General features: G+C 32.7%; 15 protein-coding genes and 1 pseudogene across 28 annotated transcripts in view; 10 read left to right on the forward strand and 6 right to left on the reverse strand.

Annotated features, from left to right (window-relative positions):
* The first annotated feature begins 4,608 nt into the window (after positions 1 to 4,608).
* Positions 4,609 to 7,887, forward strand: LOC133314633 (myosin-binding protein 7). The gene is made up of 4 exons (XM_061516139.1): positions 4,609 to 4,814; positions 5,082 to 6,520; positions 6,674 to 6,720; positions 7,455 to 7,887. The coding sequence occupies exons 2-4, from the start codon at positions 5,252 to 5,254 to the stop codon at positions 7,564 to 7,566; spliced, it is 1,428 nt and encodes a 475-aa protein (XP_061372123.1). The 5' UTR covers positions 4,609 to 4,814; positions 5,082 to 5,251; the 3' UTR covers positions 7,567 to 7,887.
* Positions 7,888 to 14,992: 7,105 nt separating this feature from the next.
* LOC133314662 (arginine-specific demethylase JMJ22) lies at positions 14,993 to 17,767 on the forward strand. The gene is made up of 2 exons (XM_061516173.1): positions 14,993 to 16,290; positions 17,326 to 17,767. Exons 1-2 carry the CDS (start codon positions 14,993 to 14,995, stop codon positions 17,564 to 17,566), a joined length of 1,539 nt encoding a protein of 512 aa, XP_061372157.1. The 3' UTR covers positions 17,567 to 17,767.
* A 353-nt stretch (positions 17,768 to 18,120) lies between these two features.
* LOC133314668 (pentatricopeptide repeat-containing protein At5g06540) lies at positions 18,121 to 20,061 on the forward strand. The gene has a single exon (XM_061516182.1). It carries the CDS (start codon positions 18,121 to 18,123, stop codon positions 19,987 to 19,989), a length of 1,869 nt encoding a protein of 622 aa, XP_061372166.1. The 3' UTR covers positions 19,990 to 20,061.
* Positions 20,062 to 22,632: 2,571 nt separating this feature from the next.
* On the reverse strand, positions 22,633 to 24,803 carry LOC133314617 (uncharacterized). The gene is made up of 4 exons (XM_061516115.1): positions 24,731 to 24,803; positions 24,508 to 24,595; positions 23,918 to 24,117; positions 22,633 to 22,950 (listed from the first exon to the last, which is right to left on the reverse strand). The coding sequence occupies exons 1-4, from the start codon at positions 24,790 to 24,792 to the stop codon at positions 22,734 to 22,736; spliced, it is 567 nt and encodes a 188-aa protein (XP_061372099.1). The 5' UTR covers positions 24,793 to 24,803; the 3' UTR covers positions 22,633 to 22,733.
* Positions 24,804 to 25,131: 328 nt separating this feature from the next.
* LOC133314644 (uncharacterized) lies at positions 25,132 to 29,062 on the reverse strand. The gene is made up of 10 exons (XM_061516149.1): positions 29,043 to 29,062; positions 28,917 to 28,998; positions 28,699 to 28,787; positions 28,461 to 28,617; positions 28,155 to 28,357; positions 27,081 to 27,256; positions 26,884 to 26,985; positions 26,220 to 26,341; positions 25,339 to 25,440; positions 25,132 to 25,161 (listed from the first exon to the last, which is right to left on the reverse strand). The coding sequence occupies exons 1-10, from the start codon at positions 29,060 to 29,062 to the stop codon at positions 25,132 to 25,134; spliced, it is 1,083 nt and encodes a 360-aa protein (XP_061372133.1).
* Positions 29,063 to 43,450: 14,388 nt separating this feature from the next.
* On the forward strand, positions 43,451 to 50,102 carry LOC133314619 (ABC transporter G family member 22). Of its 3 annotated transcripts, none has more exons than XM_061516121.1 (12): positions 43,624 to 43,726; positions 45,639 to 45,725; positions 45,966 to 46,036; positions 46,179 to 46,546; positions 46,689 to 46,924; positions 47,276 to 47,431; positions 47,590 to 47,773; positions 48,056 to 48,364; positions 48,459 to 48,746; positions 48,871 to 49,155; positions 49,253 to 49,360; positions 49,497 to 50,102. In XM_061516121.1, the coding sequence occupies exons 5-12, from the start codon at positions 46,725 to 46,727 to the stop codon at positions 49,716 to 49,718; spliced, it is 1,752 nt and encodes a 583-aa protein (XP_061372105.1). In that variant the 5' UTR covers positions 43,624 to 43,726; positions 45,639 to 45,725; positions 45,966 to 46,036; positions 46,179 to 46,546; positions 46,689 to 46,724; the 3' UTR covers positions 49,719 to 50,102. The 3 variants fall into 3 exon arrangements, with proteins under 3 accessions (XP_061372103.1, XP_061372105.1, XP_061372104.1); XM_061516120.1 differs by having other exon boundaries at positions 46,179 to 46,244; XM_061516119.1 differs by lacking the exons at positions 45,639 to 45,725; positions 45,966 to 46,036; positions 46,179 to 46,546 and having other exon boundaries at positions 43,451 to 43,726.
* A 2,365-nt stretch (positions 50,103 to 52,467) lies between these two features.
* LOC133314632 (cell division cycle 20.2, cofactor of APC complex-like) lies at positions 52,468 to 58,064 on the forward strand. 4 transcript variants are annotated; one of them, XR_009751980.1, is made up of 9 exons: positions 52,468 to 52,739; positions 52,845 to 53,117; positions 53,201 to 53,470; positions 53,591 to 54,368; positions 55,411 to 55,503; positions 55,606 to 55,709; positions 56,035 to 56,117; positions 56,868 to 56,939; positions 57,486 to 58,064. XR_009751980.1 is itself a non-coding variant. In XM_061516138.1 (4 exons), exons 1-4 carry the CDS (start codon positions 52,647 to 52,649, stop codon positions 54,311 to 54,313), a joined length of 1,359 nt encoding a protein of 452 aa, XP_061372122.1. In that variant the 5' UTR covers positions 52,468 to 52,646; the 3' UTR covers positions 54,314 to 54,490. The 4 variants fall into 4 exon arrangements, 1 of the variants encoding a protein (XP_061372122.1); XR_009751981.1 differs by having other exon boundaries at positions 57,924 to 58,064; XR_009751982.1 differs by lacking the exon at positions 55,606 to 55,709.
* A 1,145-nt stretch (positions 58,065 to 59,209) lies between these two features.
* Positions 59,210 to 61,629, reverse strand: LOC133314645 (cell wall / vacuolar inhibitor of fructosidase 1-like; annotated as a pseudogene).
* Positions 61,630 to 70,843: 9,214 nt separating this feature from the next.
* On the forward strand, positions 70,844 to 73,806 carry LOC133314651 (sucrose-phosphatase 1-like). Of its 4 annotated transcripts, XM_061516156.1 has the most exons (9): positions 70,844 to 70,881; positions 70,992 to 71,077; positions 71,146 to 71,445; positions 71,529 to 71,630; positions 71,762 to 71,956; positions 72,041 to 72,328; positions 73,112 to 73,298; positions 73,500 to 73,546; positions 73,624 to 73,806. In XM_061516156.1, exons 2-9 carry the CDS (start codon positions 71,012 to 71,014, stop codon positions 73,699 to 73,701), a joined length of 1,263 nt encoding a protein of 420 aa, XP_061372140.1. In that variant the 5' UTR covers positions 70,844 to 70,881; positions 70,992 to 71,011; the 3' UTR covers positions 73,702 to 73,806. The 4 variants fall into 4 exon arrangements, with proteins under 4 accessions (XP_061372140.1, XP_061372141.1, XP_061372139.1 ...); XM_061516157.1 differs by lacking the exon at positions 70,844 to 70,881 and having other exon boundaries at positions 70,921 to 71,077; positions 73,500 to 73,549; positions 73,618 to 73,806; XM_061516155.1 differs by lacking the exon at positions 70,844 to 70,881 and having other exon boundaries at positions 70,921 to 71,077.
* A 3,770-nt stretch (positions 73,807 to 77,576) lies between these two features.
* Positions 77,577 to 78,505, forward strand: LOC133314665 (uncharacterized). 4 transcript variants are annotated; one of them, XM_061516180.1, is made up of 2 exons: positions 77,577 to 77,993; positions 78,153 to 78,505. In XM_061516180.1, the coding sequence occupies exons 1-2, from the start codon at positions 77,864 to 77,866 to the stop codon at positions 78,404 to 78,406; spliced, it is 384 nt and encodes a 127-aa protein (XP_061372164.1). In that variant the 5' UTR covers positions 77,577 to 77,863; the 3' UTR covers positions 78,407 to 78,505. The 4 variants fall into 4 exon arrangements, with proteins under 4 accessions (XP_061372164.1, XP_061372162.1, XP_061372163.1 ...); XM_061516178.1 differs by having other exon boundaries at positions 77,579 to 78,029; XM_061516179.1 differs by having other exon boundaries at positions 77,584 to 78,026.
* A 12,946-nt stretch (positions 78,506 to 91,451) lies between these two features.
* LOC133314661 (uncharacterized) lies at positions 91,452 to 92,936 on the forward strand. The gene has a single exon (XM_061516171.1). The coding sequence runs from the start codon at positions 92,153 to 92,155 to the stop codon at positions 92,669 to 92,671; it is 519 nt and encodes a 172-aa protein (XP_061372155.1). The 5' UTR covers positions 91,452 to 92,152; the 3' UTR covers positions 92,672 to 92,936.
* A 10,213-nt stretch (positions 92,937 to 103,149) lies between these two features.
* Positions 103,150 to 108,684, forward strand: LOC133314627 (E3 ubiquitin-protein ligase RHF2A-like). Of its 3 annotated transcripts, none has more exons than XM_061516133.1 (10): positions 103,150 to 103,172; positions 103,351 to 103,423; positions 104,336 to 104,470; positions 104,552 to 104,598; positions 106,066 to 106,128; positions 106,213 to 106,321; positions 106,418 to 106,788; positions 107,323 to 107,430; positions 107,530 to 107,894; positions 108,302 to 108,684. In XM_061516133.1, the coding sequence occupies exons 2-9, from the start codon at positions 103,418 to 103,420 to the stop codon at positions 107,840 to 107,842; spliced, it is 1,152 nt and encodes a 383-aa protein (XP_061372117.1). In that variant the 5' UTR covers positions 103,150 to 103,172; positions 103,351 to 103,417; the 3' UTR covers positions 107,843 to 107,894; positions 108,302 to 108,684. The 3 variants fall into 3 exon arrangements, with proteins under 3 accessions (XP_061372117.1, XP_061372116.1, XP_061372118.1); XM_061516132.1 differs by lacking the exon at positions 103,150 to 103,172 and adding an exon at positions 103,197 to 103,229; XM_061516134.1 differs by lacking the exon at positions 103,150 to 103,172 and adding an exon at positions 103,219 to 103,243.
* Positions 108,685 to 111,670: 2,986 nt separating this feature from the next.
* LOC133314653 (fasciclin-like arabinogalactan protein 15) lies at positions 111,671 to 114,387 on the forward strand. The gene is made up of 3 exons (XM_061516159.1): positions 111,671 to 113,025; positions 113,898 to 114,021; positions 114,114 to 114,387. The coding sequence occupies exons 1-2, from the start codon at positions 111,708 to 111,710 to the stop codon at positions 113,954 to 113,956; spliced, it is 1,377 nt and encodes a 458-aa protein (XP_061372143.1). The 5' UTR covers positions 111,671 to 111,707; the 3' UTR covers positions 113,957 to 114,021; positions 114,114 to 114,387.
* A 6,346-nt stretch (positions 114,388 to 120,733) lies between these two features.
* On the reverse strand, positions 120,734 to 124,923 carry LOC133314631 (protein WVD2-like 4). The gene is made up of 9 exons (XM_061516137.1): positions 124,627 to 124,923; positions 123,057 to 123,336; positions 122,596 to 122,949; positions 122,442 to 122,500; positions 122,153 to 122,230; positions 121,893 to 121,971; positions 121,736 to 121,807; positions 121,506 to 121,613; positions 120,734 to 121,308 (listed from the first exon to the last, which is right to left on the reverse strand). Exons 2-9 carry the CDS (start codon positions 123,285 to 123,287, stop codon positions 120,931 to 120,933), a joined length of 1,359 nt encoding a protein of 452 aa, XP_061372121.1. The 5' UTR covers positions 123,288 to 123,336; positions 124,627 to 124,923; the 3' UTR covers positions 120,734 to 120,930.
* Positions 124,924 to 133,221: 8,298 nt separating this feature from the next.
* LOC133314646 (calcium-dependent protein kinase 26-like) lies at positions 133,222 to 136,533 on the reverse strand. Its single transcript, XM_061516150.1, has 8 exons — positions 135,615 to 136,533; positions 135,195 to 135,338; positions 134,922 to 135,074; positions 134,588 to 134,694; positions 134,232 to 134,399; positions 133,627 to 133,848; positions 133,340 to 133,428; positions 133,222 to 133,246 (listed from the first exon to the last, which is right to left on the reverse strand). Exons 1-8 carry the CDS (start codon positions 136,531 to 136,533, stop codon positions 133,222 to 133,224), a joined length of 1,827 nt encoding a protein of 608 aa, XP_061372134.1.
* Positions 136,534 to 141,810: 5,277 nt separating this feature from the next.
* Positions 141,811 to 142,875, reverse strand: part of LOC133314655 (fra a 1-associated protein) — a 3,443-nt gene continuing 2,378 nt past the window's right edge. Inside the window, exon 2 of the mRNA XM_061516162.1 lies at positions 141,811 to 142,464. Within this exon, the coding sequence (XP_061372146.1) occupies positions 142,071 to 142,464 (394 nt within the window). The 3' untranslated portion in view covers positions 141,811 to 142,070. The remainder of the gene's footprint in view (positions 142,465 to 142,875) is intronic.

Consider the following 142,875-nt stretch of genomic DNA (forward strand, 5'->3'; position numbering starts at 1 on the left):
GGAGAGATTAATTATTAACATTAATAGTCTATTATTGTTCAAGAAAATATAATTTTATATGCATATAATAAAAAAATTCAAAGTTTAGCTGTGTTTGGTAGAGTAGGAAATTTTTTTTTATGAGAGAAATACGATTACTAGGAATATGGTGAAAAAATGAGTTTGGTGAAAAAAGTTAAAAATAAAGTTGTTTGGTATGCCGAAATATTACGGAAAAATTGAGTTAAATTTTGTAAGTTTATGTTTGGTTAAAGGTAAAATATTGATGAGAAAATGAGTTAAAAAGACTAAAATAACCCTAATAACCCTTGTATAAAGTATGAATGATGGTGCTTCGACATTGGTTGCAACGTCAAAGAACCGTGTTATTTTCTTGATCTTCTTGTCATTTAGTCAGTTAACTACATATACCATCTTAGAAGTGGTATTTGAGAACAGTGCTTTTATCCCATTTTTCAAACATTTTGCAAAGGCTAAACAAATAAGTTTGTTGGGAAAATATTTGAATACCTTATACCAAATATGGACTATAGAAAATATCAAAATCAGATGCATGCGTATCTTTTGTGAACTCTTATGTCAAACACTACCTTAGATAATTCGCATCCTTTCCTTTGGGCCGCTCTTGCTTGGCACAGTATAACCCCTATTCTTTTAATGTAATACACTAATACCAATCGAGTCAAAATCGGGTTATTGTATCTCCAATTAGATATCAAAGTACTCAAACTAGTGGGAGGAAAGAATATGGCCCTTCGCCAAGTCATGTTTTAAAATTAGTTACAATGATTGTACAATTTAATATTTTTTGAGTATCAACAATAATGACCCGTCGGTGAATCTCAGCTAATAAATGGGTGACAGTAATCATGACATGCCTCACTTATTGGCGCAAGAAATGAGTACCTTGCCCACTAACATGTCATAGCACAGGGTCATCACAAAGCTAAATTGGCTATGCTCTTCTAAAGATATATATATGTTGAAACCACAATCCATGATCAGGCCTTGGTATACCCCATCCTAGTGGTAAATATATACAAATATGGTTTGGGTTCAAAATACTTTACAAGGTTAGAATTCTATGTTCTTCGATGGAGAAAGCTTTTTAGCTTTGACTATATATTGTTAAGTCATAACTCAGAAACCACTTTATCGGCTTCAATTCTTCCCTTGGCAATTGGCGCTGGACTATTGATCCAAGTAGGAACTGTTAAAATGCATAGAGAAGCTTTTCTAGTTGATCTATAATTCTATATGACCCCCAAAACCAAAACACATCTTTGCTCATAGAATCGAGAAGTATTTTAGACCCAAAAGAGTCCTGGTCTATTTGTTAGCTATCTTCTCATTAAATTGATACAAAAACCATGGTAAAGGGCCCCTTTGCTAAGATGCCGAGCCCTGAGCTCAAGCCCAACTCAAGTTGTAAAGAGTGGCCTTTTAGTATTGGATTTGGTCTGTTTAATACTCTACATTTTTAAAAGTGATGTTAATGATATAAAATAAAATATCTTTTAGTTAGGGATGAATTAGTTAATTTTTACTTTAAATAAATTTAAAAGAAATGTTAATTTTTACTTTAAAGAATTACTTTAAAAATTAATTTAATAACTAATTTTGTTTGAATGCATAAAATAAAATCATTTTTGATTAGGGATAAATTAATTCCTTATTAAATAGTCAATATTTACTTATTTTACATATTAAATTCAATATAATATATATATATATGGCAGGATTATTTGACAACACAATTGAATTATCAATCTTACCATCATTATTTATTGATAATTAATAATTAATTAATACGTATCATTTAATAAATTACATAAATATATGATCCAAAATTTTCATGCGTACATACGTACGTACATGTGTGACCAAACACCCAATTTTTTATGTCTAGTATCTTATGATTCTTACATCAAATTAATAGTGCTTAATTAAATACGGGTATTAAGAATAGAAGTAGATAAATAAGACCATTACATTGACAGAAAAAAAGTATATAACAAGTTCAAATGGAATCGAAGTTAGAGTATTGTCCTATTCAAAATCATATAAATCGTGCGCTTGAGGATCATTTTACGCCGGTACAAAATCATATGTTTATGTCTAAAAATCATATAATTTACACTCTAAATCTTGATTATTTATCATATTTATATTTAACAATTTTGATTTATTACAAATTTGAGCTGTTAGATACAAAAAGATCAATGATCAAGATTTGATATAAGACTTCTTATTCTTATATCAGTGTAAGAATATTTTGCCCATATATATATATATATATATATATGGGGAGGGATCTTTTAACTCCGGTACAAGACTTACAAGTCTTACTGCCCATCTCAACCGTTAATTTTTATCCATAACCAGGACTCTTACTCCCTATCTCTCAATCTCTCCCGCTCACACACACACACACACACACACATATATATATATATATATATATATATATGAAGTTTACATTTATGCAGCTGCTGTACGTGTAACAATCAAATACTTGCCATATTCATATAGTCGAAAACATTAAATGCGGGGAATCATAACCATACAAACGATGAAAGCATTAAATGTAGGAAATTATAACAATACACCTGTCGTTGCTGTACGTAAAGGGGCTGCAGAAATAATTTTACCTATATATATATATATATATATATATATATATATATATATATATGAGATAAGATCCTTTGACATCAGTGTCAAATTTGAAATTTGACACCTAATCTAAGAATCATTAGATCAAAAAAGTTCTTAAAAATCTTAATATAAGAAGAAAAATTAGTCGGGTCTTGAATAGTCTTCATAAAGTACAAAATCAATCATGTAGTAATGTATGGGAAATGTATTTGTCATGTTACATGATAAATGAATAGTTGTTATGTTAAGAAAAAGATAAATTATATAATATTAAAAAAGTGAAAGGACACATTATTCAATAAATTTATCTTGTTTTTTCTTTAACATAACAATTATTCATTTGTTATGTAACATAATAAATGCATTTTTCTTAATGTATAGACAAAAATGTGTTTAGGTGGCAGCATTGAGAAGTGGACCACACACAAGGGTTTCTCCAAAAATTGTTTATCATTGATTCACTTAATTTACCATTTTCTTATTTTTTAAGTTACTATTGAGACTCTCTTAAGTTCTAAAATAACACGCAAAATCGTTATAAAAAATCTAAAATAAAATCTGTTATGATTATAAATTAAATTTATTCAATTTGAATTTAAAAATGATCATAAAAAATTCAAGAAATGTTCAAGGTTAGAAAATTTTGATTTTACTTATAATTCAAGTAAATTTATATCAATACTTTGAAAGGTTAGATGAGAATTAACTAACCCCATTTCTCATGTTTATCACTTTTCTTTTCTTTTCTGATAACATGTTTATCACTTGTATATTGGTCAAGAATGCTAGTCCAAATGCAAGATGGATACCTGACGTCATAGTACCAAAATTGGCACGGTCAAATTTGAAGATAACAAACAAATGGTTAATATAGTTAAGAAGTTGTGCTATCTAATAAACACCTGAAAAATTCAGTTAGTTATAGAATAGCCATTGATTTGTCTTTTCCCTTCATCCCATTTATCTCTCCGTTATTATCATCATGAAAACAAATAGGTTTTATTAAGTAGTAAAAATCAAATAAATTATTTATTTATTTATTTGCATATTAGAAGTTTAAATAGATGATGCAAAAGATTCACGTGTCTAACAGTGCTGCACGTATTGTCCACGTCTTTGTAAGAATTGTTGAATAATCCGAAGTTTGAAAAGATAATAACTTCTTTGGTTGTTGGATAAGCCTTAGACTTATATAGAAATTTATTTAATAAAAAGGTTTCATGTTTTAATTTAAAAATTTGGTCTTAAAGTCCGTCGAACTGGCATATTAACTCTTTTTTATTTTATTTTTTATATTAACCTAATTTTTACCCTCATCGTCGCGTCTAACTCACTCAAGCCATCAAGCAATCGTTCTCCATCAAAGTCATTTTCAAGCATTTCACCTTTCTGTCTTGTTGAAGGTCGCTCTTCGTCGGATCCTTCAAGGATGCTATCGCTTGGAACTGTGACATGCTCGCCGATTAGCAACGTTTATTTACAAGGATCGAATTCTTAAGGACGATCAAACCTTCTAAATTTACGATATACGCGCGATCTTGCTATTATTGATATATTTTTACGTTGATCATATATTTTATTTGTTAATCATATATTCTATTTTGATAAATTTTTATTTTCTTATTTCTTTTTAATAGGCCAAGTCATGCTTTTTTGTAAATAATTCAGATCACAAGCTGATAATTATATTCATAACATGTTATAGGTTAGGCTAGTTTGACATATTTAAATACAGACTTAACCTATTAAAATCAAAGTCCGACTCAGCTCGACCCGTTAACATGATTTGTGTTATAATATTTCCTTATGTATTAAAAGAAAAAAAATTAAGAGCGTGTGGGATTATACAAATTACTAAAATAAGAAGAGTAGACGCGGTAAATAGTTGTAAACTTAGACTCAAACAAACCATCCATTTCCAATAAGAGAGAAGAAGACGCATCAGCTGAACAAAAACGACATAAAGAAAAGCGAGAATACATAGCAGAGAGAGAGAGAAAGAGAAGGAGGGGGGTAATAATAAAAACAATTCTAGGGTTTCCGAATCATCATTCCCTCCAAATCAAACACTCGCGTTCTTTCATTCATCCCAAGAAAACGGGTTCACCCCCCCCCCCCCCCCCCCCTTCTCCATTTGTCAACCACACTTCTTCAAGGTCATTCTTCCTCTTCCAAATTTCTTTCTTTTTTTTTTTTTTTTTAAAAATATCCCTCATTTATTCTGTAGATAAAGTTTTCCTCTATGAATTATTAGGTTTTGAGCTTTTTTAAAGCAAAAGGTGAAAACAGAAGGATCAAATTTTGTCCATGTTTATTATTCCTTGGAATATTTCTCTCTTTGCAGAAGTGGTTTATTTTATTGTTGTTATGATAATAATATTAATATAATAATATGGTTTCATACGTTATTTATTTGTTAATAGGTTTGTGGTCTGAATGGTTGATCCAAGGGAGAAGGTGCTTGGCATGGAGGGAGGGGAAGAGAATGCCTGTGACATATCTTTTGTTACTGGATTCTTCATTTGTTGAAACCATTGGTGAATTTTGTTTTTTGTTTTTCAAAATTGTTCCGGGTTTGAATGCATATTGATTTATGGATTCGGAATCTTCGGGCGATTCTGTAAAACGTTACAAATGCTGTGATTGCGATTGCGGGTGTGATTGCTCTCCTTCCGCAGGGGATTGGCTCCGTTCTGTGAAACGGAAGCATGATGAATCGAAACAGGAAAGCCAATTCTCTGTGCCCGGGTTGGACTGCGACCCGGTTGCTCGTGTGGAAATTGGGAATGAATGTGCTGCATTACGCCAGGCTGTTAGCAGACAACAAGAAGCTATACAGGATTTGTATGCTGAATTGGAGGAGGAGAGGAATGCGGCGTCTTCGGCCGCCAATGAGGCCATGTCAATGATATTGAGGTTACAGAGGGAGAAGGCAGAACTTCAGATGGAAGCGCGTCAATTCAAGCGATTCGTGGAGGAGAGGGTGTCGCATGATCAGCAGGAGCTTTTGGTGTTGGAGGATTTGTTGTATAAGAGAGAACAGGCAATTCAGGCACTCACGTGTGAAGTTCAGGCTTATAAGCATAGGTTGATGAGTCTTGGCCTTACTGAGTCAGAGACAGAGGTTGATCAGTATGAATTTCCCCCTTATGAGTACCCTCCTTTGAGATGTAATGTAATGCATGCTGGGGATTCTGATAATGATGACACAGATGTTGAGAAATATGTGTTTGGCGAAACTCCTAAGGACCGTTTGAGGAGCATAGAAAATAGGATATCTCAAATGGAGAGAACTCCCACTTATAGCCAGATGGATGGGGATTTCACAGGAAAAAATATTCTAGAGAAGGTGGTAGTTGGGCAGTCTCCGAGACGGACTAAACATTCCAGGAAATTTTCCTGTGAATCAACATTATTAGGCCCTGAGTTTATGGATTCTCCCAAGCTCAATGGTAGCTTTAGGAAGATGGATTATGTCTTGCAGTCAGAGGACTATTCCAATTCAAAGAAGGTAGATAATGCATCAGAAGATGGTGATGATGTGAGTGACAGAATCTATACAATTGACTCTGAGTTCAAAGCTGGAGCTGGTGTCTATGATAATTATGCAACCACTCCAAGGGATTTAGGGGCAGAATTTGAAGATCCATACACAAAGAAGCTTTATATGAGGCTTCAAGCACTTGAGGCCGATAGGGAATCAATGAGGCAGGCAATCATTTCAATGCGCACTGATAAGGCACAGCTTGTTTTACTTAAGGAAATAGCTCAACATTTGTCCAAAGAGATGTCACCCCAAAGAAGAATGGCAGTTAGAAAGCCATCCTTTGTTGGCAGCTTGTCATTCTTGACAGTTTTTAAGGTAATTTAAAAACAGACAGTGTCTTAATCGTATTTAAATTTGCCCATTTTTTAGCAAGGTTCCACAAGATAATCTCTACCCATTTCATTCATCTCATGACTAAAGATTTTGATGGCAGCACTTATGCTATTTCATCTTTCTTTTTGTGTTCAGTGGATCACATCAATTGTTTTCTGGAGAAAGAAAGCTCATCAAATCAAGTAAGTAGCTAGTAGCTACAATCTTTGTTTGAAAAATTCGTGGACCACACCTAGTGGATAAGGCTTGGTTGTTGTTGTTGAAGTGTGTACTCTGTTGAAGTGAGCAAAATCAAGCATAATTTTCGCAACCTCCTTAACCAGAAATCATCTAAAGAAAACAATAATTTACAATTCAAGCAGCCTTTGCTCATAATGCTTAATGCTTCCAAAAAAAAATAAAAAATAAAAAATGTAAAATTGATCCAGGCAATCTATATTTCTGAAGGTTCATTGTTTTCCTGTGAAATTTCACTTCAGTGGCCTTTGATGTTGGATGTGTTTAAGCATACTTATTAAATGTTGGACATAGTCATAATCTCTTAAAAATATTATTTTCTGGTTTGCACAACACCAACATTGAGTGTAATAATCTTTGAATGATAATAATGTTGGATAATTAAGTTCAAGGGGAACAAAATCTCTTATGAATTTCTATGGTAGAACTTTTCTGGTTGTCTCTGAGAATTGGTGATTGCATACTGATATAGTCCTCCCAAAACAGGCATTTTATTCAAATAACAAATTCACTGTGTTGTGTTTACTAATTATGATGATATTTATGACACTTGCAGGATAAGTTTAGAGGGTAAATTGTTGTTTTTAACCAAGTCGCAAACAGAAAAATTGGTTAAGGGAATCCTTTATTGATCGTTTGACCAGAAATTATCCATCATCTGAACTGTTTGTTACTGTAGGTATATGTTCGGGCTACCATCTGACAGTGCCGGCTTGCTAATGCTACTTGACAAGGGACCCCATTTAAGGTCATGGAGATATCTTTCAAGGACACAAGTGGTGGGAGATTAGTTCCCCTATTCCTGTGTTAGCTTGCAGGGTTGGCTCGTATGTGGGAGCACCGAGTCTTTATCACACTATACAATGAGACTTTTTCTTTCTACTTTTTTCCCCTAGATTTTTCTCGCCTAAGAAGTGATATTTTGTGCAGTGTTCTTTCATTTCATTTTTATTAAATTGAATTTAATTCGTTGGTTGATTGGCGAAACTTGGATATGATTTGACATTTGAGCGTTCTCGCTCGTATGGTTTTTTGAAGTTGAGCCGAGGTACATGTCTGTGGACAGTCCTCTCCTGTACATGACATAATGTAAGGGTCTTCACTCTTAATATAGTACCTATTTTTTTCTGAAGTTCAATCCTTGAGAGTGGAAGCGTTGTTTGTTGAATAGATGTATTGTGTTAGGTATATTTTGTTAATATATAAGGTTTATAACTTTGACCAAGGAATGTGGGCAAAACCAATTGGTAGCTGCTCTTTCCTTGACCCATTTTGTTCAAGTCATGAGTCATGACCCTCAGGTTATTCTGTTTGTGGGAAAGAACTCAATGCTTGACCAAAAAAGTTCAAAAAAATGAGGTGAAGCCGTGCGTTTGATTATTATCAGAAGGAAAAGCAAAGGCAAAAATAGGTGATAATTAATTGAATTTTCCGTATCTTCACTTTGCCTGAGTTTATAACTTGAGATGATGTTACTTTTTTTAGCATTAAATTAGCGAGTGTTAATATCATGAAACTAGAGTGGATGGGTTTGTAGTCGTTAACTATCACGTTGGATGACACGGCATTTGCCCTGATATTAAAGCCAAGTTTGGTGAATTTTTTGCTTTTTCTCCTTTTACTTCTAAGTTTTGAGGTGTATTGAGTGTTTCTGCGGTAACTCGTGAACGTGACAACTGACAAGGAAGAACAAGGTTTAATGAGTGACTGTACGCACTTTTTTTTTTTTACTGACTGAAGTGTAGAGATTACAAAAGAAACTAAAGAGATCTTTTTGGCTCATATTATGGGTTTTATTCTTTTGATGAGGTTGAACATGGAACTAGTTGGATTTAGTTTAAAGCAGACGAAATGTGCAAAAAGGAAACATACAAACCAAACACAATTTTTATTTTTTTGCACGTTTTGTCTGCTTTTGGAGATGTAAAACGTTCACTCCTAACCCAATTTTTCAAGCAATGACATTTCTTGAGTACGTCATTGTGACTTTAGAATTCTTGCTCTGTCTTGCTATCAGATTTTATCTTGCACAATATTGATTACTGTAATCTGATTTTGCTGAGTCTTAAAAGTGTAAAAATATATATACACTTTAAAAAATTATAAAATCTTATGATTATAATTTTTATGGTTTAATAATATATATACATCGGCAATCAGCTTCTCAAGGAGAAAAATTTTCCTGTTAATCCTTCGATTAACGTGTTGGTTTTTTTTTTTAAACTTGTAGTCCCACATCTTTTTTCCCTTTTTATATATTTCTCCATATATATATATATATATATATATATATATATATATATATATATATATATATATATATATATATATATATGGGGCAGATCCTTTGACACCGGTGTCAAATTTTGAAATTTGACACCAAATCCTAACCGTTGATTTCCGCCAATCAACGGTTATCATTTATTGGGAATTACACTTATTAATTAATCATTAATTACCAATAAATGATAACCGTTGATTGGCGAAAATCAACGGTTAGGATTTGGTGTCAAATTTCAAAATTTGACACTGGTGTCAATGGATCCTATCCCTATAGATATATATATAGAGAGAGATAAGATCTTTTGACACCAGTGTCAAATTTGAAATTTGACACCTCATCTGAGAGCCATTGGATCAAAAAAGATCAATGACTCTGATTTGTAAGCATGTGACACCATTGATCTTTTTTGATCCAATGGCTCTCAGATGAGGTGTCAAATTTCAAATTTGACACTGGTGTCAAAGGATCCTACCTCATATATATAGGACAAGATTTTTTTTTGAAATATTCTGATCGGTTCATTGTTCGCAACTAATCCGATTCGGGGCGGGTCCAGGATTAAGGCTTTAAACCCCTCCCAAATGTGGTACTGGGGAGATTCGAACACATGCTCTCAACCCCACCTGCTTAGCTCCCATGCGTCAACTGAGCTATCACCATTTGGTATAGGACAAGATTCTTTGACACCGATGACAAACTTTAAAATTTGGCATCAAATTTTAATCGTTGATTTCTGTCAGTCAACAGCTATCATATATTTGAATTGAATAATTAATCAATAAGTTTGATTGACAAAAATCATAACCGTTGATGGACCGGAATTAATAGTTAGGATTTGGTGTCAAATTTTAAAGTTTGACACTAGTATCAAAGGATCTTCTATATATATGAGATAAAATCATTTGACACCGGTATCAAGCTTTGAGATTTGACACCAAATCCTAATTGTTGATTTCCGTCAATCAAAATTATTAATTAATTATTAATTTTCAATAAATGATAGTCATTGATTGTTGATTGACAGAAATCAACGGTTAAAATTTTATGTCAAATTTCAAAATTTGAACCGGTATCAAAGGATCCTAACATATATATATAGGTAGGTAGGTGAAATTATTTCTACAACTGCTATACGTACAACAATTAAATTTAAACCATTGATTGGTTATGATTCCTTACATTTAATGTGATCACCCACCTTTGTAAGGTTAAGATTCTCCAAATTTAATTGCTGCACATACAGCAGCCGTAGATTACTTGAAACCCACACACACACACACATATATATAGTGGTTTACACTTTACATTTCTGCAGCTGCTATACGTGCAAGAATCAAATCTTGCCATATATATACTTGAAATTATTAAATGCGAGTAATCAGGCTTTTTTACTCTTATAACCCTTTATTATTAATTAATTACCGATTTGACCTTGATTATAAACTATTTCAAAAATTTAACCCTCTCAAAAAACATAACACCAATCTGCCCCTGTTTGACCGTTGACCACCAAGCCTACCCGGGTACACCCCTCTGTACTCGGGTATTTTTTGAAAATTTTTGTCTACCCGGGTAGGGAGGCGTGTACCCGGGTATTGTTCTTCGCACCTGAGAAATTGCTTGAATTATTTACCCGGGTAGAGAGGGGTGTACCCGGGTAAATCTTCGACCACCCGGGTATGATTACTCTTTGGATCTCCCATGCACTCTTCTTCTCCAAGCTTTGAATATAGAGGCACCCACTATCACATGCTCCGCCTCTGCAACTTTTTTGGGTCTGTAAAGCACACAAATATTTTTCAATGATTATTTTAGAAAGGGAATTCTCAGTTAACACTATAAAAGTAGACCCCATCATAATCGATACGAACAGGGACCGCTTTGATGAGCAGTAAAATGTTGATGTATGGAAATTCCAAATCTATTCTCAAAGCTAAAAGCTCTTCAAATTGGTTAGGCATGCTTAACTTGATAATACTGATCTATCTCATTAGCTGTAAAAAAGAGAGAAAAAAAAATTACCATGAAACAATTAATTACACATCCGCAAATATAATTAACTTGTGGTAAAAACAAATAAATCATATCTGTTCTTATATCCATCAGCTACAAGTTGCCCCAGTTATAGCAAGTACCAAATGGGTGGTCGAAGATTTACCCGGGTACACCCCTCCCTACCCGGGTAAATAATTCAAGCAATTTCTCAGGTACGAAGAACAATACCCGGGTACACTCCTCCTTACCCGGGTAGACAAAAATTTTCAAAAAATACCCGGGTACAGAGGGGTGTACCCGGGTAGGCTTGGTGGTCAACGGTCAAACAGGGGCAGATTGGTGTTATGTTTTTTGAGGGGGTTAAATTTTTGAAATAGTTTATAATCAAGGTCAAATCGGTAATTAGTTAATAATAAAGGGTTATAAGGGTCAAAAAGCCCGAGTAATCATAATCATACAAAAGATAAAAACATTAAATGTGGAAAATCATAACCATACATTTGTTGTACGTAAAGCGACTGTAGAAATAATTTTATCATATATATATATATATAAACTATCGCATTACCATACAAAAATTAAAGGAAATATTTAATTCGGTTCTTAAAAATTGGGTTGAGATCACATTAATACTTGAAATATTTGTAACATTAATTTTGTACTTCAAACATAGAATATGTACAAACTACCAAATTGAGGCATTAAATTAATGTCTTTTATTATCAAGAAATTAAATTGATAGCAACTTTTTATGATTGATGGACTTAATTAATGCCTTTTTATATTATTAAAAGTCTAAATTTATGTTAAGTTCTAAAAATAAAATAAAATTAATGTCAACTCAAAAAACAACATTATAGTTTCCTTCAAAAATAAAAACAACAATGCACCTTCTTGAACTTGTTACGTTCTAGACATTGTAATTTTCTAAAATACACAATATCTACATTTACTTGAATGTCATTAAAACACAGTTATTAGCAGTTTCCTTTTGCATCAAACATATAGCACTAAAAAAGAGTGATCAATTACTGAAATTTCTAATGTGCCAAACATATACCACAAACTTCACAATCATATGATTTTCTAATGTTTCATAAGAAAACAGAAATTTCTAATATATCAAATAAATATTTAATTAATTATATACATGTTTATATATATATAAGGGAAAAAATATCTAATGTTACTTTAGACAATTTTGTCTAATTTCACCGAAACGACGTCGTTTTAGGTTGAAAAATTAAAAAATTAGAATAATAAAGACTATTATAATCCGGTGAACATTACAAAGTTGTCTAAAGTAACTTTAAGAAAAATGAACTCATATATATATATATATATATGTATATATATATATATATATATATATATATATATATATATATATTCTTAAGTTATCTATCCCAACAATTTAAAGAGTGTGAAAAAAATGAATATTTTATTTTTGTAATTCTTAAATTGTTTTCTTCATTTGCTTTTCTAGTATGGCAGACCAGAATCTTGTTTATAAACATAAACTTTTCAAAATGGTACACAATCGATAACCGCAATTTTTTATTTATTATTTTAATAAAAAATTACAAGAATATAATTATTTTGAATCATTTTATGAATGTATTGTAGTGGATCTCGCCGAAATACGACGAGACCACTTTCGCCCAAATAAGGTGAGTTTCTCTTGGAACTCACCCAAAAAAGGATAGACCAATTTTACTTAATTTGGCGAGATTCAGCACCATTCACGCTGTGACACGTGACATAAAAAATAATAATTTGATTGTAAAACTTCTAAAGGCTATATTTTTTGACTCGGATATCCAAATCAGATATTTGTTTTCATTTCATATAATTTTTCGATATCTACTCAATGACATCTCATTGAAGGAAATTTGTTCACAAATTATTTGGGTTTCTAACATCTACTATTTCACAGACGTAGATGTGTCGTTCGCGTTCAAAATTAATTGTGAAAAATTAAAATATTATATTTGTTTTCATATATTAGTTATACCATCAAGTCCTTTATGGGAATCTGTCAATTAAGATCCATTTTTCTTTATCTTCTTTTGTTACCATTAATCCATCTTTGTATGATTATGATTTTTCACATGATTTTTGGGTGGGAGAAAAAACAAAATGTGTCATTTGCATTCATAACTAATTGTAGAAAATCAAAATATTATATTTATTTCCATATATTAGTTATATCATCAATTCCCTTATTTATGAAAATCAATCAATTATGATCTGTTTTTTTTCTTTATTTTCCTTTATCACCCCAAGATTAACACCCCAAATAATTTGTGACCAAACCCCCTTAGATGAGATGTCATTGCGTAGATCTCGAAAAATTATATGGAATAATAAAAAGGGATAGGATATTGTAATAACCAAGTAGTGTTACTACCAATCAATTCCATCGTTAGATCAATAATGTTGGTCCAATCGTTATATTTATTTTCATTTTTGTATGGTTATGATTTCTCATATTTAATATTTTATATTTATTTCCACCTTTGTATGGTTATAAATATTCATATTTAATGGGAAATCATAACCATACAAAGATGAAAATAAATATAACCGTTGAATCAACATAATCGATTTAACGGTGAAATTGATTGGGAGTAACACTACTTGGTTGTTGCAACATCCTTCCCCTAATAAAAAAAGTACCTGATTTGTATACCTGAATTAAAAGTTATGGTTTTCCAAAATTTTACGGTTAAAATATTAATTTTTTTGTGCCATTGTCACCACATGAATGGTGCCGGGTATTGTTCAAATTAGGCGATAGTGGTCTCGCCTAAAAAATGTGAGTTTGCCAAAGGAAATTCGCCCAAATTGGGCGAGAGTAGTATCGCCTTATTTGGACTAGACTTATTGCAATTGATTTATAAAATGGTTCGAAACTAGTATGTTTTCGTAATTTTTTATTAAAAATAATAATTTATTAATTTTTTTGCAATCGATAACAAGTGCATCCTTGAGCTATTTTAATCCTGAAAGATGCAGTTGTTATCTTTCGCCGGACATGCATGCTCTCTTCCTAGCAGATTTCTGTGCAGTAAGTAAGACTAGAGATCTTAGTTAGTCTTCCTTTGTTTTCTGTAACAAAGGCTTAAAGGTCTCCCCAATAATGCTTCTCGTAGGATATAATTTTTAACCATTACAATTAACTTCCAATCTTAAAGTTCAAATAATCACTTTTAACCATTACAATTGGCATCCATTGGATAAGATAGATTTCTTTAAGTACTACTTTAAGATACTATTAGTATTTTTATTTGTCTATTCACAATCTTAATTGCTTATAATTTTAATTACCTAAATTTTCTTTCATCAATTTGTTTCTTCAATAAATCAATTAATTTCACTACTTACACCTACACTTTACACCTACACTTACTTATTAATACATTTAATATTATATCAATATAAACAGTTAAATGTTTATTAATGTAAATTAAAATACATAATATTATCACTAAGAAAATAAAAAAAAAAATTATATCTCATTGTCTCTTTTCTTTTCTTTTTTATTTATTAATTTTTTGTATAATTTATGAAATAAAAAATGTGTTATAATTCTAATTTTTGTTTTGAATAATAATAATCGAAATAGTTATAGATGAATTATTAAAATAAAGTTTGACATTAGATATAAAAATTATTAAATTCAAACAAACTAATGAACAAGATTTAGTGTAACACTATACCCTGTTTGATATACCAATTTCTAAATTTTACTGGTATCACGATAAACCTAACATTGTAGAGGGTAATTTACTCTTTCAATTTTTATCCCAATATCAGAAACGTTTTTATTCTAAAGAACATTAGAAACGCGTTTCTTTGGTTTTGGGTTTGGGAACGTTCACTGCAAATTCTCGAGCAGTGCCGTGGCGGCAACACTCGAAACACGCGTTTCTACGATGCTGAGCTTCAGGGTGAGGAACTTGTTGTCCCGTGTCAGAAGAAGGACAAAGAAAAACATCAGAAACAGAAACACGCGCAAGCTCAGAAACCAAAACTGCATTTCCATTGCAAAAGAGTTACCATGTCTTGTAGAAGAAGAAGAAGATACTGAGGAAGGTTTCAGAATCAAAAGCTCTGCACCATCACACAATCATGGAGTTCAGCCCTTGGGTAATCTTTATCTCAACCCAGGTTCCATCAACTCCAGAGACACGGGTTTAGGTAATCTTCATATACTTACGGATGAGCTTGTTCTTGAGATTCTAGGGTTTTTGGATGGTACCAGTTTGGGGGTTTTGGCCACTGCAAGCAAGTCTTTTTATGTTTTTACCAACCATGAACCCCTTTGGAAGAATCTTGTATTGGATAATCTTCTTGGTGGGTTTCGGTACAATGGGTCTTGGAAATCTACTTATGTTGCTTCTTGTTACCCTTCATTTCATATCTCGAGTAGTGCTCTTCAGAGTTTCAAAGTTAGAGACTTTTATTCTGATTATCTCTTTCAGAGTTGGCTCTGTGCTAATCTTGAAATGAAGCCCGAATGGCTGGAGAGGGATAATATAGTTCGAAAGAAAGGTATTTCAGTTGAAGAGTTTGTGTTGAATTTTGAGGAGCCTAATAAGCCGGTGTTGTTGGAAGGGTGTCTTGATAATTGGGATGCGTTGAGAAATTGGGATAGGGATTATTTGTTGCAGTTGTGTGGTGATGTTAAGTTTTCAGTTGGGCCAGTGGAGATGAAGCTTGGAGACTATTTTGGGTACTCGGATCAAGTTAGAGAAGAAAGACCATTGTATTTGTTTGATCCAAAATTTGTTGAAAAAGTTCCAAAATTGGGTTCTGAATATGAAGTTCCAGTATACTTTCAGGAGGACTTGTTTGTTGTTTTGGGCAATGAGAGACCTGATTACAGATGGATTATTATTGGACCAGCTGGGTCTGGATCATCATTCCATGTTGATCCAAATTCTACTTCTGCTTGGAATGCAGTGATCAAGGGGTCCAAGAAATGGGTATTATTTCCTCCTGATGTAATTCCACCTGGGGTTCATCCTAGTCCTGATGGTGCAGAGGTGGCATCTCCTGTTTCAATAATTGAATGGTTCATGAACTTTTATGGTGCAACGAAAATTTGGAAAAAGAAACCAATTGAGTGCATATGTAAAGCTGGGGAGGTTATATTTGTGCCTAATGGATGGTGGCATTTGGTGATCAACCTGGAGGAATCTATAGCCATAACCCAAAACTATGTTAGTAGGTGAGGTTCTTTATTGCTTTCTGTAGCTTTCAGAAGTTTGATTAATAAAATACTAATTATATGAGCTTCTGTGTGGTGATTTTCAATCCCTTGGAACTAATTGTTAAGGAGAGCTGGATAATACTATGGCAATCTCATTTGAGTCAGTTTCTGAATTGACTGGTGACGCTTTGTGGTAGTGATGAGAAGTTATATTTCTTGGTCTTCCAAGAATTAGTTCTAGTTTTTTCTTTAAAAAAATCCTTAGTAATTTAGTTAGGTACATGTTTAAATTTTGAACGGTATGATGGATTTACTAGTCAGTTCTTGTTCTGTAAGTAATCAAGTGCCTGATTTTAGTTGTATTTATTAGATTCCAAAACTTTAGAATCTTGAAGGAAGCAGATATTTCGATGGAAGAGCAGCATGACCCTGTGTGAAACATTTTGACCTGAATACTCATTGTTTGTTGTTGATTTTAAAACATCCTTTGGCATCTCAGAATTTGGCACTTTAGAGTATCATCCTTTGGGCTAGACATTTGAAAATTTATTTGGACCTGCATTGCGGTTATGAAGGGATAGTAAATGGTTATTGCCTCCCTTATTTTGTAATGACATGGGTCCATTTTCCATCTCTGCTCATTTTAATTTTCGGGATTGCAACTTACATGAATTGTCCTTTATATTTGGAAATGAGGGTGAGTGAGGAATTATCATATGTATGACTAAGTAGTGTAATGCACTGATTAGATGCTGGGTTATGGTCACCTGTGATGCTGGCTTGAACCCACCAAAATCAAAGAGCTGCTTCAAGGAATTACCTATATACTCCTGAAGGAAAGTTCATTTTTTTTCTTCCTTTAGCTAATTTTTAAAATAGATAAATTTCTTATTCAAACTATCATGACAACTGACCCACCCATGTTGTCTTCTGATATAATCATTAATAAGCAGATGAGCAAAATGCATATATCGTTAATACAAATTATTTCATTTGTGTATTTTGCTTGTGCATTTGATAATGTAATCTCAAATGTCGAATCATTTATTGCAGGAGAAATTTGTTAGATGTCTTAAATTTTCTTCAAAGGCCAAATGCTAGCACACTGGTATCAGGAACAAGGGATCGAGTGAATCTGTATGATAAGTTTAAGAATGCTATTGAGGCTTCTTTTCCAGGAACAATTGATGAACTGACCCAAAAAGAAGAAGAGAAAAAGATCCAGCAAAGGAAACTTTCCTTCTGGGATTCTGCCACAGATGCCAAGGTGGGAGCTTTCAAGTTCTCTTTCTAGAGAAATTCATACACAGGGACAACTGATATTGCTGGTCCACATTTCAGATAAATGATTAAAATCAATTTTGACATTTTTTTATCAGTTTTTCATTGATTGTACGCTTCCAAATTTTTTTAGGGATATCATTATTATGACAATCTTCCATTCTTAGGCTACCAATTGTTGTTTTATAAAAACAGTAAAACCATGGATTTCCACAGCATACACATAATTGATGGAGGGTGTCCATAGAAATGCGATGGAGAGAGCAAAATATTTGATGATTAACTCTAAATAGATGCGTTGTATAAAAATAATTAAAATAAATAAATGGGGTTCTCATACAACAAAGGTTTTCCCTGGAAACCGCTTAACAATTGTCACAAAAAAATTCCTTTGGGAAGCTCCCGAAGGCAGCTTTACACAATATGGTAAGAACATATAAAAAAGGGACACAGCTAAGAATAAAAGCTCCAAACGTTGAATAGCATGATTCTGATATAAACTCATTTTGTTGCTCTAGTTGCGTTATCGTTCAATAATAATGTATTTTTGTGCCGAAACACGAGTCTATGAAAATGACTAGCATCGGTGCTAGCAACTCAATTCTGAAAACGCTGAGGCTGAAGAATCCTAAGCTTGTGTTATTGGAGCAATGTTCCAATGTTTGGGACCTCAAGATTATCCATGCACATATGTTAAGAACCTATGTGTTCTTCGACGTGTTTGCGGCCAGTCGCATTGTTGCTTTCTGCGTAGACTCAACTAACTTACTTGATTACGCCACCGGGGTCTTATCCCAAATAGAGAATCCCAACCTCTTCATCTACAACGCGCTGATACGAGGTTGTTCCAACAGTGAAAACCCAGAAAATTCATTTCACTATTACAACCAAGCGCAACGCATTGGTCTCTTGCCTGATAATATCACTCACCCTTTTTTGGTTAAGGCATGTGCTCAGCTTGAGTCTGCAGCTATGGGCATACAAGCTCATTGTCAAATCATTAAGCATGGGTTTGAACAAGATTGTTATGCCCGAAACTCTCTTGTTCATATGTATGCTACTGTTGGGGATATGAAGGCTGCAAGGTGCATTTTTCAGAGGATTTATGGGTTTGATGTTGTCTCCTGGACTTGCATGATTGCGGGTTATCATAAATGTGGGGATGTTGAATCTGCGCGCCAACTGTTTGAAATTATGCCGGAGAAGAATTTGGTGACTTGGAGCACGATGATTAGCGGTTATGCCCGGAACAATCGTTTTGATAAAGCGGTTGATCTGTTTCGCGTTTTCCAGGCAGAAGGGATGGTGGCTAATGAAGCTGTCATGGTGGGTGTGATATCCTCTTGTGCTCATTTGGGGGCTCTTGCTATGGGGGAGAAAGCTCATGAGTATGTGATGAGAAATAACTTGACTTTGAATCTGATTCTTGGGACAGCTGTTGTTGACATGTATGCAAGATGTGGGAATGTTGAGAAAGCTATTCAGGTTTTTGAGCAACTGCCAGAAAAGGATGCACTTTGTTGGACAGCTTTGATTGCTGGACTAGCCATGCACGGATATGCAGAGAAAGCACTTGAGTGTTTTTCAGAAATGATGAAAACAGGGCTAGTTCCTAGAGACATTACATTTACTGCAGTGTTGACAGCTTGCAGCCATGGAGGACTGGTTGAAAGGGGTATGGAAATATTTGAAAGCATGAAAAGAGATCATGGGGTAGAACCAAGATTGGAGCATTATGGATGTGTGGTTGACCTACTTGGCCGTGCAGGGAAACTTGCTGAGGCAGAGAAATTTGTTCTTGAAATGCCTGTGAAGCCAAATGCTCCAATATGGGGAGCACTGCTAGGAGCTTGCAGGATTCACAGAAATGTTGAAGTTGGGGAAAGGGTGGGAAAGATTTTGATCCATATGCGACCAGAACATAGTGGTTATTATGTTCTGCTCTCTAATATATATGCTCGCACAAACAAGTGGAAAGATGTTACTATTATGAGACGAATGATGAAGGAAAAAGGAGTTAGAAAGCCACCTGGGTATAGTCTCATTGAGATAGATGGAAAAATTTATGAATTTACTATTGGAGATAAATCACACCCAGAAATAGAGAAAATAGAAAGAATGTGGGAAGATATACTCCAAAAAATAAAATTAGCAGGATATATTGGAAATACAGCTGAAGCATTGTTTGACATTGATGAAGAGGAAAAGGAAGATGCACTTCACAGGCATAGTGAGAAGCTGGCCATTGCATATGGAATTATGAAGGTTCGAGCCCCCACACCTATTCGGATTGTGAAAAACTTGCGTGTCTGTGAAGATTGTCACACAGCTACGAAGCTGGTTTCAAAGGTTTTCAAAGTAGAGTTGATTGTGAGAGATAGGAACCGATTCCATCATTTTAAAGAAGGCACGTGTTCTTGTATGGATTACTGGTAAAGTGGTACGTAACTTTTTATGGGGTTCAGGGTTTTGGAGGTACATGAAAATTAGTGATGCCCTAGACAAGTTGTGGACATAAATCTTGTTCTTTAAAACTCGTTTTATAAATCAAACAACAATAAACGTTTAAGATTCGTCAAATTCAACTTACAAAGCACGTTTGTCAGGATTGTCTTGTTCTGACGTGTAGAGTTCTAGGATTATTTTTCCGTTCTTGTTCAGACATTCTTTGTTAGGATTGTTTTGTGTAGACGTCCACGTTGTGATTCTGCATGCTTCGAAAGTAATCCTTGCCAATCCATGGCCACAATTATAGAATCTTTGCAGAGAATTTAATCCTTCCTACTCCGTTCACTAGTGTAAAGAGATATGATATAAAATAAAACTATTATGTACTTGCCACTAATAAATTAAGCTTTTGAAATTGTTGATGAAAGATTATCGAGTAAATCTTCTTTTGGGTACCTAATAAAAAATATGGTCTCCACTTTCATTTCTCACAAAAAAAAAAAAGTGAACTTTTGATCCATCTACAATTTCAATTCTTTGAAAATGTGATCTCTCATAAATTCAATGAAAATCTAATTTAGTTCCTAAAAAATGACTAATATGAGTATTATTTTTTTTGTAAGGCACGAAAATGAAAATCATATTTTTTGTTAGGGACCCAAAAAGGAATTTACTCTGGATTATATGAATCCTTAATTAGTTTAAAACTCATGATTTATTTACGGAAAAGGAGATATTAAGTACTCTTCAGGGAAGAAAATATCTCGTAGTCAATGTAAATGACAATTAATTATCCAAGTGTCCCTTGGGATACACCACCCCAAAAGCTAGCTCAAAGGGTGGAAGTGATCAAGGCCTTATAAACTCCACATTAGTTGCTCTTCAACCAATGTGAGACTATATATCTCAACAGTAAAGCCACATTATGTTTAGGTGGGGCCTTACATTTCAATAAATTTTATTTGTTATATAAAGTTATATAAGTAATTATAATTGGGTCCTAACTAAAATTGTAAGTTGGCCCTAGCTAAAATTGTAACAGACGAAGATTTGGAGTTGCTTTGTTTTTATGATCATGTAACAAATTGTTTTCTCCTTAATTTCTTCTTCTTCTTCTTTCATCTTTTTTCAATTAGCGTTTTCTTCTAACCTTTTTTTTCTTATTCGCACTCACCACCCGAAACTCAACCATTATGTGACAAGGTACATGTTTTGTTCCTTTCTCAAGATTTTAGGAATACATATTCTTGGAATATGCATTGGTAATTATATTGTCTGCTCGGGAAAAAATTGATTTATATTTTTGAACCTTGTAAAAGAAAATTTCTTTATTCTTGCTGACCATAATTATTTATTGGGTGTTTTTAACATGAGTGAAATTCATTCCCCTTTTTTTATTTATTATAACTTTTTTTTTGTACGGTTGTATTTATTTATTTTATTTTCTTTAAAATATGGAATTGAATTGTTTATTGGTGTTATTTGTATTTGATTTCACAACCGGAATGAGAATTTTGGCGATTAATCAATTAAAATTGTTAAAGAGAAAAATCAATGAAGATATATGTATATATATGGAGTATGAAAATTTCTTGTACATATTCATTAACAACTTCTTTGTTTTTTTAAAAAATTTAAAATATCTAAACACTAATTAAATGATTTATCTGGATCCAATGTCATTTAAATGATTTTAGACATTTGTTGCTGATTGTTCTATGTTTCTTTTTAATTGTGAAGTTTGTTGTCCCTCTACGTTGATGTTCTTCACAAGTCACGACTAGAGATATAAATGGGCCAAGTTAGACCAGGCTTTGGCTTTGATAGCCTAAGCCTATGTAAAATATTTAGAACCTATACTGACTTATTAACCTATTAAAGACTTGATTTATAGGTCTAGCCTGACCTATTATAAAAAAAACTAAAAAACTAAAAAATATAATTCGACTTATAGGGCCTACCAAGTTACAAATTAAAGTTTATAGGCCTCAAACCAAATTAAAATATAAAAGATAAAAAAAATATTCACAAAGATCACAAGAAATAAATTTTCATTAATATCACATGAAATAAATTTTCATTAATATCACATAAAATAATATTCATATAGATCACATGAAAATGTTTATAAAAATCACATGAAAATTTCATATATGTATATATGCATATAATTTGCACTTTCTTTAGTAATTTATTTTTATGTTATATTTTAAATTTTAAATTTTAAATAAATATTTATTATTTGTTAAAGTAACATCAATCTTATTACTTTAGTAATTTTTCTTCATAATAAATTTGTATAATTACAAAAAAAATTTGATAATTTAATATGTCAAATTTTTTAGCTCCAGATAAAATTAAACCCCAGCTCCGCGTGCCTAGAGACTAAAGATAGAATGGATTAGTAATCAATTTATTTCCTCTCAAATGAGGTTACAGCTTTTGTAATCCTGAACTAAGTGTTCAAAATGCAGCAATTGCTACAATTCACAATTGGCATTGATATTACATATTCTATTTTTGGGATACATCAGAGAAAAACAACAGACTACAGACTACACCACGTACAAAAGAAACCTACACCCACCCTGTCTTGGAAAAACAGGGTGGAACAATCCGAAACTTCCAGTTTCGGATCTAAAAATACAACATCATTGCTTTTCATTTTCTGGAGGGGGAAGCGAAAGATTAGCCATCATTGTGATGAAAATAAGTTACTTGTTCTGATATGATTATACAGGGGATAGAGATGCTGTATAAGAACCATCACAGTACTTCACGCCTTTTATTGAACTTGACCACAGGCAAGAGGCAACTACAGCTTCTGGAATGCCAAATGTACCACTAAAGTTTTGCAAGTTTTCACTACCTGCGGCTGTAGATTTCGACTTCTCACAAGTTGATTTTAAAGCAACATTCAAGCCAATTGAGCTAGGTTCCGTCACAAAACTGTATGTCACAAGATAGAAGTAAACATCATTTAGGTTTCAAATAACTGTACACGACGCAACTGGTATCAATTAGATGGTGCCAAGAAATCCATAACATCTCAACATGAATGCTCATGAAAATTCTACTTATTTAGTTGAGCCCTTGAGACTTAGAACAATTGGCAGGATGATAAAAACAATGAACCGCTCTCTATATGGAAGGATAAGCTCAATGCAGCAGAGAACGTAGTCGTATATAAGGGCGGGCAGGAGGAAAAATCTGGAATTCAAGATCATGCAAGTTCTAAAATTTTGTTTGGGATTATTTAAAACAATAATATGCAAAAATATAATTACACTGACCTCCCATGAAGTTAGAGCTTATTACACTCTACTTTTTATATAAAAAATTACACCAGCATCCCTTAATTTATGTACTTTACCATGTCCCTGAGAATTAAAGTAGGTATAATTTCTCAAACAAAAAAGTATTAGGTATAATAAGCACGAAGCTCAATGTAATTAATTATTCCTTTAATTGATTGGACCTGGAAATATACCTAAATTTTCTCCTTCACAAATTTAGAAAGCCTCATTACCATAGCTCAACCCATAAACAATGACTCCTACAACCCATTAGCCATAGATCCACATAACCGGCTCACCACAGGCTCCAGAGTTGAGACAAGTCCCAAACCATGGGAGACTCAGCCCGGATACGATGGTTCATCACCAAGTAGTACTCCTCTGATGTTAAATCAAGGTTACTTGGATTTGACATTTATACCCCAATTCTCCTCCATTATGCTGTTTGTGCCGGAACAAAGTCATAGAGAGCTAGGATTGACCAAGCCTAATTTTTTAAGGCAACTTTATATGAATAACTAAAGCGGCTAAATGGTATCGACTACATGAATTTTTTCAAATCTTAACAATTCAATTTTAACAATGTCACACGTATCCCCCCAAGCAAAGGCTACACATACCTTGCCTCAAAGCTTCTTCCTTCAGAGCCCATCAATGCACATATACCACAAATAATCCAAGGTGGAAGAATTGCATCCTTAATTTCAATGCTACAACAAAGGCCATCTGACGATCCTCGTGCAGACTCTCCATCTTTCCAAATAGACCCCTTATTAGATGCAGCAATATGTTCCGCTCTTCTCATCTCCATGCATTTAATCTGCGAAAGAAAAGTATATTGATTCCAATGTGTTATATAACAGCTAACAAATGAAAAATAAGTATTGTAGCTTTGGACAAATGAACAAAAAAAAATCTAATTTCCAAGCAATGGGTTCCTCTACATGGTTTTCTGGAAAATAACGATACATCGAAACTAATCCAGTGCACAGATTTGAAAATTTAAGCAACTTCAAACAATAATATTCACCACTCAACGATAAGAAACTTATGCGTTAATAGCATTTCTTGCTCAAGTAATCTAGGTAATAAAAGGATTGGGTACGGCAGTTCAGTAATTTACTTCAACTTCCGTTAAGACAAATTGCGGAAATACGGCATGGAAAGAATAAAAGGAAAGAAAATGATATAAAAAAATCTTATCACATACATCAGGAGAAGACAAAGAAGAATTTCGAAACGGCACAGGAGAGCACAAGACAGGTACGTCCATACCAGAAAGTAAGGTCAAGAGAGATCTGCAGAGTGCAGACAATAAAAATTAGTCAGCAACGAGATTAAAAATATAAGAGTAAACATCAAATAAGTCTAAGTGAATGAAGTATGAAAACTAGACAGGAAGCTACCAAGAAAATTAACCATTAGTTAGTCACCTGTAGTTTAGGAGAAGGTCAAATAAACCATGTACATTGTTGTTGCCACTGAAAACCAGCATAGACTCGGGACTATTATCTACGTCAGAGAACGACCTCAATCGTTGAGTCTGGCAATATTTAAAATAAAAAGTACCAATCAATAAAAGTTATATATATAAAACTTAAAAACGATATTGGAGCTAACTGATAAGCAGACTTTCAGAGCACCAGGCATGACATATACGCAAGGAACAATCGTCAATTAACCTACAGGCAAGAAATTTTTTAACACGATTGTCTAATATGTGTTATCACATAATTAAAAGAGTGGTAGGTCAATTAGTCAATCTCTTTTAAAGATGTACCAACACATAATTAGAGGACGGCATAAAAATATTTACATGGACAATAGGTCGAAATTAAACTCCAAATAGTTCACTTAATACTAACTGGAAGCCAAAAGAGAAGTATAGTTTCAGTATTCAGGATAGATTTATCAATTGAATCACAAAGAGATAAGAAAACTATGTCAGGAAATTGTTTATCATGAATTCATGATCATAGACAGATTAATACAGACATCCCCGGAAAAACAAATGCTATATAAATAGCATGCGGATACAAACCTGCCCCAAGTTCTGCCTCTCTATCTCTGAGAGCTCAACCAGATCCTCAGTAGCGACCTGCTCCACTTCAGAATGGCAAAGAGGCATCGAGAAACAAAGATCCTGATCAAAATAGCATACAACCGAAAAAAAAGTTGAGAGATCATCACCAATATAAAAATTAATAGGAAAATTCAAGTATAATAATCACACACAAAAAAATCTCATTGGAAGGAAGAAAAGGAAGCTCTGGTAAACAAGCAGCATACAAGAAAATTCTAAACAACTGTATAAGTACCAATAAATAAAAAGGACACATCATATACTATAGAACCATAATGATAGCCAACTTGTAAAAACTACATTTTGTGAAGTTAAAAATGCTGGTAATCAAAACCGTAGAACCAAGTCCAGTTACGTATATCGCTTGTTGAGTAGTTATTCTCCTTGCCATGACCTATTCCAAAAACAAACACTTGAATTGTTGGATGCTAGGATGAGACTACTACTCTTTGACAATAAATAAAAACCATTCTCCATTAAACTCCAACTAGCAAGGGTGTGGTTAGCATAATCCTCTACTCAGCATTACTCTTGCGTTATATTCAAAGATATTGTTTCCTAGATTCGGACCCGTGATTTTTCAATTATAAAGGAGCAATTTTACCACTATTCAAGGATCGCCCTCTTACTACTCTTTGACAATAAATAAGATAAAGAAATAAGATACGGTTAACCTAATAGTCATTTGCACCAAGAATTTCCTAGAAATATGCCATCAATGAAATATCATTCTTAGGCAAACAATACAGAAAAGAATAACCTCTGTGTGTGATACTAGTTGATTGGTTACCTAAAAGTAAACTACACACGTCATAATGCATAATATGAGTACAGCTTACATGCTCCCTTAACAATGATCTCAAACCTCTGGTTGACCGAGAGACATAGGCATTGCACGAGCATTTGGATCTCCTAGAGCCATCACCACCAGTGAACATCACCACAAACTGGGAAGTGCAAACTAGAAAACGAAGGGAAAAAATCAACATAAAGTTTCATCCAATATTCCTATATATTAAAATAAAAAATATTCCCCATGAAACCCTGACATGCAAGGGTAAGGGTGAGGAAAATCCATGTACAGTGCCTTATCTTTGCATTTTTACAAAGAGGTTATTTCCTATATTCGAACCAATGACCTTTCAGTCACATGAACAGCTTTACTACAGCTCCAAACTCAGCCCTCTTAACCAATATTCCTATATAAATAAAATATTCTTATAAAAGATAAGGCACAATGAAGCTAGCAGGTTCAAAGAATAGCAAAATTAAGTCCATGCATGAGCAGTACCAGAGGAAGCAACATACATAAAAGAGCAAGTGTATTTTGATCATGAAAATTATTCATTATGCAAAAACAATTCAAATTACATATCACAAGCAAGGAGAGTAATGAGAATCCAGAAGAACAGAAACAGCAACATAAAAAGGAGTAGCACAAAAATATTATTATGACCACTACAACTCCATCTGACAAAAAAATTGACTGTCGTGTATAATTACCATAAAAAAGGCCAGAGATGTTCTTCCGAAGCATGTAATAAAGGTCGTGGAAGGATTCTTCCCAAGCTACTTGTCGTTTCCTTAGGAATTCCAATTCTATTGCTTAAAAGTACAAAAATGGAAATTAAGGAAAATAGAAAAATGAAGAGGACAAAGAAGAGATTGAAAATGGAGTATGTTGAAAGCTGCTTGACAACCTCTATCTGCTGTTGATGAGCTCAAGACGGATATGAGAGAAGGTGGTAGAATGGATTGAGGATACATCCATGAATGCAAACCCAAGCCCTGGGAACCTCTCATATTTTGACTCTCCAAAGAACTGTGCTGGAAGGTTAATTGAGGCATGGTACCACGCATAAGTAACCTATGTATCCTGAAATTTGGAAATCAAAATAACTTTCACAAAAAGCAATAATGGACACCAAGGATAGCTGACACAGCAAGGTGGCAATAAAAAATCCGAAACAAATCACATAAATAGGTGCCACAACTACATAGGACATAGATAAATAGAAGAGTCTGGTTTTCTGTTCAACGTATCAATGTCTTGCAAAATCTGTTCAATGCAGACAACATAGAATTTTATGAGACAAAAAATAAATAAATAAAAAATGTAAGTTTGACATATCATGGTTAGACTAAGAAAACGAGGAATAAAATAAGCAGTTTATTACCTAGCTCGTTCAAATATTGAAAATATCAACATCAACATCATACCAAAGTAGAAACAAATTAAAGACAAATATGAGCACTATTTTTATCATATAAAGCTAGAAAAAAAGTCCAAGAAAAATACTTGTTATACTATACAGCATGCATGATAAATGCATTGGTTCTATCAACACTATATGTCACATCAATTGCCAACATTTTTCTTCTCAATTATGAAACTGGACTCACATCTTATTAGTCAGCGCAATAGTTTTGTATTCACCAAATAAGCATTTGGGTGTGACACAAACAAGAGCATGAGCACAGCATAACTGTCATGTTTACCAAGTTTTACCTGCCAGTGCATCTATCGAATATTGACAGAAATCCAATTAACTTGACTTAACAACATTCGGAAAGGACTTCATCAGACTCTATATCAGCATTAAGCATAAAATTAATTAATGTTCTTTGAACTATAGAGGCATTAAGGAAACCTAGAAAAACCTCACCCATACATAAACTATGAATCTCAGTGTAAAAGCTTTTTTAATTCACTTCAGTGCCTGCTATTCCTACCAGAATTGATACCAATATATTAGTCCATTCTATGCACTCACCAATTTACAGAAGAGGAGGTTGATACCCTCATGCTGGTTTTTAGAGTAAGATCCAAAGGAGCCTTCTGGCCAGGTATATTACATTCAGAGAACAAATTTCCTGTAAAGGTTGATGACAAATCTCCACATTTGTCAGACGAATCAGCAGCTAAACCTTTATCAACACATGGTTCAGGTGCAGCCAGTCCTCTTAATGCTTTGCCCTATAAAAAATTGAGCAATACGTTATTTATGATATAGACTACACTACAGGATCTGAAATGTAGGTAAACAGATAAGAAAAGGTCTGCCTCTGCCATTGCATACCATGTCAATAGCCGCTTCCAAGCCAGAAGTCCTATCAGCAGCTGATGAAAGCTCAGCAACACTAAGAAACTTTCCCTGGCTGCACTTTTCATTTGCTTGACAACCTTGCAATACATCATCCATTGCAACCTCACTTGACGCAATAGAATTCTCCAAGCTGACAATATATTAGGAACAAAATCAAAATAGGGAAAAACTAACCGTTAGATCAAAAAAATGCAAAAACTAAGAGGCAAACCTTGAAATCCCTTGAGGATTCTTAGCCTCCAAAGTAGATAAAACTGAAAGATTCTTCAGATTACTAGTTTCCTCCAAAGATGGATTTTCCTGAACAAAATAACAAGGTTACTTTGTTTAATCTCAACCATATTAACAACCTGGATTTGATAATTCAATGAAGAAGTCGACTGTGACTAAACCAAACACACAAGTAATAAGTAGGGCAAATATAATAACCTTCGCATTTTCCTTTCCAGATACAATTCTAAACCTCGACTTCTTGGCAGGAAATACTTCATCAACTCGAGTGTTAATGTATCTCGGAGTCGTTGACAATCGTGGTTTTTTAAACCTATTATTCACCTCAGTGCCTCTGCAAGCATAAATCAAGCAAATTTTCAGGAAATTCCGAAACAACGGATTGAAAGAGAAGCAAAGAAGCTTACTTTGTAGAACCAGGCAAGGGGAATGGAGATTCATCAGTGAGGTCCACGACACTTGTCCTCTTCAACTGCTCTCCCTGCCAAGTATGAATAGTTATGAGAATTTTCGCATCCACCACAATCAAATGCTAGTTGTCAATACGAAAAGAAAGAAATGATTATCGAAAACTCAAATTGAAACGACGCTGTATAAACGGAGGTGAGGAGTTTGGCAACTTACCCTAAGTTCGGATGGTGTCTTTTTTTTACCCATGGATCCACCTTTTAGAGGTCCTGAACCGATTCGATGAGAGCTAGGAGGAGGCCCAGAACTCTGTGTCGCTACTTTTGCCATGCCGTGTTTCCGAGCACCAGGTCCACCACCACCGCAAGTACTTTACCGATCAAACGACATCGTAGAGATTGATCTATAAGTTAAGTTTAGATTTAATAAGCGGGCACGGATCTGCAAGAGATTTCACGAAATCACAACTTGCACAATCAGAGAACACAGCAAATATAATGAATGCGAATATAAAGTCATAAATAATAATTATTGGTGGCGTGCATACTTTTCAAATTACAAGTGCCCTAGCAAGGCGACCGGTGTCGTATCAGTTTCACCGCACCAGAGCGAGTGAGTGAATGGGCCGAAGCGACACCAAGCGGAAATGGTGGTTTAAATAGATTTGATGTTCGAATCTATTTGAAATGAAATTTGATTTCCCTCCAGTTTATGACGCCATTCGTGACCGTTTCTACGTTTGAGATTTTGAAAAGTTATATTGGGCTGGCCCGGCTGGGGACATGGGCCGTGGGTTTTAAATTTTGTAATTCCGAGTTCCAAAACTGTATCTTCCTAATAGAGAAATCAGCTAGCGCGACTTTTTGAACCAAGTGATGTAAAATGTAAAATTCTTTGGATAAATTATTGGGAAAAGTTATATTTAGGGGTAATACATTCAAGTACATAGTATAATATATAAAATTTTGTAAGAAAAAAATTTATGAATACAAATATTCTTTAAATTATTTATTAATTTAATATGAGTGAAATGTGTGTATTTAAGTTGCGCATGTCGCGCATGGATGATGCACAGCTTAAATGCTTATACATCACATCGCATGAAAATGGTTAAAAAACCTGGCTATACAAAATCTAGCATCAAAACTTTGAAATCAACAGAAAGACATCTAGGCCCTATGCTACCAATAAAATCCTCTATTTGGTTCTCTTCCATGGTAGCAACGGTGCTACTCTTCTCTATTTTCTGACGGGTTTCCTTCATGCTGTTGAAACAGGGTTCCCAGTTAGCTGCTGAACGAGACCCAGAAATTCTTCGGGCCTGACGTGAATGATCTTAGGTGATATTAAATGTACTATAACCGGAGAACGATTTTGATGCGAAAGGTTCTGCTTATTGATCTTTATGGAGTTCCTGTTAATCACTAGAGCCGTAGGCTTTGGTCCCTGCAACTGCATGTACTTTCTTGCTTGGGAATCCATCTTTCTTGTACAATGTAAAAGAATTCACAAGCTACAGAAGATGCTGATGCTGCTGATAAGTTAATAACTGATGTACGGATAAATGGCAAGCTTACGGGTATATATATATATAGAGAGAGAGAGAGGTTTTACGCGGAGGTTAATTAATTAATTATGGTTTATGAGACTAAGTAATGGTGGGTTTTAGTTAAAAATAGACAAGCACTATGGTCTAGTCTGAATTCGTCTGCCCTGCATTATACAACATAGATATATAATATATTTTATGCTTTTAGGGAGCGTTTGATACAGTAGAAATTTTTATTTGTCCGAGAATCTCGATTTTTAAAAATATGATTTTTGCATTAAGTTTATGATAATATCTGAAAATTTAAAATTTAGAAAAATTCAGTTTCTCGAGAATCCCTCAAAATCCCGCATACCAAACGCCCCTTTAGACTTTAGATACCAGTATATATGGGGGTAAAATATTGCTGTCTTTTGTAGAATATTTGCCGGCTAATTAACTGTTTCGCTTGCCATGGAACTATCCTATTGTCAACATTTTTATTTTATTTTTTATATATTCCTATTGTCAACATTAGGTTGGGAATTTAGTAGTATATGTGACTCTGACAGTGATAGTCACGGTCAAAGTCTTCCTATGAGGACATTTTTTTTTCTTCTATTGGACGGTTTGCATTCAAATGTCGAGAAATGACCATTCAAAAAGCGTTGGCTCTCTCTTTCACTTTGAAATTTTAATCATCGATATATTATTAATTAAGTTTAACATCTTTTTGGCAAAGAGGTCCTGAAAAGTTTACGTATGACTTGTTTACATACTAAGTTAATAATTGATTTTATCCTTTTTTAAAAAGCAAATAATACAGTTATTTCGCGTGATACCCTGATATATATCTAGTTACTAGATATGTATCGCGTTCAATGACACGAAGAGCAGTTTATATATGGAGTGTTATTAAAATATTTCTTTTATTTTTTGATTGAGGTAGAAAATTGATGAGTGGCCAATAACACTGAAGGATTTTTTTCTATTTTTATTTTTAAAAAATTTAGTTGAGTCAACTTATTTAACCTGCCAATCCATTTAATCTATAAATCCGACTAGGTTGAGTCGGGTTGCCTATTATTTAACCAATTATGGGCATGTTTGGTGTGACGTGTAAGGCATGATAGTATAAGCTTATACTATACGTTATGATATTTTTAGTTGTTTGGTGTGACCACCGTATAGTATAAGCTTATACAGCATAATCCCTTAATACATCAAAACGATGTATAACTTAATCCGGCCTAAGGGTGAGGGATAAGACCTGATAAGAGATTGATGTATTAATATTGTTGACCAATGTAATTCTCAAAAATTAATATATTATTTTAATATTAATCTATTAAAATAAAAATTTATTTTTCAATATATTAATTTTTAAAATATTGAATATTTTTATTTTTATAAAAATTAATTTATATTATGGACACACTGATCAATAAATTTTTATAAAAATTAATATCATATGACATTTTTTGAAGAATTATATAAATTCTTTATTAAAGGATATTTTTATTAAAAATATTTATTTTTATCATACATAGTATTATACAGTGCATTACCAAATACTAGATGATATTATCTTATACAAATATATTATTTTATACAATACGGTGCCAAACGCTTGATAGTATTAAAATTCAATCAGGTCTTATACAATCAGGCCTTATATTATCAGGTCATATACTATCAGGTCTTATCCTATATTATGCACCAAACATGTCCTATATATTAAGGTGAACTAGGCGTGGTTGACTCATTTAGCCAATCCAATGAACTAGGTTAAGCCCAATTTGAGAACTCTACTCCTCCAAATATCTCCAATTGCATATGACCCATCATTGCTTATGTCTGCGCTATGTAGCACCGATATGACACGTGACACGACACGATACGATACTCCGACACGTCAATCCTAAAAAATTATAGATTTTGACACGTTGGGACACGTTTTAATATTAAATCATATTTTTAATTTATATAGTGTATATTTCATTTAATATTTAGTAATTTAACAAAAAAATGAAACTAAATTAATAATACCCATCAATACGTTATAAAGATGAAAGCTTTAATAAAAAAATAAGAACTGGGATGAGAGAGATATAATATCAGATAGAGAGATCAAATCATATTAGAGAGAGATCAGAGACAAGGAGATACAACAAGAGCGTGATAGGAATTGACAACAATGATGCTGAGATGATCTCTTATCTACTTAAGGGGGAAAAAGACAAAAAAATAAAATTGATATGATCAGGTGGAAGCTTTATTAATATATTTTAATTTTTTAAAAAAATAACTTTTTATAAAAAAGATTAAAAAACAAATTAAAAAAATTACGCAAATGACATTTGACCGTGTCGGAATGGTCAACGTGTCGGAAAAAGTTGACCGCGTGTCCGACACCGTGTCCGACACGACTCCCTGTTTTTACAAGTGTCTGTGCTTCCTTGTGTCTGCGTGTGTTGTTTTGTTGTGTTCTGATAAGGCCATATTATAGATGAGGTTGTGAGAAAGGAATAGCGTAACTCACGCTAGCTCAATATATATATATATATATATATATATATATATATATATATATATATATATATAAGAGGAATCTTTTGACTATAAAGTAAGACTTACAACTCTTACTCTCCATCTCAATCGTTGATTTTCGTCCATCTAACTATTATTATTTATTTGAAATAAATAATTAATTAATTGTTATAGATAACCGTTAGATGGACAGAAATCAACGGTTGAGATGAGGAGTAAGAGTTGTAAGTCTTACTCTAGAGTCAAAAGTTATCTCCCCATACGTATATATATATATATATATATATATATATATATATATATATATATATATATATATATAGGGTTTTATAAGAGTTATGTTGTAGGAAAAGTGATTGTGTTATGTTATAGAGATTTGTTTTGCGTGCCGAAGTTTTTTTTTTTTTTTTGCTGCGGGCCCCACAAAATGTTGTGTGTGTAGGAAAAATTTTGGGGTCATGTTAAATGATAGATGATAAACCCATATATATATATATATATATGGGATAGGATCATCTTATACCAGTGTAAGAATAATAAGTCTTACACCAAATCTTAACCATTGATTTTTTGCATCTAACGGTTAAGATTTATTATGTCTCACTTATTAATTAATTTTTAATTCCAATAAATTTCAACCATTAGATGCATGGAAATCAACGGTTAAGATTTGGTGTAAAATTTATTATTCTTACACCAGTGTAAGTTGATCCTATCCCTATATATATATATATATATATATATATATATATATATATATATAGGTAGGATCCTTTGACACCTCATCTGAGAGCCGTTAGATCAAAAAAGATCAACGACTCTGATTTGTAAGCATGTGACACTGTTGATCTTTTCTGATCTAACGACTCTCAGACGAGGTGTCAAATTTTAAATTTGACACTGGTGTCAAAGGATCCTACCTCATATATATATATATATAGCTTAAGTATGAAATTAAACAATTCCAAAAGAAAAAACTGGAATATGTGGACACGATCTTAAAGTTATATAAAATCATTAATATAACATCTCCAATAGCTTAAGCTTTTGGGTTGAATTAGTTTTTACATGGTATCAGAGTTTGGCTTCGATGTCACGGATTTTATTTTCACTGCCCTCACTTTTTCTTCCGGTAGCCTCACCCAATAATTTAAGCTTTTGGGTTGAATTGATTTTTCACATGAAAACACAAAAAAAAAAAACTTGTGAACAAAACTGAAAATAAGGAAATGCATTAGATATGCATATACTCGCAAAGATATTTTGTAATGCGAACAATCAAATCCTAATAACACAAGTATGATAATCTTCCTCGTGAGCTAATGACTAAATGACAAGAACAAGCTTAGTAGTATAGTCCACCAAGGGGTATTCCCACAAAATGTAGGCAAGAAAAGCCACTTAAACCAATCAATCAAAATGTTGGGCTGACAGGGAAAGCTTATGGTGGGGAGAGATCGTCATCCACTGTCTAAGTGAGCAACGACATTAATTAAATGGGTTTAGACACCACAATCAACCAAAAATCATAAGACATTGGGTGCATGTGTCTCTCAATAAGAAGCTTCTTCGAGTATTCATGGGGTTCATTAATGATCTACACTAATCAAGACCGTAGTTCCCCACATCTCGGATCACCACAAGTCAATCCACGCTTTTATACCACTAGTTGGGACGACTGGGAAACTTATGGTTGGAGAGACTGCCATTTATGAGATAAGTGAACAATAAAATGGGGTTAGACATCATAGTAACCCAAAACCTTAAGGCATTAAAGCGTATGAGTCATTCTAATTATATGGTACTCGCTCAATCCATTCTAAACTAATGCGGGACTTCACTCACTCACACTTGAATTTCTTAACACAAAAGACATATCAATCATACCGCCATATTAAAGTAGTATGTTGAGTCAACAAGCAAGTTATGTCGTATACAATAAATAAAGAGGACATGACTTAGTACAGTTAGGGGTGTACAAAAAACTGGTTCACTTGCCCTGCTCTTGACCTGACCCATAAATATCTATATTTTTTGAACTGGTTTAAATACTGACCCACTTTTATTTGGGTCAGTTTTAGACCTGACTTGTTTTAATATTGACCAATTGACCCAAAACTTGACCCATACCCATTATGTGAAAAAAAAAGAAAATCACAATTACATTAAAAGAAAAGTTTTAACGTAAAACAATTACGTCAAATTTTTTTACGAAAAATATTTCCATAAAAAATTTTCAAAATTTTTTGACGAAAAATATTTTCATCAAAATTTGTGACTAAAAACATTTCTGTAAAAAGATTTGACGGAATAATTTTTTTGTCAAATTTTTTTACGGAATCTGAATTTCGTCAAAATATTCCACAAAAAAATATATTCATCAAAAATTTCGACGAAACACATTTCCATTGAAATTTTTTTACGGAAAAAAATTTCATCAAAATTCTTTACAGATTTTGAATTTCGGCGAAACTTTTCGACGGAAACATGTTCATTAAACTTTTTGTCAAAAAAAAATTTCGTCGAAATTTTTAGCTAAACACATTTCTATCGAAAATTATCAACTAAATATTTTGTCAAGTTTTTTGATAAAAATATTTCCATCAAAATTTTCAATAGAACGCATTTCTGTAAAATAATTTCGTAAAAAATTTTGACAAAAAATATTTCGATAAAAAATTGGACGAAAAAATATTCTGTCAAAATTCTATAGAGAATCTAAATTTCGTCGAAAGTTTCGAATGAAACATTTCCCTCAAAACAATTTCCATTGAAAATTTGGACGAAACACATTTCCATCAAAAAAATTTGATGGAAAAAAATTTCATCAAAATTCATATTTCGGTGAAAGTTTTTGACGAAAAAATTTTCGTTAAACTTTTTGACAAAAAAAAAAAATTCGTTGAAATTTTTAGCGAAACACATTTCAATCGAAAATTTTCAACTAAATATTTTCGTCAAGTTTTTTGATAAAAAAATTTTCCATCAAAAATTTCTACGGAACATATTTCTGTAAAAAAAAAATTTCGATAAAAAATTTTGACGAAAAAAATATTCTGTCAAAATTCTATAGAGAATCTAAATTTCGTCGAAAGTTTCGAATGAAACATTTTTCTCGAAACAATTTCCGTTGAAATTTTCGTCAGAATACATTCACATCGAAATTTTGAACAAAAAACATTCTGTCAAAATTTTTGGTAGAATTTTGTTTTTCGTTTAAAACATTTTATGGAAGAAATCATTTTCATCAAAACTTTTGACGGAAATAAATTTCGATAGAAAATTTATTTTTGTAAAAGTTTTCATTAGAGAGAAAAATTCGTTGCTTTTCGACAAAAAGTATTCCGACGAAAAAATAATTTTGTGATGAAATTCTCGTCATTTGCAATGTAGAAATTTCAACGAAATTTTGTGAGGAAACCAAGTCAAAAACGGGTCAGGTCAGATTTGACCCACTTCAAAAACCAAGTCAGACCCACTTCAGAAACCAAGTCAGGTCAGATCCGATCCAGTTCTGAACTAGTTCAACAAAATCCAAACCAAGTCAGACCTAACTTAGATCAAATTAAAGCGGGTCCGGTCAAAATACTTGACCTATAAAAACCAAGTTGGGTCGAGTCGGACAAAAACCTAACCCGACCTGACCCACGCACAGCCCTAGGTACAGTCATCTTTATAAACATACTTAAATCCATTATTCAAACACTTACATGAGCATGCGTTTGGTAGAGGATAAATTTTTTTTTACCCGAGAATCTCAATTTTCAGAAATATGATGAAAATATTTAGTTTACGATAATATCCAAAAATTTAAAATTTAAAAAAATTCAGTTTCTCAGAAATTCTACAAAATGCCGCGTACCAAACGGCCCCTAAAAGTATTTGCAAATACTCACCCCTTCCTATTCTTGTCAAAGTACATAGCCATGGCTTTGAAAAACCAATTCTTATAAATCATTCCCCACAATAGAGCATAAATCCTGTTGTATGAATTAGACTTATGATTTGACTCAATTCCTTGTGGCCGAATCTATTTTTATTGACTCAATTAGAATTTATAAGTTCTTTAAATAATTATATTGAAAAACAAATTATAGATTACTTTTTTGAAAATTGAAAAATGCAATTAATTAGTATATAATATAATATGGACTTGGGTTTAAAAAAGTAACCTTGAAATGTTAAATTAATGATAATCATTTTTTTTTCTTCAAAAAATTCAATTTTACCATTTCAGACAAAGATAATTGATGTAGATTAAACAAGTAGTTTTAAGGTTTTGGTTTTTATTTGAGATCAATTATATTATCATTTATTATTTATGAAATCTATATTTTTATTCCAGCTTATGATATAATTATTTCATGGGATATGATCTGTTTACAATTTTTTTTTACAAATTACACTAAGTACGATCGGTCATACACTGCATGATTAAAGTATGACCGGTCATACTTAATGTAATTTGTAAACAAAAAAATTTGTAAATATAACATGCTCTTTATTTCATTATGATGTTTGGCGAAATTGGATCTAGAAAGACTATTAATAAAAATAGGCTACTATTTATAGAAAAATAAATAAAATAGACTACTGAGAGAGTATTTAAAAACTGCAGCGGGAAAGTAACTAAAAATATCTAATGATGAGACATCGATTTGAGTAATTTGCAAGAAGTTAGAGGTTAAAAGGGTATTTATTTATATAAAAAAGAACACTTCTTACTAAATAATACTTTGGGTTTATTCATAAGGAAATACCATATTTTTTTTTTTGGAAAATGAGAAATACCCTATTAAGTAGAGTATTATCGGTACCCATTCTACATATACACATACTTCTTCCTTAGTTATCTCTTACATCTTAATGTTAGAAATTTATTTTATGGGCAATATTAATTAATTAGTTTTATATTTAAAATTAATCGGGTTAATGGATATTCCAATATTGTTATTGTAACTAGCCCATTGTGATCACATTGAATTGGGCTTTTAGCATCTGTTGTTATTGGATCTAGTTGGGCAGCAGTGTAGGCTTTAGTGTGACTCTGGTTTTCCACGATGGGTGAACCCAGTGGACACAGAATTTTTTCTGGGTTATTAGCTAGGTCCCCTCTCTAGCCTATTTATATTGGAGCTAAGCTCCATTAGCCATCATGCTCCCATATGCTGAAGGCTGCCAATTTCTGAATAGGCGATAGAGAGGAAGACTCTAGCATCTTGTTCCCATATTTCCAACCGTTCTTCTCCGACTTTGTGATGGCTGAATAAGGTACACATAATTACAACTCTGATTTATTACATTTGGTATTTTATAATCATTGCATGATTCATAATTTTAGATTTAACACTTAATTGTTTCAAACTTTGAGTCTTAGGTGATGTTATTTTCATATTTTTTTTTTCTATTATATCATTCTACACACATATTTTTTTATATAATAAGAAAAAACACATTCCCATGCATTAGTTTTTATTTTATTTTCATCAAAATATAAAAGTATAATCCTTTTCTTCTCAGTTCCTTTTCACTTAAAAACAACATATCGAATGAATCCTTAATTAAAATGTGGGGGGTTGATTTACGGAAAAAAATTCATTTTAAACAAGTTTTATCTTTATTTAAAACATTTTTAACATAAGATTAATAAAATGTGAGAGTAACATGAAACCTTTTAATCACCCGTATTTATTTTTGTAAATAATTTTCTTATTGGGAAAGTTAAGATTTTTCTATTCTTTTCCTTTTCTATTTCTCTCTAAATAAAGTAAGAAATTATCATCCAATCTTTTAATAACTTTTTTATTCTTTTTTGAAAGTATTTCATAATTTCTAAGTTCAAAATAAAACAACTATCAATCTATTTTCTTTTTCCATTAAATACTTCTGTCCCAATCATATCCGCTGCAAAATCGCAATCCACGACCATTACTGACATGATGACATTTTCTATACGAGCAGTTTAGCCACCACTTGGCGATGAAATGATCATCTAGTTATACGTATGAGTTTCCATTCCAACGCTAATAGTGGTTAATGAATAAATCTTGTTCATGATCAGAGTCATGTTATTAACATATCATTAATTTAGTTTTTTCAAACTCTAATCCTATCTTCAGCTTTTGTATTTGATCACCCATATCAAAATTTGAAAAAATCAATTTAACAAATTAAAAAAAATTGAATTTTGCTCGTAATTACACAATTCATATTTTTCCAGGTTTTTTAAAAACTTATTCTAGAGAATATTCCTTTTCCATTTTCTTTTCTTTTGTATAACAACGATTGTTGGTCATGACTACGCGGGAAAGGTCAAAAGAAAGGGGGAAATAAGAGATCAAATCAAAAACGTGATAGCAAGTGGGCCACGTGGAATCAAAACAGAGAAATTGGGGTCAGACATATGTCACGTGTCATGACATGTGCGGTGATGATTCTGAGGTGTCCACAGTGTATTATGGCACCACACGTGGCGAGGGATGACAGCTCAATTCAGCATTTCGGCTTTAACGTAATGATAACAATTTGGTATTTAAACAATTAAATCCGCCAAGTGACTAAGTGAGTGGACTGTATTCACACAGAGTCTATGTAAGTCACCATCACGTCCTTGTCACGTGAGTTTCCCTCCCACTCAGGGCACCGCCCTCTTTCCTTTTTAAGTTTCATGAACAGTGGGGGTAGTGATATCGTAACACTGAATCATATGTGCTATGTTTCTTTTCGCGCCTTTATAAATTTCATATTTTATCATAAATATAATTATAAATGGTATTTATTTCTTTATAAAAAATAAAAGAAAAAATATTTATACTTTTAAAGAATATAATTTTGTGTCATTTTAGATCTTAATCGTTGATTTTTATCAATAAACGGTTATAATTTACTGAATTTTATTGCGAATTATTAATTAATTAATAAATTTGATCCAGCAAATTCCAACCGTTGATCGATGAAAATCAACGGTTATAATCTTAAATGACACAAAATTATATCATTTAAAAGAACAAATATTTTTTCCAAAAATAAATTACACACAAATTGACAGATATAGACAAAAGGGAGCTACTCTTCAATAACATGAGAATAATTTTTTCTTTTTTTAATTTCATCTTTTTTGTGACTTACATAATTAACATATGTTTATCCAAATAATGAAATTGAGGTAAACACGTGGCACTATTTTTTTTTTTAATTGATCATAGGTGGTAATTTTTTATTTATAAATGTAATTTATTAAAAGGCTCAAGATTAAGGGTTGGGTCCCCTCTTTACTAATTAGAAGTGATTAATTAAAACAGAGATAAAATTATTGCTACCTTCTATAAGAAAACAATATAAATTGACAAAAAATCAATTTTTCTTAAATATGAATCTAAACAGTAGGTTTTTAACAAATAAAATACGACCTGCAGATATTTATATATACAGACTATTTATGATAAGTGATTCATAATAATTAATGTTGATTAATTATATGTATGAAAACCCCCGGAGTAGTAATAATCTCTTAAAAATATATAAATGACAAGGACTGTATTTGTGTGAGGTCTCAAAGAAAAGTGGTTTGTGTATGTATCATTAATTATATAAATTAAGGTAAAAGATATTTGCGAGTGTCTAACTTACGTGGAGTTCAATAATTTATAATGATATTAATATAAAAATGTGTGCCTTATCTCCACTATGAATGAAATAATTTCAAGTGTGTAAGGGTTTGCCAATTAATTATAATTCCTGCTGTCCTGCATCACATCAAAATAATTGAACGCGAGCATTATTTGATTGAACATTCAACATTTATGAAGCATATAGTTTAATATGCATTTGAGCTATCTTTAATCATTACATTCCCAAAAATTAATTGCAGGGAACAAAAAAAGAAGAAGTATGGTACACGTCGTATGCAAATTTGGAAATCGAAACAGTAATTGGGACAACTCTATATAGTATATAGTACTCAATAATATTAGAACTTTCGTATTTTTTTTTTGAGAAAATAATTTTTTTTTAAAAAAACTCTTAAAGAAAATTAAAAATGTTTTTTTGTAAAATAAGTGAATTCACCACTAAGGAGCGTAATCCACTAAGAATGAAATGGACATTTGGAGTAATACGTGGCGAGTTACGGTGAGAGGGCGGTGACCAACCAACCATCCACCAGAAAAGGTCAAGGCTACAGAGATCCGTCAGAGGAACCACCAAACACGTCCTTTTGGGGCATGCTGTCTTTTTGTCCACACCCTTCTCTGCACAGCTATTCACTATTGTGATTTGTGACCACTCATCCTCGCCACTAATCGCTCCTTCATCGTCCAAAGTCCAAACTACTACTGCATGAGAATGACCCGTACGTTTTATGCTTCGACGCGGAAACCGTGTTCTCTTCGCCAAATTCCAAACCACGGATAACCAAATCAAGTGTGAAAAATTATGTACAGTCAACCACATACTTGATAGACAAAATATATCGGTTATATATGCATGCTTTGGTATTGTACACAATGTTTATATAGAAGTGTAGTAGATTATTTAAATTACAAGTTCATATCCTCAACCCAAAACATATACATACATCTACGAGGAAAATTAAAGCTGCATGTGTGTGATCTCGATGTATTTCTATTTCAACACCAGAAATTGGGCTTTTTGACATGACAAATGTGTTTTTCAAAATACTCTATCAATTTAATTTTTTTTTCAAATGTATTACTAGACTAATGTAAAAAAACGAACATATAATCACACACAAGAATGTGTGTGTATGATGGAGAGACTATGATGCGCCGTAAACAAGCACTTGGTCATGAAGGGATCATATTGAATGGATTTAAACGCGCACTTGGGTTTGGTGTGTCCATACAGAGACACGCATCTGGTTCTGACGTGTCTTGAATGGTCTGACACGAGACGTTCACTTAGTTCTGATGTGTCTTAATTGGACTGACATGAAATGCGTATGTGTCAGGTACATGATTATTATATGCGTAGACACCTGATGTGCGTCTTCCTACATTAGTCCGGTAATACATTTGATCCAAAAATGAAATATTTCAAAAGACTCAATATTTGTCAGGTTAAAAAACCCCCGAAATTGTAATATCATTTTAAATAATGGAATTAAAACAACTCTGACTGATAGTTAACGTACAAACAATATTTATCTGCTCAAATTGAGAAGAAAAACGTACACCTTTTTCGTACGCAAAATCCCAAAACCATAGTTTCCCTTTTGTCCAGGCAATCTCGATCGGATGCTAGCTAGCATGCGCGCAAGACCTTGAGCTTACAGACACATCCAGGCCCCCCAAACCAACACAACTTCATAAGCTTTGTCCATATTGGGGGTACTTGATTATCACACACATCAGCGATGAAAAGCCACAACATATAAGGTTAAACCTCATTAATACCAAAAAGATTGCTCATTGAAATGAATAACGTCAAAATTCCAACTAGTTGACGGACACGCTCGATCAATGTGTCCAAACTCTCAGAATTGCATGGAAAATGAGAAATATATAACTATACATGCCCAACACGTGTACGGCAAAAATGGCCAGGCTCGGCGTGCATTGATGCAACGTCAATGATAATCTCATACGATATTATGATACACATATAATTAATAATCTTCGTGTCACTAGTCCAGTACCTATCACAAAAATGCAATTATGTGATATTTGCAAAGAGGTAAAAGGGTACTTTGGTAACTTTGCACGCGCCTCTTAACTGGCCTTTATAAAAGGGTACTTCGGTCTAGATCTACTCCAATTTCATGTAACCCTGCGAATTTCTTCTCAAGCTATTGTCTTCTCATTCTGCTTTGCTCGTTATTCCTTTTTGAGAAACACGGTAAGATAAATCCATTGATGATCTCGTTCATTTACACTAAATTATTATTATAATCTCATAATTATATGTATATATATATGACAACATAAAGGTCCAATAAAAAATCTATTGGTTCATATCCCAACATTCTGGATAACTTCATTTTATAACTTTAATTTGTTAATTGTGTGTGTGTTTCTTTCTTCTTCTTTTTTGGTTTAAAATATATATATATATATATATATATATATATATATATATATATATTATATGTAGAGTTCTTAATTTATTTGTTTTCTAATTAATACAGTGGTGGTAAGCATGGAGAATGCAAATATATCTGGATTAGCGAGAACGAAATCGGATCAACTGGTGGAGTCGGCGGTAGCAGCTCTTAAGTTACCAATGTCGACAAGTGAATCGACAGGAGTGGTGGAGGGTGGTGGATCAAGGAGGTCAAGTAGGAGGATGATGGCGGCGGCGTCACCGGGCCACGGCGGAGGAAAAAACACACACATAAGGAAGAGTAGGAGCGCACAGTTGAAGGTTGAGGTGGATGAGGTTAGCAGCGGTGTGGCACTTAGCCGAGCTTCAAGTGCAAGCTTGGGCCTCTCATTCTCCTTCACTGGCTTCACTCTGCCTCCTGATGAAATCTCTGACTTCAAACCCTTCAGCGACGATGATATCCGTAAGTTCATTCCTCTATAACACATACGTAATCTCATGCAACAGTTATACACCAATTACTTACCTAACTTCTAATTAAAATTGTATAATCTAATAATTAGCAACAACCATATAATTTTGAGAAAACTTATGTTTAGATTAGTGCACTTTAGGATTTTATTTCTTTTTCTTTACAAAGATAAGATAAATGAAGAAGAGGGACGTTTTGTCATATTCTTCAGAGGTGTAGGCTTTCACACCCTTTTTATGATGTTCACGAGCTTGATGTGGTACGTTTTGTTTGAGATTTCAGTCGTTTTAAGAACAAAAGGTTAAGAATGCTCAAGAGCTTGAGTTGTGTCGTTGCGGTGACCACAAAATTTACATCTCGGGATTAATTAAGGTTTATTCTCGTATATATTGATGATTACCTTGCAGATGTGGGTTGATTCGTTGTTTTTTCTTTCTACGCATTACAACACTCACGCATCTAAAGAGTAACATGAGGACAAAACAAATGAAGTAATATAACTTTTCTATCTGAGTTTTATTATTCACAATTTTTAATATAAAAATTTACTTTGTTTTTCTCAAAGTCTAATTTCAATGCATTATTATTTAAATTTTATGTTAATAATAGCTGTATAAAATATCAAAATTCTTAAATATAAGTATACTATTTTTTTATAGTAATAATATAAGAACTTTTTCTTTCGCCTCAAAGACATATCACAATAATAATTTCACATTTTTCTTAAATTTCTATACATTCCAACTCAATAAATTTTTATTTTATTTTATTTATTTTCTTTTGCTATGCCCAAGAGATTTGATTAGTTAAACTTGAATGAAACCTAGTGAAAGATGAAAAAATAAGAAGGTTTACAGACTGCTGCAGTGTAAAAGTGATACTATTATAAATATCGGGTTTTGTTATTTCACATCGATATTAATACAATATTATTCTTACGTATTTCTTAGTTGAAAAATAAAAGAGAGAATATATATTAAAAATATGTGTATTTTTTATTTATTATAAAAAAGTGATGTAAAAATATATATTAAATACTATTATTGTAAAACATTCACTTGATTGAAATATTTGTTTATAACATTTTAGTATAGAGTTCAACATACCTTTCTATGAAATATCTCTTTCACTTTCGTTTCTTGAATTGAATCCTTAATGAGAATCTCTTATGCACCGATTTATTAATAGACCTTTTTTTAAGTAAAAAATATAAAATATAAAACATTCATGTCTTTTTTGTAATTAGTCGGGTCCAATCCAACGAACAACCTCTAACCACAAACGCGTGATTAACGGTCCAAAAACAAGTGACTCACAGTGGTTCTCAGAACCGAAAGCACCATCTATTCCTATGGTCAATTGGTCCCCCTTAGCCACACAATGTCGTTCTAACTAAATATGGTAATTGTCATTTCATGCATGCTCCATATATTTCCCTTTAACGATCCTAGCGTGCTATTCATGGGTCACTGGTTTATTTGCTTAGGGGTTACCTATGCTCAAACTTAGATCCTTGAATACATTAGTAAACATGACAATTGTTTGATAAGAATTAATGATGTGTTAAATTCTTGTATAAACCTAATGTTTTAAACTGAGGGAACTAAACTATTAGGATCAGTCTAATGATGAGGGATTTGAATAATCTGTATGAGGTTATAGATTTATAACCTCAATATATATTATCATTGTATTTTTTTTTAAAAAAACTTAGGGAACTAAGTCAACAAATTGTTAATAAATTATCAATTTCTGTCAAATAAATATTTAATTTGCTTAAATTCACATTCACTAGGTTTATATTGACTCTCTTGTTCCCATCTTTACAACTATTATGAGGGGGACATGGCCCATTTTGTTGACTATGATACCAATTATTGAACCTATTCTTCCATTTTTGTAGGAAAGCACACTGTCTCATTCTTGGGCCCTTCATTAATTTTCGGCTTGACTTTAATTCACAGCTACGTGGAATTAGCTTGACTTTTGTGTACGGCTATGTTGAATTAGCTTGACTTACTGTGTTTAAGTGTCATGATCAATGCTTTTATCACTCAGAATTTCATTACCTGTGAATATTGTTAATTTTAAGGAATACTACACATTTATTTGAGGAGCCCGAACCCAAGAACATGTATTTTTATTTGTAGTACATAATTGCACTAAGTGAAACTACTTAAGGCTTCCTCCTTGTCAATTATATAAAAAGGGTTACCTATGTATATTGCAGCGGAAGATATTGAAGCAGGAACTAATAAGCCAAAGTTTCAAACGGAACCTACTCTGCCTATATATCTAAAGGTAATAATACATTTTTACGTGTTAAAAACTAAAAAGTATGTTCCACTTCATTCCTTGCCTGCGCCTACCTCTGCCGGTACTGTTCAAACCTTCAATAGAGCATGAGTTTGATATAGTGCATGCTGTGTGTGTATTTGGGCAGGCAACGGTGAAGCTTCATTTAGTGATCAACGCCACCAATAGAACATGGCTAGCAATATATAGCATGGTCAGGTTCAGTCTTGTACAAAGTTTCATTTCATGTGGTCAATGTACAAGACTACCCCTTATTTCAAGTTAGCTAGGGAAATGATTAATTAGTAGTACAGTACATACGGTATATATATATATATGTATGAGTTGGTACTAAAAATCTTCTGAATTGCTTTTTGATGCCTACAACAGGGCATCAGCATATTAATTTTATTTCTCACACGCTTGAAAGACATAGGTTCAGGCTTGGAACCCATCTGGCTTTGAGGATTTAGCTATATACGTGGCTTTATAACATGGTTTTTCTGATAAAGAAGGGTATGAAGTATGATTAGTTAGACATAATTTAAAAAAAATAAAATAAAAATGATTCCGTGCATTGAGCTTACTTACTTTTGTGCTTTATTTAAAGTTTTACTATAATATGCGTTGAGTTAAATTCTTATTTTGGAATCTGCAGTTCAAGGATCTGACCTACAAGGTAGTGATTAGAGGCATGACAACAACTGAGGAGAAGGAGATTTTGAAGGGGATCACTGGTTCTGTAAATCCAGGGGAAGTTTTGGCAATGATGGGTCCCTCAGGAAGTGGAAAGACATCTTTGTTAAATCTGCTTGGAGGCAGACTTAGTCAGCCCTCAATGGGTGGCTCTGTCACTTACAATGACCTACCATATTCCAAGTTCCTAAAGAGCAGGTAAGAATCCAACGGCCATGTTGACTTGCTTATACCTCTTTACCATGTCAGTCCATAACAACCAAATCAACACTGAAGCAAGGAAGGTACTTAAAAACAAACTGATGGAATTCTTAACAAGTCAAAGATTATAAATGTAGCATGACAGCTCGCTGAATTTTCAATGATCAAAATTGTTTTTAATCAATTATCAATTAGACGGAAGCTGTGGTTAATTATGGCAGCCCCACAATTTTGTAAAACTAGATAGTTAGTTTTAATCTCGTAGTGTCCTTATATTTGTTTGAGATCATGTGTAAAGTTACCTCAGTTTCATGTATATCGTACTTACACGAAGCATGCACTTGGCAGGATTGGATTCGTGACACAAGATGATGTTCTGTTTCCACACCTAACCGTGAAAGAAACATTGACATATGCAGCCCTCCTAAAGTTGCCAAATACATTAACGAAAGATCAAAAGGAAAAACGAGCTTTAGATGTCATCAATGAGCTGGGCTTGGAGAGGTAAATGCTTTCCATCCATGATGTCAATTAGCGTCTCAATTATTAGGAGCATAAAGGTCATAATCGTATAAAGAACATAGTATGATTGACTGTAGCTTTATAATCAATTGAATATGGGTTTTGAGTGACAAATATAATAATTTACTTGTAAAAAACAGGTGCCAAGACACTATGATAGGAGGTTCCTTTGTTCGAGGAGTGTCTGGTGGAGAGAGGAAGAGAGTTTGTATTGGCAATGAGATCATAATCAATCCTTCTCTTCTGTTTCTTGATGAACCAACTTCTGGTTTGGATTCTACAACAGCCTTGAGGATAGTTCAGATGCTACATGATATAGCAGAGGTACTTGTTCTCATTCTCCCCTTTGAGACTAATAAGATTGAAAATTAGCATCCAACCATCCCACTTCGAACTTACAATTAAATATCGAAGTTTCTTTTAAAATCTTCATATCAAATAAAAAAGTTTTATATCACACTCAAATAACTCAAGTTAAAAAGAGGGAAAGAATGAAACTTGCTAAATTTTATTCATCCAAGTCTTAAAGCATGCTTTGGTAATAACCGGCTAGATATTTTCACCAACACTCAAACCTTTATCGCTAACCTTTTAGTCTTTTGGCAGGCTGGTAAAACCATAGTGACAACAATCCATCAGCCATCAAGCAGACTCTTCCATAAATTTGATAAGTTGATCCTTCTAGGAAAAGGGAGCTTGCTTTACTTTGGAAAAGCATCTGAAGCAATGGACTATTTCCAATTTATAGGGTGCACACCTCTTATTGCCATGAATCCAGCAGAGTTTTTATTAGACCTTGCAAATGGAAACGTAAATGATATTTCTGTACCATCAGAGTTAGAGGATAAAGTGCAGGTGGGAAATGCCGAAGCTGAAACACAAAATGGGAAACCATCAGCTGCAGTTGTACAAGAGGTAAATTCTCATTATTCTTTTTTTATATCATTTGATTAGAAAAGAAACTTGAGAGGAGAAAATTTCCCATCTTATTATACTCGAACCTTAACAGTATCTGGTGGAGGCATATGAGACTAGAGTTGCAGAAATAGAGAAGAAAAAGCTAATGGTTCCTATTCCCCTTGATGAAGAACTGAAATCTAAGGTTCATTCTCTTAAAAGACAGTGGGGAGCAAGTTGGTGTGAACAATATTCCATATTATTTAGGAGAGGATTCAAAGAACGGAGGCATGACTATTTTAGCTGGTTGAGAATCACCCAAGTTCTAGCCACAGCAATCATCTTAGGACTACTCTGGTGGCAATCAGATGCTAACGACCCAAACGGTCAGCAAGACCAGGTAACAACTATTTCTTCCCAGAGAATAATAATCCTCAGTCTTAAAGGCCACAGAGCCACGAAACAAATAAAGGCTATCTATAATCATATATACTGAAAGTTAACACCTTCATTGTTCACTGCAGGCAGGACTGCTTTTCTTTATTGCTGTCTTTTGGGGATTCTTTCCTGTGTTCACTGCAATATTCACATTTCCTCAAGAGAGAGCCATGCTGACTAAGGAACGAGCAACGGATATGTACAGGCTAAGTGCATACTTCGTGGCTAGAACTACAAGTGACCTTCCACTAGACCTGGTTTTACCAGTGCTTTTTCTCCTCGTTGTTTATTTCATGGCCGGTTTGAGACTCAGTGCAGGACCTTTTTTCCTTAGTATTCTTACAGTTTTTCTCTGCATTGTGGCAGCTCAGGTATGCATTGTTTTTCAAAATCCAATTACTAAGAAAATAACATAAACAAAAATGGCCTACATTTTCCAACTTCTAATCACTGCTGGTTGTGAAGTAGGGACTTGGACTTGCTATTGGGGCTACACTAATGGACTTGAAAAGGGCAACAACTTTGGCTTCAGTAACTGTGATGACTTTCATGCTGGCTGGAGGTTTTTTTGTCAAGGTAAATTTCATTAACATTTTTTCTTGGAATACAAAACACAAAGTCACATTTAAAGGTTGAAATTTGAAAATATTAAATCATGCTTGGTATTGTGCTAATTGGATAAGTAACTGACCCGTGGTCCTAAATTTGACAGAAAGTCCCCATATTTATATCTTGGATTCGCTACATATCTTTCAACTACCACACGTACAAACTTTTGCTCAAGGTGCAATATGAGCACATTACACCTAGCATAAATGGGATCAAAATTGATAGTTGTTTCACAGAGGTTGCTGCTCTAATAACCATGGTTTTTGGTTACCGTTTATTGGCATATCTTTCTTTGCGGTGGATGAAACTTCAAGCTGGAGCTTAAAACTTTATCCAGGCATTGCAGGTCTACTTGGAAGAGTGATAATGAATGACGACTCATAATTATATGTAAGGAGGACTGCCAAGCATTGATGGGTTGCAGCTTTTGACCCTTCTTTATAATCTTGTGTATATTGTATTTCATTTAGCATTAGCATGTTCAAGGAACAAAACCATGCTAAATGCTATCACAGGCACATCAGTATGTGGATAGTTCATAGAAGAGTTGCTTTATTCAAAACTATTTTAACTCTTAGAAACGAACCCTTCTTGTTAGAGGTGTTTCGTTAACTAAAGCTTGTAACAGCAGTAGTTTAGAATTAAAGGTGTTTATGCCACATATTTGTAAGTTTCTAGAATTTGAGGTGATTATGCTACCTACTAGAATTTTCAAGCATAAATATGAAGTAAATCTACTTTTATCTAAATTTTGTTAAACAAAAAAACATCCCCAATAAGATGATAAGACTTTTCAATAGTGAGTTTGGCTATAAAATGAGGAACTAATGATATATCCTCCCTTGATTTAATTTAAAGTGCATTGTAATCTTAACTCATTAAATTTCTTGAGGTATATACTCTTATTCGCTTGACAAACTATAGAAGAGCTTTTTTTTTTTTTAATAGAAGAGTTTTTCATACATCAAAGAATGATTTTTCTCTCTCTTTCTTTGGTACAATCGCCAGATGATGCTTATTAGGATTTGTTTTCCCGAAATAGAAAAAGTTAATTTATCCTAGGGTAAATATATCGCTGTAATATAAATAAAAATGAATAACAACTTGTACCTAAAGATGTTTTATAAGAAAATAAATAATTTTCAGCCTTTTAGGATTTGTTTTCTGCCTTTTTTAAAAAAATAAAAATAAATTACCAATCTTCCTCACCTTCCAAATTGCATACCAATCTATTTTATTTGGCCAAAGTGGAATGAATGACTCCACCTTAAAATCAAACTTTACACATTTTGTGATTTCATTGGAGTAAATGTTAGACAGTGGGCATTAATTTAATCAAATTGACATTATTAAATTAGTAAGTTAAATAATATTTAAAATCATAAATAATTCTTTATTGTGTGAGGAAATAGTTTGAAATTCCTAAAAATTCAAAAACGACAAATTTATTATTGATAATTATAATTTGATTATTAATTTTTTTCTTTATTCATAAGAAAACTCTATTTAATTGATTTTTTTTAAAAAAATAAGGAAAGAAAAAAAAAATTCAATAATTGTATTATTAATTATAGGATAGGATATTGTGACACCCAAATTATGTTACACCCATGTGACACCCAGTCAATCTCACCGTTAGATCGCTTATGTTGATCCAACGGTTATATTTATTTCTATCTTTGTATGGTCACGATTTTCCAAATTTAAAGTGAAAGCATTAAATATGGGAAATCATAACCATACAAAGTTAGAAATAAATATAAAATATTAAATTTGAGAAATCATGACCATACAAAGATGGAAATAAATATAACCGTTGGATCAACATAAGCGATCTAACGGTGAGATTGACTGGGTGTCACATGGGTGTAACATAACTTGGGTGTCACAATATCCTATCCCATTAATTATTTATAAATTTTTTGATATTTTTAAATTTGCAAACATTTTGAATATGATTCTCATTTATACTATCTGACCCAATATACTCATATTTTAAAATATGTATAAATTCAAAAATGTTAAAATAATTATTGTAACATCCCGAACGCTGACGAGGACGGGGAGTGATCGCCAGTGCAAAGAGGCACGGACAAGGAGCGACTCCTGACAGGCTTCCAGCGATGGGTTACATGCATGAATGAATCGAATCGATACCCGAAAGAAGAGAGGGATTCCAAAGGCTGTGCAGGTATAATGCTGCACAGTTTGGGATAGCTTATAAGAATTAATTGGTACTACCTATGCTAACAAGATGCATCTGCTTTTCGGTAGTCCGGATCGGAAGAACTCCACAGTTAAGCGTAGTTTTCTCAGGAAGTGTGCGAGTGAGGAAAAAGCATACTGAAAAGTCTCGGGTTAGTATGTGGGGATAGTCATTTATTCTTGAAGCGGCTGAGCGTTACAATTATCATTAATAATAATATAATTGTCGATTTTTTTTTTTTTTTCATCATTTGTAAAAAAAATTCTAACGAATTGAATTTTTCAACGAACAATTATAATTATTTGCCATAAAAAAAGTGGATTGAGTTTTTAGATGAGCAGAAAAAATTAATAGTCAAATTGTCATTATTCTAAATTATCATGCTTGATAATTGAAAATTATTCATGATTTTAAATATTATTTGACTTAATAAATTTATTATTAATTTCAAATTTAATATGAATTTAATAAATTTAATAAACTTGTATCTAAACAAAAACAAATAAGCATATACTATTTTTAAAAATTAATTTAGAATATATCATGACACAAACCAATAAATAACTTACCTGTAAATATACCTTACTTATATATTTTCAAATTATTTTTTAACGGAAATATATACGCTTTTATAAGTTATCCTTGTGTTCATGCTTGTGATCTAACCCAGCAATCACCATTCGAATAGCCCAGTGTTGCCCTTCATTCATTCGTGGTCTAAAGTCTAACCGCCATCGTAAAACGACGTCGATTAGAAAAATAAGGGCATTTTCGTCAGACCACTTCTCAACGGCTACTATAAGTATCAAACGAGTCCATTTCTTTCTCATATCGAAATTGTTCTTCTTCTTCTTCTTCTCTTATTCATTCGTCTCTCTCTCTCTCTTGTTCTGATCTTCAAGCTCCAAATCAACAACCACCACGCGCCGACATTCATTTTATTCTCTCTCTCTGTTTTCTTTGTCGTTTCTTTCCATTCAATTTTCTTCATTGTGTTTTCTGTTTTGCAGGGTTTCTTGATTTCTTCTTCTTCTTCCCTCTCCAATCATGGATGCGGGGTCTTGGAGTTCTTCCACCGAGATCAAATCCCGATCCCCTCTCCAAGTGAATTCCCTCCACAGAAAGAATTATCAGGAAAACGTAAGCCCCTCAGTGTCTTGATTTTCTTGCTACCCAAACAGAAAACCCTCGATTTCAGCGATTCATAATTTCTCACTTTTTTTGTGTGTGTGGTTTTTGCAACAGTTGGACAGGTTCATTCCCAATAGGTCAGCCATGGACTTCGGTTACGCTCACTACATGCTTACGGAGGGAAGGAAGATCAAAGAGAAGCCGGCGGTGACGTCGCCGTCGCAAGAAGCCTACCGGAAGCTACTGGCGGAAGCCTTGAACATGAACCGGACTCGAATCTTGGCCTTCAAGAATAAGCCCCCAACGCCGGTTGAACTCATCCCCAAGCATATTCTTTCCCCTCCTCCTCAATCCAAATCCTCCAAGCCCAAGCGATACATTCCTCAGGTACGTGAAAATGAAAAATTGTGCCTAGCCTAATCAGGTGCTTTTTCAATTGCATTCTAAGTGTTTGCGAAAATGTTTTTCAGAGTTCTGAGAGGACCTTGGATGCACCTGGTATCGTAGACGACTTCTACTTGAACTTACTAGACTGGGGTAGCAGCAACGTCCTCAGTATTGCCCTTGAAAATACGGTATATCTTTGGAATGCCGATGATGGCTCCACTTCAGAACTTGTCACTGTGGATGAGGAAGATGGTCCGGTTACAAGTGTTAGCTGGGCTCCTGATGGACGCCATTTAGCCATTGGTTTGAACAATTCCCTTGTCCAACTGTGGGATTCTATCGATACTAAGCTGGTAGATATCATACTTTATTTTTTGTTTTTTTATTATATATTTACCATTTTATTTTATTTTTGTTTTAAAATTGAAACTTATGCATTCTGATGGTTCTATGGTTTGATTTGGTGAACGCAGCTAAGAACACTGAGTGGTGGACACCAAGCACGAGTGGGTTCACTAGCTTGGAACAATCATATCCTTACAACGGGAGGAATGGATGGTAGAATAGTTAACAATGATGTTAGAGTAAGATCTCCCATTGTTGAAACCTACAGGGGACATCAACAGGAGGTCTGTGGGCTCAAGTGGTCTGCCTCGGGACAACAATTGGCCAGTGGAGGCAACGATAATCTTATTCATATATGGGACAGGTCCGCAGTCTCTTCCAATTCAGCAACCCGTTGGCTTCACAGGCTTGAGGAGCACGGAGCTGCTGTAAAGGCACTGGCTTGGTGTCCCTTTCAGGGAAATCTACTAGCTTCTGGTGGAGGTGGGGGTGATCAGTGCATTAAGTTTTGGAACACCCATACGGGTGCATGCTTGAACTCTGTTAACACAGGCTCTCAGGTGTGCTCTCTGCTGTGGAACAAGAATGAGCGTGAGTTGCTTAGCTCGCACGGTTTCACCCATAACCAGCTCACTCTTTGGAAATATCCTTCTATGGTGAAGATGGCAGAGCTCAATGGTCATTCCTCCAGGGTGCTATTTATGACTCAAAGTCCAGATGGGTGTACTGTGGCCTCTGCAGCAGGGGATGAGACTCTGCGATTTTGGAATGTCTTTGGAACCCCAGAAGCGTGCAAACCAGCCCCAAAGGCAAACACTGAGCCCTTTGCTCATTTCAACCGTATCCGTTGAAGATGACATGTAAAACTTTTGCTGCAAATATTGTATAGGGGATTCTGTGCTATAGGTAAGGGGTAGTCCTGCCCCAAGTGATTTTGTATTAAACAAATGTTTAATTCTTTTATTGTTACCATGAGCCTTTTCTGTACGTATATTCTGTCAAACATATGGACATACATACATTTATATAGTGGGCATAGAATTTTCTGTACAGAAAGAACTAATAACTTTGAATGAATGCCATATATGACTGGATTTTTTATTTTTCACTTTGATTTTTTATTTTTTATTTTTCTTTCTTTCTTTATTTTTAGTGTTTTTGAGAGTCTCACATCCCCACAAGTCATCTTATTTTGGTGTCAAGTATAAGTGTAGCAGTTATTTTAAGAGTTCTATGAAGAAAAGAGGGAATCGGTTAAAAGAGGGAATAGGGAAAAGAAAGTTAGAGGAAGAGGGAAGAGAAGAGGTTACATGCACAGAGAGAAGAGAGAAAAGAGACAAGATGAGAGAGAGGGATTAGAGTAATTTCCTTCTTGACGTCCTTTTTCCACAACAGCTTACTTATATAGTCTAGGTGGTTACAACAGAATACTAACAAACTAAAAATATAAAAGATGTAACAACAGTAATTAAATGAACAGTAGATGAATAAATTGATATGCTTGGGCTATTGTTTTTGGGCTGGTGTGCTACAATAAGTCAAGAGCACCATAGTCTATTACTTGTAGGTCCTCGCTTCAGATTGAGGGCGTCATAAGTTGTCCCTAGTAATGAGAGTTTTTTAATTGCAATGGGATCTTTCTTCATTGAAGAAAAAGTTAATGGTTCCTATCCCCCCTTAATGAAGAACGGAAGTCCAAGGTTCGTTGTCTTAAAAGACAATGGTGAGTAAGTTGGTTCGAGCAATATTCCATATTATTTTGCTTCAGTAGCTGTGATGACTTTTATGATGGCCGGAGGTTTTTTTTTCTGGAATCCAAAATCTTTGTATGTTCAGTAGCTTGAAATTACAATTAGAGGTATTTGTGGTACATATTTTAAGTTTCATGATTATGTTACCTACTAGTCAAGTTTAATTTATAGAAACGTTGCCTTTATTTATGTGGTAGGTTGTCATACAATTAAGCTAACTGCTGAATGTCCTGGAGCTGTATTTTATGCAATGATGAAGTATGCTTTAGACACCCCCTATAGTTCAGCTGGTGAGCTTTCCCCCTTTCTCTGTTGCTACCTGATCTTTTTAATCTTTTCCATTCTTTTCATTATAAGGCATTCCTTTCTTATTAAATCAAAAAAACTTTTAGAATGTAGTTTGGAGGTATGAACATACTTGGAAAACTTGGCGTCTTGGCCTTTCCAGAGGTACCAACTACCAAGCAACAAAATTTGAAAAATGATCAGAACAAAGGTAACAATAGTCATGCCTCCAGTTAGAAAAGTGGGTCAAATGGAAGACAATGCAATTAAAAGGGTAGTGGAAGACCTAAGAAAATATTAATAGTCATTGAAAAAGAATTTGCTCGAGATGGTTTTATTGAAATTTTGGTTTTTGATAGAGCCCAATAGTTTAGGTTGAACCGTCAAGCTGACTCGTAGTGGGGTAATGCTTGGGGGTTCTTGTATACATTTTATCACTTCGTAAAGGGGATTGACTAGTTATGCATAGCTTTTTGTTTTGGTACTCACAATGGTTGCTGATAGATTTTATTATTGTTTGGGATGAATTTTTGCAGATAGCTTGATTAAGAATGTTTAGGTTGTACTTAAAAAATGGAAAAAGGTTCTTAGATCCTACCTGATTGACATTAATGAGCAGGTGCATCTGTCAATTCTTCCCCCCTTTACTTGTTGAAGTTATTCATTTTCACTTGTGTAGTGTTTTTCAATTATTATTACTGATTATCTTGCATTATTTTTAATTTTCTCTGAAGCCTTTTGGAGAATGCTCATTTTTTGTTGTTGTGATTTTATCATCATCCAAATCCATTTTAAATGGCTTCAGGAGAAGACTATCTTTCAGAAAATTAAACATGCAATGCTGTTTTTTGCTGCATGTTGGCTGGAGTACTCAACTCGAGTATTGTTACCTTGTTCTCATACTAATTAAATGTCTACATTTGGGATGCACGTTGTTTTTTTGTTCTTGATTTAATTCTGCAACTTCTTTTGGAGCATAGGCTGTAAGTTCTCTATGTTGAAGTGGGGATTTCTCTGGAAGTATCAATAAAATTAACGCTTAGATTCTCTGTTGAGCATTCTTTGAGCTTGGCTGATATTTCATCTGATAGTTACATTGCGGTGGTCTTTAAAAGCTATTACTTATCAGGGAAAGAAAAAGAGAAAGCAAATTTATCTTTGGTTGTGTGAAACATGGTAGCTCTTTAGTACTTTAATGAACTTTGAGTTGTTACATAAGATCGTTATTTTTGAAATATGGTAATGAATTCTCTAATAGTTCTGTGTATAATATATATGTTCTAATACAGTGTGGGCATTTACTCGATGCTTCCCTAATTGATTCCCATTTCTTAATGGTTCTGCCCTCTGTTGATATTTTCTACTCCAGATTGAAGTAATATTAAAATTTGAAGAAATGTGTTTGGAATCTTCTAAGGAGTTTGCTCCATTGTTCACAAGGGTATGCTTATCTCTCTCTAGTTAGACCTATTGATGTGTCTTCATTCTTTCAGTATGCACATCAGAAAGATGCATTGAACTATAAACTTAGTTGTATATATTTCATAATTATTATTGATGTGTCTTCATTCTTTCAGTATGCACATCAGAAAGATGCATTGAACTATAAACTTAGTTGTATATATTTCATAATTATTAAACGTATTTTTTTTTAATACATATTAAACGTATTTTTATATCTTTCATAAGTTAGACTTGTCAATTTGTAGTATTTTTATTCACATGAGGAAACCTGTACCAGCTGAGTCAACTCTAAATAGTGTTATATCCTTTGGTCAAATAGAAATTACATTAAGATCAATGACATTTTATGCACGGTCGTTCTGTCTAAAGCCAGTAAGTTACTGCTGCCAACAAAGTTAGATACACAAGATTTGAGAGCATGAGAACTTGCAGGAACCTTACTTTTGTGATAAACTTTATTTTCATGACACTACATTTGATTTTCTTTTCCCTCCTTTTGTCATGACTTGTTAATTGCATTCAGATTTTGCACTACATGTATAATGAAGATATTGGAGAAGAAGATGCTATTTTGAATTGGGAAGATGAGAAGAAAGACGCAGATGAGTCACATTAAGTTTTTGTTAAGCAGGCCCAAAAATTAATTCAAGTGTCCTTATGTAACTTTTTTTACACCCTTATAAAACTAGGTGGTTACTTACGTTTTCACAACTATTCTATGAGATGCATTACTTTCTCATGTAAGCCTTTTTATCGTTTCTTGTCTGTAGTGATTATTTTGACAAGGAAGAATAGAAAGGATATTACTTTCTCATGTAATCCTTTTTATCGTTTCTTGTCTGTAGTGATTATTTTGACAAGGAAGAATAGAAAGGATTTCGCGAGGCTAGATACTCTATCTTTTTCCCGGTTCTTTCATCTGGGGAACTTAAAAGGGATTTTTGTGCATTCATCTATGCAGGAATTCAAGTGGGGAGTTATTTTGACATGTTTCTTTGTATATCCTGTTGTGGAGGAATAATAGAATCTAATGAAAATCGAAGGCTTCAGAAGAACACAAAGTCTCAAGTTTGTTACAATGTATGATCACTTATCTGTCAATTTTATCCACACAGCAGGTGAAGTGTGACATGAATGACTCAAATTTTTACTTTTAATCACTATTGGACTCCGGCTGTTGAAATGCTTAAGCGAACTATAGTCATTATTATGAGGGTTAAACGTAAAAGAACTCCAATTTTGTTATTCAACGTTAAATGAGTAATTTTCTGGTTACAATTTCTATTTATAGCATTAAGGTAAGGGAAAAATGTGTATAATTTTGAAGGATGTAAAGTTGTGTCATTTTAAGAGAGAGAAAGAGATAGATAAAGGAGGAGAGAGAGTTGACAAAAAAAAATAAAGTTGTGGGTCCCACCTCTTTGTGAGAGTGAAAGGATGTAAGTTGTGTAATTTAAAAGTATAAACACTTTTCCCTTAGGGTGTGTTTGGTACAGGAGAAATTTTTTGGTGACCGGGAATCATGATTAATGGGAATTCAGTAGAAATTGAGTTTACTTGGAATCTTACGAAAGATGTGTTTGGTTCGCCAAAATATTACCGGGAATACTGGGTAAAAATTACTGATTCCATATTTGGTTTAGAACGAAATATGACTTGGAATATGAGGTTATTTTACAAAAATAACCCCAAACTATTTTTACTTTTGTAATTGATAGATTTGGTCTAGATTTTTATGTGTATTGGGGTATTTTTGTCTCAAAATTTATTGTTGTGCTTTCCCTTTACTTGGTATTCTGATTGGTATTCCGAATTACCATATTATTTTTGGTAATCTGAATAGTGACTTTTCTTTATAAATCAAATTACCGGTAATCCTTGGATATCCGGGAATCGTAATTTATTCCTTCTACCAAACGTGGTAATTACATTTACCAAAGAAGGATTACCGGTAATCCTCTCCAAAAACTTGAACCAAACACCCCCTTAAGGTAAATATAATTTTTATCTAAACTTCACAATGTTATACAGATTAAATAATCATGAGTATTTATGATAAAACATATGTACGAACTACTGTGAAAAAACAAAAGGAAGGGGAGAAATTTTTTAAATTGTTCGGTGGTCAATGTAGGAATTTATACTGGGATTGATATATACCCCAGTATATAATATTTCATTTTCAAAGTGATAGCATTTTTATTGGACAAATATCATCACACTCATGCCTGTCATCTATTTGAGAATCTAAAGCAATAATGTAACAATAGCCCTTGTAACGTCTGCATCACGCATACTATTGTTTTCATTGGTGAGTGGTGATTTCCCATTGAAGCCCTTCTCACGAGGTGGCTTCAACAGCAGTACAGCACAACCACTTACCCCATCTTCTGCAAACTTGGGGTTCCCAAACTGCATAGCTTGAGTGGCTTCTGGAACAGCAGCTATCAAAATCTCTGGAGATAATTGCCTATTTAAATGCTGAAAGAATAAAAGTTTCACACATTTTCACTCTGATTGCAGTACATATATAATCTCAGTTTCTTGGCGTTTTTTAGTTTTCTCCTTTCACTTTTTCAGTTCATCCACCCTCTTGAGTCTTGAGTTTTCTAGGCTTCAATTATCCATCTTATTCTAACAAAGATGGCAAACTTGAAGCACTTATCTCTTATTTGGAGCATTTTTGTTCTAGCTACAATTTCAATGCCGAAAGGTCACTGCAGAGTTTTTGAGCCAAACATTCATAGAGCAAACATGCAAGCATACACCCCATCCTGATCTTTGCATTCAAATCCTTGAAGCAGAGCCTCATAGCTCAAGTGCAGATGTCAGAGGCCCAGCACTAATATTGGTGAATGTAATCAATGTTCAAAATACTTTAGTTGAATCACCAAAATGCTTGCAGACTCTTATGCTCAAAATTTAGACAGCAAAATCAGTCTCATAGTTATTCAATCCTTTCCCTAAAAATTGAATTTACATAATTAACTATTCTTGAGAATTTGGCTATGTTTTACAAGCAATTTTACTACACAATTTATAGAGACGGCCCTTAAAAATTTCACTAACCCAGAATGCCTATTTACCAGTAATCAAACAAATAGGCACCAAAATTAGGACTAGAAACCCCTTTTGTATAACTTAAGGTCCAAAATAAATTTTCAGTAAACATAAAGCATAAAAAGCAAAAAACCTTTTTTTTTTTTTTAATAAAGCATAAAAAGTTAATGTTAATACAAAAAGACCATATTGGGAAGCTTTTTTTTGGCGAGGAATGAAAAAAAATTTCAGTAAATAAAATCATAATAAGAATAACTAAAATGCAGAAACTCACCCAATAGCCTCATGAGTCATGACCCAGAATTCTTGGAAAATAGGCAGGAGGGTCCTTCAAAACATAGAAAAAGCATCTTAAAAATTCATTCAAAAGGTATTCCTAGTAAAAAAAATTAAAATCATGAGGACAAAACTATAAATAAATAAAATAGTGCTGGAAAGGTAATGAGTAAAAAACAAATTAAAATCAAGAAATAATTAAAAAATGGATAAAAAAAAACCTGCATGTTCCAAAAAGTGATATCGCTGTGGCAGAGAGAGGTACATATAACACGAATCCGAACCTCACGAGGCATTGGAGGCGCCACAATGATCTCCTCAATAACCAAAGGCTCACCGGGTCTTCTAACAACCGCCGCTGCATTCACCAATATTGATTTTGTTTGACACATCATTTGCTTTGGCATTGATTACATTCACCAATATTAGTGCTGGGCCTCTGACATCTGCACTTGAGCTATGAGGGTCTGCTTCAAGGATTTGAATGCAAAGATCAGATGGGGTGTATGCTTGCATGTTTGCTATATGAATGTTTGGCTCAAAAAGCTCTGCAGGACCTTTCGGCATTGAAACTGTAGCTAGAACAAAAATGCTCCAAATAAGAGATAAGTGCTTCAAGTTTGCCATCTTTGTTAGAATAAGATGGATATTTGAAGCCTAGAAAACTCAAGACTCAAGAGGTTGGATGAACTGAAAAAGTGAAAGGAGAAAACTAAAAAACGCCAAGAAACTGAGATTGTATACGGTTTTCTCTATGAGGTGCCAATAGAAAGGTGTCAAATAGGGACAACAAAAAACATTGGCCAAGTCTATGTGACTGTAGTGGTTCTTGGTTGTCGGGTTTCGCCAGAAATCTTGGTAGGGGTAACTCTCTATTTGCAGAGCTTTGGGGAACTTTCATTGGTCTGCAACAAGCCTGGTAAGGGTGCCTTGTGTAGGTTGTAATCTCGTGGTTCAGCAGGACTTCATGGGTGTCTCTACACCCAGATTGGTTACTCTTGTGTAGTTTTTGATTTCCACTATATATATACAAAACAAAACAAAACAAAAAGAGATATTCCTCAAATATAAATATTGACCTCTTACATGTGAACGTAAAGTTGATTTCAAACAATAATAGCAAATGAAGAGGCTCCAAGGTAATGATGCACAATTAATGTGCACATGCATGTAAGCAGAAAACGCGTCGAATTATCTCCAAATGTCCCTATCGTATTCCTAATAGAAGATAATTTTGTGATATATACTGCATTTAGATTCTTCCTACTAATATACTTGCATTTAATTGGCTTTACTTCAAAAGGAAGATACATGTGACTAGCATCATCCATCTATAGTGTAGATGAGAGTACCCTAATAATTTGATCCCAAGTCAATTTATTTACATGCAATGATATATACTCAAGTTATTACATGACTCAATAATTTTAACTAATAATTTGTTATCGGGGATATACAATGGTGGCAATAATTCGACGATTAATTAGTTAAAATTTGAGTATATAATTTGTTATAGGGATATACCCACTTCCATTATTCTCATCCAATGCCACTGCCTCCGCTATTAATTACTCTTATTTTCATTATTTGTTTTTACATGTCTTTTTTAGTAATTTTATATATAAAAACTGCTTTTTTAATTTTAACATACAAATAATTTTTTAAATTTAAAGTGTTGTTCACATATTTTATCCAAATATAAGATATATAGTTATAATTTATTAAAAAAATGAGATATAAATATATATTTCAAAAGTCCATCTAGATGAGTGTTTAGTCTCAAAGCTAAGACATCAACGATGAGTAAAACTGAGTGACATTGATAGATTTTATTTTATTTTTTGAGATATTTCAATCTATCCTTCGTTTTACGACTAGTTCGATTCAGAACGGGTCTAGAATTAAGGCTTTAAAATCCTTTCAAAACAATACTGAAGAGGATCAAAATACTCTCAACTCCAACTGTTTAGTCCCTATCACCAAGCGCCATTGATAGATTTTGAAATCAAATACACAATATAAAGATTCTTTTTATTCTATCAGGGACCTTCAATGCCATTTGGATTGTCTTTTTTGTCCAGATAATAAGAGTGACATAGGGATAAGCGAACCGCACTCCTTATTAGAGAAGACTTTTGTTGGAAAATATCCTATTCGCATAGATTAATCTCGCAATATTCCCTGTGAGAATATTCGGTAAAAAAGAAAAAAGAAAAACTGTTTTATTTTTCCTATTCCAAATATATTACATTGACGGGCGTTTGATACTCAGATTTTTTTTAAAAACATGGGAAAGCTGACTTTGAATTTATGGAATGTCATGTTTGGTAAAAAAAATTAAAAAATTTCGGATACATTTATTTCCCGAATTTCGTTCTCCTTTGCAAATTTTCGTACGGACACCATCAAACCTTTCCCAAAGATTTGTTGGAATTTTTCATCACCCGGGGAAGTAACAAATCAACAGCAAAATTGAGGACCAAATTAACCCTTATTTTTGTGAAGAAGCTCAGTACAACGTAGCATAAAGCACAATACATTATCTCCCCCTTTCAAGCCACTGCATTTGTGTATTGAAATAAGAGCTACTCTGTTAAGTAATAACTACAGCCTCACCTGTTATTGAAGGAACAAGCGTAGGTGCTGATGTTGCCATGCTTTATGCCTTATCATACATAAAAGATGCTCTAGCTGCAGATGGTGTGAAGAGTAAAGCATGGAAAACAAAAACAAAAAAAATAGGGTTTTAGGGATAAGCTCAAAGCAAAGAACGAGGTCGAATATTAGATAGAGAGAGAGAACCCAGCGAAAATGAACGCTGAAGAAAAAAAAAAGAATGAAAAAGTAAAGGTGGAGTTATTTTTGTAAAATAACCCCATATTACTACTACTACTGCTATTTCACAATTAACCAAACACAACTCAATAAACTTAATCAAATATTTTCAGGATAAATTTGTGTAAACCAAACACATTTTTGTAACTTACCAGAGAAAAAATATTTCCTACCATATTTCAGCAAAAAAAAGTTTTCCGATAAAAAAAAAAATTTCCTGTACCAAACGCCTCTTCAAAGTTAATAATCATTGGTAGCTTTCTAATCTATCACCATTTAGGAGTGAGAATAAATGAGGCGATTTCTCGGGAACCCATAGCATGACCCACGTTAGCTTGGTGTACTCTATTTATTAAATAAGTTAGGCTAAATCCTTTTTAATTAACAATATCATACTCTAAATCTTGGAAAAATTAAAGCCTCTTAATCTTAAGGTCAGTCTATTTAAATCTTGGAAAAATTATTATTGTATTGATTTTTATTATAATGATTTAAAAATCATATGTTTATTGGCCTATTTAAAGGTTTACAATTTGTTTGCTTGCATACATTTTTAATTAAGCTTATTAGTTTATTTCGACATAAATCTGTTAATTTATTTAAAGGTAATTTTATTACAAAGTAAGCATTTTAATAAACTTTCAAAATATGTCAAGCTTTTTAAAATGTTGAATCAGACTTTTATTAAAAAATAAAATAAAATGTTTATGCGACAAAATTTAGGCTTGGTTTCACTAGGATAAACAAGCCTAGTGAAACAATAATTTCAGTTTTCAACATGAATAGAATCTAACTTGAGTACTCTGAAGGTCTCCTATGCATTTTGAAATATGGAATATATATTTTGATGATGACAAAGGATTTACAAAAAGTCTCAAATTGAAATTGGAGTGTGAAGATACAAGTGATTATGTATTTTTAAAAATTATGTTACACACTATATTATATCATATGGTATCTACCTAAGCTCCAATGCATATCATTACTTATTATGCATTTCTCATATTAAAATTTGTTTTAATAAAAACAAAATAAAAGTAATATATAAATAACGAAACAAAACTAAATGCAGAGTGTTCTTTTCATTTGAACTTCCTGTTACGTTGATATAAATAAAAATATAAGTCAGTTAGATTTAATAAATGATAATAATGAAAAAGAAATCTATCAGGTAAAAGTGGCTTTCAAATCAATATAAAAAGAAAACTAAAAACAAACAAGACAAGTCACTTTTACAAATCCAAGAAAGAAAAGAAAATCGAATCAAAAAAGCAGTGTTGTTAAACCCGACCCGGGCATTGACCTGGTCGGGGTACTGGGTCACTGGGTCACTGGTCGGACCGGTGGGTCACTGGTCGGATCGGTTGACCCGGATATATATAGATATATAAAAATATATATAAAATGAACATATAAATTCAATTATATCTTCCATATCTAAAATAAATTAAACAAGGTTCACTAAATAAGTTAAAAAAATCAAGCATAAATAAATAAAAGTGCATGCTATTACTATGTCAATTTAAATGGCAACTCAGAATTCTCATAAACATACATCTCAATGACATTGAACTCATATTTTTCAAATTCAACTACATTAAAATGACATATGTTACATTCTCTAATTTATTATTCCACAAATTGCTTTAGTATTGGAAACTAAGAGGTCATTGTAGAAGAGTATACTAGCAAATAAAATTATAAAAAGTTGTTAAAATGAGTTTTACATTTTTTTTATAAGATGAAACAATTTTGATTTTTTTTTTTAAATGCATGACCCGACCGGGTCACCGGGTCACCCGGTTTGACCGGGTCGATACATGACCAATCCAATCCTTAACCCGAACCGGTCTGATGACCGGTTTACCGGGTTCCGGGTCAACCCGGCCAGGTCGGGCCGGGTTTGACAACAGTGCAAAAAAGTCTCTCTCTATGTGCAACACTTTAAAAGAAAAGAAATTGGAACAAAAGAAAAAAAGTTCTCTCTCTCATACGAAAACACCGTCGCTCACTGTATCTGCAAATTGCAATCGGCGGTATCTTGCAAAAGTGTTCCTTCTGTTCGGTTCAAACGCTTGTTGTATCTGCGCAAACATATTCCTTCGGTTCTTTCTTGCTGCAAACTGAATCAAACTTTGGAGTTTTTGGTACATCTCTTCTCAGTGAAATTTCCAGGTTCTTTATCTGAAAAATTTGGGGCTTTTTACGGTATACTCAAGAAACTCAAATCAGTCTTTGATTTAAAGCATTTAATCTGAAATTTCAGATCTATTATTTCATAAGGCTTTAGGGATTTTGAGTTGTTTAATCTGAATATTAAATTCTTGAGTTGTTCATTAGTATAAAAATTTACCGTTAAAATTTGGAATCTGATTTTTGCATCTTGATTTTTCTGTTTTGATTTTATGTGAATATCTTAGAAATCTTGATGCTTTTTGTGTAAGATTTGTGTTTCTAATTTTTGTGAAATATTGATTAAAAATATTAAATCTGAATTTATCTTTACACCCTGTTATACATTGTGTTAATTCAGATTTTTTGTTTGGAATTTATTGTTTAGAAACCTAATCTTGAATTGTTCTAGAGATTTTATTGTTGGAATATTAAATCTGAATTTTCTGTTTTAATTGAATTATATTGTGATTAAAATTCAGATTTCTTTTGGTTTATTATTAAAAGATTTATCTAGAACTAATTCTGAATTTTATGTGAAATTTTGAGATAAATTTCAAATCTGATTTTTCTGGTTATAATTGTGATATTCTTTTTAAATCAGATTTCTTGGTGTCCATTGATTAGAAAAATAATTGTGTGATATACAAGCTCCTTTGTGCATTAATTTTAGAGATTTGAATACATATGTCATTGGATTAATTTTCTGCATATGACATAAATTTGTGGAGCTTAGTTTGATATTACTGTGATATATTTGGTGTGATAGGACACTGTAATTTTGGTTTATTTCACTTGTTACAATTCTGAAAATTCTGTATTGATTGTTAAAGTGGAGTAGTTGTGTGCTGTAAATCTGTCCTAGGTGTGTGGGTGCAACCGAGTGGGTTGGCGACCTTGTGCTTGGCTTGAGAGTGTGTCTCAAGGCCTGGAGCCTCAAGAATCCACTAGGGAGAGTGGAGGTCTTGTGTGAGAGGAGTTGGTGAACTCCTTAGGTTTGGCTTGAGAGTATTCTCAGAGCTTGGAGCAGTGTAGACACTAGGAAGATTTTTGATATTTTGTTTGATTGCCTGTGTGACGCGTGTTTGTAAAACTGGTACACTTGTGATAAATAAAATATCTGCAGCTACTTAAGTCTGGACGTAGCACCCTACTTAGGCTTAGTGGGTGTGAACCAGGATATATCGTGTGTCCATTGTATCTCTGATTTAATTTCTGAATATCTTGTTTAGAGACTGACAGTTACACTAATTCTTTTATAATTGCTGCGTTTATACTCTATAAATTGCTAAGGTACGCTTTCTGTTACTACATTGTTCTTAGCATTGCGAAAAACTATTTTGGGCATATAGGGATTGAAGAAAAATTTGTGTAATTGTTTACTGAATTCAAAAAAGATTTTGAAAAAGTTTAAAACACCTATTCACCCCCCCTCTAGGTGTTCCGTAAGCGTCCTGTGTAAGAAGCCACTTGCCCAACATACTCCTCATTAGGATAAACAAAACAATCGCTCAAGTTCTTAGGATAAAATCACTCAATCCATCAGTGTAATAACACTATCATAGGCTTAATCCTATTCTCAAGTTTCTAAAGATGAGAAACACAAACAACATACACAAATTGATCAAAAGATCTTTTCAGGATTGTAACTTGGTCTAGTATGGGAGTAAGAATATTTGAAAAGTAGCTAAATTACTTGTATGATATTGAAATACATTATCCAATATAAAATCAGTCAATTCACATACATTTTTTCACTACTTCTTTTCTTTATCGCCAGTTTCTTTTCTCCCTTCTACCATCTTGATACTTTCCTAATTGCTTTTTCTTCAGAAACTTAATAAAAAAATGCATTTTGTTTTTCTATTATTCTATTTTTTTAATACAAACATAACTACTTCAGCTTTATTTAATATCTTTCTTCCTCACTTTGAGCATTCTTCCTCTCTTCTCATTACTTAACACAATTCATAATAGCTTCACATGAATATTTGATAAGTCTTTCAATCTCATTCAAAGGTGGGATAATTAAGGATACGGGTTAAGTAACAATGTGGGTAAATAAAAGAAAAATAAATCTCATACTCAAACGGGTTAGAAATAAAAAATTTATCGGGTGGTCTATTTGACCAAGTGGTTATATAGAATGAAATGCATTTGTCTTCTCAATCTATTCATGTATCAAGAGATAAATGGAGCAAGTTCTAGAATACTACTACAGTGAGGCCTCTTAAGAAGAAATTTATATTGTTTAGGCTCGAACCTCACATGTTGTGGTACCAAGCTAGAATACTATTCCTTATTTCTACATCATGGTATCATCCAAAATTTTAAAAAGAAACTCATTCAAACGAGTAGTCATACTCTCTTATATGAGATTCAATGCAATACCATGACAGAAAAATTATTGTGAGCACTCACAGTATCACTTGTGTTTCCTAACGTTATTCATGTTTATTAACTGATAAAGCTCATGCAAATTAGAGACACTATTCAGAGACCAAGATAAATGACAAGTAAAATAAAATAATAAAATAAAAAAAAATTAAAATAAAATAAAAGTAAAAGGACTGAGATATCTCTCCTGACTCAAAAATTATGTTAGTTGCCTCCCTATTGATGTTAATTAGTTCCTCAACCAAAGCATGTTATGCGTCCCACAAGAGCACCAACAATAAACTAATTTAGATGTAGAGTGAATCTATTTTGCGCAACAAGAGCACACTCCCAGATGAAAACAACAATAACATGAAAATACTAGCATCATATTAAAGTAAATATAAGTATCTTAGTACAGTACCAACATAACTGAAATCAAAACCCAAAATAAAGAAAAAGAAATAAAAGATCAAAAGATAATTTTTTTTTTTTGGTAAATAAATAAAAAAAAAGATGGTGTGCGGCTGATCAATGACTATGCCTCGTCCATGGTATCCTCCTCTGCATCCTCTTTTTTTATTAGTTTATAAAAATAAAACTAAAAAAGCAAAAATTATTAAGTAAAAAGAATTAAAATAAAAATAAATCTAAACAATTAAACTTAACTAACTAAAATATATAAATTTAAAATAGATAAACTAAAAATAAATGATTAAAATAATACTAAAAATAAAAAAAAATACTACAGAATAAACAAAAAAAAAAAAGTAAACTAAGAAAATAAATTTAAAAGAAATAAAACTAAACGAAAGAAACAAAACGAAAAAATATATATAAACTGAAACTAAACTTTATTTTTGAATTTTTGGTTTTTATTAATTTAATAAAACTAAAAGAAACAAAACTAAAAAAAAAAAAAAAAGTGTGTATTGCATCTTGTGTCCAATCTGAAGTGAGACAATGAATGAAATAATTATGCTCAGCTAGCCGAAGTGACCACAGGTGATAAAGGCAACATCATAACAGTTCTTGGTAATAATGGAACAATGGCCCCTGGCGGAATAATGGTGGATAGTGGGGTAGATGTATTTAATCCACACTTCAATCAGCATGTATTTTATTCAATATGAAAATGTATTCAAGTAACATGCAAAAGATTCCAAATTAGACCAACTAGTTGATTATGCTTACAGCCCAAGACCATTCTGTACTGTTGCTTGAGCTTGTTGTTTGAGCCTCATGCGATATGGAGCTCAAAATGTAAGAAATCTCATTGCTTCTTTTCAACTATAGGGGCTAATCCTTTTCTTTTTGAGGAGGTTCATTCTGGCTTGTGGAAGTTTTTATTCACATCAGGAAACCTATACCAGCTGAGCTGAGTCAACTCTAAATAGTGTTATATCCTTTGGTCAAATAGAAATTACTTTAAGATCAATGACATTTTATGCACTGTGGTTCTGTACTCTAAAGCCAGTAAGTTACTGCTGCCAACAAAGTTGGATACACAAGATTTGAGAGCATGAGAACTTGCAGGAACCTTACTTTTGTGATAAACTTTATTTTCATGACACTACATTTGATTTTCTTTTCCCTCCTTTTGTCATGACTTGTTAATTGCATTCAGATTTTGCACTACATGTATAATGAAGATATTGGAGAAGAAGATGCTATTTTGAATTGGGAAGATGAGAAGAAAGACGCAGATGAGTCACATTAAGTTTTTGTTAAGCAGGCCCAAAAATTAATTCAAGTGTCCTTATGTAACTTTTTTTACACACTCTTCACAACACCACGCCATATATGCAACAGAGAATATTACTATATGATATACGTATATATTGGCCAATCTTCCTTGGAATATGCTGTAATACAAGTGTCTCGTGAGCGGCAATCCGAACGAACATTGGGTTCTATAATCTTGATGACAAGACAAGTGAACAGCTATTAAAGCTAATATTGCATTCTCCTTTTCATATATCTCTTAGCTGGCCAGAGCATAAATTTTTTTTGTCTAAAGAAGATGACAGGAAACTTACTTACATGAGAATATTATAAAAAATGTTGGTATTTTAAAAAAAAATTATACACAAAATAAAATTTTAAGAAAATTAGATTTTCGAGAAAATTTTCTAAAATCTTATACCAAACATGAATAAATAAGATTATCACTTTTTCAGGAGTTTTGAAAGATTTGAAAAATCCCCCTATCAAACAACCCCTTTCTCTATCTTCCCACTTCGTCGAAACATAATAAAAAGGATAAGTAAGACCTCAAATCATCTTTTTCAAATTGATTATAATTTGATTTTTAATGTTTTAATTCAAAAAAAGGATATTCGCATTTTCAGAACTTTGGAATATTTTGTATAATAAATGGTTTTAATGTTTATATGGTGAATATAGATAAATTATTTACCTTCGTTTTCAAAACGACATCATTTTGGATTAAAAACTTAAAAAATTATAATAAAAAAGACAATTATAATCCTAAAATAAATTATAATTACAAAAATACTTGAATTTACACCTTAAAATGATGTTGTTTTGAGTTTAATGTAGATAAATTATCTATTGACCATAGAAAAAGAGAACCCAAAATAAATATGGATTTAGTGTTTGTGTTTTAAAAGATACAGAGTTATATTATTTTAAAGAAAGAAAGATACAAACAATGAGAGAAAAAATGAGTGTTTTTGTATGGAAAAAGTGTTTGTCATTTTAAATGACAGAAAATTATGTCATCTTAAGAGAGATACAGACACAGAAAATTTGAATTTTAAATTAAAAAAAAACCACCCACTTTCTCTCTCCCATGATTTCCGTTTTTCTGTGTCTATCTTTCTCCTAAAATGACAAACACCAAACCATTTTTTTATATTTTAAATTTAAATACAAAAAATATAAGATTGTGTTTTTTTCTCTTTTAAAATAACACAACTATATATAAGAAATATTTATTATATAATAACGCTGCTACATTATAAATATGATTACAAGTTTTTTCGTATTTTTTTAAAAGAATCTTCTCACGAAAGTATTGATGGTGTGGGAGTCGTATTTGACACACAAAGAAGCGCGAAGGAATTTCGTATCGGATTCTCGTAGTTGTAGAATAACAGAACAGTTACCAGTATCCATCACATTTCCTTTCTTCTGTAATGTACAGCTCTATCACACTTCTCACTTCATAATCACAGGTAACCTTCTTTCTCTCCATCTTCCAATTTCCAATTTCAACTTCATCTCGCTTCCGTTACTTACTGCCGCAATTTCAGCTTCATTCGCTTCCGTTATTCACTTTTTACAGTATCAAATTGAATAATCAATATGATGATGGATACACTAAAATCCCCTGCACGCCTCATGATTGTTTCGGATCTCGATCACACCATGGTGCGTTGTGTTGTGTTGTGTTGTGTTTTTTAGGTCACATATGATTTTCTAAAACTTGCAATTTGCAGGTTGATCATCATGACTCTGACAACATTTCTCTTCTTCGTTTCAATGCCCTTTGGGAATCCAACTATCGCAATGATTCTCTCCTTGTTTTCTCAACTGGAAGATCGCCTACTCTCTACCGACAATTGAGGAAACAGAAGCCCATGATAACCCCAGATATCACCATCATGTCTGTGGGAACTGAGATTACCTATGGTAAATCTATGTTCCCAGATGATGGATGGGTTCAACTTTTGAATCACAAATGGGACACCAACGTTGTCACGGAGGAAGCAAGCAATTTTCCTCAACTTACCCCTCAGGTATATCATTCATTCATTTACCATGCATAGACCATCCTACAATACAATGATTTCATTAACAATTTCAATTTCTGGTGCTGCAGGCAGAAACAGAACAGCGACCCCACAAAGTTAGCTTTTATGTCAAGAAAGACGAGGCTCGTCCTGTTATGGACGCCCTTACTAGGAGTTTGGAAAAACGCGGGGTAAGATATTGGCCGAATCCCCTTGTTTGTTGTTAAATAATTCCGTGTTGTGTGTATTGGTTTTTAGGATATCTAACTGTACATGATTTATATTGTGAATAACTCCATAACGTTGCTTGATTTTTGGGCAGTTGGATGTTAAAATAATATATAGTGGAGGAATTGATTTGGATATATTACCAAAAGGTGCTGGCAAAGGTCAAGCTCTTGCATATCTGCTCAAGAAATTTGAGAATGAGGGAAAGCGCCCTGTTAATACTCTTGTTTGTGGTGACTCTGGAAATGATGCAGAGCTGTTCAGTGTTCCGGGAGTCTTTGGTGTCATGGTTTGTGGTTCACCTTGTTTATCATGATATTTTGCCTTATTAGTCAGAAATTGGGATTGTCACTGTTTTTGTTCTTTTGTGTAGGTAAGCAATGCACAAGAAGAATTGTTGCAGTGGCATGCACAAAATGCAAAAGATAACGCAAGTATTCTCCATGCCTCAGAGCGATGTGCAGCTGGGATTATACAAGCCATAGGTCATTTTAAATTAGGCCCAAACCTGTCCCCAAGAGATGTTTCAGACATTGCAGAGGATGTTGAAAATGCGTCTCCAGGTTATGAGGTGGTGAAAATTAGTTTGCTAATTGAAAAGTGGAGGCGTGCAGAAGTTGAGAACTCCGAAATGTTTCTTTCTAATTTAAAAGACGATTGTGTATGTCTGATGTCCTTTAAAGATTACCTGTCATGCATTTTATTTGTGTTTGCATCTTGATGGGTATTTGAAGCGTTGTCCAAAATAATCCTTTTAACTGAATAATCCCTTCTCTTTTCTGTGTCAAACATTCTCATTTTTTTTCCTGTATCATTTATCTTATCCTTGTCAATTGGTTTTGGTTGACATTTTATGTGACCAACCTTCTGAGGTTTACAAAACAGGACATTAAAGAGAAAAATAGAATGAATTTATTTTATTTCTGATTTTCTTGGGAAGCAATCAATATTTGAATTTTGGGCTTGTCTCAATTGAGGATTTTGATACAGTATTCACTTAGTTGTGGTATGACCTTCGTATTTGTCCCCTCTAAGTGCATGTTGCGGGTCAAGAATGCTTTATTTTAGCATGCATTTTACTCTCTTGGAATATTCTCTACGTTTTGGTCCAGTTAAACTTTTCAACTATTGCTGAAACAGCCGATGTTAACGGGATATATTTAGTTTTTTGGCAACCTAGAATGCGCATTTCCTTGGTTGATTGCGTGTAATATGCTTTATAAGTTGCTGAAAAGGCTAATTGAATGGCCTTAATTAACACAATAATATTATGGTTAATTTCCAGATCTAGTGCATTTGATCCCTTTCTCATTTTCTTGTTTCTTGCTTTATGAGCGCTTTATTATTCTATGAATGCACTTGGACTTGCCTTTTTGTTTACGAGTCTTTATTCAATAGTTTAGTTTTTGAAAAGCATCTTAACTGTAATTTGTTTAATATGCAGCATCCATCTGGTGTTTATATTCATCCTTCTGGTGCTGAGCATAATATAAGGGAGTATATAAATGTTTTGAGAAACTGCTACGGTGACAAAGAGGGAAAACAATACAGGGTTTGGGTGGATGGCATATTGGCCACACAGATAGATTCAGATACATGGTTAGTGAAGTTTGATAAGTGGGAGTCTTCTGGTGAGCATTCTTCTTTTTTGTCACTTATTATGAGTTTGCCTTAGGTCTTTGATTCTTTTAGTATGTCTTGTTAACAATTTGGGACCCCTTGACGAATAATCTATCTGTTTGGAATTGTGGCAGAGCATCGGTAAGACAATTAGAAAATTTTGCTTCACGTATCTTACCTTCTCACCTTCTACCAATTTGCCAACTTTGTAGGTGAGGAACGACAAGGTTGTGTGGTCACTACCATACTAAGCACAAAGGTTGTTGCAATGCATTTAAGTATTTTTCATAAATTCTCTTTATATGTTATCTGAGGAGAGTTGATTTTGAGTTTCAGGATTCCGATTGGTTCACTTGGGTGCATGTGCATCAGACGTCGTTGGAACAATCAGGAAAAAATGAATGGCTAATTTAGCTGGTTTCTGTGGCTTAATTCCAAGCTTCCGAGTGTATTGTAAACCCTTTTGCAATAAATGTGAATCCGATGACAGACTAATTACTACTGCACATTAAATTTATAAAGACCTTATATTATTTGAAGCCGTGCGTGATGTAAATTTAGTGTAAAGCTTCAATAAAATTTTGGTATCTTTCATAACAAACCGAAGATAAAGGATAACGGTAGAAGTTAGAAAGTTAGTTATTGTGTGATATGCCAACTTCTCAGTTCTCACAACCGTCATATAGTCAATATGGTCCATTTTCAGTGACCAATACCAGACTATCAGTGAGGAGGGGAGAAGTTAGTTAAGGGTGGGGACACGTGTCAAGGCAGGATTGGGGGTGGAGAAAAGGGAAATAACAGAATTGGAAGTGATATGAGGAAAGGGCACGCAGAGAATTGAGTTTTCGGTTGAGGGGAATGGATTAGGCCTCGGGGGAGGTTCTTTCTGTTATCTTCTTTTGGTTTTAGAAGCTTCCAGAGCTGGGTCTTTAGAATTGTTATTGTGTTTTGTTGAGTTGAAAGGAGCTTGGCCTCCGTCCGTAGTTTTCTTTATCAGCATTGAACCTGAAGTATTGGAGCAATGAAAGACATAGCAAACACCGGTAATCTAATTGCCAGTTGTTTATTTAAGTATGATTACATCTACATTCATAATCTTTCAGATAGATCATTTCGATCCAGCGTTCTGTTCAGTTTTTGTCTTTACTTTTTGTTCCTCCTTACCATTTTTGTTACAGAATTGTATGTTTTGTGGATTAAAGCAACGGTAAACCATAGTAGAATTTGTAGCCATCGACTCGGTGTATCTTTCTTTCTGTCTTCTTGGAGCGGTTGCTCTCTTGAACTTTTTTATTTTTTTCTTAAGTTTGATAAGATGATTGATTTGATAGTATATATTTTACACTGACAATTTATTAAAAGACTTTTAATTGCTTACTTAGTGGCCTGCATGAATGGAATTCAGATACAGAAATTATTACCTCCTTTTACAGTTTAGTGGCAGGCCTAGGTGAGTTCTTGAAAGTCGTGTAGAGCTATTTGCACAAGATTTTACCATTTCAAGGTAAGAGTATAAATTTCGTTTGTCGTTGATGCCTAATTTATTTCCCGGGAGTATTGCGAGTCTTCTCCTCTTTACCATTTCCCGGGAGTATAATTTTCAAAACCGTAATAGACCGGGAAAAAAAATTGAATTCTGTAATGTAGGGAAACCGTACAAAAAAATTCATATTATAAATCAAATACAAAAATTATAATGACTAAACATAAAATTACTTACCATCAAATATGATTTTTTATAAATATATTTATCTTTCAAGTTAGAACTTTATTTTTTTTACTTCACTTGTCTTGTCAAGGGATATATATATATATATATATATATATATATATATATATATATATATATATATATATATATATATCTGTGTGTGTGACGTCAAATTTTAACCGTTGATTTTTGCTAATCTAACAGTTATAATTTCTTGAAAATTAATAAGTATTACTCAATAAATTATAACGTTAGATTCACGAAAATTAACAGTTAAGATTTGATGTCAAATTTTTAAGTTTGATACAGAGGTCAAATGATATATATATATAGTAAAATCATATATAAAGTTATTGTATGTGCAACAATGATAGGTGTATGGTTATGATTTTACTATATATGATTTTACTATATAAATATATATATATATATATATATATATATATGAAAAATTGAAATATATATAGGGGAGGGTTATTTTTATAACTTTTTCGTTTACAAACTACACTATGTACTCCTGAAAGTACATTAGGTTACACTATATACTTCCGGGAGTACATAGTATAATTTGCAAAAACTTAAAAAAAAATTGTAAATTGATATTTTCCCATATATATATATGAAAAATGTTATATTTATAAATTTTTTATTTACAAACTACACTATATCTTACTAGTAAGACACTCCTGAGTGAAGTCTTACTAGTAAGACATAGTGTAATTTGTAAGTTTGTAAAAAAAAAAAAGTTTGTCAATATATATCCATCCTATATATATATATATATATGTATATATATATAATATTTCTCTAGCCATTTGAAATATGTTTATCTCAAGTTACCCTTTTTAACTATGGACTACAGATGCTACATAATTATAATGTTAAAGTTATTTTTTTTTTCTTTTCACGTTAGCAGACAAGTTCTAAAAAGTGACTGAGGTGAGGGAAAAAAAAAGTAACTTTAAAGTTATAACTATGTATTATCCGTAGTTAGAGATTGCAAAGTAGGCGGCCCGCCTCGACCGTAAACCCGCCAAAAAACGGACTGACCCGCTCCGCCCCACCTTTGAAGGTAGGGTAGAAAACTCAGTCTGCCCCGCCCTGTTTGAGCAAGCGAGGCGGGCAGCCTGCAGGGCCAATGTCATATTACACTAAAAAAAAAAAGCAGTCCAGGCGGTCTTGGCAGGCAGGTGGGCTTGAAAAGCTCAACTCGCCCTGCCCCGTTTGGCAGGCAGGGCAAGCTGAGCCCGTTTTGCCGTCTCTATCCGAAGTACATAGTTAAAATAAAGAGTTTGATGTTTGTCATTTTAAATGAAATAAGTTATGTCATTTTAGGAGAGGGATAGACACAGAAAAACGGAAATCATGAAAGAGAGAAAGTGGTTGATTTTTTTTAATTTAAAATTCAAATTTTCTGTGTCTGTATCTCTCTTAAAATGACATAACTTTCTGTCATTTAAAATGACAAACACTTTTCCCTAAAATAAATAGTTTGAGATAAGCTTATCTCAAGTGGCTGGAGAAATATTAACCCATATATATATATATATATATATATATATATATATATTAACCCTATATATAGGGCTTATCGTTTCTCAAGCTTCTGAAGATAACTTTATCTCCGGCTACTAAATCGTAACAGTACAAAGATGAATCAATGGTAATAAAGGAAGAATGAGAAAAAAGGAATCATAACCATTTAAATGTGAACCAATTAATGTAAGAAAATAAATAAACAAAACGACGTAGTTTTGGGGTGGCCGGAGATAAACTTATCTCAAGTTGCTAGAGAAATGTTTTTTCCATATGTATATATACTTTTTTTTTCGAATTTTGCCACCATAAACATTTAAATTTTCATAAAAGGTCTTTAATTTTTTGAAACTTATAATAAATTATTTTATACATAAGTTAAATAAAAATCATTTACCATGCACATTAGTTAATAAATATAATATTATACAATTTATTTACATTACTTCTTAAAATCTTCTCCTTTTAATTTAACATCTTTTGAAATTATTCAATATTTTTATGAAATAAAGAATAAAAAAAATACAAAAAGAAATTTCATTATAAAAAATATAAACATTAAAAATTGCTATTGTATATTAATCAATACATACCAGTCACATGTTGGCGGATTTTTATTTGAATAGCGAATAGGTATGTTTTAAAAAGTTTAAAAGACTTTTTACTCAAATATAAAAGTTTATTTTAAAATGACGTAAAACTTAAGGCGTGTCTATGCATTTTCCTGTGTAAATCCAAGAAATAACTAAGTGCATTTAGCCAACAATTATTTACTTTATCAAACAATCGATCTTAAAATTAAAGCATACTTAATTTATCCATCTTATAAAAAGAGATATATCCAAAAATCTATTAGAACGATTAATATTGAGAGACACTTTATGGATGGAATCGATAGATTCAAAATAGAAAGATCCAAAGATAAATTCAGCCGTAAAATTAACGAAATATAAACGGAACACTGTAAAATTTCACTATTTAAGGTGTTCCCCAACTTGGCGTCAATGTATTGTTGGGTTTTTCATGGTTAAAATAGGTATGCAAATGTAAAAGAGGTTATTTTGTGTTGTAAGATCGTCCATTCCTCTTCCATTATTTTCAACTTCCATATATAAGCACCAATAACCAACGATCAGAATCCTTCATCAACCCTTCCTTCTTCTCCTTCTCCTTCGTCATCATTTTCTTCCCTTTACAAAATGATCCTTCCTCTCTTTTTTCCTACCTACCAGTTTCCGTGTTTTTTTTCATGAGTGAGTGATGATACACAATGTCTATATTATATGCATATAATACAAACCAAAGTTTGATTGCCCAATAACAAAGATGGAGAACTCAATGAGATTTGGGTTGATGGCTGTGTTTGCTGTATCTGGAAGCATGGTCCTCTTGGTTCATCAAGTCCATAAGCGTCTACTATCTAACTTCATGAAGAAATTTGAGTTTGAAATGGGTGGTACCTTATGCGCACACGCCCATAAGAATTTGGGTAGTGGTATCATTTATATTCTTTTCAACTTTAATTCAATTCCCTTTTTGTACTTGAATTCTAAGTGCCTTACATACTTGAAAAAACCTAATATTATATTATGTATTTTTCATTTGCGTTTGCAAGGCCCTGAGAAACATCAAATAAAAAAGAAGGTGCGGTTCGCAAAACAAGTGTTGGAACTTCCATTGGAGAACAAGAGCTATGGTAGGAAAGTGACAAGGGCACAACGGGTCAAGTCTGAGGACATTTGGGTCATGGAGAACACTCAGAAATGGAGGCGTGGCCCCAAATTAGAGGACATCATGCCTCCTAACAGGGCAGTTCTATACAGGGGGATTATGAAATATAAAACTCTCCATGGGAGACTTCGATTTTAATTTCTCTCTTTTTTTTTAGAAAATTAGACATGATTTTTATTTTTATTTTTTTTGTATGTGAAGATCATTTGAAGAAAAATCTGCGCAAATTGTATGTCAGGATAGTTGTGTACATTGTATTTAGTGACCTTTTTTGTTGTTTAATAATTTGTGATTAAGTCCAGAAAGTTTTGTGTATACGTCAATGTAGTTTGTTTGAAATTGGTTTCAACACTTTTTAATTTGTGGTCATGAAATTGAGGAACCTGTCACCTGCGTGTTTGGCAAAAGGTTGCGTTAGATTCCACCCATGTTGGAACTTCCAGTTACTGTTTTATGCTCTTCACATTTAGGCCCGAATCTCTGATTGACACGATGGCCCAACTAAGATCCACGGAGTTGCCTTCACATTTAACGGCTATCTTCTTCTGATTGAAAGGATGAAATTTTTTACCATCCCACATTCCCACCCCACTCCAAAAAAAATCAATAATCACATTATATATACATAATCAATAATGTTATTACCTATCAGTAACTCTTTTATTACTATTCATTTGTAATTTACATCCCACCCTATAGTCATATATTGTGAAAACATTAAAATATTGACATTTTTTTTTTACAAATTTTTCATTTCTTTTTATATCATTCTTCACCTTTCTTAGTAAAAAAACTAATTACTTTTGTATTTTTTTATTGAGATATATACATATTGATATAACATCTAGCAATTAATTACATATGTTAAAGGTATATTAAAAAAAGTTAATTATTTAATTTATTATTAACCATACAAAGTAAAATGCAAAGAAAGAAAAATCAATTATTACAAGCAAAAATCAAGATTAGCCCAATGATATTGTTCCAGTTGTTTTTCCACTATGAACAGGGAAATTATAGAAACCACGAACAAATGCGGTTGACGTGTCTTAATGGCTCACAACTCATAAGTCCGTGGGATCCGTGCTAAGTTCTATGCGCCATCCAAGTGTGCAAATCTTAGTACTCTGACATGAGTTCCACAAACACATTATCAACACATTAAAGAACTATATGATTATTAAAATAGGATCTATCATCTATCATTTAACATGACCACAAAAATTTTCCTACACACACAACATTTTGTGGGACCCACAGCAAAAAAAAAAAATCCGGCACGCAAAACGAATCTCTATAACATAACACAATCACTTTTCCTACAACATAACTCTTATAAAACCCATTAAAATATCGGTTACCGTTTCTGGATTTTGTAGTTTGCTCACAAAATTGAGGATAAAAAGAGATTTTGCCGTTTCATATTGAGGGATGAAAACGACAGAAATACTGTAGCACAAACGTACAAAAAATTATACAGAATTTCGCATAAATTTTTTGCAAATTATGACTTTTCAAAAAAATACTAAACATGATCCGATTATAATTATCTAGTAGTTGTTTAAAAAATTTCAAAGAATGTATAAATAGTTTAATTAAAATCAGTTACAACTTTTGAAAATAACGTAAAACGTATAAAAAAACTATATTTTTTCTTTTGTATGTTAGAGACAACGTGGCACGATGGATTATGAAAGTTTTAAATATCATCGTCATGAGTCATGATACCCAAATTTTATTGATTGGGATATCATGAGTTGATTTGCAAGTTCTTTTATGGAAAAAATTACTCTTATATTATATAAGAGTAGACTCATTACAAATTGTAATATTTTTTTTTTCTTTTTAAATAACGGGTTTTATCGTATATGTGTTTACAACATAAGAAATCTTCTCTCATGCAACATGAGATTAGATGAATCCTTCTTTTATATATATATATATATATACATATATATATATATATGGTAAGGTAAATAAGATTTTCAAAAGGCCTATAAATAGAAAAGGACCAAAACGTTCAAGTCTAAATCATATGTTTTCTTTTATAAGAAGGGCATTTTAAACTTTTTCCACTTAAAACAATTGTAACCATGGGAAACACTTATTTCTCTCCACTCTTCCGTAATTTTCCACTGAGATTTTCACCCTTTTTTTGGACAAACACTCCTTCGGCCATTTCACCTACATTATTCCAACTTCACATTCTTCACACTTTCTACTCAACAACCAAGCTTATCCAAAGTTACCATTTTCGTTTTCCATCAACATTCTTTTCTCCTTCTCTTGGTTATTGTTCGGCTAGCATTTTCTAGAGCTAGGCTATAACATCAAGTGTATCCAAGGATCTTGTGCAAGTAAGGATAAAATTGATTTTTAGGAAATGAACAAGTAGAGACGTGTGTCCTCAGTGTGTGCCCTAGGAAAGACCAATTTCTCTCTACTCTTCAACATTTTTCCATTAAGAGTTCCATCATTTTTTGGACAGATACTCCTTCGGCCATTTCACCTCCACCATTTCAACTTCACATTCCTCACACTTTCTACTCAACACACATGCTTCTCATAAGAAACTATTCTCATTTTCCACCAACATTCTTCTCTCCTTCTCTTGGTTTATTGTTCGGCTAGCATTTCCTAGAGCTAGGCCATAACATAAAGTGTATCCAAGGATCTTATGCAAGTAAGGACAAAGTTGATTTTTATGAACGGAACAAGTATAGGCATGTGTCCTCGATTTGTATGCCATGGGAAAGATCAATTTCTCTCCATTCTTCAGCATTTTTCCACTGAGAGTTCCACCTTTTTAATGGACGAACACTCTTTTGGCCATTTCACCTCCACGATTCCAACTTCATAGTCTTCACATTTCTACTCAACACTCAAGCTTCTCCTAAGAAACCATTCTCATTTTTATCAACATTCTTCTCTCCTTCTCTGCTTTATTGTTCGGCTAACACTTACTAGAGCTAGGTCAGAACATCAAGTGTATACAAGGATCTTGTGCAAGTGTATAATTTTTTTTCATACTCTCTAGTTGGATAAGGCTCGGAGCACAACCGGCTGGGATTATATATTTTAACTTGTTGCAACCTTCCACTTATAGTTTTTGAAGTGCAAGGAGCTCGATTTTGAGTTCATTTTGATTTTGATCGGCCAACAGATCTCTATAGGTATACAGGCCGAATATCCATTTCAACTCACGACATCCATCAACTCGCAAACTCTCCAATTGTACAAGTTTCTGAGCAAAAGTGATTGGAATTACATATTCGAGCTATTTGCACTGCTCCATTTTGAGCCATTTTAATTTGGAGAAGAACATCAAGTTGTGGTCATCTGTTCTTATCTCGTTTGTCTCATCATCTGCCAGTATATGCTTCAGTCCATCAGATTCTAGTATTTCTAATTTCTCCAATTGTACCAAAATACGAGCAATAGCATGTGTGAAGAGAGATTTCAGCTCTGGACAACCACGTAAATATATCTGTCGTAATTTCTCAAAAGGGCCTTTGGGAATCAAATGACCATGCCATAAAGCTCCCAAATGCTCCATCCTCTCAATTCTCAGGGTAACCAACTTAGAGAAGAGATTTCCTAACTCACTCAAATGATTTATAGTTTCAACCAAACACTCAATTTCCTTAGAATCACTGATCCCAAGCTCACTCGTACCTCCTTCTTTAAATATATCAAGGATAATATTTTTCACGGCTCCCTCAATATTTGCTAAATATAGAACCTCTGCTTTTTTTGCCAAACCTTTAATTGCCTCATTTGATTTTTGAAAACAACCAAGCAATAAAGTTCTGCGATAAGTGAAAAAAATCTCATGTCATATTCTTCATGTTGGGATAATTAAAGTTATGTTAAACAACTTTGATAACTAGTTACCATTCACACAATTCATAATTATTATGAATTCTCCCCACTTAGAATATCATTATCACTAATTAGTGTAAAACAACTTTGATAACTTCTCATAACTTAATAATTCTTAAGACATTTAATTTAACTTTGAAGTTAAGTAAACTTAACCCATTTGCTCTTATGTAGTGGATAATCATATTAAGACACCAAACCATGATGAAGGAGATAAGTCAACTTCCTTAGGGTCCCATAATCTTAAAACATTATTTACTAACACAATAAGGTTCATGAGTCCTTCGATCGAAGAACGATCCATAGAAACTGACTCTATTGCCATTTTCGGTACAAAATAATGTTTATCGTTTTTATAATTGGTATTGCATTACCTTACCATTAATTCAAGATTTTATTATGTTAAACTAGATATCTTGAGATTCTCAATGACATGTTATAAGCCTCCATTTGATTTGTATAACTCAGGATACGTCCGTCGCAAGTCAACTGCTTTAAACCAGACTTTCAATAATAGGGCAGCGACTTTAAACTCAAACTGGGATTAATCCACTCATCCATCGATTCTAAGATTTTGGAAAAAATATGTCATATATCCTAGCTCCCAGGGTTTCAGTCCTAAAATAAATTAAATTAACATAAATTATTTAAAACAAAAATATTCAAACCAATGTTAATACATTTTTATAACTTAATTAAAAATATAAAATTAAAAAAATGAAGTATCCTATAATTTAGCTATACTAATTCATTCAACAAACACAAAATATATCATATATCCTAGGGTTTAATTTCTACACTATCAAAAATAAGAAATTAATAAAATATCATCTAACCTATGGTTTCAAGTCCTAAAATAAATTATATAAAATAAAAATATTCAAACCAATATCAAGATTCTATTTGTTAATGTAAATTCAAATCAAAAATCCTAAACTTCACCTATATAATGAAAAATAAACATGTCATATATTCTAGGGTTCCTTATATTAATACATAATAATAGTATTTAAATTAAATAAATACAAATATTAACTAACCTTATGTTGAGAAAGAACTTGTGTCAAGCTTTTAGAGAAAATGTTAGAGTGAAGGGAGAAAGGGAGGGGGGATCGCAATTTATACATAGTGGGGCCTGCACGGTAGCTCTACATTGTGTAGTGTGTTTGTCTGTATTGTGACACATGACACTCACGCACAAATATGGCAGGGCGGTTGCCACGTAAGTCGATGTGCTGAGCTATCAAGGAAGTAATAATCCCTGAAGAAGTTAAAACAAGGCGTAATTGAAAATGAATTGAATTATTGATTGTGTCATAAAGAGTCTTATGCCCATGCCCCAATCTACCTCTTAGAGGAATATGAGCTTCTAAAAGATCTTTTATACTATATCCAATCTCAAAGTTAGTTTTATACATATGACCAGCAACGAGAAAAATCAATGCAATAGCTAAATGATGATGGGCAATATCAGTCAGCCATAAACTTTTTGTTTGCAGATGGAATCCCCCTAGAAGTGTTAGAATAGCAATTCCTGCTCCTCGGGAGGTACCAAATAAATGACTATCGAAATCGGGATTTTGAGCATAATGATTCCACTGACCTGGAAAAAGTGGGCCTAATCCTTGGGGGTGTGGCAATACACTTAAGAAATTATTCCATCGAACGTATTCCCCCTCTGGATCCCGGAATAACGACATAGATTAAATGTCATGTCCAAGCCAAGGAATTGACTCCGAATAGTCCTAACAAATGATGATTAAGACGGGATTCCATATTTTTAAACCACGAAACACTCGGTTTCCATTTCGGTTGTAAATGTAACCAGCTCGATATTAAAGATATGGCAGAAAGAAATAATAGAAACAGAACCCCAGTATACAGATCCCCATTTGTACTTAAACCGATTGTATATCAATGCTGGTAAGCATCAGAATAGGTGATATTCACCTGGCTAGGGGTGTAAATGGGCCAGGCTGGCCCGGCCCGGCCTACATTGAGCCCGGCCCAGGCCCGGCCTTTCAGAAAAGTAGAATAGACTTAGCCTTATAAAAAAAAAAATTTAACAAATAGGTCATAGGCCAATTTTGTCAAGCCCGGCCTACAACCTTGTAGGTTGGCCTATTTAATTTATTAAAATAATATTTATTTTATGTGGCAAAGACGCAAAGTACCAAATACTAATATCTTTTACTTTTTGTGCTATTTTATTTTATGAAAGGAAAACTTGTCTAATGTCTCCAAATTTTACATGCTGTTGCAGCTTAATACCATGGAGTAATGGGTACCTTGCTGGATTATGATGTTACCGATGAAGATCTTTCAATAATACTCTTCTTTCCCTTGTCTTGATGGTGGTTTAAAGATTTTTAGATAAATGACACTCTCTTGTAGACTTTATTTCAGCATCCGGTAATTGTATTTTTCTTATTTTCTTCATTTCTTTGACTCTATTCCTCTATGATATACATTCTAGAGCTGGGGTATTATGTTAACTCTTTCTTGTTTGTCATTTTTTTCTTATGAGAAGTACTAGTGCATGTATGAATGGAACTTTCTTTGCTCTACATACAATTATTTTTTTTTTCTTAGTATCTACAGTGGGAGGCCTACAAGGCCTGTAGGCCATGTCAGACTTTCTTATTTTTAAAAATGGGTCGGGTTTGGCCTACAAATAAAGCCTTTAATAGGTCAGTAGGCCAGATAGGATGAATTTTTTTTGACGTAGGCTTGGGCCAAAAAGACCAAAGCCCATCCTAGCCCATTTACACCCCTACACTTGGCCAATAGTACCCCTTTTAGGCCATATGTCAAAATGTGCCATGTAATGTGCTACACAACGCAATGATTCATGCCTAGTGGACTGCTGTTGTAGACTGCGCAACACTTGGCTGGCCTAAATTGTTTCACTGTTCAACTAGTTAGGTTGCCTCAAGCTCTCCGCCACGTATCCAAATTTAACTCGTCAAAGGGGCGTTTGATAAGGAAATTTTTTTTTACACGGAAATCATAATTTCCAGGAATATGGTAGGAAAGTAAAATTTTCGGGAATATTATCAAAAAGTTATTTGGAGGACCAAAATTTTACCAAAAATATTGACTCAAGATTACTAAGTCTGTGTTTGGTTGATCGTCAAATATTACTGGGAATGTTGGAGTATTTTATAAAACTATCTTTGCCTTTTAAATTTACTCTCGATCATCATTTTCATTCAGCCAAAAAATTACTATAGATCCACAAAACAAAATAAACATTCAACAAAAAACAAATTTGAACGAAGAATCCATTATCCAATCCATATTGATGCTTTTTTTTTCTTTTTGATTTTTCTATAAAAAAACAACCAGATGGATGAAATGGAGCAAAAACCAATGGTCTAAAAATGGAGCAAAAAACAACCAGATGGAGCAAAAAACATAAAAAAAAATGGCGTTAGCGCTCGTTTCAGTTACTTTGTATCTCATTCTCGCAACACAACCTCTTAACCTTATCTCCAATCATATTACTAATCTAAATTTTATATTCTCTGGAACAAGGTCACCTTGTCTGCAAGCTCCGATCTGAAACGTTTTTTGGTCCGATCAGGGTTATTTGGGTCAAATGATTCGTGATTTATTTTGCTCTTCCATGGGAAAGGAAGAAAACCAAAAAATGTGTGGTATTTTATGGTTGGGCTTTGCATCAACTTTTACACAGGATATAGAAATCCAGGAAAACAAATTTCCTGGGATAATTTTCATTTTTTGGCTACCAAAAATGGAAATCCAATTTACCCAAACTCACCTTCCCATAGTTTTACAATTAATTCTGGTAGCAAACGCCACCCAAGTGTTTGAAGCAAGTTAGTAACGTGATATTTTGTAAAGGTGTTCGCAGTTTGGATTGGATCAGTTTTGGAAGCAAAAATTATCCGATCCAATCCCTTCAGTTTGATCATATAATCATCCATTCGGTTTGAATTTTTTTTCCAATCCGATCTGATCCAATCCAATTTTATTCGGTTTGGATTGGATCAGTTTTCGATTTTTTAAAAATTCTAAAATTTATTTCATGATTATTGTGCAAATATCATCTTTTGTTTATATTGACCTTGTAATTTTTTTTTTGTAATACAAAATCATTAGTAAACTATAATAATTTTTTTTTTTGATAATGAGATATGAAGCTCTACAAAGATAAAATTTTGTTGATGAGATGTGACTATATTTTTCCTTTGGTTTATAAATTTCTGGGCTATGATTGGAGAAAGACTCAAGTAGGTAGAGGTGAATTAATATATTGGATCGGTTTTCATCAATTCATCCAAAAACCGATCTAATTTAATTAAAATTTGCGGTTTTTTTCAATTTTTAATTTTTTAATTTTTAATTTATTCAGTTATCGATTTTTTGATTTAGTTGATTTAAATCGGTTATTGAATACCCTTATATTTTGTCAAATTTTACCAAGTTCATGGCATTCCGGTGAATATTTGTTAAATTCGTAGCAAAAAGGTCGTTGTCACTGAGAAGTGAACTTATAAAAACCACGAAAGAGTGCAGTTGACGTGACAGAGTGGGTTTCTGGGCGATCCATGCCAACTGTACAAATCTGAGTTATCTGACTAGATCTCCACAAACACATGACCAACACATCAAACAAGTATTTCATGATTAAAAAATCGGCCGCCGTACATTTCTGGATTCCATATTCCTCACTAATTTATGACAAAATGAGACTCATGATTTAATTTCAATCTAGAAGCTCATTTAAAAAATCTCAAAAAAGATACAAATAGTTTATTTAAAATTAGCTGACAAATGACAATAACGTAACACATAAAAAAATAATATGATTAATTTTTTTCTTCTTATATTAGACGCCAGTATATAGATTAGAGAAGAAATACGTGGCGTGATGAAAGTTTTTAATACCATTGTCACCTTACCTAAATTTTAATGATTTAGATGTCATTGGTTGAGCTACAAACTCAATATTACTGATTAATATACTATTTTTCTTTAGATATTTTAATCTTTATTCTGGATATATTATTCATCTTAAGCGTATTGAATCCCTTTACTAAGTGAGATATCTAGGACTCTTGTATAACCATCATATACAAATAGAGTTTTTGTAATAATTACTGTATGAATAACAACATTAAATAGGCGAGACGATTCTATTTGTTTGAGGTCAACGTGCTAGTTCACTGTGGATAAAATTATAATGTTTACAAAGTAATTAGGAAATCATTGACCACATCATTATGTAAAAACGGAAACAATATAAATAAATAAATAAATGTCTTGCTTTACGAGGTTCAACGACAGATTTGTCAAACTACTAAAACTTGTCATTAATAGCCTAATATTTTTAAGGGTTTTATGTTTATCATGTAACATGATATAATATCACTTTCTTATACACACATATTTTTCATTCTCTTTCATCATTTCACTTTCTCTCTTCATTTGTGTGTGTGTGTTAGAAACAACACTTAAATCATATAACATAACACTAATAAAACCCTATTTTTAAAGACCAATAAATATTCTTATATTTTTTAAATGTGAGATTAATTGCAATTCAGATATCAACTTTAGCATAAAATACTATCAACCAGCAGTGGTGGATAGGGGTGAAATTGGGTCGGGCCGGCCTACAGGGGCTTACGGCTCGGCCTACATCAAGCCAAATCTGACCTAGTATATTTTGTATAATAGGTCGAACTTGAGTCTTAAAAAGCCTGTTTAATAAAAAGGCCATAGGTCCACTTTCAAAAGGTCGGGCCTATAAGCCCACATGTCAGCCTATATTGTACTATTTATTTTAAATAAAATAAAATAGAGTAAGTATGTCTTAAGGAAAAAATATAAATTTAATCAATTACAATTATTTATAACTTAATCATATTCGATTGTATTTTAATAGAAATCTTATTTTATTTCTTATATAGGAGGAACCAACATCTCAACATGTTAGATGATATATATGAATATATTAAAAGATTTTTGGGAGAGTTATACTTACTACAAGCATCATGATTTGTTTGTTGGATTTCATGTAGTTATCTTAATTTACATAGTTTGGATTTGTTTATTGGATCTGATGAAATATATGTTATATAGTTTGAGCATTTTGTTTTCGAAAATGACTTAAGTGCATATTGTATGAGTTTTGTTATGATTCATGATTCTATTTGGACGTTGAAATTATGATTTTTGGTGTAGCAACTGAATTTGAGTACTTTGTAAAGTTGATTCATGGTTCTGCTTGAAATTTAAAAATTAACAGGCTAACGGGCCAAACCACGCCATTTGTTTTTTTTATAAACGGGCCAAACAGGCTAACAGTTAGACTTATACTAGATTTGGGCCAGACCAAATTGAAATTTTTTGACGTAAGTTTGGGCTTTTCAGAGCAAAGCTTGGTCCAACCCAGCCCACTTTCACCCCTAGTGGTGGAGAAGCGATCTTACCCATTTTAAGTTTATACAAGTCTTTAGATTAGAATATTACTTGTAATTACTATATTGTATATTCTCCCTTAAAAGTTATAGAATTTTTTAGTTGTGAAGATTATTTTTATTTTTTTACATAAATAATTACAATTGGATATAAAAATATATATTTCAATTTCACCCGTAAAAATTTGTCAGAGTCAGTCATTGTCAACGAGTGTCTAACTCTTACACTGCTGGAAAAGATTCATATGCATAATTTATTTTGCTACCAAATTAAGCCACGATTCATAACTGCAGTGTTAGTAACTTTTTTATTCGACTAGGATTTTAGGTTATTGGACAACAAAAAAGAGAGGGAAAGGCAAACTAAGGTATGATCATAGGTATACATTGAGCTAAATGATCTTAATTAGACTTGCTTAACTACTAAATTAAAAGGCGCAACCTTATGAGACGTGACACGCATCCATTAGTTTACATATTTCTAACCGTGTACGTCTCAAACAATTGAGCAAGTCTTAAATGTTATTGTGGTTGCCTAATTATTTTGATCGGCATGATATGTTAAAACTGAAATGCCTAATCACACATCCTAATTTTGGTTCTTTCAGAGTTTTATTCATATGTTGAATTCGTTGTGACATATGCCCGTTTGTACTTTTTTTTTTCTTTTAATGGAATAAAGCACCTGTATTTTTCCTGTATTTCAGTAATTCCAGCATCTTTCTTTTAGCCGATGGAATGGACATTAGCAAAAAAAAAAAAAAAAAAAGTGCTTGGATTGACATCAGCCTAAATAATAGTGCTGTAATTGGGATAAAAGATGAAAGAGTCATTGTAATTGGAATAATTTGTGGATCAAGCAATAATCAAGATAAATGCTCCACTAAATAAGAGGCCAAAAATAAAGCACAAAAACAAAACAAATCAAACTTAAATAACACCACAAACATATTTGGAAATAAAATTAAATTGACTAAATACAAGTCAGGAAAAAAAATCAAAATAAAATAATAGGAACCACACAACCAAATAACTTCAATGGAAATTTTTGTCGAACACTTAATAGATTGAAGTCCGTAGAGTGGAGTGCAAAAACACAGAAGATGACATAAAAAGAAAATAAATAAATAAACATCAGTAAAAAATAACATATCAATAAAAATCACCTGTGCTTCAATCATCTGTCTCCTTTCTTTTAGATTTAATTAAAAAATAACACATCAATAAAAGTATCATTTTTATGTGTACGCAGAAGATAAAAAAAATACTAATTCTATATTTAAAACATTAAACAACTCGTCACGTGGATATTTCACCATAGCGAAAGTGAGTTTACTCGATTTAAAGGTTTAGAAAAAATGAATTTTTTATTTTCCGGACGGCTCAGGATTAAGAAGAATTAAAACCAAGCATGCATAAGTACAACATATTAAAAGTCAATTTGTTTAATATTTTTTAATTAGAAGTATATTTAAAACTTCATGCTAATTGAATACGCTTTTGGAAAAGATTAAAGCTTTTTTAATACTTTTCTTAAATTTTAAAGATTAACTTAATTTTTTAAAGAGTATGATTATATTTACAAATTTTTTATTTATAAATTCTTACAAACTACACTATATATTATAGATAGTACATACTACTTGAGTATGTATTATTCATAATACATAGTGTAGTTTGTAAACAAATTTTTTTGTAAATATAACCTATTCTTTTTAAAAAAAATAGGTACAATCATCGAATTTTACAAATTTTATAGTGTAAAAATACGTACAGATTTTGTTAAAAAAATGGATAATAAATTGCTCTTTATGTACGTATTTTTTTAATTTTTCTTTTAATCTCAAGTTTCAATCTATAGTTGATGTATAATTCTATAGTGGGATACCACCGCTGACATAGTCAATATGGTTCATTATCGAGTCCTATAAAAAAATAGAAGCTTGTAAACTTTGTATTCTCTTCTTCCATATCAACTATTTTCTTCCACAAGTCTCATACTGCCGTTCTTGTTGGAGAACGCCGAGAGATGGCTTTGTTTTAGAATCTTCTGGTCGGTCATGTTCACCCTCTTATCTAATAACAATTAAAAAAAAAAAAATTGAATTGAATTTGGTTATAAATATGTTCGTTAAATATAAAAAAGTGTAGTATCAGATAAGAGTAGAATGAATAATTCTTTTATATATCTTAAAACAAAATTAATTTATCTATATTTTTCTTAAACTATGAATTTATTTTTTTAAATTTTTTTTGTTTGAAAATGGTTTAATTCTTTATTTATTCTCCTCCAAATAATTAAATGGTTCATTTTTATTTTATTATTTTAATTTTTTTCAATATAATTATATTTGTGTATCTGTTATTTTTAGAATATATAAGTTAAAAGGCTCATGCTAAATTTTTTTATTTTTAAAAATACATAAGCCATACTTATAATGTTTTTTATATAAGATTAATGAGATAGGCCAAAATCAAAATATTTTATGTAGACATGATTTACTTGAGGCGAAACCTAACCAAACGGCAAACCCAACTTATTAACCTGCTAATTATGATTAAAAAACAATTCAAAATCGAAAGTTGTTGCGAGTACGTCTGTTAAACAGAAAAACAAATTATTCGAAATACGATAGAATGGGCTGATATTTTGGTTGTAAAGATTATCTTAAAACAAAATTTCAATTTTAAAAAGGTTGAATCCCGAGGCGGACGCGTGGAAAATGAAAAATGGCGTTATTTGTGGGGCGTTCCGTTTTAGAGTCCACCTAAGCATCCCTTTGCCTTTGAGTTTGAGCTGCTATCACGTCTATTTTGCCTCAAAAACAAGTTTCCTAATTCTAAATGGAATAGCTATTTACGTCACTCACAGTAATGCCCCTCTCACATCACACCAAAATTCCACTCATCCCCAACTAAGAAATAAAAAAAAAAAAAAAAAACTCTCTCTAACTACACAACCCCATTAACATTTATATCTTGAAGCTGAGGTTGTTGTCCCATATTTGTAGGACGCTACACCACGTTCCAGCCCAGCACCACCGTCGCCACCATAAACCCCTCCAACATCAAATTCATCTTCATCCTAAAATTGGTTTCACCTTCTTCGGGGTTCCCTCTTTATATTACTTTCGACTTTCCACGCCAACATAAATTTCCAATCTTCGCCCTTTCCCTCATCCAATTTTTTCCTTCTTTTTTCTTTTTCCTCCTCTGGGGGTGCTTCTTCTATGGAAGAACCCAACGTTTCGCTGTGAGGTAAAAAACAGGGTGTGGGTCTTTTTTTCCTGGCCTTCGTTTTCTTCCTCTTTTCTTCTCGAATTGAGGATCCACACCCACCCAGAGATTAACAATAGCTCTGTTTCCTGCACTAGGAAACAAAACCAGTTTCAAGATTTTGCAAAGAACCCGGGGATTATTTATTTATACCGAGTCAAGAGCCTCCCAAATCGAAAACCCAGATCAAAAACCTTTCTTTTTTGCGGAAAGTTTAAATCTTTTCCCATTACATCGTTGATCAATTGCACCCCACGAAATTCGAGAGGAACGAGCTATGTCGAATAAGATTGTCCTCCGGCAAGAGCCGTCGTCGAACCGGCGGCAACCTCTGCTGAAGAGCCAGTCTTCGAAGGCGGGGAATACAGTGGGGGAGCTCGTAGGAAGCACCACGGCGGAGTGCGTGGCGGTGTGTTGCTGCTGCCCCTGCGCAGTTTTGAATCTTCTTGTCCTTGCGATCTACAAGATCCCGGCGGGGCTGTGCCGGAAAATGCTAAAGAGGAGGAGGCGCCGGCGGGTGATCAAGGAAGGGCTGTTGCAGCCCAAGCGCGGCCGCTGTTCCTGCGGCTGCTCCGACGACCCTCGGACTCACCCCACGTGCGTTAAGGATGCCTCCGATATAAAGCGCGTGGAGCTTGACAAGGACGCGCTGGCTCTTGAGAAGGAGATGTGGGATAGGTTTTATAGCACTGGCTTCTGGAGAAGCTCTTCCAGAAGAGAATCCTCCCAAACACTCCCGAATTCCTATATTGTTCCCAATCCCAAACACCTTGAAACTGTTGTATACAGAGCTTGAATCATGAATTCATTTGCCTTTTGGGGTTTTTTATTTATTGAAAAGTGTGCAATCGTGACTGAATTTTTTTTGTTCCATGTTCGAATGCGTTTCTTTTAATCTGTCACGGCAATTTCTTTTCAACTTTTTTCATGATTTGTAAATTTCAGGTTGTGTGAAATTGTGTGCAAGGGTGCATGATGTATGAAATTTTCTGCTAGTGTCTGTAGATTTAATTTCCTATGGAAACATTTCCTTTTATAGAGTTTTTTTTATTTTAAGAGAAGATGCATTTTTATTAATTGAAGCGTTAATCGAACTTATGAACTCCTTTGCTCCAGACATAGGATACCAATTTTAATTTCATTATTGTTGTGGGCCTTGTTGTTTTAAATTTTTAATTTTACATACAAATAGAAACTATACCTTTTGCCTACATTTCAGAGTTGCATGTTCAGTTTTGTGCATGTAAGTCAGAAGGTACAGAGAAATTTATTGAGATAGATATTCCAACTTGTGAACAAAGTGTCAGCTTCGCTAATGGAAATCAATTTTGGGACGTGTCACGAGAATTACGCTCAATTTCTAATCTTGTTTTCTTTAAGTTTGGTTTCCACATATTTGAGTGTAATGCGTGTGGTTGAACTGAGACATTGCAAAAGGCCTAATGGGTAGCTATCCAATCCAAGGTACCCACCCTTAAGTAAGTACAGGGTCCAGGTGCTTCAGATCTCAGCAGCCACACCAATTGGGGGTGGTCCGGGCGTGCAAAACGTCTCCATTATAACATTTGTTCCCCCTGTAACATGGGACCATTAAACTTGTCTCGCAGCATACGTAAATTTTCATTCTTTTTTGGTTTTTTCCTTATTCTTCTTCCCCTCCCAATTATTTTGAAAAACTAGTTTGGCCCGTGCTATTTAAGTGCAAATGACCTGGGATGAAATTAATATATAAGGAATAAATAAGAGTTATGTTGTAGAAAAAATAATTTAGTTATCTTAAGATAAGACAAAATAAAATCAATGAACAAAGTGTCTTATTATATTTTTTTATTATTTTTTTTTTTTTGTCTTTTAGTATTGCATGACATCATATAACATGATAAAATAAAGACCTTATATATAATGCTAAGAATAAAGTAAGTATACTAGTATTGGTAAAAGGCAGATCATGTGGAAGTGATTCGGTGATTGTTGCAAACTCGTAATCGAAGCACTTGGATATATTTGATGGATCCAACTTCAAAATGGTAAGGAGATACGTAGTACAGAGTGGTCCACCACATGTATAAATTCTCAACATTAATTGTAGCCAGCGTTTCATTGAGTTCTTCTGAATACAGAGAATTCAATGTTTCAGTGTTTCTTTAGCAGGTCGTACAAACCAATTCGCATTTTCTAAGCTATCAGGTGTTTGGCCAGATACCCACAACTTCTCTCTCTAAATAAAGGGTTTGGGACTTTGGGACACTCTTTAGTGTGAGTCTTATTACTAACCTTTACTAATTTTTATTACACTCTTTAGTGCAAATCTTAATTTGAACGTCGAAGTGTCCTTATACGCCAGTAACGCCACTCCCACTCTGACATAGCATTGAAGCCTCTACATTATGTAACTGTCATGTGTCCTTACTCTAGTCTACGACAAAACATATATAAAAAGTAGAGATATATTACTCTCATTTTACATGAGGTAGCTTATCTCATTTTCTCTCACTTCGATTTTCTCACCTCACTTTTTTTTTTTTTCTTGTAATGGTGGGACTCATCTAGTTTCTCTCTACAACATAAGATACATATCTTATGTAAAAGGAGATTAATAAAACCCTAAAAAGTAATAGTTCTGAAATAAATAAATAAAAAGTAGCACCTGTCAACTCGTTAGTTTTTGTAAGTAAATTGATTTTATTTATGGAAAAAATATTTTTCTCTAATAAGAAATAAAATTTCCCTGACACAAGAGGAAAAACTTCTAGCGACTTAAAGAAAAAATTCCACCTTTATTTATTGAGTTAACCCAAGTCGAAACACTCATATGTTTAAGTTGTATTTTCAAAAATAAAAAATAATTAATCATAGATGATAATAACAAAATTAAGAACTTAAACCTTATAAAAGCAAATATAAATGATAATGCTTGAATTTAATTAAAATTGAGATATTTATATAACTTAGTTATAAATAAAATAAAATAAAAAAATCACAGTTTAAATGAAAATTAGATTGCTTATATGTTTGAGTTTAATACCAATAACGATTCGCACAAAGTTCGAATTGGGTTAAATTCATGTTCGGGGTCACTTTTCTGAAAAAAATTATATTCCTTCAATTATAATTTGCTTTTATTGGTTTGATGATTAGTATGAATGTATGATGACTTCAATCAAAGTGAAGTTGTTGTCCCCATCTTATTGGTGTGGCTTTATGGATATAATAAATTTAAGGGGTTTGCATTTGTCATTTAATATGACATAACAAACTTTCTTACACATACAACATTTTGTGGGGCCCACATTTTTTGAAGAAAAAAGAAAAAAAAGAAATTACATCACGCAAAACGAATCTCTATAACATTACACAATCACTTTTTCTAGAACATAACTATTATAAAACCTTAAATTTAAACCATAATACTATGCTAATGACCTCTCCCACAATATCTAGGAGAGTGATATTTTTGAGGAGGTGCAGTCTTTTATGTTAAATAAAACATGAGATAATTATGTAAGAAAATTATAATAATATAAATGTGGATTAATGGTGATAAAAAAAGAAAGAGAAAAAATATTGAAAAAGATAATTATAAAATTATCATTGTTGATTTATCTTTAAATGATTGTGATTGCTTCACGTGATCATGTCATGTTATATTTAAGATGAGATGATCAATTTCCATCTTTTCATGATTTTAAGGTAACCAAGAAATCAATAAGGAAAAAATGTTTAGAAAATTAACAAAATTTAAAATTTAATTTGATAAGAAAGAATAAAAAATAAAATAAAAAACTAACAATGTTTTGAAAGAATATTATAAATTTATGATTTGAAATTTTGAACGAGAGTGGGATAGGTACTCATATTTTTTATTTACAAATAAAACAATAAAATTGAAAATAAAAAAGAATATTTTTATTAAAAATATTCTTGTAAGTTTAACATTCGATTGTTAATTGAGATACTTGAGAAAGTTTACCAAAAAAAAAAAAAAAAACCTGAGAAATGAAAAGATAATAATAACTTATATTTCAGTATGTCAGCAAACACTTGTCAAATTAGTTATATAACACATTAAAAGATGTAATTAAATATATTTTTTAAAAATTTGATATTAACAAAAAGCGATAATTGTATTGGTTCAATTATATGTTAAATGTATGGATTATAGATCTAGTTAAAATGAAAAAAAAGAAAGATAAAAAAAGACAAAACCGGTAGTGACATTAAACATGGTTGACAAAAGCCAAGGAAGAGGGATTGAGATTCGAGTGAACATATACTATCAACAAGGAATGGAAGCTTTATCTTCAATAAAAAAAAAAAGGAATGGAAGCTTTTGACTTTCGGCAACAATTATTTGTTTTCAATGAGAAAGGCTCGAGATTTAATTTTAAACACACTAAATTAAGCCAGTTCTCACTCTTATACTTTTTAAAATTATTAATTTAATTGACAAAAGCAAATAAATAAACTAGAAAGTAAGCCACGGGGTTAAGCCTAGTCGTGAGAGGTATGTGTAGTTATCTAATATATTGTGTGTTCAATTTTTCAATATATCAAAAAAAAAAATAGAAAGAACATTACAGTAAATTATGTAAAAAATAATACTTTAAAGAGATAACTTAGTAAACTAAATTAATTTAAATGAATTTATAATTTACTAAATGGCAAGTGATCTTTAAAATCAAACTCAATGTCATTTTAAATTAATCACAAGTTTTTGTCATCCAATATAGAAGGTTACGACTGACAACGGCTGATGCAATTTTAGTGATATTTTAACATTTTGTTGTTGTCAAACTCATACTAGCACATAAATGTAGTTTTAAATAGTTTGTTGAAAAATTGTATAAATATCCCAAGACTATATGATCTGGCACGAAGATAATTAACAAATGTGAATGTGATAGATTCGATATTTAAACAAGAATATACGGGGCCCAAGAGATAATGGTGATAAGGTTTCCAAAATTATTTTTTCAAAGTGTCAAGTATTCTGGAAGCTGTCCATTTCTCACCACATATTTTCTTTTTAACACGAAAGAAGTCTTACGGAAAATAGAATATTCGTAGCTTCATTTGGCGAGATTTTTATTCTTCTCCACTTGTAAATAGTCCAAATCAGATCGAATTTCATTATACCTTATTCAGAATTTAAAAAATTATATTTAATAATTTGTAAGTAGGCTAAAGATTTTTTAAGATAATTTATAAATTTATTGGCTGGTTTATATTTGTCCTGGAATAAATATAAAATCCCACAAGACTTTATTGGAACAGTGACCACTGTTCACTAACTTTTTTACCTAAATGCTACGTGCACAGTCTTATTTTTCAATCTGTCACGGGGGCAAGTTCGCTACCCGGTGTAGCGAACTCGGTTTGCTGACGTGTCACATTTCTAGTGGATAACAAGTACCAAATTAAAAAAAAAGTTTGAAGGTCACTGCATAGGGTAGAGAACTTGGTATCCACTAGAAACGTGACACGTCAGCAAATCGAGTTCGCTACACCGGGTAATGAACTCGCTCCCGTAACAGATTGAAAAATAAAACTGTTTGCGTGACATTTAAGTAAAAAAGTTGATAAACAGTAACATTTTGAATACTGTTCCGACTTTATTATCAAGAAAACCCACTTGAGAATTCTTCACTACTATAAGGAAAGTTAACTTAATAGTTCCTTCAAAATCAATCAAGGCAGCTCTGCATCTCAACTACATCTCAGCAGTGTACAATTCCTCTGCAATGATTATAAATACAAGTGTGCTAAACATAAGAAAGATTATTTTGTTCTACATGAAAAACCTACTTGCTATGGGTTAAAGTTGCACCAAAACACTTGTGCAAAGAAGATCATCATGGTCAGCGCAAATAAAAATAATTTCGATTAATATTATGTTATTTATTGGGTTTGATGTTTCTACTTTTACTCCATGTTTTTTCTTCATTGCAGATTATTTTTGTGCCATACTCATAAAAATGAATGAGTCTCACTAATTTTTACTTTCTTCTCTTTGATATGGAACCTGTTCACTTTTATGTGAATGCGATAGAATAATTTTTTTTTGCAACAAAAGCAAAAATATTTTTTTCTTATTTATTTTAAATAAAATAAAATCTTATTTTATTCTAATTTTAGATAGAATTTAAAGGTGTGTTAAAAAAGTTAGGAGACCTCAATCAGACTTTTGTATTCTTAAATATATATCAGATTAGGTCTATAATTTAACATACCTGAGATTATTATGTCAGACTATGTTCAAAATGTTTTATATAAATATAATATATTCAAATAATAACTTAACCAGTCCCATTTACACTCCTATTGCATATTATTTGATTTCAAGCAATAGCAGTGAAGTGCTTTAAAACTTAATTACCAAAACCAATGAGCCACTTATTACCTTGGGAGAAGACAAGAAACAATTCAAAAAAACAAAAAATGGAGAGGTATATATGCCTGTAAATCAAATTCTAAGTTTTGGTTTCATTGTGTTGAGTCAAGACAGGTGTAGTGAAATCGGAACAGGAAAAGGCTTTTATCCTTTGCGCTAAGATCCCACTTTTTATTTTCCTTTTCTCAGTGCTGTGGTCGGTTATGGACTTAAAAGTTATGATAATGGTCAAATTTTCACGTAACATTTTTTATTCTCTTTACGAGTATGCTGAGATTGGTTTCTTTTGTTATTCTACTTATGTGCTGACCTCTGCCTAGATACACGCCAACATCACACAAACCCCATCCCATGCTTTTAACTTTTGGCTCTTTCGGTTATCATTATTTTTTTCTCTTTCGCTTTTTGTGTGTATTGATTCTATCCCTTATTCGTCATTTTTCACAATCAAAAGCATGATTTAGTTGCTGAAAGAGACATGTAAGATTATCTCTCTCCCTGTTATGTTTGACTTTGCTGATTTTTATTTTTTTTAATAAAATGATGGCGTAAAAGTAGTGGCCAATGTAAATCACTTCTAATTCTACCGAAAAAAATAATATTATCCAGTGAAATAAAAAAATTGTAATCCAGTACCTTATTATTATTTTGGGTTAAAGGAAAATAAGTGCAAATGTTCAATGGAAAATTGAACTCGTTTTCCGTTCTGATGAGACAATGCGGCCCTAAAAAGTTTAATTTAAAAAAAATTTGACTCTCATCCTAATCTTGAGTCTTATTAAACTGGACCGAGGCTTCATTTTGGGCCCAACAAGATAGAGGCAATAGCTGGGCCTCATTTTATGCCAATAAACATTAAAGCCTTTACTATTGGGCCATATGATTACTATAAGAAGGACCATGTCTCGGAATCAGAAAAAAGCAAGCATAGACATGGGGCCCGGACTGTGATGGCCTGGTCCACATATAACGCCTGTAGGTTACTTCACATTAAACACACACAAAAAAGACAAACTAATTTCATCCCATGAAAAAAAGAAAAATGTAATTTAATTTTTTCAACGCCCACCAAAAATAATATGCCATCACACCAGAAAAATCCTGAAAGTTTTTTCATGAATATATAATATTCTGTAATCTAATTCTGAAGATCAATGAATTAATAAATTGGTCATTTCCATAAAATGTTGAAGACAGATTAAAAAATAAATAAATTAAGTACTCATTTGGTAGCTTTTTTAGCTTTTCTTTTTCTTAAAAGGAGAAGTTTAACGAAATATATTTTTATAAAAGTTATTATAATATTTTTTTTATAATAAATAGAAAAAGATAAAAATTTTGAGGGAAAACTTTTTTTAAGTTATACGATAGCTTTTTAGGAGTTTTTATATTCACTTTTCAGTTATATCCTTATTCTAAATTTGTATAATCTTAATATCTCCCCTAAACACAAATTATTTGATCTCCTTATCCCCTCGAAATGTAAGAATGTCACCAGGAGAGTATTCCTCGGGGAGATTTTGCATGCTAGGTTGTCATTGGTTTGTCTCTTTTTTTGGAAATACAATGAAAACTAAAGCAACATCAAAAAAAGTCTATACTGGGCACAATCTTGGAAGACTAACTTCCCTCAAGTCATTACGAAACAATTCCAAACAAGCCGTTGGAGGGACATCCAGCACAATCAGTTGTCCATCCTGATGAGGTGCATAAGTAGCAAGCCAATCAGCAACAAAATTGTCTTCTCTATAAGTATGATTAAGTTGAATAATCTAGTCTCTTTGAAGCATGCTACGAGCTCGGATGATTAAAGCAGAAAGAGGATGACTTACGTCACACCCTTTTTTTATAAATCCCAAAGCCACCTTGGAGTCACCCTCCACAAAGACTCTCCTAAATTTCTTATGCCAAGCCAGACCCATACCTGTCAAGAACCCCCAAATTTCCGCTGAAGTAGAAGTACTACTCCCAAGGAATTTTGTAAAACCAGTTAACCAGTTCCTAGCAGCATCCCTTATGACTCCACCACATTCAGTCCTTTGCCCATTGTCTATGCTGGAACCATCCACATTAAGTTTAACATAACCCTCAGAGGAAAAATTCCAGTGAATAAGACGTTCCTCTCTTCTAAGCTCCTGATGACCAATCTTAATAAGGGTTTCATTAGCCAATTGAATATTACCACAAGTGTAGGTAATGCGCCTAATGAGACCATACTTCGAGGTGCTAGTTTGATCAAAGATCGCCTTATTTCTTTCCCCCCACAAACACCAAGCTATCACCCCAAAATACAAAGGCCAAGTTCGATCAGTTTGAAACGGACCTTTTAATCCTAGATTTGTCTGAATCCATAGGTGAAGATCCATGGAGAAAAAGTCACTACGGTTATCAGAAGGAACCCAATGCTCCCATAATTCCTTGGCACCAAGACAATCTCTAATGGCATGTAAACTATCCTCAAGATTATAATGACATCTCAGACACGCTGCATCTGTAGCCATGTGACGATGCACTCTACGAACATTAGTTAAAAGAGAACCTCCGTAGAGAAGCCATAAGAATTGTCTAATACGTTTAGGACCAAGCCAAGCCCAAATTACCTTCCAAATCCTATCTTGATGACAATGCGAGGTACCCATGAGATAGTTATAAGCTGATTTCACTGAAAAACCCCATCTTGGCTACCTGCCCAAATAACACGGTCCGGAGAAGGATCCATTGTAGGAGGGAGCACACTACGAATCTTGTCTAATACTGAAGTAGGAAGAAGGTGCTGAAATAAAGACCAGTACCAATTACCATAACAGGTTACAAATTGAGACGTAGACCAATGAGTCATAATAGGAGGAATAAGTTGAACGGCCAGAGAAACAAGTTGGTTATTGGTTTGTCTCTTATCTATATTTTAGGTTATAATTTGCAATAAAAAAACTATAAATGTAAGGTTCAAAAATTCATATACTCCAAAGAATAAGGGTTTTCCCTTCTTACAATAACTAGCTAGCATTAAATTCTAACTAGATATTATAATTGATATTGTTATCTCTTGTCATTTACTAGTTCATGTATGTATTTTTTTTCAAGTACTATTATGCTTATTGATAATAAGTTTTCATGTTTTTTGAATATAAAACTTTTTGGATGAAGCTCTCTTCTAATAAGAAAGTTTTATTTTGGATCTATTTTTTTCTTTAAAATCTCAACCTTTGTCTTTTATTTCTTATTATATTTGTGCTTATCTAAGGGCATAGTGACTCTGGTGGTGTTTCTATAGAGTAACAACTCACTTAATAATGTATAGAAGATGTATCTTTAATAATTGAAGAAGGGTATTTGTAGGTGGGAAAGATTCCTCATTATGTGTGAGGCAAACATTATACATAATAGCTAATAGGTAAGCTGTGTTGATGCAGGGAAGTGAAATCCTTCACAATAATAATCTAAAAGTCTTTTATTAAAAATGTAGGATAGTGATTTCTTATACAAAACAACTAGCAAGCACCAAATTATTATCCACTAAAGCTCTCTCAAATATAAATGCTTTGCTTACATGGAACTGATCGCTAATATCAATTTTATTTTGGGAATGATACTAAACTATCCGGAAAAAAGGAACTAAAACGAATGTCCTAAAATAAGCAGCAGGACACAAAAAGTTAACGTACGTTTCCCTTTGGTGCTAGAGGGACATAGAAGACTGTTGATTCATGACATGATTAGCTGAAATGTGAATAAAAGAGACATGTAAGAGAATAATTTATCAAATTTCCTGACAATACGTTAAGCGTTTGTAATGGTCAATTTTTATCTTTGAAATTACATACCACAGATAAACGTTTTATAATGTAATTTTCTAATGAGTGAAATATTAACAAAGTGCATGTACAAATACCATCCAATTATGTATATATCATAACCAATATTTTATAGTAGCAAATTGTGACCGTCCTCTGATAGCACATCATAACAGATATCTTCTGATAAAAATATTAAATAATATCCTGGCAGATTGTAATTGATATCTTTCCTCCAATATACTCATTCATATTTATTTATTTATCCCATTGTCTTTGTTTGACAGAAAAACAAGTCTGTCCTGTCTCTTCCTCTTCAGGCCAAATCAAATGATTTATTGCATAATTTAAAATAAAAGTAAAGTACAAAATTCTCCCCTCCTCCTATATTTATATGCTTTATTGAATCACCGTATCAAAACTTAAATAAAGTAAGTTTCCAGCTTACCAAAAAAATAAAATAAAGTAAGTTTGTTAAAGTTTTGTGGTGATACACACTAATTATGATGCGATGATATATATAATAATAATAAACGGAAGTTGATGATTGCATTATCTGATTGATTATCTGATTGATTATCTTGAAATTTTTATACATTTGATTAAAGATTAATAAAAGGGGTAAAGAAATAATAAATAAAACATAACAGCATTGAGTGGAATAAAAAATGAAAAATATTACTCTCCTCTTACATAAGATAATTTCTCTCATACTCTTTCATTTCGATTTTCGCACCTCACCTCACCTCACAATTTTTTTTTCTTATAACGATGGGATCCACCCGTTTTCTATCTCAACATAAGATAACTATGTAAAAAGAGAATAATAAAACCCATGAAAAATCCAGTTATGGATTTGGATATTTTACGTGAAAAAATAATCACATAATCATGTTATTTGATTAGAATTACTTATTAACTAGTAGTTGTGATCAAATAACATCGTACAAAATCCAAAAGTTATAGAGAATTAGAGGGGACAATAATGGACTAATTTTTTTTTTTATTGTTTAAAGAGAATGGCGAATGGACTGTTACGTTGATGACATAGAAATAACAGCATCCAATCCAATCCAATCCAACCCATATTTAAAGGGAAGAGAAAGGAAAAGGTGAGTTTTTTATGTTCTCCCTTTGATGCTGTTGGGTGGGGCAAGGGACGGAGAAGGGTAAAGTAGAAGAAGTGTCATTCCTTTTTCTCCTTTTTGTTATTTTCTATATCATCATTTCATTTCATTTCTCTCACTGAATTCTTGGGTTTCTGTTTGTTTCTCTGTGATGGATCTCTAGCATTCAAGGCTCGATCTCTACTTGATGACTATGCCCTCTGTTTCTTGACCCTTTATTTTTCTTCTCAATGGAGGTATCAATTATTATTGTATCTCGTTCTCTCTCAAAATTCCTTATTGCAATTTCTATCACAAACATTTAATTTTTTTTTTTTTGAAGTATTTTATCTGGGGTTGGTTTTTATTGGGTCCTGACATGATCCTCTTGCTTTGAAATGTTACAATTTTCTTAATTTTTGTTGTTGTTGTCTGTGATGAATATAGAATGAATGATGATGTTCCTCTTGATGGGTTTTCTGCCACCAAGGATATTCCGTCTAATATTTTCTGGGTCTTTTTGTTAACGAATGTTCAAATGTTTGAGGCAAACTCCCGAAATGAGAATTTATTTTTTGTTAAAAAAAATTATTAAATAAATATCAGACAGTAAGATAAAAGATCACTGTTTTGAAGTTATTTTCTCAATCTGAGGAAGCCTGACATGAAGAATTCACGACGCTTATCAGGGTTTATATTGCTGGTAGAAACTGCTCTATTCTTATTGTATATTTATTTATTTTTTGGGTTGATTATGTTTTTGTTTGTTTTTATTTAATTTTTAACATCAGTTGCTCATAATTCTTTGGCGAACTTTTTGTTTTTTTAAATAATTTTATCATTTATGTTGAGCATTGTGGTTGGAATAATTGAGAGGGAGAGATTATGCACTGCTGTAGTGTACTCAGCTCAAACTAGTTGGGAGTTTGGTGAAGTAGAATTTAGCTAGTAGTGCCATGCATTATTTCCTTGTTTGCTCCCAGACCTAGTTCTCTAGATGATTCCAGGTCGAATCTGGATTTTAATTTCGCTTCTTGAAATGAATTTTGGATAATGACTCTGAATGAATTTCCTTTTGTGTTTGTTCAAAATATTGTGCATTCAAGAGCACCACTTGCACAAGCAAAATATTTCATCTGACTCTGAGATTGTGGGCTGATATGTGAAAGGTTCAAGAGATGGAAGGCGAGAGTGAAAGTCATATGACATCAGCTGCAGCCTTTGTTGAAGGGGGGATTCAAGAATCCTGTGATGATGCTTGCAGCATATGCCTTGAGGAGTTTTGTGAAAGTGATCCTTCAACGGTAATATTCACTTTTGTGTCACAATTATTGTTTCACATTGTACGATTCATTTGAAGAAACTTGCTTACTTTTGCTTTTCAGGTCACTACTTGCAAGCACGAGTTTCACCTGCAGTGCATTCTTGAATGGTACATCTTAATATCCATTAGTTTTTCATGAGCGTCTCTCTAAAAATTGAGATTTTTAGTTGTGTATTTTTTTTTTCCGTTAAATTCTTGTAGGGTCATGCCTTTGACATTTGCTATGTTGGTTGACTTGGTTACTTTAAATTTTTTTTGCTCAGTATCAATTTAGTCTGTGCCAATAAAAACAAATAATTAAAATGGTTTCAGGCTTTCAGCATTGTCAAATACCTACCAGTCCCACCATCCATAGAATCAGAAGGTTGAATACTTTGGTTTAGTTGTATGATATTTCTTTCTTTCTTGTTTCACTTTTTTATAGTGGCAATTGAGGGTGGGGAATTGCAAAAATTGGGCAGGGTAAGGGGTAGATAGCCCAACCAGTGTTGAGTGGCCAGGTCTCATTGTCATTTTGCTTTTCTGGTTCCTGGGTTTGTTAGTCTTCTTTCACAAGCTTCCATAGCTCGAGTGTTGAGTCTTTAATTTCTGGTTTTGCTGTATTTGTGTTGCTGTAAGGAGCTCAGCCTCCAGAACCTTCAATTTAATATTACAAGTCTTGTTTTGAAGTCCATCACTATGTTTTCTCATTTCTGGTTTTGCTGTATTTGTGTTGCTGTAAGGAGCTCAGCCTCCAGAACCTTCAATTTAATATTACAAGTCTTGTTTTGAAGTCCATCACTATGTTTTCTCATTTCTCTCCCTCTCTCTGAAAACTCAGAACCCATTTATGGGTTCCTAATAGACTCTTGCTTTTTGGTTTCACTTCTTGATGATGTAACGTGCTGTTAGAAGCTTTTTTATAGAGAGCACTAAATCATATCTAAGCTAAGCCAGGTTTGACTCACATTAATGGCCCATGTAATAATTTCCTTCAATTTTGATTTCCAATTCAATTTTCTCTTATGCTTACCATCCATTTTTTCTATCATATTCATACCAAGCTTAGTGATTCACATATCCTAGAACCTTCAAATTTACTTTTGCCAAAAGATCTGGGTCTCGGTCCCCCATAACAAATAAAAGAATTTGGATGCAAAATCCTATCAGTATGATGCAAGATACATATCAATGCATAAAACAGCATCTCTGTTGCCTTATAATGATGGATGTCTTGATTGAATATTCATGGAAATTATAATTTCATCGACTTCTTCAGTAGTATAGATTGGAATGTTGTCCTATGCTTTTTGGTTCTTCCTGACTTTTGTCAATGTTAAGGTCATTAACGCTGGTCATGTTTTGTGATCTGAGAACTGGACTTAACTGACTGTTTTGGCTGGAAAATCAGTGAACTGTCCTCTGTGTGTGTAGTCTGGACTTGTGTGTGGGAGGAGGCTCTAGTCACTGTTAAATATATTCTTGATATTTCTATATGTCTCAATACATTAAAAGTTTCTGTTCTCATAAACATAACTTGTATGATTGAAAATGAAATAATATACTTTAGCAATTGTTACTGGCTTTTGTTTGTAGGTGTCAGAGAAGCTCCCAGTGTCCTATGTGTTGGCAACCTATAAGCTTGAAGGATCCTACCAGGTAGGTTATGATTTTGCTTTTTGGGATCTACATTATCATTCTTTCATTGATTATGTTACCAAACTTTTACGCATTTTATTGCAGTCAGGAATTGTTTGAGGCAGTAGAACAGGAGAGGAAATTGAGGGTTACCCCATCAAGAAATGCTGCTATTTTTCGTCACCCTGCCCTCGGTGATTTTGAATTGCAGCACGTCAGTAATCAGTCTGAGTTTTGGTTTGATTATTGTATATTTGAAGCACATCATAATTCTGCTATTTGTTTATGGTACTTTTTTCTCATTCTGCAGTTACGCATGGGTGTAAATGATGCTGATTTTGAAGAGAGAATAATTCAACATTTAGCTGCTGCTGCTGCAATGGGGAGAACACACCACCTTGGTCGGAGGGAAGGGCATCGAACTCGGTCATCTGGTCATGGCCATCCACACTTCTTAGTATTCTCAACTCAGCCTATTGCACCTTCATCAGGTCCTGATTCAGCTGCTGGACGGGGAAATGAACCAGCTGCAATTCCTACGGGAAGTCCATCTACCCCAATAACATCTGATGGAGATGAACCATCACAGCAGATCCCTCATCTTCAGCCTCTAAGTTCTTCTTCATCTTCTGGATCTACTTTCATGGCAACAAATCACCTAGGAATCAACTCTAAGGATAGGTAGTTATGACCTTATTATTTATTTGCAAAAATTATTCTCCTCTACTCTTTATTATGTGCTTACTGCAAACACCTCCTCTGTATTATGAACACCTACTAAAAAATTCGTTGTATTTATGTAAAATGCTAGTCGGGATTCGAATCCGCAAATATGTAAGGGTAAGACTATGTACAAAAATTACCCTCACCCCACCTTTGCTAGTTAGGGTTTAATGGGGAGTGATTTTTATTTATGTAAAATGCTACAACTAAATCCAAAATGCTGTAATGGATTCATTATCTGAATTCTAAACTGTTAATTCATGAACTCAGTTAACGAATTTGTTAGCTCTAACAGCATTTTGGAGTTAATTGTAAAGCTTGTCTGTAAATATAAGAGTTTTATGTAGGTCTTCATAATAGAGGGGAGGTATGCACAGAAAACAAAAAACACAAGGAGGGTAGAGTGATTCACTCTATTCTTTTTTTCCTTACGGATCCTTATTGTTTGTCTTGTTCAGTGAAATTATATGCTGTGCATTTACTTGCTTGCAGAGGCTCTATTGCTCATTCTTCATCAGCAAACCAAGATAGAGCAGGGCCATCAGAATTACAGTCATTTTCTGATTCTCTGCGGTCAAGACTTAATGCAATGTCCATGAGGTATGATTTTGTAGAAAATAGTGGATGTTCTCAACTTCTCATGAACTCCGTATTTTGTCAAATCAACTTTTCTGATATTAACTTATCTCGTGATGTAAGATACAAAGAGTCAATTTCAAAGGGCGCAAGGGGATGGAAGGAGAGGCTGTTCTCTCGTAGTTCTTCCATGTCAGAACTTGCCCCGGAAGCTAGGGGAGAGGTGAATGCTGGAATTACTAGTGTATCCCGATTGATGGAATCCCTTGAAATTAGAGAAAATAATAGAGCTGTGGATACTTCTTTGTCAAATCATTTGGAGGATTGTAACAATGCAGAGGCGAGCAACCAGAACAATGTTGAAGCTAGTGGAGAAAACTCTTCACGTAATGATAATACTCGAGCTGCTTGTTCTGCTGGCTCACATTCAAATTGAGTTCTGTTTCGTTTCTGTTAATGCATCTTTCCTCAGCATCTCATATTTGAAGGTGAGCTTTGTTCTTTGTCTAGACCTTCAAGGTTCAAACATAATCAACAGAGCTTGCTTTCCATTTATAAACCAAATAGCTGTTTTGGTTCTTATGACAAATGTCACCAATTCAACCCCAAAAGAAAATACTAAATGTCACAAACTACATGTGGATTTATTTTTCTTCTAAATTTTCAGAAGACCAAACAATGAAGCTACTATAAAATTTTGTTATCTTAGTTCATTTGGGGTGATATATGAGTGGTGCATGATTATAACTGCTTAGTCACGCTGTATAAACAAAACAAATCTAGCAGCACAAGTATAAATATTGAGAGTATACTGTATGTGTGAAATGGTTCATTTGACTGTATCCCTTTGGGGTGTATCACATATTTGGTCTCATCCGTGTTTATCTGTTAACAGGCTAAATATTTCTCCAGATATGACATGCTGAGGAGAAGATGCTTTGGAAACAGTCCTGTCAGTTATGTTCTGGTTTGCAATAAAAATCTAGCATCTGAATGTGCTTAAAGCTGAAAATTGTTGTTTTTATGTATATATTATGCCGGGAACAGTGAAGAGTTGTACGTATTTAACGTGTCTGGATCCACAGGTTTTTGAACCGGGACGTACTCTGGACATAAATGTACCCGTGGGAGAAAATGCTTTTGAAATTCAGTGGAACTTATGCCCTTGATTCGTCCTGATAATTTTAATTTTTGGAATAAATAGAAATAGATATAGATGAAGGTGGCAACTACAACTAGAATAGATGCTGTTTCTGCAATATTTTTACTTTGGTTATTCCTGATTGTTGTCCCATGCATGGTTACTTACAACAACTCAAGGTCTCCTAAACCTAAACAAATAATAGGCTGTCACTGTTTCAAATTAGGGGTAGTTATTCAATCTATATTTTTTTATGCCTATTTTGCCTATCAATTTTTAATATTGTTAGATTAGAATTTTAAGAGAAGAGAGAAATAATAAATGTTAGTTGGGATTTTAATATAATAATAATAGAAATTGACAGGTATAAAAAAAGAATTAAGGAGAATAATATATCTCTTAAAATTATTAGGTAAAGGAAATACCAATGTGAAGATTATCTTATTAGCAGGATAAGAGGAAGATCTAGTTGTCATAATGACCTTTTAAGAAATGCTTTACACGCCGGTGGTTCTTGTGTTGTGACAAGAAATTCTGGCAGGTATAACCGTGTAACATGCACAAAGGCCGTAATAAATAATAATGTTAAATTATCATAATGATTACCTACATAAAAAAGTTTATCATGAAATTACATTTGAGGGTACGTATAAAAGGTATTTATTATTGTACAAAATGAGGTATAATAAAATGAATCACATGACGGGAGGTAGGATAATAGTAATATTATAATGTGATATTTTTTAAAGAAAGAAAGTTTTTAAGATGAGGGACGGTTATCATCATTTTAAGACGAGGCAAATCAAGAAGTGAAAGCTAAAAAATAGGGCCTTATGATCCTTCCGGTGAAAATTTAACATTTTTTTTTTGGTGAACATTTTTTATTATATTGGGTAAAGGTACATGAATAAGTATATTATGTTTTTTGATAATTTTTTTCATGTGAGAATACTTTGGGCAATAACTATATTATGTTTCTTGACATTTTTTTTTATGTTAGAATACTTTGGGCTTTGAATGGTGAATAGTACACAAATTTTTTTTTATCTTGTGTTTAAATTCAATTTTTTATTATTAAAAGAATGAGGGGGCAAAAATCCAATTCTAAACTACCTGATGGTATGTTTTAATCCCATATTACAAATAGAAATAAGGAAATGGTAAAGTTGCTTTAAATACAAGAAAGTAGAAATGCGGAAATGGCAAAGTCACTTTCAAAATACTTAAGAAACTACATAGAGTGTTTGATAGATAGACAAAAGTTACAAGCTAACTGAGTTAGCAAAACATAAAAGTTGACTAGGGAGCTCAACGTGGGTGGACTGTCAAGTGACGTGTAAAATAATGCAAATATTATTCTATATTAAATTTATTGAGTTAAATAATAATTAATGTCATAAATTATTTTCATTTATCTGTTGCAATTTTTCAAAATCTAAATAAATGTAAAAATATCAATTTATTGTTAATAATAATAATAATAATTTAATGTTTGATTTTTTTTTTCACTTAAAATCTTTTAACTTAATAAAATAGGAGAAAGGAAAAAAAAAATGATATCAAATTATTTATGATTCTAATTGTTAAATATTAATTTATTATTATTTATATGAGAGAGGTTAAACTTACAACTTATTTTTCTTTACAATCTCTTACAACTAATATATTAATCGTTGATTTCCGTTAATCAACGGTTAAGATTTTCGCAAATAAAATTTATTAATTAATTATTAATTCACAATAAATAATAACCGTTGATTGACGGAAATCAACTGTTAAAATATTAATTGTAAGAGGTTATAAAAAAAAAAAATTGTAAGTATAATCTTCCCTTATTTATATAGGATGAAAAAACAAAAGAAGAAAATAAAATGGAATATAAGAGGAAAAATCACGACAGTGCAGCATCCAACATCCTGTAAATACATTCGGATCTAATGTATTTGAGTCGCGCCTGACCCTGATGTGTTTATCAGACACTATGAGGTGCTAGTTCATATGGGGTTTCGGATTCATTAGATTGATAAAGGCTTTTATTAATCTAATTCCACTTAAGATAGTTATCTTATGTGGTAGAGAGAAAATGGGTGGGTCCCACTATTACAAGAAAAAAAAGAAGAAGAAAAAAGTGAAGTGCGAAAATCGAAGTGAGAGAAAATGAGATAAGTTATCTCATGTAAAAGGAGAGTAATATTTTCCATTGATAAATATATTGTTGAGGTTTTTTGTTTTTTTCTTTTTTTAATTTTAACGAGAAAGGTGAAAAAGCCCAAAATTGGTAATTGAATTGAATTGTGGATGCTCGATGCATGCTTAAATGTGACTGCGAAGTGAATATAACAATTGACAAAGGAACCACCGCAGGAGGGGAAGTCGCCCTCTCATAGTTAATAGGTTAAAACGCAAACCCTTGTGTGAGAATCACGGGTCACTCCTGAAACTGAAAGAAAAAATGAGCGTACAAAATAAACCACCTCATTCGTATATCTTCCATTCATTGTCTCCGACACCGACAATCTGCCAGACTGCCTCATTTATCAAACCTTTTTAACACGCACTACACAACACGCACACCTTTCGGCTCGGCTCCTCCAATATTAGTCTCAGCTCGCCTAACATAAACATGGTCTAACGTGCCATCTTCATTAATTTAGGATGTTGAATTAATAATAATACTTAAACTAATGTTACAGTTTACCACAAATTGTTGATTTGCACATGTTGTTACGCAAATGAAAATACTAAAATGGTGGAGTGGCGTGGCGTGGCTTGTGAGGGGAGAGGGGGCTTGAAAACAAACACATGGAGGTGTGAGAGAGTATAGTAACAGTAACAGCACATCATCAGTTCCCGCGTGGTCCCATCAATACAGCCTGTCATAGAGAATAGTATGCTTACTCTAAAATCTAAATGCTATTCCTATTTCACATCACATCCTCAAAACTCAACCATTAAGCAAAGCAAAAGAAAAAAGCAAAACCCCATTGAAACTTGAGACTCTAAGACACAGACTCACCAACCATACCCCACAAACAACATCACCCACTTTACCTCTCTCCTTCAGAGTATCATTTCCCCACACACACACACACACACACACAGACACACACAAACACAACAAAAACAAAAGCCTCTTTCTCTTCACGAGAGATTGAGCACCATGGATTCTTCTCCTTCCATCTATGGTGTCTCCAAATTGTTCTTGGTTACCCTTTTCACTCTTTCTCTTGTTCTTCATTCCCATTCTGCATTTCCTCACAATTCATCTTCGACCTCAGGTCAGATTAATTCCAATTCAATCCTCGTTGCTCTTCTGGATTCTCATTATACTGAACTCGCTGAACTCGTCGAGAAAGCCCTTCTTCTACAGAAACTCGAAGAAGCCGTTGGTAAACACAACATCACCATCTTCGCCCCAAGAAACCAAGCATTGGAGCGTGACCTTGATCCTGAGTTCAAGCGCTTCTTGCTCGAACCACGTAATCTCAGGTCACTCCAAACTCTTTTGATGTCCCACATTATCCCCAACCGAATCGCCACCCACCACTGGCCCTCCTCCGACCTCCGCCACTTCACCCTCTCCGACCGCCACCACCTCCAATTAACCACCAACCCCTCCGGCAAGAAAATCGTCGACTCCGCCGAGATCCTCCGCCCCGACGACGTCTTACGCCCCGACGGCGTCATCCACGGCATCGAACACCTCCTTATCCCGCGATCCGTGCAGGAGGATTTCAACCGGAGAAGAAACCTCCGCGATATCTCGGCGGTGTTACCGGAGGGAGCGCCGGAGGTGGATCCCCGAACCCACCGCCTGAAGAAACCAGCACCGGTCCCTGCCGGAGCTCCGCCGGTGCTCCCAATCTACGACGCCATGGCTCCGGGACCTTCCCTAGCTCCGGCGCCGGCACCGGGACCTGGAGGACCCCGGCACCACTTCAACGGCGAGCGACAAGTGAAGGACTTCATACACACGCTGTTGCATTACGGCGGTTACAACGAAATGGCGGATATTCTGGTCAACCTGACATCACTGGCCACCGAAATGGGAAGGTTGGTGTCGGAGGGTTACGTTCTGACCGTTCTTGCTCCGAACGACGAAGCCATGGCGAAGCTAACGACGGATCAATTGAGCGAACCAGGAGCGCCGGAGCAGATAATGTATTACCATATCATACCGGAGTATCAGACGGAGGAGAGTATGTACAATGCGGTCAGGAGGTTCGGTAAGGTCCGGTACGATACCCTGCGGTTACCACATAAGGTGATGGCTCAAGAGTCTGATGGGTCTGTTAAATTCGGTGACGGTGATGCCTCTGCGTATCTGTTCGACCCTGATATTTACACCGATGGAAGGATCTCTGTTCAGGGGATTGATGGTGTTCTTTTCCCTCCTGAGGAGAAGAACGATGATGACTCCAACACTCAACGCTCTAGGACAACTCCACTTGTTAAAGTTGCTGCTAAACCAAGGAGAGGTATTGTTAATAATTGTTTCTGTTTTAATTGCTTTAGTTTTGATTAAGGTTATTTTGTTTTAGTATGGATTGAGGTTTGAGGTTCAGGATTATGATTAATTGATGTTTTTTAATGAAGTTTATAGGGATATAGATTTGAGGTAGTGAGTTTTAGCTTCATTTTCACCTTTTAGGTAGGGAGTATTTTGTGATTCGTATGAGTGGTTATCTCTTTTCTTGCTATTTTTGTTGCATCTCTATTGGATTTCATTTTTGTACCTAGTTTTGAGTTCAAAGCACTTGGTTTTCCCATTGCAGTAGTATTCTGCAAACTTAAAAGAACTATGTATATGTGTATGTGCTTTATGATGATTGAGAATAATAGTCTTAATGGGGAAGCAGCTAGGAACTTGCCAAATATTAGAGATGCAGAGAAAAGGGTGTTCTCTAATGAGTTTCTTTTTTGTTTGTTTGATTAGTCTGTTCCTTTCGCTCGAGTCTCAACTTGTCCATGTGATTATTTTAACTGATATTAAAAGAAATTTAGTATGCCAAGCTGTAAGCCACATTCTACTTTCCCACCCCAGCCGAACCCAGTTGCTGAAACAGTCTGTCTGACTATTATATACACCTACACCCTTTATTTTATTGTTTCATGTCGCTTGCTTACACTATATTGTGTTTATAGTCAACTTGCATATTGTTTTGATTACCTTTTAGTTATTTATTTTATTTTATAATTTATATAATTTGGCTATTGGTACTTCATTGGCATCAATCATCCTCTGAATATTTAACTTGTTTCTCTTGTATATATGTGAAATTGTAAGAGAGTTGTCCGGGTCCTGGTATTAGTTGACTTAACACTTCATTTTACCTAAATGCATGTGCAGGAAAGTTGCTGGAAGTCGCCTGTAGCATGCTTGGAGCTTTTGGACAAGTCTGCCAATGAAATCGCTTTCTCAATTAATCGCTAAAAAAAGAATAAAGGGTGAATTTATGTAAACTTGATGAATGGTAAGCTTACCCACCATTTATTGCTTGGTTTATTTCATTTCTTTGGATGAGAGTCTAATCTGATCTATACATTTTTCACATGCATTATGCAGCTGTAGAGTAATCATTTCAATACAAAGGATGCATTGTGAATCTATAATTAGAGAGCGATTAAGTTGCCGGATTTCCATGGAAACTCAACAGGAGATAACAAATTTTCTCTCATTTTGTTTCATACTGTAATTACATATCATTTTTTTATTAAATTTTTATTTTATGTTGATTTACTGTCTCTGTATGCATAAATAACCTTGGAATACGACACCCCTTCTTGGTTGCATTATTTTGTTTCTGTTTGTACGTGAATCAAAGTCATACATAATCTACTTTATTATTATTATTATTATGCCTTCCAAGTTCCTACCCTCTTTCTTTTAACACATATTTTTAGTTTTTAACTAACCATGAAATGGACCTCCCAGCGGACGAATTAACAAAAAATAGAAAAAGCTAACGAAATGGACCTCTCAGCTGAAGGTTTTTATTTTATATCCTTTTAAAAAAGAGAGAGAAATGGACCTTTTCTTGGTTTTGGCTCAGGCGTATGCTTCACTTCCTTTTCATTCCAAGTGAAGCTGTTGTCAAGGGGTTATTTCATGGACATCTAAATTAATAGTGGCAATGTTACTGTGACAAGGAGTAAAGGAAGTAGTTGTAAGTTGTGGGATTTAAATATTTGCCCAAGAAGACATAATATGATAATAAATAATGGTCTTGCTTTGCTGGCCCTCCATAGGTGTCGGTCATTATATTATATTCATGTCACGTTTGTGCTTTTGTAGGAAATATATTGCCATTAAAGCTGGCCCCAATTGTTGGATTATTCCTTGATTACCCAACAAATCATTCCCCCTCTTCCCTACATTCTTTTCTTTACATATTTTTATTGAGGGAAGGAAAATTCGTTGAACTTGACATCAAGGGCAATTGCAAACCTACATCATAATAGAGAGAATAACGATAACAACGATGAAACTAAAGAAAGCAGGAATGATCTACTCAAGCTATAGGGATATTTTCTGCTGCTTGACCAAATAAAAGGGCTGTGCTTATTAACATGATCGATGCCAAATGTGAAATTAGAAGTAGTGAAAATCAACAATAAGGAACACGGTTTGATGAATGTTATAAAAATAAATACCCATGGATGGACCTTGGTTGAGGTTGTCTGAGACCATGCCAGTTTGAGAAGGTAAAAATTAAGATAAAAGTTATTTTACACTCATTCCTTAAAGTTGAGTATATGAATTTTTTTACTATACACATTGTGATTGTTCGTAGTTCCTATAGGTAAAAAGGGCTTTAATTTTCAGCCGCCGAAAAAAATGGGATTTAGTATTTATTTTTTTAAAACTAATTATGCGGCAGAAAACTATTTCTGCATAAAAGCAGAAATATTTTTCTGAAAAATTAATTGAAAGTACTTAAAAGTAGTTTGTCATCATTTATAAGATTTGTTTTGACTGTGATGGTCATGCTAGCCCACTAGTGTGTTCTAGCTTAATTAAAATGGTAGTTAAGTTAAAATCCCTGTTGTTATTTTTTTTTTTAATATTATTCATCTGTCTATGGATTAGTCCCTATTAAGCTTTAACACAATTATATTCTTATAAATTTGAACTCGAGCCCACTAAAATAACCCATTGTCAACATATCAAATCGTAAGATTTAGAGCCCATTTGTATTCACTTATCAAAAAAGTTTTTTTATGACTTCTTTATTTTAAAAGTATTTTTTACAAGAGCTACAGCTATTTAAATTTTTAAAAAATTATTTGATTTTGAAAAAAAATATTTCACTTTTGACTTTTATTTTTTTAGAAACTAAAATTTTAACTTTCGAAAAAAAGGAATTTTTTAATTTTTTTTATGACTTCTGCTTTTTTTAAAACTAGGTATCGAAACAGACTTTTTTTGAGAAGTGCTTTTTTTCTTCTTAAAACAAAAATAGCTTTTGAAAAAAGAAAAGTCCATCCAAACAGGCTCTTAGTTGGGTCGCTAGTAAACTAACAATTCTTGGGTTTACTATTTCCCAATCTCAAGTCAGTATTAATTAGTATCATTAATAATAATTAGGATAGAAAATAACATAATTATTATTGTTTTATAAATTAATATTAAATTAATTGAGTCAGATAATAATTAATTATTATTTTTTGAATATTTATCAAAAATCTTACAAAATCAAAAAAGGGAAAATTTATTTTAATAATAATAAGTTGGATTGATTTTTCCTATTGGTAAAAAAAAAATCAAATAACCCCCAAGGGTAGCTCAGTTGGCAGCTGAGCTCCCAAAGGATTGCTTGGCAGCTTAGTGTCCGGAGAAGGTTGAATGGGGATACCTCTTGGCAATGTACCAAAAAAAAAAAAAAAATCAAATAGTTTATAAAGTCCAAAGTGACTAATTTTTATTTTTTTTGTAATAAAGTGACGAAAACTTTGTCTGTGGGAAGATTAACTTCTCTTGATTTCTTGCATTCATCCAACTTAAATGGATTTAAATATACTTTTTTCAGCGAATAAGAAAAAAAATTAATTATTAAATTGTTATTATTAACAATAAATCTAATATTTTTAAATTTAGAGGGATTTAAAAAGATCGCATCAAGACAAATAAAAAATATTTAACAATAATTATTATTTAAATCAATAAATTTAATGAATTTTTTAAAATAACAATAATGTGTTATTTATAATGTAATTATTAAATATTAATTAATATATATAATATTAATTAATATTCATAGAATCTAATATTTTTAAATTTAGAGGGATTTAAAAAGATCGCATCAAGACAAATAAAAAATATTTACAATAATTATTATTTAAATCAATAAATTTAATGAATTTTTTAAAACAACAATAATGTGTTATTTATAATGTAATTATTAAATATTAATTAATATATATAATATTAATTAATATTCATAGAGATGAGAGAGGAAATCAATGCTTTCAAGGAGCCCATTTGTCATGCAACAATGAGTAAAAATAAAAATATTTTTGGAAGAGATTTAAAGCTTTAATTCTAAATTTGCCTCAAAAAATATACTCCCGTCAAGAATACACGTGATTTATAAAAAATCAAAACATCTTCATAGTCGCTTTCTTGACATCAAATATTTGGCTTGGAATATTCGGTATTCATTTTTTTTTTTGGGTAAGCTATTTGGTATTCATTTTGGATGCCTTCAAGGAGGGACACTTGCAGTTTGAAAATAACATTTTTCATAGAAAATTGGTTGGTCGTTTGGCATTGGACCAAAATTTTAAAAACAGAACAACTCATCATGCACAAAAAGAACACCGTATTAAATTACTTCTCATGCATTCTGACAGAAGTTAAGCTCAAAAGACAAAATTATAAAAATAAAAAAATAAATTTTATGAAAGTGCTCCTCAGTCAATAAATTTCCTCTGTAATTTATAGGATCGTATTTGTAAGCTGTATAGTGTATACTTCTCTCTTATATATCTGTGTCTGGTTTTTATTTTTCATCTTTAAATGTTTTTTTTTCTTCATAAACCACACATATCTTTATGGAAAATAATTTTATTCGAGTCAAGAATATTCACATCATGGTGGGACTAACTCTTCCAAAGAAATTTTTTTATATTCACAAAAATTTAAACCTAATATCTTATTTAAGCGGAATAAAATATATACAACTTGAAACGTGCAGAGTTCACATCATCTTTAAATATTTTTGTTATACCATGAGATGTGAAACAAATCCTGCTCCTAGTCCTAGCATAGTCATGTCTGTTAGCCAAGGGGTGATTCACGTGAGATTTGAATATTTACACCAAATCAATGTTAAGAAATCCGAACCTAACTGCAAACTGGTAAATTAGTCATATAATCGGTTCGGTTGAAGTAACGGATCGGTCATGCAACAGAATCAGTGCGACTCGATCCGACCCAGCCGGTTTTCATGAAAACTGGTGACCCAGCCCGGTCCAAAAAAAAAATCCAATTTTTTAAAAAAAAAAATCATAATAGACATATTTGAATATTTTTTTGCTTATTGACTTACATAAATTATGCATCTACAACACTAATATTATCTTAATTATGCACTATGCAGAAAATTTTGATTTGATTTATAGTTAGAGATGTCATTTTCTGAACCTAAAGCTCTGTATCATGATCATTATATTTTTGTTTTATCTTTTATTGTATAATAATATGTGATTTATTATTTTTTATATTAAAATATTTGAAATTTTTATCATTTTTTTTATATTTGAGTATGTTTATAATTTTTTAATATAAATTATAAAATTGTATATAATTACCGAGTCATGCAGTTGAACCAGTGTCCAGTACTTCAACCGAATCAACCGAGCCGATTTTAATAAGATTGCACCAAATGTTGTCATTTTCTCCCTCTCCAAAATTCTAAGATTCTAAAACTTTTTAGGTTGTATTTGGTAGAGGGAATCTCAAAATTTTGATAGGCATCTCAAAATGGGTAAGTTAGTTGTCAACGTTTGGCAGAGGGAATCCAAAAATTTTCCTATGTAAATGATTTGCATAGCAATTGAGGTTTGCATGTAAAATTGGACCAAAACTACAGCATTGAAATCCTATTTTGACTGTGGTATTCGACGGATAACTAGGGAAATGAAAACCATGGAAATAGCTGCTGCCTAAACTACCCTTTGCTTAACCTACTACCCTTGTTATTTTGTGGAGCCTGATCGCTGGACGAGGGGAACGCCGGAGCGGGATCGACCGAGATTGGTATTGGATCCGCCAAGAGGCGATGGTTCTGTGAATGAAGCTCCTATTATTTAAATATCAGGGTCCTTTTCCTTTAAAACAGCGCTCTATGTTTCTCCTTCTCTTTCTTCACTGGCTACATGAAAATCTTCAGAGCTCTGAAATATCAAATTAGCCAACTCTTCTGTAAATCCTTTAATCTCAGAATCTTCAAAATGATTCCTCTTGGCTTGATCAGCTACAGCTACTGGAACAAGGTGATCATTTTTGTTGTCTTCTACATGAAATATGAAACATCAAATAAAGGAATCATCACTCATTTTCTCTGCATTTACCCAAAAAAAAAAAAACTAAATACCAATAACCCAGATGAGAAAAATCACCAAACCTGAAGATGTATCTGAGCATCAACCACAAGGAGTAAAGCACGTAGTTTGTGAAGAAAACCCGCAGAGAAGCCAAGATCCAAAGCATGTTTTCATAAACAAAATCATTACAGACGCCAAACCTAGGGATATTTTTGTAATTGCTACTTATTTTTCCATCTATATTTTACCTCAAACCAAACATAGACTTTATAAATCTTATCTCATTTGCCCGGTAAATTTTTTTTCAACCAAACAACTTTTTTTACATTTTCCTACCAAACTCACTTCCCAACAATTTCCCTATCAATTACATTTCCCTAGTATTCAAAAAATTTCTCCTCAACCAAACACCCCTAACGATTACAGCCAAATTGGATAACATGTTATTATTTAGTAAGTTGTTTAGTTGGCCATATGGCAGTTTATCAGAATTTCACTTTTTTTCTCTCTCTATCTTCACTTTTGTCTTCTACAAGCACTTTCTGAGTTCTATATCCAATACTCCGCATTCATTTAATACAATTCTTTTCCAATTACCATTTTGAAAAAAAATGCGAGATTTCCCCATATTATTTGAGTATAAAATTGTAACCAAAAAAGAAAAAAAAAAATTACGGATCGTTCAAAATACTGACTATCCCTCTCCATAATTATGTAATTTCCCGCAAAAGATACTTTATCTTTCGCTTCATATTATATTATTAGATTTAAACATCCTACTAAAATAAGTAATTGTTTTAATTTTTGAAATCAAATGTTATAATAAATTTGTAGAAAACTATTGAAAATAGATTTAGTTGGCATAAGCAGTGTTTTATTTGATTTTTTTCTTCTTCAAATTTTAATAAATTTTTTAATCATAATTTTTTTATTTTGAAAAAGATTAAAAAAGTAGGTTTTTTAAATAAATTCTCAAATGCTCAATAATTAATAAAGAGAAGAAAAAGCCTCTGCCAAATTCTATTAATCATAAATTAAATTTCATTCAAACAATAATTTAATAAACACTTACAATTCTAATGAAAGAAAAGAGATATATAGAGAAGAGAATAGATATAAACCTAAATCAAGACTAGCCTATGTAGCTTTGCTCGTGATCAAAGGACTCTTTCACTTTGAAGTCCAACATATAAAATGTTTTTGTATATAGAAGACATCACATATCTTATTTTAGAAGTTCTAAAAGTCTTACTGATGCTTAAAGCTAAAAATATTAGAACGATATAAAAAATAGAAGAAAAGCTAAAAAGTTAAGATCTACCATGTCCCAAGGCACATCTAAATCTAATACATTTAGAGCTAAACTCTTCAAATATATTCAAAATATACCAAATATAAAAGCTCTAAAAACACTAATCAAGAAAGAAATAGACGGGCTTATCAAACCTTCATTATCATTAGGAAAGAGTGAAAAAGAAAATTGACCAAAAACTTTGGTGAGCTCAAGGATTCATGAGGAGTATATGCTTAAACATTTCCTCATTGTGTTCGAGTATGCAGTGCTTAATGAATAGAGCTAGGAAGGGCAATGGTTTTTGTCTTTCTTCAATCAGATGTCAAATACAAGAATGGCTTGCTAAATAATGAATTAATAAGGCATTTTAATATACATCACAGAAGGGTAGCAGTTCAATGTTAAAAAACAACTCTTATTTGCACTACACATTTATGATGAACATTGAACAAGAAGCAACCTCTATATTCACAATAATAATAACATAATGAATAACATAGAGCCCTAAACTTAGATAATTATTAAGTCCGATTATATGAATTTACACTCCAACAGTAACCTCATATGGGACAAGCTCGGGTGTAGTTGAATTTAAGAGCAGTGCACTATTTGGAGGATGATCTATTTCAGCTTGTAGCTCCAAGACAATTTTGCCTTTAGAATTGTTAACATGTGGATATTGGTATTCTTCATTGCTTCCTGTGGTTGCATTTTCCTGAGACTTCAGCTTGGCTTGGGTTTGCTTGATTGGTTTCTTTGAAATCACATCTTTATGACCCTTTACCTTTTCCTTGGTTGAATCATTATGCTGTAGTTTCCCACGTGGACTGGAGCAAGACTTGTCTTCTTCTGAATTGTTGTTCAGAACAAATCCTTTGGTCCTTCCAAGCTTTGGGGATCTTGCGCGGGTTGTTGGTATCTAATTGGTAGATAAAATACATCAGAATATGTAAGTAAGAAAGAATACTAAAAGAGCAAGCCCTATGAAAGTACAGAAGAAGAAAGAGAGCTTAGAAACACTTTAGCATCATGAACCAACTTTTGTATTATTACCATAAAGATGAGCATCTATTACCATAAAAAATTAAAAGGGAAAAAAAAAGATAGATTAGTTACCTTCTTCAGCTCAACTTTTGGAGGTGGTTCCTTGTAGAAACTTGGCATTGGAGTGGCTTTGAATATCATGGTCTTCCTCAATTGCTTGATCTCTGCCTCTTGGTTTTCCTGCCGGAAATCCAAAACAAAAACATGGAGAGAATAAACTAAAAGCATCATATAACTGTTAGTAAAACTCAAATCACAACATGAACAGATATCTATTAAGTTCATTGATAGGGATAGTATACCTTGGATTTCGCTTGTTGGTTAGTGTTTTCTGCTTCCTTGGCTAGAATTTTCTCCTCAAACTTTGAGAAAAACTGAGAAAAAAGGGATAATATAGGATTAGTATCTGGCATTTGCAATAATAACATCAATATGGTGTAAGAAGGTTCCAACAACAACCTCCTTTCGCTTTTCAGCTCTTTCTTCCAATCGGGAGGAAAATCCGGAACCACTGTTTCTCTGACAAGGAGTAGCACTTCTGATAACATACACATAAGAAAGTTTTCATGAACATTTTAACTACAGAAAAAAAAGAAAGGAAGATAATTTATTAAGAAATGTCAATGCCACAGACACTTGAACAGAATTCAAATCATAATAAGAAATAGACGAGCAAGGATGACAAAATGTTCTAAGAGTAATAGGGGTATAAATCATACGAAGTTGTGGAATGAGAATCATCATCCTCTTTATTTGGTTTTGTAATTTTGCCTGGATTTGAAATCTGATCACTGGGTCTGCATTAAAGGTAAAAAACCATAAGGTGATAATCCATGATTCCATTCAGCAGAAAACTGCATAGCTATCTCCTGAATATATGTTTATGAATACAAGCATCGCTGAGAGTTCAGCTTAAACTGAAAATTATTGATAGCTTGCAATATAAACCTTAAGATTGAAACAAACTGTAGAGAAGGATTTGGTAAATCTTGGTAGATTGGGACTTACAGCGATGCCTCAGATGTATGGTTCTTGGTGATTGCAATAACTGGAGTAGATCTTCCAAACTGGTAGAAAGAACTAATGTCATGAACAAGGAAACTTATGATAAGGAGCAATGAAGCTACATAAAAAAAGGCCATGAGTAAAAAATTATCTCTACCACACAACGTTTCAAACCACGCATGGATGTCGAAGAAATTCTCTGGTTAGAAACACCAATGTTCGTTTTTGCCTCCTTTGAGTTCACTTCAGAGTTTGTGGACTTTTTTGAATGACGAATGGAGGTCTCATCTCTAATGCCATTACCTTGAGCATGTTTAACTCTTGTCTTCACAAGATACCCATCAATGCTTTTCTGTATAGCATCTTCACGAGCTGATTTGGCTGGGAAAGAAAGGCTCTGAGAAAGGGTTGGCTTGTGTTTTTGAGATGTTGAAGTTGGGCACTTCAAAAGGGGTTTATCTTTGGGAGATTTGTTGTTCTTGGAAGCAACACTAGCTCTGCCACCGGGTTCCTAACCACGTTAATTTTAATCAGTAAAAGTTCTCTATCTTGGATCATGTGCTGTAACTGTAAATAATCATCACCACAATGGTTTAGTTTAAATTAATATGGGGGTACCTTAGCAAGTTTTGAAATTTCACTTGTGGAAGTTGTAGAGGCTTCAACTGCAACAGCGTCACCAGCAGAAATGGGGACTTCAGCATCCACTATGGGTTTAGATACTTCATTGTTGGTCTGAATTTCTGTACCATTACAATCGTTTTCAACTTCTTTCTTTATATTCTCCTCAATTGTTGCCCCAATAACACGTTTCTCTTCCTCTACAGCAACCCCATTTTCAGATTCCATTGTGCTATTAAGGTTTACACAAAGTAAAGTCGAGTTGAAGGGTGATCAGCTGTAGGAAAAAAAAAATATTTTTCTCAGTTTCTGGTACACATAACTGAATACTATTCTCAGGAATAGAAAATCCAATACAATATGCACGTTTCTTCATAATTTTGGCCAAACCAAAGACTGACTTCAATTTACTGTAAACATGTATGGTTGAACTGCATCCTAGCTTTGTTAAGTCTTTTTGCATCAACTTTACAATTTATTCAAATTTCTTTATTAATGAGAATCAAGGGATAGAACAGGCCATGCCTGAGCATAGTGCATAATGAATAGTGAAATCAAGAAAGCACAGCCAACTCTCACCACTTTTATGGGACATTCTGATGTAATTTCTTGTATATTGATTGTCCAGAGAACGGAGCCAGACTATCCCATTGAAATTCAACAAAGCCTCATAAAAGAGGCTGTGATCAAAATATATTTTACTCAATACTCGAAATCTTCCTAATTATGTGAAAATGGCATAGCTTATTAACATATCGGAGCAGTGTTCTGAATGTAAAACTGATACAAATGGGTAATTAGGATGTTGTTAGATAAGTTATGGAAATTAGGGAGTTTGTTATTTAGTTATTTTGTTGTTTGATTCTAGATCCTCTCTCATCTCATGTACTTAAATAAGCATTTCTTTACTTAATTGATTTTGTTTGCCCATTAAATAGCAAAATGCCTATTTAAGTACATGAGAGAAGATCTAAAATTATCCAAGCAAACAACAAAATATAAAATAACAAAATAACAAACTCTCTAATTTTCATCACTTGTCTAACAACATCCTAATTACCCATTTGTATCATTAACATAAATTTAAGGATAAACGGAAAAGATTAAGATAAACAGTGTCATCTGCACCATAAAAAAGGTGTCCTCTGCACACAAAAAAAAAAAAAGAAAAAAAAGAAAGAAAAACCTAAGGTTGTGAGAACACCACACTTAACATTCAAAATTCAACTACAATATGAATTTCCTAGTAACGGAATTAAGCAAGATTGGAATTGTTGTCAATGTCTGGCACCACTCCCTTGTTTTAGCACTAGAAATGAAAAGATCTATATTATAATATATACACGTATATAGAATAAAGTCCCTTGCCAATACATTGTTAATTTGTTATTCTTTACTTCTTGATTTCAAATCCTCAGATTCCAATGCTACATTTTCTCAGAAACAAAACAAACAACAAAAAATGACAATCAATCATCATCCCCTGCACTTCGCAAGCTTAATACAGACCATGATCAGAATTCTTAGCAACCAGAAACGATATGTAAAATATACAGCATGGGGTTACCTCTAAAAATTGCGTTCTTGAGAACTTGACTTGATTTATTATAACAAGACTCACTTGGGCACACAGTGAAATGGAGATCAGGCCATATCTTAACGAATTCAACGATTGAATTGTACTGAAGATTGGTAGTTTAGAAGACAGAATAGAGTAGAATATGGTGGTTTAGATTAGAAGCACTAGAAAAGCAGGCTTTTAGGTGCTGCTGTGTGATAGTTGAAGTTGAAATGTGTAGTTTGTGACACTCATGTTTTCCTTGGAGATATGAGAGAGAGAGAGAGAGAGAGAGATTTGTGGAAAGAAAGCTGAAGTGGGACGAGCTTTCAATGAAGGGGAATACATGGATTAATAGGAACTGCCACTATGACTTTTCTACCACTCTGTAAACCTGTAACTGTCACTAGAAGCCAATTTTTATTTTTTTGTTTTCTTGTTCAACTGTCACTGCAACCATTTTTTAAGGTAAAATTTCATGGGTGAATCAAATGTATCATGTTTCTTCCTTTTTTAGTATCTGTTGTTTAGATTAATATGTTTGACTGACTATTAAAAGGTTGATTAACAATATCTGTCAGTCTGTATTGTTTATGTAGGTAGAGAAACATATTTGGATGGATTTAGTTAATTTATCAATTAATAACCAAAAAATTAATTAAATCAATAATTTCATTCACATGGGTTTTTCGTGATTATTATTAATTCCTGAAACCAGCTTCTAGAAGAATCTGGCAATCTGCCACTGCCAGCACATTTTTTTATAAAAAATTGAGAGAATAAGAAAATGAGAAAGGGAGATTGCTAAACATACTCTGTTAAAAAGGAGGGTTTCTTTGTTGGAAAAACATTTCAATTCGGTAATTTTGGCATGGACACGAATGATTGTCCCCAAAATGCTGAGTACGGTTCAAACCAAATTGACCTAATTAACGATGAATAAGACAATGCTTGTTTCTTCGGAGTAAAAATAGAACTTTCTAGTCTCATGAATTTTTTAAGTTGAACATGTTGTATCTAATTATAAGATGCGACAAATAACTTTCTTACTAGGAATAAGTTAGACGGTCTATAACCTCGCCTACATTAGGCTTAACCTGGCTTAAGTCTACTTATTTAAGTTAATCATTTTATTTCCTAAAGGTTTTTTTAGTTAAAGAAGAAGAAGCATAAGTTTCAGGTTATTAAAAAAGGTCTTCTAAGCTGAATAATTAAATAAATATAAATAATATAATATTTTAAAATAATATATTTGTTGAATTATATACATATATACATATATACATATATATATATATATATAGGCAAAATGATTTCTGCAGCCGCTGTACCTACAGCAAACAAGGATACACGTCCGAATCCTAGGATACGGCAACGGATCCTGAGTTTTTTTTTTTAAAAAAAAAAAAGCCGTGGGGCCCACTTTTCTGTGTCAGCTGTAGATAACACTATCTGCGGCTGCTGCAGAAATGTTAAGCCCATATATATATATATATGAGTGTATTTTTTTTTTCTCTTTTTGAATTTAGAAGGTATACTCACTGAAACGTCTTCCATTATCTTATTTTTGGTTTAGAGCTAACTTTTCATGAGAGGGTGTATTAAATAATAGGTAAGGTGAGACTAATCCTCCACCAAAACTTAATGTAACGCCTGACAACTTGCAAGAATCAATGACTGTCCCCACACACTAACACGAGACTTTTCAGTGTGCTTTGTCCTCACTCGCACACTTTCCGGGAAAACTTCCCAGAAGGTCACCCATCCCAGAATTGCTCCAAGTCAAGCACGCTTAATTGTGGAGTTCTTCCGATCCGGGCTACCGAAAAGTAGATGCATCTTGTTGGTATAGGTAGTACCAATTAATTCTTATAAGCCATTCCCAACTGTACCGTCCCATACCAGCACAGTCTCTGGAATCCCTCTCTTTCGGGTGTTGATTCGATTCATTCATGTACCCCCGTCCCTAGAAGCCTGCCAGGAGCCACTCCTTGTCGTGCCCTTGCTCACCGGCGATCACTCCCCTCCCTCGTCAGCGCCCGGGATGTTACATGCCTACCAGCTTCCGCCTGGTTCGTCCTCGAACCACACCGTACTGGATGAGAGGCTCTGCTCGCCCTGGACCGGTGTGTACAGCGAGGACGCTGTATTCCCAGTGGGGGAGGATGTAATCCCACATCGGTTGGAGAGGGGAACAAAGCATGCCTTAAATAAGGGTGTTGATACCTTTCCTTGTATGAGGCCTTTTGGGGGTAACCTGAAACGTAAAACCGTGAGCTCGACGGTGCTTGTGCGCGGGGCAAAGCGGACAATATCCTGCTACAGGGTTTGGGGCTGTTACACTTAAAGCGCAAACAATTTGTTTCTCGTCTCAATGAATCTTTTTAGGGTTCATTTTTTTTGCAATTACTGCAGATACATTATCTGCAGTAAGTTCAATACGACGTTGTTTTGGGACGAAAATCATAGTATTTTTGTAATTTTAATTTATTCAGGGTTATTATAGTCTTTATTATTAAAAATTTTTAATTTTTCAATTCCAAAACGACATCGTTCTGGAAATAAATACAAATTATTTATATGCAGTAACTGCAAAAATATTTTTCTTCTCCTTGATCAAATATACGACTCAATCCTTGAGGCATGCATGCTCCATTACTAATATACCACCATTGCGATTTGCCTATTAACAAATTTAAATATAAGCTTGTTGGCCTATTTAAAGATCAGATTAGATGATAAAAATTTTTATAAGCTTTCACGCAAGGTCACATTTAAAAAAAAGGTTAGGTTAAATCTCTTTTTTTTGTTAGGTTAAATCTTTAAAAAAGCCTATATGTGTCAAATAAATAGATTAAACTTGTGTTTTATGTGTTTAAGAAATATGACATTAATTTAAACTCAATTCTATTTATATATTTTAAGTTGGTTCATATGATTATAAATATTATTTAAGGGTTTAATATTTTTGAGGGCTTTGCAACTCTTATGTGACTACAAAATTTGAGAGTTTGCAGCTGACCCAAAAACATGGTGGGTCCCACCATTTGAAAAAAATAAAATAAAGATAAAAATAAAAATAAAGAAAACATGGTGGCAGTAGAAAATCACTTCTGCGTTCACAACATAAGTGATTTCCCCTATTTTTTATGCTCACAAATAGAGTGAGTGTGTCTCACTTTTTTTCATTTTCTTTCATCTTCTCATAAGATTCCACTCACTTTAATATATATATATATATATATATATATATATATATATATATATATATATATATATATATATATATACAGAACATACGGAAAAAATATTAAATACCGTTTACCAAAAAAAGAAAAGAAATATTAATACCATTATTTAAACATATTGCATACCCATTTTCTTTTTAAGTGCATATCCAATGTAGTGATATACCTTTGCTTAAAATTATATACATGCTCATTTAAGTTGGCCATCAGTTACATTTCACCATTATAATATATATTCTATTATGGTATTTTAGTAAAAGAAAAATAAAAAGTGATTGAGGGGTGGGGTTTACACTGAAGCCATGTAGTTGTTAGTAAGTTAGACATCAAAATGAAGTTATATACAGTAGAATGTTGGCAAAACATAAGGGAAGTAAATTGAGCAATGAAGTATTGAATATATGCAAGAGAAGTGGGTAACGACCAAGGGTACTGTTTGAGAACATGGAAATAGTGACGGGACCAGAGATCGGTGTCTGTTTTCGGATGACATGGAAGGAACAAGCAACATGATTGGTGGCCAAGGAGTAAAAACTACATCACCTGTTCTAGAAAAATCTTCCACAATATTACAAATAGTCAATCTTCCATATACCTTTAGAGGCTTACCCTTACACATTATCAATAATGGTGATTTCAAAAAATTTCTGTTTGATACTCAAATTTTTCTTGAGAGGGTTCTCCCAATATTTTTAAGCAGGTATCCCTTCAAAAAGGGTTTTCCATTTCTTCATATAGGAGAGATGAAACCCTTCGTCTCCTTGTAAAATCTTCTGCATATTTATAAGATAGGTACGATTCATTCATGCACCAATAAATATGATACATGTTTAGCCACCAAATATTATTGGAATAACACACCTCAACACACGTCACCTCTCACCAAGGAACAAACTTTCGGTACACCTATTGTATCTACATCTTTACTAAATAAAAAAAAAAAATTGGTAAATTAAAAAAGGAAAATATTTTTCTTATGTTGACGGAAATATATTATCTCAGGTTAGTGACACAAAATTAAAAGAGTGACCTACAAATAATTGGAAAAAAAAAATAGAGATGGAATTCACTTTTATTATGTTTGTTTAAGAATTTGATTTATCTCCTGTTGAATGAGATAAATATAATCCTAAAAAAATATATATTAAAAAAAATTATTCGTTTTAGTAAATAGATGTATCGAGTTCGGTACATCCGTAGCATAAAAAACTATATCTTTATAGTATTGAATATGTTCGAGGATAATCTAGTAAAAAAAATTAAAATTAATAATCTAAATCAATTGAGATTGAAATGTCTGAATTAAACAAAATAATTCAATTACCTAACATAACTCATATTTTAATTAAGTTAATTCGGACTAAGTCAATTCAAATCCATTATTTGTGAGTTGTATGTTGCACCAAGGTGGCTGCTCCCTTTAAGAGTTAGACTTCTATTCTGTCTTCTATCCACAAAAGTAAAAACACCAAAGAAGGACTTGTATTTTGTCTTCAACCTTGCTTGTGCTCCATGACCAAACATGTCATTGTGGTTTGCATGGCTCGATCGACCAGGATAGGTGGACCTCCATTCTTTGAGTCTCTAGGACACACCCACGTGCCCTTGGAGTTGGACACATGCAATGCTACACAAGGGAATGTCACAAGTCACAACTATTTCTACATAAATTGTTTTAACTAATTTTAACTATTTTTCTTATTGAATAAATGCACAGTTTGATCACTCTAGTTTCTGAAGATTCATTATCGACAGTATAATTCTCTAGTTTTTATAAATATTAACAATTTAGTTTTCGCATAAATTAACCTTTAAAAACCTTATCGGAAATATAAACATGAAAATTACGGAAATATAATCTATTCTAGATTGATTTTTTGCTAAGAGTTTATCCCATTCCGTTTTTGTATTTGACAACCAAGAAATCAAATCAAATAATATATAATTAATAAAAATAAAATAAAAATAATATATATCTGATTGTTTAAAATCATCAATCCGAATCTCTTACAAGACCATGGTTGTTACCCATTATTTGTTTTTAATTTTTTTTCTAATTAATTATTACTCGTAACTTCTAATATTTTTCTTTTGCATTAGAACAGATTGCTTACCAAAAAAAAAAAAAACAGATTAAAAAAAGAAATTTTTTTTTGAAGAATTTGAATCGGATGCTTTTTTAAAAATGAAAAATTATAATTATCTCGGGTCCTAAATAAATTCACTGACATACAAAGAAGCAACTAATTTACGAGAATAAGATGTCGAATATAAGGTATTATTCAGCAGCCGACTTTTGGACAGATATAAAATAAAACTAATTCAATTTTATGCAAATTTACCTAGTTCATATTTAAATTATTTAATTTAATTTTTTCTGTGTTTTTTGTTTGGGCTTTAAGCCCTTTTGTCTAAAAAAAAAATATATTATATAAATACTGAGTATAAGAAGAATATAATTAGTGGCAAGCACTACCAGAAAAATCCAAATTTTCGACGGAAATTTTCGACGAAAAATATTCTGTCAAAATTAAAGACGGAAATTTCAACGAAAAACGTATTTCGTCAAAGTTTTCGACAGAAATATTATTCCGTCAAAGATTTTCGACGAAATTCCATTTTCGTCGAAAATTATTTTAAAAAATAATTCACAAAGAAAATAAATTTATGAAATTTTTAAAGAAATTCGATTTCAATAAATATGCAAAATTTTGGTTTAAATTTAGAGAGAGAATAGTAACATTTCAATAAATTAAATTGCATTGTTTAAAACGGGAAAGGTTATATTATCACTTTTTTTTTCTTATCATCTCTTACAACTAATTTTATTATTATTGGGTCAAAATTAATCAAATCAACGATTACCAAATGGCTTCAAGTGAGAATCACATATTTGATTTTGATCCAACCATAATAAAATGGTTGTAAGAGGTGATAAGAAAAAAAGAAAGATAGTAAATATAATTTATTCCTATTTTAATAAAGGATGAAATTTAGGTGAAATTTAAATTATTTGGTGCTTGTAGTGTTAGTTTTTAATAAAAAAACGTAACATCATGGATATTATTTTGTGAGGGAAGATATTTTTATTATCAAAAAAACTTCACTACCAACTTACTATCTATCTAATTATCATTGGATCAGAAAGAGATAATGCTGAAAAGTTTCTGAAAAGAGAGAAAATGCTGATCTAATATTAATTAGATAGATAGTGGATTGTTAGTAGATTTTTGTTTGTAGTAAAAATATCCTCCTCTTATTTTCTAGTCATATAAAAGTTTTTACAATTTCGGTAAAAAAAATATATTACATTTTTATTAGAAGCTTTATTTAATTTTTTTTCCTTTGAGAAAAGAATAAAAGCAAGGACAATAGTTTTTTGTGGACAAAAACTTGGCGTGTTTGATTGTGTTTTAATTTTTTTTCTTAAAATTATTTTGTAAAATAGTTAATGAAATAAGTGTTTGTGTGTTTTAGATCCTAACTGTTGATTTCCGTCTATCAACGATTATAATTTATTGGATTAAAATTATTAATTAATTAATAATAAATTTGGCCCATTAAGTTTGTCCTAATAGATTATAACCGTTGATGGACGGAAATCAACGGTTAAGATCTAAAATGATATAAAATTATATCTTTTAAAAGGATAAATATTTTTCTCAAAGTTGGAATAACATCTGTCATTTTAAAGGATATAAGCTTATATCATTTTAGATCCTAGCTGTTGATTTCTGTCTATCAACGATTATAATTTATTGGATTAAAATTATTAATTAATTAATAATAAATTTGGCCCATTAAGTTTGACCCAATAGATTATAACCGTTGATGGACGAAAATTAACGGTTAAGATCTAAAATGATATAAAATTATATCCTTTAAAAGAATAAATATTTTTCCCTTTAAAAGTTATAAGTCAAAACACAAAATAAAAATAATTTAGATATATTCTCTATATTTGATTCTAAAAACTAAAACATATTTAATTTTTAGACTAATTTTATAAAATAAGCCTTATGAAATATATTTTTTATTTTGAAAATTAAATAACTAGTTTCGGAAACACAATGCAAATAGCCCTTAATATTTGGAATATATTCTTTCTCTTTTGATAAATTAATACTCAGAATCATGTAGTTTGATACAAATAATTGAGTTAATTCATCACGTGTCGTTGAGATTTTTTCTCCACCTATATACAATTCTTAGGGGTCGAATCTTTTACGACGTGCATTCAAATCTAAATCTTAATAATTAACAAAAAGCAAAAATTATATAAATATTGCATAACGTGGTTGTACATATTATCTGTGACGGTGATTTGTTTTTTGCGATAGTGACCTTTTCGTATTGATTTGATATCATGATATGCATCATACAAAGGGGGTTGTATATGAAAAATGGATTTTACATAGAAGAAAGATTTAAGATCACAATGGAAACTGAAATTCTAGAGAAAGTGTGCTCTGTGGATGAAGAAAAGAGGATAGTAACGTTACATGACTCATTTATAGGTAACTTTTGTTCCTTGAAGTTAGCACTCATAACAAAGAAAACATTATTTGGCCTGTAAGTATACTAGAAAGGCTAATCCTGCTTCAAAGGTTAGAATGACCCTTTCAATTTTTATTTTTTTCCTTTCAAACTTTAACTTCTATGTGATTCTTCTCTTCTTGCGTACATACACAATAAAAGGAGAAAATACACTACCTAGAGGGGGGAAAAGAAAAAGGAAAAAGAAATGAAGAGATTGTAAGGAGGAGAGGAAAAAGGTACCAGTTCATTAGGTGAACTTACCTTAATAACTAATCATGAGGGTAACAAGTGTAATGGCAGCATTCTTCTTAAATGTGATTTGATTGTGAAGTTGGGATTTGACCCAGTGATAGACAACAATCACCAAATCCATTAAATAATTCAAGAGAAAATTGAGGCCTAGTTTTTGAACAAATCTTTGATAGGTATACTTTTACTAAAAAAGAAAAAAAAATAAGAATATGAAAGGAAATAATTATAAAGATAAAAATCATGAAAACATATTTTTTTTTTATATTTAGTAAAGGATGTACCAAGTTGGTATATTTGTAATATTAAAAATATTTTCCTCATTTTTTTTTTACCAAAAAGAGTGTTAATCATAATTAATGGATCCCCACTTGAAGAATTTATTAATTAATTAGACAGCCAAATCCCACTCATTGATTTGGCAGAACTCATGAACTCATTGACAAATACACTCAAGCCAACCTCTGGATAATGAAATGAGAGATATGCATTACCATTTACCACTCAACTTTCCTGTGGGCATATCATATTTTTGTTAAACGGTGATGTTAACGGAAAGCATTACAACTTAATTTTTACCCAATTCTATCCTTCTGAATAGCAAATATTATACATTGGAGAATAGCATATACCTATATATATATATATATATATATATATATATATATATATATATATATGCATACCTACAAATTGACCAGAGCTCAGTGTATCTTCCGTTGTCCTTATCAAAAGGCTTGACATAGGAGTCAAAAACCCTACCTGGGATGTTTCCCTATATAAAAGCAGAATACGTATCCAGGGAATGTTTCAATCATTAATATAACCTCACCTAACAACTTAAAGTTTTAAGTTAATTGGATCTTTTACATTACCAAATTATGTTAAGGGCATCCTATTCTTCAAGCGTTATGGGTTCATTCATCAGATAACATAGCATGCATTAAATTACGTTATTGTAAAATGTACGCACATTATTCTGATCAGCTTCTGGAATCATTTCCTCCAAGAGGACATCCTCCATTCCAAATTCTTCACAAGCTTGAAGCTCACCTTGAGTGATGTGGCCACTATCGTCTTTATCAAAATATGAGAACGCGTCAACAAAATGATCTTCCATATCAACTTTGTTTAAATGCAATGTTGCAGCTATGAATTCTCCATAGTCTATTGTGCCACTGTTATCAACATCTGCCTGCAATCGGAAACAAAAATGGGACAAATGGATTATAACAATGTGCTAGTAGAAGTGATTTATTATAATATTTTTTTGATTGTTATCTATTATTATACTTTTCGCTATTTTGCATAAACATGTTTCAAGAAATGATTACAAAGAGCTTTCCTTGCACGATTAATCATAAACAAACACTTATCATAATCTTGGTCAAATTACAACATGAACAAATCAAGTCCAATAGGACTACTCCTACTAACATAATAAGAGGTCCTAAAGCAATAAGAATCCTAATATTCTAACAGGAGAAAATGTTTGGCCAAACCAAAATAAAGGGTACAAAATGTAGGTTTATTTTGTGACGTTAACGAAATTAAAGAAAATTCTGAACTAATACTTACAACTTGCATTAGATTGAAAATTTCAGATCCCCTGAGATTAGCACCAAACGTTTTCAGTCCAACCTTGAGTTCTTCAAAACTTATTTGACCACGGTTGTCAGTATCTATCATCTTAAACATTTCTTTCAATCCAGAAATTTCTTCTTCAGAAAGATTCTGTGCAATAACCTTCACAAAACAATATGGAAAATATTAAAAGAGCATAATTTGATGGTTCCAAATTGTATTTAAGATGTTGACATATTCAACTTTGCAAATAAAAGTCAATATATAACAATCTACTAGTCATCATTCCCAAAAGAGTGGAAAACATATATTCTCATGGGACATAGTTATGTAATAGAAAAATTACTTACTGTAAAAGCCGTTTTCTTGAGCTTGTTCATTAAAGGAAACTGCTTCAGGCGACTCAAAGCTGCAGAATCAAGAGGCGCAACTCCATCAACCTGAAACCAAGGGTGACCTGCAAAGAAAAGGAACATGATCACTTACAAGATGGTAACAAAACCTCAAGTTCTATGATATTGTCACAATTACAATTAGTACTCACAAGTCAGAAAGTCTGGCAATACAATGCAGAATTTTTCGTCCAAAGTATTTAAAAATACAATAAATTTGTTCTTAGGGCGTGTGTTTGAAAAAACTGAAAGATTAACAGTACAGTAATTTTAATCACAAACTGAAACTTACGAAGAACTTCATCAGTTGTTATCCTTTGTTTAGGATCTCTAACAAGCATCTTCCTAATCAAGTCTTTTGCACTTTCAGATATATTCAGCCAAGGATCTGAAGAGAAATCAAGTTCACCATGCAAAACATCCCAATATATTTCTTGCTCCGTTCCTATTACCAAGGAACAAAATAAAAAATCTCAATTTTTAGAACCAGAAGAAACCTATAAGGAAATACAAATTAAACAAAAAGATTGGATCATCAAGGGAAAGACATCTTAAGAACTCTTACCACCCCAAAACGGAGGTGATCCGCATAAGAGAATGTATATGATCACACCAGCACTCCAGATATCAGCTTCTGGGCCATAACGCTCGCCTAGAACTTCAGGTGCTATATAAAAAGGACTTCCAACCACATCCTTGAAAACATCTCCTGTAAATGAAGATTGTTAGTGACAAACACTCATAGCAATCATATAAGTATAACAATGCAAAAAAAAATAAAAAAAATTGTTTTGTCAAACTTGTTATATTTAGGGAAGCATCAACAAGAATTCAATTATTCAGGAAAGCTTTGCATGTTCTCATATCAAATTAATTTCTGTTACTACAACAAATATGACTCACATCATTAGTTAGTACATCATAAACAATTAGAGATAGATTTTAATTGAACAAGGGGGAAAAAGAAAAAGAAATAAAATCGAACCTGGTTTAAAGAAAACAGACAATCCAAAATCTATTGCCTTAAGGGTGGAGTCTTCATGGCCATTAACGAAGAGAAAATTCTCAGGCTTAAGATCAAGATGCATTACTCCAAGGGCGTGGCAATCCTTAATAACACTAACTATAGTCCTTGCAAGTTTAGCTGCCTTTCTTTCCGTGTAATATCCCTTTCCCACAATCCTATCATAAAGCTCACCCCCTTCACATAATTCCATAACAACATGAACCGAAACAGCATCCTCATAAGCCCCTTTAATGGAAACAACATTGGGAATACCTGCCAAGTGATGCATTATCTGAATCTCCCTCCTCACATCCTCCACATCATCATCTGTCACCAATTTTTCTTTAGGAATGGACTTGCATGCATACTTATTCCCAGTAGCTTTCTCCCAACAAAGGAAAGTGGTTCCATATTGTCCGTGCCCAAGTTCTGGTCCCAAATTGTAGTACTCCTTAAGATAACCCGTTTTTCTCTGCAAAACCGAATCTACTTGAAGCCCAACAATTGATTGCTTCTTAACATTATGGAACTTTTTTTGTTTTGCTGGCTCTGCTGGTCTAGTATATTCCTTTTGCCTAACTGGCTCTGATACAATGGTGTTCTGTTCCACGTGCTTTATTTGTTCCTCTGAAGGTTTATTACTCTCTTTATCTGTTGTCTGCTGCACCTGCTTCATCTCCTTGTTGTCAAATTTCACTACCTCAGGAGGCTTTTGATGAACAGTCTCTGGATCATTTGGATTTGGCCTTTTACTCACAAGTGAAGGTGCACAAGAAATTTCTACGTGGTTATGTGAAACCACTTCAATCGTTGACTCTGACCACCAGAATGAACTAGAAAGAAAAGAGGGAGATAGTCCATCTTTTGAGTTTCTCGATCCAACACAAGTGTTTCCCATCTTACACTGGTCACTGCCTCAGCATAAGCATATAAGAAACAGTAATCAAACGAAGCCCCGAAATAGTATTCGATTTTCTGCACCAACCTCACTATTAAAATGAAAAAGAAGAAGGGGAAAACAGATTTCTATCTACCCTAATAGCTGAATGAGACCGATGATACCATAACGTGTGATATAAAAATCTCTCAAAGATGTTTCCAAAAAATAAAAAATAAAAAAATCTCTCAAGATTTGAAGGACTCAATCACATTAATGAAACCCATTATGGAAACAAAAATAGGGATGATTTGAAGGCGTCAAAAGGGGAAACTTTGAGGTGATTGGGAATGACCCTTGTAACAGAGTCTTCATATATATATGAAAAATTCATGTCTAAGAAAACAAAGAAGGAAATAGGAGGGAAAGAGAATGAGTGAGAGAAAGTTATCGGTTTTTTCTGTTAAGAGAGAATGTTCTAAATTTTGGAGAAAACGCGTAGGATTTAAATCTGAGTGAGAGAATGTTAATAGACAAATCCATCTTCTAGTTTGTTTGTTTTTTAATGTAATTTAAAATACTGATTTAAATCTGCGATTTTACGATCTTTTTCAATCAAAACGATTTCATCAAAATTCCAAACGCTTTTACGATTATTTACGATTTTTGTTACGTTAAGATTTTACGATTTACGATTTTTTATCCTCCTTCCGATTTTAGATAAAATCTCGATTTTAACTACCATGATTAAGGGGTATACTTCTGCAATGCACCATTGACCCATTCAGTACCAGCAGATGCAGCTCAATATCTTTAACTTTTGTCAATAAATTTAGATAAAAATAAATAATGATTACTTAAATACTTATCATTGAATACTTGAAAAAATCCATAATCTAACAGCACACTATTTGATGGAATTATTATTTTTTACATTATCAGTAAATCAAAATTAAACCCTTAATATTAACATTTTCATTAATTCAAAAAATGAAAAGGAAAAGGAAAAGGAAAAAAGATTTTATGAAAAAGCAGGTAAGTGGTGTCGCACTAATCTCCATTAGCGACACGTTCTCAACGTTTTTCAAGCTGAAAAAGCAATTGATTCACAATTTCGTTAGCACTGCGGAAGACTTAGGTCTTCAAGGCAGCAAATTGTCATCAATGGTATGATGAAACACAATGTCAATTGGGGGTCAAAGGGAACGTGCAGCGTGACATTCTTTATGTGGCTTTTAATAAATTAATTATGCATTTATTACAGTTTTGAAAATAATTACACATTTATTGCACAATAAGACGCCCATTTTGGGCGTCACCAGTGACGCCTAAATTAGGCGTCACTAGAGAGGCAATCACGCTTAAATTTGGGCATATTTTTTTTTTCAAAAAAATAATAATAATTTAATCATAAAACTTCTAAAGGTCATAACTTTTGACTCGGGTATCCAAATTAAGTAATTCTTTTTTTTATTCCACATAATTTAATCATTTTCTTTTATTTCTCACAAACACAATTTAAATTTGCAAGAATGGTATTAAAAAAGCCGTTAAATCCAGAAGCCTCTGAATTCTGGGTTTGTGATTTAATATAAAAAAACAAATAAAATTTTGATTTGTGATTTAAATTTTTTTTATAATAATTTTTTTTATTATAACAAAAATTTGGTTTGTGATTTAAATTAAAAATTATTATTAATAAGGAAACAAAATAAAGATTTGATTTGTGATTTAAATTAAAAAATCAATTTAAAAAATCTGTAGAAAAAAAGGAAGTAATTAAATAAATATTCTAAATCTCTAAGGAAGAAGGATATTATTTTTGAAATTAACGATTAATGTTATAAGCTTCTGGGTTATTATTCGTGGTCTGAAATTAATGATGGCTTATGAAAGTTTTTCAAAAATAAAATTACCTAAATTAGGCGTGATTGTCTCTTGATTGAAACTTAATTTAGACGTGATTGGTGACATGTCAGGTGTTGACACGTGTCACATTTTTAAAATCAAAAGTCTCTGAGTTCTGGATTTTTTATTTAATATAAAAAATAAATCAAGATTGATGTGTGATTTAAACTAAAAAAATAAAAAAATTATTTTTATTATAAAAAAAATTTGGTTAGTGAAATTAAAATAACAATTATTATTAATAAGGAAAACAAAATAAAGATTTGATTTGTGATTTAAACTAAAAAATCAATATGAAAAATCTGTAGAAATAAAGAAAATAATTAAATAAATATTCTAAATCTCTAAGGAAGAAGGATATTATTTTTGAAATTAACGATTAATGCTATAAGCTTCTGAGTTATTATTCGTGGTCTGAAATTAATGATGGGTTATGAATGTTTTTCAAAAATAATATTACCTAAATTAGGTGTGATTGTCTCTTGATTGAAACTCAATTTAGACGTGATTGGTGACGGGTCAGATGCTGACACGTGTCACATTTGGAAACTCAGAAGTCTCTGAGTTCTGGGTTTGTGATTTAATATCAAATCTTTATTTATTTTTTAATTTAAATCACAAATTAAATCTTTATTTATTTTTTTATATTAAATCACAAACTCAGAACTGAGAGGCTTCTCGGTTTAACCGCTCTTTTAATACCTTTCTTGCAAATTTAAATTATGTTTGTGAGAAATAAAATATATCAAATGAGATGTCATTGCGTAGATCTCGAAAAGTTATATGGAATCAAAAAAAGAATTACCTGATTTGAATACCCGAGTCAAAAGTTATGACCTTCAGAAATTTTATTATTAAATTATATTTTTTTTGGAAAAAAATATGACACGTGTCAACACCTGATGAGGGACGCCCAAATTTAAGCGTGATTGGGCGTCATTGGTGACGCCCAAAATAGGCGTCTTATTGTGCAATAAATATGTAATTAATTCCAAAACTGTAATAAATACATAATTAATTTATTAAAAAGCATTAAATATTTTTTTTTTGCCTAAACCTGCCTAGTAAATATTAATCATTATTATTAATTAACAGAGGGTGTGTATGAAAAAAAAAATTGTTGATAAAGGAAAAATTCACTTCGTTGATCTCTACGCATCGAAAGGACTAGTTTCAGTTGGAGGATACCTTCGAGAAACTCTAAAAAAAATAAAAAAAAATCTTACTATAAATGAAGGGTTAAATATCATTGGTATGTTGTCCTGAAATCCTAATCCTTAATAAAACTGTTACCGGGTGCACACACTCCTTTTGTCTCTCTACCTATTATTTGTGCACAGGCTTCTCCATAAACACTCTAGTTCACAAATACCATAGCAAGTTCGACCCACTAGATAGGATATTGTTGTTGTATGTGAGAAATGATTTTATTTTATTTTGGATAGGGTCTGTGAGAAATGATAAAGTTCGATTGAAGGCAGCAAATTGTCATCAGTGATATGATGAAACACAATGTCAATTGGGGGTCAAAGGGAACGTGCTGCATACATCCACTTCCTTTTCAAAAAAGAGTAAAGCGTCAAAAATACTAGAGCGCTTTTATCGAAACACAATTATAAATTTGTAATTTGGGATAGGATATTGTTATTATCAAATAATATTATTATTATATCTTAATCGTTGATTTTCGTCAATCAACAATTATTATTTTCACAAATTAAACTTATTAATTAATTATTAATTTACAATAAATAAAAATTATTAATTGACGAAAATTAACAATTAAAATATGATAATAATATTATTTGATAATAACAATACTAAAGCGCAAAACATTCAAAAGCTTATCCTTTCATTTTACTTGCAATGATTCAATCCAAGAATCCTTCAAAACCCATCATGTTAAAATTACATGGATATCCGAAATATTTGCTGAGATCTGATAAATAATAATATTATAAAATTATAACAAATGAAAAGACAGAATTTAACACGATGCAGCAAATTAAATAAATATTTATCATTATTATTAATTAACACAAATCAAGGGAGCCTTGTATACATTACTCTGGCAAGAGAATCAATTTTTCATTATGGCCATTACTATTACTAGGAGTGTTCGCGGTCTGAATTGGATCAGTTTTGGAAGCAAAAATCATCTGATCCAATCTCTTCGGTTTGATTATAATCATCCATCGGTTTGAATTTTTTTTCAAATCCGATCCGATCCAATCCAATTTTTTTCGATTTGGATCGATTTTTGGTTTTCTTAAAAACCTAAAATTTATTTCATGATTATTGTGCAAATAGCATCTTTTGTATATATTGAGTTTGTAAATTTTTTTTTTTTAAATACAAAAACATTCCTAAACTATAATATAGTTTTTATTTTTGGCAATGAGATATATCTACAAAGATAAAATTTAGTTGATGAGATATGACTAGATTTTTCTTAGATTTAGTTGATGGGTTAACGGGTCTTGGGTTTAGAAATTTTTAGGCTATGATTAGATAAAGACCCAAGTAGGTAGAGGAAAATTAATATATTGGATCGATTTTCATCAACCCATCCAAAAATCGATCCAATCCAATTAAAATTTTGCGATTTTTTTCGGTTTATTCAGTTATTGATTTTTCGGTTCGGTTACCACGATTTGAATCGGTTTGGATCGGTTGATGAACACCCCTATTCATTACAGTCCACAACAATAGAATCAATCAAATCCCATAAACACTAATCAAATCCAATACTAAGGGCTTGTTCGGTGTGATATATAAGGCCTGATAGTATAAGCTTATACTATACGTTATGACATTTTCAGTTATTTGGTATGATCATCGTATAGTATAAGCTTATGCAGCAGAATTTCTTTATACATCAAAATGATGTATAACTTAATCAATCCTGAGAATATAGAATTGAGCCTGATAAGGGATTGATGTATTAATGTTGCTTAAAAGTACAATTCCCAAAAACTAATATATCATTTCAATATTAATATATTAAAATAATTTTTATTAATATATTAATTTTTAAAATATTAAAAGATATTATCTTATACAATACCATACCAAATGCAGGATAGTATTAAAATTTAATCAGGTCTTATACAATCAGATCTTATACTATCAAGTATTATACTATCAAACCTTATCACCAAACATGCCCTAACACATTAATCATTATCACTTAATTAGTGTTCTCCACCCTGGCTGGAAAATGAATACAACGGTAAATCATTTTGAAGAAACTATCATCAACACTATATGGAAACAAATTTCACTTACAGATGGCTCAATTAACCAATAATTTTCACCGAAATATTTGGGACAAGAAAGTTATAATGGAGTTAATCACCATGGAAATAACTAAAACAATTATCCAGTGTATTAGGGGTGTTTGACAAATAAATGCAAATGCCAATACCTTTCCATGCACCCAATGAGAATCTGGCTAAAAAATGAATTGCTGAATCATTCATATCGCTAATAATAAGAGTAGGTAATAAGAACTTGGTTACACACCACATCAGCCACAGCTTTAAAATAATATTAAACAGCTGGCAATGACGCAGAGAGATACGTTATTAGAAGACATACTCAAAGTCCAGATGATCGTAATCTAAGACAAAACTAGACACTTCCAAAGTTTAAATATCTTTAGCCAATGCAGCGAAATCATGATCTGTCAATTCCTTCTCCTTGGGTTCAGGAGAAGCTTTTTGCCGACGATACTCCTCAATAGGTATCCCTCGCCTGACAGAAGGTGAGGAAGACGACTCTCCATCAAATACGGGTGTAGAATTTACAAAAACATCAAAAAAGCCATTCTTCATTTCTTCAGCTGCTTCAAAGAAACGACTGAGACCTCCGAAGAGGTTTCTTTCCATGACTTCGATATCACTCCGCAGCCCAGGCAAGTCAAACACACCACGATCTGATGAGCTGTATGATGAGCTAAATGCGGGAGACCCTCCTTTAAGCAACTTATGTGTGACATCCTCTTCGGTATACTCTGTGTGTGATTGCACCACTTCAGCAGGCCTGGGAAGAGAGAGAGGTATAAAAGAGATCAGAATTTCAGTGGCATTTAGAAGATACTGAGTCATGCAACTGTTACTACAGTGAGAGCCACAGATTAGAATCAACCTATATAGCATGGAAAATTTAAAAATAAAGAATGGAAACTTTAAAAGAGCAGCTGTGTCCATATCAATTACTTCAATGGAGCACTTCCAAAATAAGCACAGAACCTAATGCCCAAAACACACATGCAAGCGCACACAAACAAATAGAGATGTGTCCATATCATAATACTTTAATGGAACGCTTAAAGGATGTGTCTTTATGTACATCCTTCCTAGGAATCAAGTCCGACCATCTAAGTGCCTGTTTGTTAGAATTCTCTTATTTATTTTTCAGTTTCACCCTTATTCTAAATTTATATTTGCCAAT

This window comes from Gastrolobium bilobum, unplaced genomic scaffold (genome assembly GCF_033153095.1).
Source record: "Gastrolobium bilobum isolate Gb01-03AN ecotype WA unplaced genomic scaffold, APGP_CSIRO_Gbil_v1 utg11542, whole genome shotgun sequence".
In the NCBI taxonomy this organism is placed as follows: Eukaryota; Viridiplantae; Streptophyta; class Magnoliopsida; order Fabales; family Fabaceae; genus Gastrolobium; species Gastrolobium bilobum.

Bases quoted from the DNA above. Each gene is read 5' to 3' on its own strand.
- LOC133314665 (XM_061516177.1), top strand. From the start codon at position 77,864: ATGGAGAACTCAATGAGATTTGGGTTGATGGCTGTGTTTGCTGTATCT. The intron at 78,033-78,152 runs GTATCATTTATA...TGCGTTTGCAAG, and splicing joins CCATAAGAATTTGGGTAGTG to GCCCTGAGAAACATCAAATA.
- LOC133314619 (XM_061516119.1), top strand. From the start codon at position 43,595: ATGAGGTTAGCAGCGGTGTGGCACTTAGCCGAGCTTCAAGTGCAAGCT. The intron at 48,747-48,870 runs GTAACAACTATT...TGTTCACTGCAG, and splicing joins CAAACGGTCAGCAAGACCAG to GCAGGACTGCTTTTCTTTAT. The intron at 49,156-49,252 runs GTATGCATTGTT...GTTGTGAAGTAG, and splicing joins TCTGCATTGTGGCAGCTCAG to GGACTTGGACTTGCTATTGG.
- LOC133314662 (XM_061516173.1), top strand. From the start codon at position 14,993: ATGCTGAGCTTCAGGGTGAGGAACTTGTTGTCCCGTGTCAGAAGAAGG. The intron at 16,291-17,325 runs GTGAGGTTCTTT...CATTTATTGCAG, and splicing joins ACCCAAAACTATGTTAGTAG to GAGAAATTTGTTAGATGTCT.
- LOC133314631 (XM_061516137.1), bottom strand. From the start codon at position 123,287: ATGGAATCTGAAAATGGGGTTGCTGTAGAGGAAGAGAAACGTGTTATT. The intron at 122,231-122,441 runs GTAAGTCCCAAT...CCTTTAATGCAG, and splicing joins CATACATCTGAGGCATCGCT to ACCCAGTGATCAGATTTCAA. The intron at 121,808-121,892 runs GTTGTTGTTGGA...CTTTTTTCTCAG, and splicing joins GAGCTGAAAAGCGAAAGGAG to TTTTTCTCAAAGTTTGAGGA.
- LOC133314668 (XM_061516182.1), top strand. From the start codon at position 18,121: ATGAAAATGACTAGCATCGGTGCTAGCAACTCAATTCTGAAAACGCTG.
- LOC133314632 (XM_061516138.1), top strand. From the start codon at position 52,647: ATGGATGCGGGGTCTTGGAGTTCTTCCACCGAGATCAAATCCCGATCC. The intron at 53,118-53,200 runs GTACGTGAAAAT...AATGTTTTTCAG, and splicing joins CCAAGCGATACATTCCTCAG to AGTTCTGAGAGGACCTTGGA. The intron at 53,471-53,590 runs GTAGATATCATA...TGGTGAACGCAG, and splicing joins ATTCTATCGATACTAAGCTG to CTAAGAACACTGAGTGGTGG.
- LOC133314617 (XM_061516115.1), bottom strand. From the start codon at position 24,792: ATGCTGGTTTTCAGTGGCAACAACAATGTACATGGTTTATTTGACCTT. The intron at 24,118-24,507 runs GTATGTGATAAG...TTTCTTTCGCAG, and splicing joins CTTCTTTGTCTTCTCCTGAT to ATTAAATGCATGGAGATGAG. The intron at 22,951-23,917 runs GTATGTGTAGCC...TGTGACATACAG, and splicing joins GGAAGAAGCTTTGAGGCAAG to TTTTGTGACGGAACCTAGCT.
- LOC133314627 (XM_061516133.1), top strand. The intron at 106,129-106,212 runs GTAGGTTATGAT...ATTTTATTGCAG, and splicing joins AGCTTGAAGGATCCTACCAG to TCAGGAATTGTTTGAGGCAG. The intron at 106,322-106,417 runs GTCAGTAATCAG...CTCATTCTGCAG, and splicing joins GTGATTTTGAATTGCAGCAC to TTACGCATGGGTGTAAATGA.
- LOC133314646 (XM_061516150.1), bottom strand. From the start codon at position 136,533: ATGGGAAACACTTGTGTTGGATCGAGAAACTCAAAAGATGGACTATCT. The intron at 133,849-134,231 runs GTAAGTATTAGT...TTCCGATTGCAG, and splicing joins TTTTCAATCTAATGCAAGTT to GCAGATGTTGATAACAGTGG. The intron at 133,429-133,626 runs GTGCGTACATTT...GCTTTTATATAG, and splicing joins CAGAAGCTGATCAGAATAAT to GGAAACATCCCAGGTAGGGT.
- LOC133314633 (XM_061516139.1), top strand. From the start codon at position 5,252: ATGGATTCGGAATCTTCGGGCGATTCTGTAAAACGTTACAAATGCTGT. The intron at 6,521-6,673 runs GTAATTTAAAAA...TTTTGTGTTCAG, and splicing joins CATTCTTGACAGTTTTTAAG to TGGATCACATCAATTGTTTT. The intron at 6,721-7,454 runs GTAAGTAGCTAG...TTGTTACTGTAG, and splicing joins AAGAAAGCTCATCAAATCAA to GTATATGTTCGGGCTACCAT.
- LOC133314653 (XM_061516159.1), top strand. From the start codon at position 111,708: ATGGATTCTTCTCCTTCCATCTATGGTGTCTCCAAATTGTTCTTGGTT. The intron at 113,026-113,897 runs GTATTGTTAATA...ATGCATGTGCAG, and splicing joins TGCTGCTAAACCAAGGAGAG to GAAAGTTGCTGGAAGTCGCC.
- LOC133314651 (XM_061516157.1), top strand. From the start codon at position 71,012: ATGATGATGGATACACTAAAATCCCCTGCACGCCTCATGATTGTTTCG. The intron at 71,078-71,145 runs GTGCGTTGTGTT...TGCAATTTGCAG, and splicing joins CGGATCTCGATCACACCATG to GTTGATCATCATGACTCTGA. The intron at 71,957-72,040 runs GTTTGTGGTTCA...TCTTTTGTGTAG, and splicing joins CGGGAGTCTTTGGTGTCATG to GTAAGCAATGCACAAGAAGA.
- LOC133314661 (XM_061516171.1), top strand. From the start codon at position 92,153: ATGTCGAATAAGATTGTCCTCCGGCAAGAGCCGTCGTCGAACCGGCGG.
- LOC133314644 (XM_061516149.1), bottom strand. From the start codon at position 29,062: ATGCTTGCAGAGGCACTGAG. The intron at 25,441-26,219 runs GTAAGCTGTACT...TATTTTGATCAG, and splicing joins GATCATTGTTAAGGGAGCAT to GATCTTTGTTTCTCGATGCC. The intron at 25,162-25,338 runs GTTTGTATCCGC...TTTGGCTTCCAG, and splicing joins AGAGGCAGAACTTGGGGCAG to TTAGTATTAAGTGAACTATT.